This window comes from Engystomops pustulosus, chromosome 7, assembly GCF_040894005.1.
Source record: "Engystomops pustulosus chromosome 7, aEngPut4.maternal, whole genome shotgun sequence".
Classification (NCBI taxonomy): Eukaryota; Metazoa; Chordata; class Amphibia; order Anura; family Leptodactylidae; genus Engystomops; species Engystomops pustulosus.
Genome location: NC_092417.1, coordinates 12,999,380 through 13,141,764, shown reverse-complemented (window position 1 = coordinate 13,141,764; position 142,385 = coordinate 12,999,380). Strand labels below are relative to the sequence as shown.

At 49.2% G+C, this 142,385-nt stretch overlaps 6 protein-coding genes and 2 long non-coding RNA genes across 18 annotated transcripts; all 8 read left to right on the top strand.

The window, feature by feature from the left end:
• Positions 1 to 5,817: 5,817 nt before the first annotated feature.
• On the top strand, positions 5,818 to 13,593 carry LOC140069298 (uncharacterized). Its single transcript, XM_072114830.1, has 4 exons — positions 5,818 to 5,933; positions 9,221 to 9,279; positions 9,370 to 9,417; positions 10,082 to 13,593. The coding sequence occupies exon 4, from the start codon at positions 10,092 to 10,094 to the stop codon at positions 11,514 to 11,516; it is 1,425 nt and encodes a 474-aa protein (XP_071970931.1). The 5' UTR covers positions 5,818 to 5,933; positions 9,221 to 9,279; positions 9,370 to 9,417; positions 10,082 to 10,091; the 3' UTR covers positions 11,517 to 13,593.
• Positions 13,594 to 18,912: 5,319 nt separating this feature from the next.
• Positions 18,913 to 45,642, top strand: LOC140069297 (uncharacterized). Of its 3 annotated transcripts, none has more exons than XM_072114828.1 (2): positions 18,913 to 19,087; positions 42,664 to 45,642. In XM_072114828.1, exon 2 carries the CDS (start codon positions 42,674 to 42,676, stop codon positions 44,360 to 44,362), a length of 1,689 nt encoding a protein of 562 aa, XP_071970929.1. In that variant the 5' UTR covers positions 18,913 to 19,087; positions 42,664 to 42,673; the 3' UTR covers positions 44,363 to 45,642. The 3 variants fall into 3 exon arrangements, with proteins under 3 accessions (XP_071970929.1, XP_071970930.1, XP_071970928.1); XM_072114829.1 differs by lacking the exon at positions 42,664 to 45,642 and adding an exon at positions 33,854 to 36,523; XM_072114827.1 differs by lacking the exon at positions 18,913 to 19,087 and adding an exon at positions 39,989 to 40,074.
• A 5,842-nt stretch (positions 45,643 to 51,484) lies between these two features.
• LOC140069294 (uncharacterized) lies at positions 51,485 to 68,976 on the top strand. Of its 2 annotated transcripts, none has more exons than XM_072114822.1 (11): positions 51,485 to 51,586; positions 60,166 to 60,504; positions 60,696 to 60,731; positions 61,903 to 61,947; positions 63,212 to 63,574; positions 63,669 to 63,710; positions 65,146 to 65,202; positions 66,854 to 66,886; positions 67,005 to 67,383; positions 67,593 to 67,690; positions 68,896 to 68,976. In XM_072114822.1, exons 1-9 carry the CDS (start codon positions 51,522 to 51,524, stop codon positions 67,051 to 67,053), a joined length of 1,029 nt encoding a protein of 342 aa, XP_071970923.1. In that variant the 5' UTR covers positions 51,485 to 51,521; the 3' UTR covers positions 67,054 to 67,383; positions 67,593 to 67,690; positions 68,896 to 68,976. The 2 variants fall into 2 exon arrangements, with proteins under 2 accessions (XP_071970923.1, XP_071970922.1); XM_072114821.1 differs by having other exon boundaries at positions 66,851 to 66,886.
• A 4,588-nt stretch (positions 68,977 to 73,564) lies between these two features.
• Positions 73,565 to 78,047, top strand: LOC140068655 (uncharacterized). The gene is made up of 2 exons (XM_072114039.1): positions 73,565 to 73,739; positions 75,672 to 78,047. Exon 2 carries the CDS (start codon positions 75,682 to 75,684, stop codon positions 77,188 to 77,190), a length of 1,509 nt encoding a protein of 502 aa, XP_071970140.1. The 5' UTR covers positions 73,565 to 73,739; positions 75,672 to 75,681; the 3' UTR covers positions 77,191 to 78,047.
• Positions 78,048 to 84,176: 6,129 nt separating this feature from the next.
• On the top strand, positions 84,177 to 103,187 carry LOC140069295 (uncharacterized). Of its 3 annotated transcripts, none has more exons than XM_072114826.1 (11): positions 84,177 to 84,330; positions 84,424 to 84,456; positions 95,445 to 95,732; positions 95,924 to 95,959; positions 97,065 to 97,109; positions 98,348 to 98,722; positions 98,817 to 98,858; positions 100,294 to 100,350; positions 102,005 to 102,040; positions 102,159 to 102,537; positions 102,747 to 103,186. In XM_072114826.1, exons 3-10 carry the CDS (start codon positions 95,446 to 95,448, stop codon positions 102,205 to 102,207), a joined length of 927 nt encoding a protein of 308 aa, XP_071970927.1. In that variant the 5' UTR covers positions 84,177 to 84,330; positions 84,424 to 84,456; position 95,445; the 3' UTR covers positions 102,208 to 102,537; positions 102,747 to 103,186. The 3 variants fall into 3 exon arrangements, with proteins under 3 accessions (XP_071970927.1, XP_071970925.1, XP_071970924.1); XM_072114824.1 differs by lacking the exon at positions 84,177 to 84,330 and having other exon boundaries at positions 84,353 to 84,456; positions 98,348 to 98,492; positions 98,526 to 98,722; positions 102,747 to 103,187; XM_072114823.1 differs by lacking the exon at positions 84,177 to 84,330 and having other exon boundaries at positions 84,353 to 84,456; positions 102,747 to 103,187.
• An 18-nt stretch (positions 103,188 to 103,205) lies between these two features.
• LOC140069296 (uncharacterized) lies at positions 103,206 to 104,627 on the top strand. The gene is made up of 2 exons (XR_011848771.1): positions 103,206 to 104,270; positions 104,505 to 104,627. It is a non-coding gene; the product is annotated as an uncharacterized lncRNA (long non-coding RNA).
• Positions 104,628 to 122,134: 17,507 nt separating this feature from the next.
• On the top strand, positions 122,135 to 136,546 carry LOC140069293 (uncharacterized). 6 transcript variants are annotated; one of them, XM_072114818.1, is made up of 12 exons: positions 122,135 to 122,410; positions 122,504 to 122,536; positions 131,170 to 131,457; positions 131,649 to 131,684; positions 132,673 to 132,717; positions 133,954 to 134,098; positions 134,132 to 134,328; positions 134,423 to 134,464; positions 135,507 to 135,563; positions 135,739 to 135,774; positions 135,893 to 136,271; positions 136,481 to 136,546. In XM_072114818.1, the coding sequence occupies exons 3-11, from the start codon at positions 131,171 to 131,173 to the stop codon at positions 135,939 to 135,941; spliced, it is 894 nt and encodes a 297-aa protein (XP_071970919.1). In that variant the 5' UTR covers positions 122,135 to 122,410; positions 122,504 to 122,536; position 131,170; the 3' UTR covers positions 135,942 to 136,271; positions 136,481 to 136,546. The 6 variants fall into 6 exon arrangements, with proteins under 6 accessions (XP_071970919.1, XP_071970917.1, XP_071970918.1 ...); XM_072114816.1 differs by lacking the exon at positions 122,135 to 122,410 and having other exon boundaries at positions 122,433 to 122,536; positions 135,742 to 135,774; XM_072114817.1 differs by lacking the exon at positions 122,135 to 122,410 and having other exon boundaries at positions 122,434 to 122,536; positions 134,162 to 134,328.
• Positions 136,547 to 137,285: 739 nt separating this feature from the next.
• LOC140068654 (uncharacterized) lies at positions 137,286 to 138,236 on the top strand. The gene is made up of 2 exons (XR_011848512.1): positions 137,286 to 137,879; positions 138,114 to 138,236. It is a non-coding gene; the product is annotated as an uncharacterized lncRNA (long non-coding RNA).
• The last annotated feature ends 4,149 nt before the right edge of the window (positions 138,237 to 142,385 follow it).

The window sequence follows — 142,385 nt, the reverse complement described above, 5'->3', positions numbered from 1 at the left end:
AGTGGATCAGGTCTGGCTAATAAATGGTTAATCTACCAGTAAGTCTGACGGGCACCGGGGGGGCGAGAGCCCATCCGCCGGAAGGCTGCAAGATTTCAGTAAGAAACGGTCCAATCCTGCGAGTACAACTCAACCTATTTATAAAGAGGTCTTCAGGCTTCTAGGCCCCTGGTGGTATCCAAACCTGCTGTGTTCTTGTTCATGTGATGGATAATGGTGGAGAAAAGAAGCGGAATAGCGCCGCTGTATACTGTCTGGGACATCAGCCATTTAAATTGATCAATCAAACTGAGAATGTTTATTGAATAATAGCTGAGCACAGCGCTCATGTATCTCCGGCACCCATGTGATCCTCTAAAATGCTGGAGATAACAGGGCAATGGAAATATCTGGCGACCCATAGTGAGTAAAGCAGCAGGATGTTCGCTTGACACCGGTCCCTACTATTAGTGGGTTCCCAGCATTCGTTCCCTACTGATTAGATTGCCTCCTCCATCCTGTGGATAGGGTGTAACACAGCCTGGCATAACCCATGTACCCCCAGGCCGGGCAGCTATGATCTTCTCTGTAGACTCTGCTGTCACATGCTGCATCCTGGCTGCCATACACACATCATGTACCAGACGCAGCCAAAGAGGTAGATTATAGGATGGGACAGAGGAGGCAACAAGCCCAGACCACAGGAGGAGGAGAAGGAGAGGGGCCACAATGCGGAGAGGAGGAGGAGAGGGGCCACAATGCGGAGAGGAGGAGGAGAGGGGCCACAATGCGGAGAGGAGGAGGAGAGGGGCCACAATGCGAAGAGGAGGAGGAGAGGGGCCACAATGCAAAGAGGAGGAGGAGAGGGGCCACAATGCAAAGAGGAGGAGGAGGAGGAGGAGAGGGGCTACAATGCGGAGAGGAGGAGGAGAGGGGCCACAATGCGGAGAGGAGGAGGAGAGGGGCCACAATGCGGAGAGGAGGAGGAGAGGGGCCACAATGCGGAGAGGAGGAGGAGAGGGGCCACAATGCGAAGAGGAGGAGGAGAGGGGCCACAATGCGAAGAGGAGGAGGAGAGGGGCCACAATGCAAAGAGGAGGAGGAGGAGGAGGAGAGGGGCCACAATGCGGAGAGGAGGAGGAGAGGGGCCACAATGCGGAGAGGAGGAGGAGAGGGGCCACAATGCGGAGAGGAGGAGGAGAGGGGCCACAATGCGGAGAGGAGGAGGAGAGGGGCCACAATGCGGAGAGGAGGAAGAGGAGAGGGGCCACAATGCAAAGAGGAGGAGGAGGAGAGGGGCCACAATGCAAAGAGGAGGAGGAGGAGAGGGGCCACAATGTGAAGAGGAGGAGGAGAGGGGCCACAATGCGAAGAGGAGGAGGAGAGGGGCCACAATGCGAGGGGGAAGAGGAGAGGGGCCACAATGCGAAGAGGAGAGGGGCCACAATGTGAAGAGGAGGAGGAGCTGAGGGGCCACAATGCGAAGAGGAGGAGGAGAGGGGCCACAATGCAAAGAGGAGGAGGAGGAGAGGGGCCACAATGCAAAGAGGAGGAGGAGGAGAGGGGCCACAATGCAAAGAGGAGGAGGAGGAGAGGGGCCACAATGCGAAGAGGAGGAGGAGAGGGGCCACAATGCGAGGGGGAAGAGGAGAGGGGCCACAATGCGAAGAGGAGAGGGGCCACAATGCGAAGAGGAGGAGGAGAGGGGCCACAATGTGAAGAGGAGGAGGAGCTGAGGGGCCACAATGCGAAGAGGAGGAGGAGAGGGGCCACAATGCAAAGAGGAGGAGGAGGAGAGGGGCCACAATGCAAAGAGGAGGAGGAGGAGAGGGGCCACAATGCAAAGAGGAGGAGGAGGAGAGGGGCCACAATGTGAAAAGGAGGAGGAGAGGGGCCACAATGCGAAGAGGAGGAGGAGAGGGGCCACAATGCGAGGGGGAAGAGGAGAGGGGCCACAATGCGAAGAGGAGAGGGGCCACAATGCGAAGAGAAGGAGGAGAGGGGCCACAATGTGAAGAGGAGGAGGAGCTGAGGGGCCACAATGCGAAGAGGAGGAGGAGAGGGGCCACAATGTGAAGAGGAGGAGGAGGTGAGGGGCCACAATGCGAAGAGGAGGAGGAGAGGGGCCACAATGCGAAGAGGAGGAGGAGAGGGGCCACAATGTGAAGAGGAGGAGGAGGTGAGGGGCCACAATGCAAAGAGGAGGAGGAGGAGAGGGGCCACAATGCGGAGAGGAGGAGGAGAGGGGCCACAATGCAAAGAGGAGGAGGAGGAGAGGGGCCACAATGCAAAGAGGAGGAGGAGGAGAGGGGCCACAATGCGGAGAGGAGGAGGAGGAGAGGGGCCACAATGCAAAGAGGAGAAGGAGAGGGGCCACAATGTGAAGAGGAGGAGGAGGAGAGGGCCACAATGCAAAGAGGAGGAGGAGAGGGGCCACAATGTGAAGAGGAAGAGGAGGAGAGGGGCCACAATGCAAAGAGGAGAAGGACAGGGGCCACAATGTGAAGAGGAGGAGGAGGAGAGGGGCCACAATGCAAAGAGGAGGAGGAGAGGGGCCACAATGCAAAGAGGAGGAGGAGGAGAGGGGCCACAATGCAAAGAGGAGGACGAGGAGAGGGGCCACAATGCAAAGAGGAGGACGAGGAGAGGGGCCACAATGCGAAGAGGAGGAGAGGGGCCACAATGCGAAGAGGAGGAGAGGGGCCACAATGCGAAGAGGAGGAGAGGGGCCACAATGCGAAGAGGAGGAGAGGGGCCACAATGCGAAGAGGAGGAGAGGGGCCACAATGCGAAGAGGAGGAGAGGGGCCACAATGCGAAGAGGAGGAGAGGGGCCACAATGCGAAGAGGAGGAGAGGGGCCACAATGCGAAGAGGAGGAGAGGGGCCACAATGCGAAGAGGAGGAGAGGGGCCACAATGCGAAGAGGAGGAGAGGGGCCACAATGCGAAGAGGAGGAGAGGGGCCACAATGCGAAGAGGAGGAGAGGGGCCACAATGCGAAGAGGAGGAGAGGGGCCACAATGCGAAGAGGAGGAGAGGGGCCACAATGCGAAGAGGAGGAGAGGGGCCACAATGCGAAGAGGAGGAGAGGGGCCACAATGTGAAGAGGAGGAAAGGGGTCACAATGCGGAGAGGAGGAGGAGAGGGGTCACAATGCGGAGAGGAGAGGGGTCACAATGCGGAGAGGAGGAGGAGAGGGGCCACAATGCAAAGAGGAGGAGGAGAGGGGCCACAATGCGGAGAGGAGGAGGAGGAGAGGGGCCACAATGCAAAGAGGAGGAGGAGGAGGAGAGGGGCCACAATGCAAAGAGGAGGAGGAGGAGAGGGGCCACAATGCAAAGAGGAGGAGGAGGAGAGGGGCCACAATGCAAAGAGGAGGAGGAGGAGAGGGGCCACAATGCAAAGAGGAGGAGGAGGAGAGGGGCCACAATGCAAAGAGGAGGAGGAGAGGGGCCACAATGCAAAGAGGAGGAGGAGGAGAGGGGCCACAATGCAAAGAGGAGGAGGAGGAGAGGGGCCACAATGCAAAGAGGAGGAGGAGACAAGGGGCCACAATGTGAAGAGGAGGAGGAGGAGAGGGGCCACAATGTGAAGAGGAGGAGAGGGGCCACAATGCAAAGAGGAGGAGGAGGAGAGGGGCCACAATGCAAAGAGGAGGAGGAGGAGAGGGGCCACAATGCAAAGAGGAGGAGGAGGAGAGGGGCCACAATGCAAAGAGGAGGAGGAGGAGAGGGGCCACAATGCAAAGAGGAGGAGGAGGAGAGGGGCCACAATGCAAAGAGGAGGAGGAGGAGAGGGGCCACAATGCAAAGAGGAGGAGGAGGAGAGGGGCCACAATGCAAAGAGGAGGAGGAGAGGGGCCACAATGCAAAGAGGAGGAGGAGGAGAGGGGCCACAATGCAAAGAGGAGGAGGAGGAGAGGGGCCACAATGCAAAGAGGAGGAGGAGGAGAGGGGCCACAATGCAAAGAGGAGGAGGAGACAAGGGGCCACAATGTGGAGAGGAGGAGAGGGGTCACAATGCAAGGAGGTGAGGGGCCACAATGCGAAGAGGAGGAGGAGAGGGGCCACAATGCAAAGAGGAGGAGGAGGAGAGGGGCCACAATGCGAAGAGGAGAGGGGCCACAATGCGGAGAGGAGGAGGAGAGGGGCCACAATGCGGAGAGGAGGAGGAGAGGGGCCACAATGCGGAGAGGAGGAGGAGGAGAGGGGCCACAATGCAAAGAGGAGGAGGAGGAGGAGAGGGGCCACAATGTAAAGAGGAGGAGAGGGGCCACAATGCGAAGAGGAGGAGAGGGGCCACAATGCGAAGAGGAGGAGAGGGGCCACAATGTGAAGAGGAGGAGAGGGGCCACAATGCGGAGAGGAGGAGGAGAGGGGCCACAATGCGGAGAGGAGGAGGAGAGGGGCCACAATGCGGAGAGGAGGAGAGGGGCCACAATGCGAAGAGGAGGAGGAGGAGGAGAGGGGCCACAATGCGAAGAGGAGGAGAGGGGCCACAATGCGAAGAGGAGGAGAGGGGCCACAATGCGAAGAGGAGGAGAGGGGCCACAATGTGAAGAGGAGGAGAGGGGCCACAATGCGGAGAGGAGGAGGAGAGGGGCCACAATGCGGAGAGGAGGAGGAGAGGGGCCACAATGCGGAGAGGAGGAGAGGGGCCACAATGCGAAGAGGAGGAGGAGGAGGAGAGGGGCCACAATGCGGAGAGGAGGAGGAGAGGGGCCACAATGCGGAGAGAGGGGCCACAATGCAGAGAGGAGGAGAGGGGCCACAATGCGGAGAGGAGGAGGAGAGGGGCCACAATGCGGAGAGGAGGAGGAGAGGGGCCACAATGCGGAGAGGAGGAGGAGAGGGGCCACAATGCGGAGAGGAGGAGGAGAGGGGCCACAATGCGGAGAGGAGGAGGAGAGGGGCCACAATGCGGAGAGGAGGAGGAGAGGGGCCACAATGCAGAGAGGAGGAGGAGGAGAGGGGCCACAATGCAGAGAGGAGGAGGAGGAGAGGGGCCACAATGCAAAGAGGAGGAGGAGGAGAGGGGCCACAATGCAAAGAGGAGGAGAGGGGTCACAATGCAAAGAGGAGGAGGAGGAGAGGGGACACAATGCGGAGAGGAGGAGGAGGAGAGGGGCCACAATGCGGAGAGGAGGAGGAGGAGAGGGGCCACAATGCGGAGAGAGGGTCCACAATGCAGAGAGGAGGAGAGGGGCCACAATGCAGAGAGGAGGAGAGGGGCCACAATGCAGAGAGGAGGAGGAGGAGAGGGGCCACAATGCGGAGAGGAGGAGGAGAGGGGCCACAATGCGGAGAGGAGGAGGAGGAGGAGAGGGGCCACAATGCAAAGAGGAGGAGGAGAGGGGCCACAATGCAAAGAGGAGGAGGAGGAGAGGGGCCACAATGCAAAGAGGAGGAGGAGGAGAGGGGCCACAATGCAAAGAGGAGGAGGAGGAGAGGGGCCACAATGCAGAGAGGAGGAGGAGAGGGGCCACAATGCGGAGAGGAGGAGGAGAGGGGTCACAATACGAGGGGGAGGAGGAGAGGGGCCAAAATGTGAGGGGAGGAGCCACAGTGTGAGTCATATGGGAGGCAATGCTGCATCTCTGGGTACCGCCCATGTGACAGACTGCAGCCATTACACGGGGCTCCCTGTCCCTGATATGTGTACAGCCGGCTCTGGGAGCCCGCGCAGCTGTACCTGTCATCCCTCTCTCTCCACTTGCAGACAGGACCCCGCTCCCGGAGCCTTCCCCCTACTCCCCCACAGACACGGGAGCCCCGCCTCCTCTAAACACACTGAACACGCGTCAGCAAGCCCCTCCCATAAACACCGGTCACATGATGCCTACGGGTCACGTGACCCTTTTACATCACACCCACTTCCGGTATCTCCATTACTTTCCTTAGCATCCACGATCGGGAGAGATGATGTCCCGCATTGTCCAGATATCGGCCCGACAAGTGAGTGCGTTATATATACAGTGTGTGTACAGGTAGTAGCTTCATACTGTGCGCGTATTTATGACAGGAGTATGAGTGATGTGCGGTCATTTATAATATCTATAGATCATCTATATACACAGATTGTGAGTAACATGTAGATATGATACTGTGTACTGTGTGTATATATATACAGTGTATGTGTACAGTCATGACCATAAGTTTTGGGAATGACACAAATCTTCTATGGTCACATGATGTGTCCCTCTGGTTTGTCAGATGTTTGTCACATACAGAGATACAAGTGCAATCATATTATGGGGAACAGAAGCTTTTATTGTCAGGTGGGAGGAGTTACTGCAGCGAGTCAGTATCTGCAGGACCTCTCCTTCTCCTTCAGGACCTCTGCAATTCTCCCTGGCGGCTCTCACTCACCTCCTGCTCCAGATCCTGACTGATCGCCGTCCATTCCTGCACAATCACTGCTGCATTCTGTCACAATGTGTTGGTTTTGTTTGTCCCCCGTCTCCTGATGATTGACCACAAGTTCTCAATGGGATAAGATCTGCGGAGTTTCCAGGCCATGGACCCAAAATCTCTATGTTCTGTTCCCTGAGCCATTTAGTTCTCCCCTTTGCTTTATGGCAGGTGCTCCATCATGCTGGAGGAGGCATTGCTCATCACCATCTGCTCCGGGAGGGTCGGGAGAAGCAGCTCCTGGAGGACATTCTGGTCCATTCTTTATCATGGAGGTGTTTTTAGGCCGATTCCTCCCCCCCCCCCCCACACACATGAATGGCTACAGGAGGCTTTACAGGTGGCAGGAGACAGGACTGGGGGCATCGCTCTCCTTGTCTTCTCCCAACAATCGGAAAGGGGATTCATCAGAGCAAATGACTTTACCCCAGTCCTCAGCAGTCCACTCCCTGCACCTCCTGCAGAATATCAGTCTGTCCCTGATGGTTTCTGGAGAGAAGTGGCTTCTTTCTTTCCCTCCTGGACACCAGGCCTTGCCCCAGGAGTCTCCGCAGTGTCACAGTGCGTGCAGATGCCTCACACCTGCTGCTGCCATTCCTGAGCTCTGCACTGCGATGCTGGGAGCCCCATCCCCAAGCTGAGACACTTGTAAGAGACGCTCCTGGCGCCTGCTGGTCCTTCTTGGGCTCCTGGAGCCTTTTTGGTAACAATGGAACCTCTCTCCTTGAATTCCTTGATGATGCGATAGATTGGTGACTGAGGTGCAATCTTTCTAGCTGCGATACTCTTCCCTGTTAGGCCAGTTTTGTGCAGTGCAATGATGACTGTACGTGTTTCTTTAGAGATAACCATGGATAACAGAGGAGAAACAATGATGCCAAGCACCAGCCTCCTTGTAAAGTGTCCAGTGGTGGGATTCTTACTTAATCCTGACAGATTGATCTCCAGCCCTGTCCTCATCAGCCCCCGCACCTGTGTTACTGGGGACATCACTGACACCATGGCAGCTGCTCCGCCTAAGGTGCCTGCAATGAAGCTGAAATGTGTTTTGGGGGGAAAAGTTCATTTTCTAGGCAAATATTGACTTTGCAATTAATTGCTGTTAAGCTCTTTATAACATTCTGGAGTTTATGCAAATTACCATTATAAAACCTGATGCAGGAGACTTTGTAAAAATGAACATTTGTATCATTCTCAGAACTTATGGCCATGACTGTAAGAGCTGTATACTGTGTGTAAGAGCTCTATACTGTGTGTGTATATACAGTGTGTGTGTAATAGCTGTATACTGTGTGTGTATATACTGTGTGTGTGATACAGTGATGGTGCGGTGGCTGGATACTGTGTGTGTGTGTGTGTGTATATACAGTGTGTGTGTAATAGCTGTATACTGTGTGTGTTTATATACAGTGTGTGTGATACAGTGATGGTGTGGTGGCTGTATACTGTGTATGTGTGTGTGTGTGTGTATATACTGTGTGTGTGATACAGTGATGGTGCGGTGGCTGTATACTGTGTGTGTGTGTGTGTGTGTGTGTGTGTGTGTAATAGCTGTATACTGTGTGTGTGTATATACAGTGATGGTGCGGTGGCTGTATACTGTGTGTGTATATACTGTGTGTGTGATACAGTGATGGTGCGGTGGCTGTATACTGTGTATGTGTGTGTGTATATACAGTGTGTTTGATACAGTGATTGTGCGGTGGCTGTATACTGTGTGTGTGTGTGTGTATATACTGTGTGTGTGATACAGTGATGGTGCGGTGGCTGTATACTGTGTATGTGTGTGTGTGATACAGTGATGGTGCGGTGGCTGTATACTGTGTGTGTGTGTGTGTATATACAGCGTGTGTGTAATAGCTGTATACTGTGTGTGTGTATATACAGTGTGTGTGATACAGTGATGGTGCGGTGGCTGTATACTGTGTGTGTGTGTATATACAGTGTGTGTGATACAGTGATGGTGCGGTGGCTGTATACTGTGTGTGTGTGTATATACAGTGTGTGTGATACAGTGATGGTGCGGTGGCTGTATACTGTGTGTGTGTGTATATACAGTGTGTGTGATACAGTGATGGTGCGGTGGCTGTATACTGTGTGTGTGTGTATATACAGTGTGTGTGATACAGTGATGGTGCGGTGGCTGTATACTGTGTGTGTGTGTGTGTATATACAGTGTGTGTGATACAGTGATGGTGCGGTGTCTGTATACTGTGTGTGTGTGTGTGTATATACAGTGTGTGTGATACAGTGATGGTGCGGTGTCTGTATACTGTGTGTGTGTGTGTGTGTGTATATACAGTGTGTGTGATACAGTGATGGTGCGGTGGCTGTATACTGTGTGTGTGTGTATATACAGTGTGTGTGATACAGTGATGGTGCGGTGGCTGTATACTGTGTGTGTATATACAGTGTGTGTGATACAGTGATGGTGCGGTGGCTGTATACTGTGTGTGTGTATATACAGTGTGTGTGATACAGTGATGGTGCGGTGTCTGTATACTGTGTGTGTGTGTGTGTGTATATACAGTGTGTGTGATACAGTGATGGTGCGGTGGCTGTATACTGTGTGTGTATATACAGTGTGTGTGATACAGTGATGGTGCGGTGGCTGTATACTGTGTGTGTATATACAGTGTGTGTGATACAGTGATGGTGCGGTGGCTGTATACTGTGTGTGTGTGTGTGTGTATATACAGTGTGTGTGATACAGTGATGGTGCGGTTGCTGTACGGGAAAAGATGGAATTAAAAAGAAATCTACTGACTGAACAATGACAATATTTTGTTATGTGGTTTGAATGAAGTTTTATAAATCTTCTCTTTTTCCAGGTTGTGGTCTCCAGTTGGACGTCTCCGCTTCCAGTCATTTCTCGGTTATAGACGGATTGGTGAGTGTTGTATAATCTACGAGCCCACGACTGCACGTTCCACGACTCCGACACAATATCATTCATTCTTCTATTCCTCCGTCCTTCTAGGTTGTTGTATCCAGTCGGCAGCTCCAGTTTTATTCCATTTCCTTTATTGTGAGTATTTTATTATCTATTATCACAATTTTTTTTACTTGAGCAAATCCTTCTCCTGTAGAAAGTAGCAGTTTCCTGCATAATTGTATGTTAGATTTTTTTTATTGAGGCGCCTGTGCAAGTGTCTGTGCTGCTTGTACTGGCGTCAATGCGACCTCTTGATGAGAGGGTCTCGCGTAAGGATAGTGTCTTTTCTAGACAAGTTCATGGCACCATGTGTCAGCGTATGATAAATTTACCCCAATATGTCTGAGGCAGCAGGCAACATGCCAGGCCATCTCCATGGGCTGCACACGGCCTGGGGACACACGAGAGAAACATGTCTTAAAGCAAACCTGTCATCTAGAATGTAATTTTTAGCTGGTGACAGGTTCCCATGTCCTATGCTATGCTGATTTTTATAAATGCCTGAATTCTGAATCATTTCAGTACTTTATAAAAGTTTATTTCGCGTTACACAGCATTAGGCGAGTCCCCAGGGGAGCAGCTGCATCCTGTGTGTGCCTGAGTCTCCTCATGCCACGGTAGTTCCTTCACGAATTTCTTCTTTATCCATCCCTGATGTAATGCCTATGATTTTTTTGCAGTAGTTCATAGTCCCAGCCTCTCGAGGTTCTGAATAAATTCCTTATTATCTCTAACTATAATTTCTGTTGTTTTTCAGGCTACACGCCATGCCTACTTGCCTTATCAACCAATGCTGCAGTAAAACTGGGAAAAAGGGTCAGTCATCGGATATAATTCTGCATCCTTTCCCCACTGACCTCACCAGAATATATCGATGGCTCTTCCATACAGGCCAACAATTCACAAATGTAGACGAACTGGCCAATAGGATAAAAACTGAAAATAAAAACAAAAAGTACAGATTGTGCTCAAAACATTTCGCAAGAGACTCCTACATTAGGAACGCCACTTCCAGAGTCCTACGACGGGAGGCGGTGCCAACGATTTTTCCTCGAGTGAAAGAAGGGGAGGTTCTAATCGAGGAATCGCTGAAAAAATCCTACAAGAGGAAGAGGATCGTTGAGGAAGTTGAGTTCGTTGAGGTTCCACGTCCGTTGAATATGCCAGAATTTGAGGACGAGTCACATATTAGCTACTCTGAAATGTCAACGCAAACCGACTTTACTTTATTAAATTCTTTTGTGTTGTTCCTTAACTCGACATCACAAGTTGTGGACAATCCTGCTCTAGGTGTCCAGTATTCTCATACCGGGCCTTCAGCTCCACCTCCGCTCTTATCTTCTCCAAATCCCAAAGAAATGGACTTGCTGCAGGGTAAAAGACCAAATCTAAGTAATATAAAAATTGAAGAAACAACATCTGACCCAAGAGATTTTTTAACCGGCATTGAACCTCGCCCTTCGAAAGCGGAATCGGCACCAGATATTGTCTACCGAAATATTCCAACCCATCAATTGTCTAAAGGGATTGAAGGAACGAGATCTCACCCTAGAGATTTTTTAATGGGCATTGAACCTCACTCTTTGAGAGCAGAACCACCACCAGATATTTCTCGCTCTCTCAAAGTAGAGCCGGCACCAGATATTGGTTATGGACATTTTACAACCCATCGAGTTCCGAAAGAGATAGAAGAAACAATTGTTAAAATTGAAGAAACAACGTCTTACCCGAGAGATTTTTTAATGGACATTGAACCTCGCTCTACCAGCGCAGAGCCACCACCAGATAGCGACTATGGAACTATCACGACCCATCAACTGCCCAAAGATATTGAAAACAAATTATCAATTTTAGACAAAAGGGAGATAAAAGAAGAAATTGGCGGCACTGGTGAGAAGACGTTTGGGAAGTCGGAAGTTTTAGCTTCATTTCTCGAAGAAACTAAGCAGCAACCATCTCAGTTAGACCTTAGGCCGACGGAAGAACAACGCGAACAAAATAGAAAGTTGATAATTTTTGAATCGTCTTTAGATCAACTGCTTCGAAAAGTGAAATGTTCGGACTCCACGGGATGTTCAAGTCTCGTGGAAAGTTTTGAAAAAAATTTTGAAGGCGGTTACTGCAAAATTAGGGGAAAGTGCTCTGCAGGACATAGCTTCACCATGGATCTGCTTCTGGAAACCTTCCACTAGCTTCTGCCGTACTGGTCAGTGGTCGGAATGTTCCAAAAAGGAAAGAGTTCTTGGACATCGTTGGTTTATTACCATCACCAAACACTCTATGACTCTTTGCAGCAATTGATGTTCCATGGAAGAAACAGTAAAGTTTCTCAATTTCTGGAGAATGTGATGGCCCAGGTCATAGGCTAAGGTCATAGGTTAAGGTTCTCATGCAATGGTTAGAGATATTGGGAAAGGGCTTAACATTCAAGTGTTTACTTCAGAGCGGCGTGTAATAAAATAATGTACCAGGCTTACCCTTAAGAGTAAGACACCAGTTTGATGTCTGGCATTACTTCAAGTCCATTTGCAACAAAATAACTTCGGTGGGGCCTCAGAATTTGGATAACGTGGATCTTTTCGAAGGGAAATCGCTGTCTACTAATAAACCATATTAATAATAACTTCTACACCGAATCCTCTCTTGGACCTTTGGAAAATGAGGATGACGAAAAAGTAAAAATCCGATTGTTGAATTGAGGAACTGCGCAATACAAAAATAATAATAAATTTTAAAAAATGTTTAAAAAGTTGAACTACTTTCCAAATTTAGTGCATAAGTCCTGCATAGGTGACCTTGAAAATGTTGACCATATGGCTCTGAAGTATAGGACTGAAAGAATCATTAATGGAGTAGAAGTCATGGAAGCGCGACCCGAGCTCTCGGTACTGATTTTAGTAATGGATGATCGGAAGCAACGGTCAAAGTCTAGTGCAAAAAATACAAAAGTTATTGGCACCAAAAAGGACAAGGTTGGTAATTAGAGATGAGCAAACCTGACGTTGGTGTTGGGTGACCAAGTTTGGCTGGGCATATATTTCCAGATTGGCTCTTCAGCAACCAATCGTGCAATATGTTCGGGTTGTGCAGCCAATCCTGAACCCAATGAGGGTCATTTACTAAGGGCCCGAATCGCGTTTCTCGCATATATTACCGATTTGCGCCGGTTTTTACTGAATTGCCCCGGGGTTTTGGCGCACGCGATCGGATTGTCGCACATCCGGAGCCTGCATGCACTTGATGGAAATCGGGGGGGGGGGTGGCCATAAGAAAACCTGACTGATTCGGAAAAACCGCCGTATTTTTTTTTTTTTTAAGTGTCGCTTGACACACACTTACCTGCACCCACAATAGCTTGGTGAACTCCAGTGAAGTCCGACGGAATTCAGCGCAGCAGCGACACCTAGTGGACATCGGGCGCACTACCTTAATGAGTTGCCGGAAGACCTGAATCCTCCACAGAGAACGCACCGCTGGATCGCGAATGGACCGGGTAAGTAAATCTGCCCCAATGTGTCAACCTCAGGACGCTCATCTCTACTAGTAATCAATGGCTGATGGATTGTGTGTGGTGAGTATGACAGTGGAGGACACATTGATCAATGGCGTACGATTGTATGAGGGTGAACTGTCGCACACCGCGAAATCCCGAGCTCCCCCATTGCTACCCTATTTGGCAAAGTTTGAAATTCCCAGCAAGGAACTTATCCAATGGCCCAGGATGGCCCGTTTCTGCAAGAGCAAACTCGAAAATAGATTGCATTTCGACGTTGGTCTGTCCAAGACCAACCTATCGGATGACCTCTCTTACAACACAATAGAATTTTACCCCTATGTATAGTACTAGGTCTGAGCATGGATCATATGAACTAGACCTAAAGAGACACAAGATCGGTCATATTCCCTTTTTACTTATTGTAATATACATCAATGGGGGTTATTTTTTGGGGGGTGATCGCTACCGGTTTTGTTGCGATTACGAGTGGCTGATTGGGTAGTCGAGTCATTTACGGGATGAATGTGTTAGAAAACCTCTCGGCACAACTGGCGATCATGGAATCAGTGGCAATCGCAGATGTGAGGACTCCCAATGACTGAAAAGCTGTTGTTAATTTTTTTTTTTTTTTAAAGGTAGACACAAACTATTTATTTCTGAAAAAGGAGATTTTAAAGGTTTCATTTGGTTTTTGTTTTTTCTCAGTTCTCATGGAAGGTTCACCTGAAATACTTTATAGTAAACCAATAAAATTGGATTTATTTTATAAGATACGTTGACTCTGTATTTAGTGTGATTACAAATGGCTATACATTACAGGGGGCTGTCAGGCTATATATTATAGGGGGCTGGCTATACACTACAGGGGGCTGGCAGGCTATATATTATAGGGGGCTGGCCATTTACAGGGGCTGGCTGGCTATATACTACTGGGGAGGCTGTGACCAATGCATTTCCCACCCTCGGCTTACACCCGAGTCAATGTTTTCCCAGTTTTTGGTGGTAAAATTAGCGGTTTCGGCTTATACTCAGGTCAGCTTATACTCGAGTATATACGGTAGTGATTATTACCTCCATACCGTGATTACTCCTATAGAGTGATGTAGTCCTGAGCAGCGGGATTGTGGGGGAGAGGTTACTATGATGCTATTAGCTTCTCCTAGACCAAATATTGCCAGTATCAGGGGCAATGTGAAGGATTGAAGAATGCAATTTGGGGTTTTTTTTAAGGAAAAGTGTGGGGTGGAGGGTTTGGGCATTAATTAGCAAAGTTAAGAGGAATCAGGCAGGTTAATTTGGGATCAATTCAACACAAATGACAGCCGTCTGTGGCCACATATATACTTCCCGTGGCCCGGAGCCGTGCTATCAGTGAGGGCAACGTTGTGCACCCGGTAGCAGCGCGAAGCAACACCAGATCCAGACCAAAGGAAGTGTATATATGTGGCCATGAATAGCTGTCTTAGGGGGCGATTTAGGACACAAAACAATAGCTGTTGAGTGTCCCAAAGCCACCTGACAGGTCCTCTGCCCTAGAGCGCCTCAAGAAAAATGTGCCTGGAAGTTTAAATCCGCACCTTTCTCTTGAAATTATACCGTCATGGTCAAAAGTTTTGAGAATGACACAAATCTTCTCTTGTCACATGATGTGTTGCCCTTCGGTTTGTCAGATGTTCATCACATACAGAGATACAAGTGCAATCACATTATGGGGAACAGAAGCTTTTATTGTCAGGTAGGAGGAGTTACTGCAGCGAGTCAGTATCTGCAGGACCTCTCCTTCTTCTTCAGGACCTCTGCAATTCTCCCCGGCAGCTCTCACTCACCTCCTGCACCAGATCCTGACTGATCGCCGTCCATTCCTGCACAATCACTGCTGCATTCTGTCACAATGTGTTGGGTTTTGTTTGTCCCCCGTCTCTTGATGATTGGCCACAAGTTCTCAATGGGATAAGATCTGGGGAGTTTCCAGGCCATGGACCCAAAATCTCTATGTGTTGTTCCCTGAGCCATTTAGTTCTCCCCTTTATGGCAGGTGCTCCATAATACTGGAGGAGGCATTGCTCATCACCATCTGCTCCTGGAGGGTTGGGAGAAGTTAATAATAAGTCAATAATGAATTAGAATGCTATGCATAACATTTAATACATAGACATTTTCAATAGAAAATATAATTAGTAACGCAAAATGTCAAGTAGTAGCCATACAAGATGGGGCACCTGGATTGGACAATACCCATACTAACAGATACTAGAAATAAAGTGCTAGAAAATTCATGTATACCAACCGGGCTGCATAGTACTCGGGAGTATAAGCGATGAACCACTGAACCCCGACGTGCTTTTTGCCGTTGCTGCCTCAGGGGGTAATGAAAGTGGTATGGCATGGAGCAGAATATAACAAAGGCTAGTATGGACTGATCAATGAAGTTCAATAAATATAAAAAGTCATCCAATGCTTGCCTGGTACCCTGCCAAATGAACAGAATGTCATCAATGAAACGCATCCATGACAACACAGAACCATCTGATATGTCCATGGCACATTGGACCTCTTCATGTTCCCACAATCCTAGGAACAGGTTTGTGTACGAGGAGGACACAAGTGGCCCCCATCGCCGTACCCCTGACCTGCGAGTAGTGTTTATCCTTGAAGAGGAAATAGTTGTGCTCCAAAACAAACCTTAATAGTTCGAGAAGTAGATCGACAAGTTCGACCTCAAGACGGCGCTGTCTAAGAAAAAAAGCCAACAGCTCCGAGTCCAAGATCCTGGTTGATACACATGTAAAGGGACTCGACATCACAAGACACCATATACATATCGGACTCCAGAGATACTCGATACATCTACACGTCTCAGGACATCAGTTGAGTCCTGTACATATGAGAGTAGACGGTTGGGAGAAGTGGCTCTTGGAGGACATTCTCGTCCAATTCTTTATTCATGGATGTGTTTTTAGGCCGATTCCCTTGGCTGAGAGGCCGCCCCACACATGAATGGCTGCAGGAGGCTTTACAGGTGCAGGAGACAAGACTGGTGGCATCGCTCACCTTGTCTTCTCCCAACAAGTTGTTTCCCAGATGTTCCAAAAAATCGGAAAGGGGATTCATCAGTGAAAGTGACTTTACCCCAGTCCTCAGCAGTCCACTCCCTGCACCTCCTGCAGAATATCAGTCTGTCCCCCAGTCCTCAGCAGTCCACTCCCTGCACCTGCTGCAGAATATCAGTCTGTCCCTGATGGTTTTTCTGGAGAGAAGTGGCTTTTTTGCTGCCCTCCTGGACACCAGGCCTTGCTCCAAGAGTCTCCGCAGTCTCGCAGTGCGTGCAGATGCCTCACACCTGCTGCTGCCATTCCTGAGCTCTGCACTGCTGGTAGCACCATCCCCAAGCTGAGACACTTGTAAGAGACGCTCCTGGCGCTTGCTGCTCCTTCTTAGGCTCCTGGAGCCTTTTTGGTAACAATGGAACGTCTCTCCTTGAATTCCTTGATGATGCGATAGATTGGTGACTGAGGTGCAATCTTTCTCGCTGCAATACTCTTCCCTGTTAGGCCAGTTTTGTGCAGTGCAATGATGACTGCACGTGTTTCTTTAGAGATAACCATGGTGAACAGAAGAGAAACAATGATGCCAAGCACCAGCCTCCTTGTAAAGTGTCCAGGGGTGTGATTGTTACTTAATCCTGACAGATTGTTCTCCAGCCCTGTCCTCATCATCACCCGCACCTGTGTTACTGGAGACATCACTGACACCATGGCAGCTGCTCCGCCTAAGGCGCCTGCAATGAAGCTGATATTTGTTTTGGGGGAAAAAGTTCATTCTTTATAACATTCTGGAGTATATGCAAATTGCCATTGTAAAACCTGATGCAGGAGACTTTGTAAAAAATTAACATTTTTATCATTCTCAAAACTTTTGGCAAAACTTTTGGCCTTTTTGTCAAAATTTTAAAACAATTATTCCTGGCAGTGAACCCTTTCACGGTAAAATAGCTCCCAAATGTCTGAAATGCATCTATTTTTTTTTTTATTTACAATACATAAAAATTTGCATAAAAATTGACGTAAATGTTGTACAGTCCTCAAAATAACCAATGAAATCATCATCACATGTAACGAAGTAGGAAAAAGTTATTGGCATCAGAGGTGGGCGAAACTGAGAATTATTTTTCCTTACGAGACGTATTCATTTTTTAAAGCCTTTATAAATTTGGTATCGCTGTGCTCATACCAAGTAAGGCTACATTCACACGATGTATGCCTGCCGAAGCGTAGTACGGCGGGCATACATCGGCGCTGCGGAGAAGCAGGGGATGAGCGCAGCTCACCCTCGCCCCTCTCCATAGGAAAATACAGCACATAGAAATATAGGACATGTCCTATCTTTCTACGGGCTACGGAGCGGTACGGGGCCCCACATGTGCTGTACCACTCCCGTACGGCGTGGTGAGGCCATAGAAGTGTATGTGGGACGTATATACGCTGCATATACGTCAGCCGTATATACGTCCCCCATACGTTCGTGTGAATGCAGCCTAATAAAGGGTAGTTTACACTTGGAGCGCACAATGCAAGCTGTAAGGACAAAGCCTACAAGAAAGGGCCGACAAGTGCAATGGATTCTGGGGGCTCATCTACTGCTACATGGAAACATGACTTGTACATTCTTAGGCCATGTTTACACAATGCATTTTAATTGCGTTTTGAAAGGCACAGAAAATACATCCGGAAAAACGGCTTCACGAATCCCGTCAGTCTTATTGACGTTCTTTTTAGTGCACACGTATTCAACCCCTTAACGCTCTGCGCCGTAGCTCTACGGCGCAGAGGTGCAGGGAGTGTATGAAGAGGGCTCACGGGCTGAGTCCTCTTCATACAAGGGTGGGGGTTGTTGCATATTGTAACAAACCCCCACCACTAATAACTGGGGTCGGTGCTTGCACCGATCGCGGCTATTAACCCTTCGGTTGCCGGTGGCAATTAAAAGACGGCGGCGCGTGGGCGCCGCCATCTTTGTTCCAATCGTTGGTCCCCCGAACGTCATTGATCGGTTTTGACCCGAGGCTACATGGCTTCTGCAGATTCGTTACAATGAGCCAGTGGCCAATACAGAAGTATTGCAGTATATGGTAGGAACAATCTGACCATCTAGGGTTAATGTACCCTAGAGGGTCTAAACAAATAGTGAAAAAAAAAAAGTTTAAAAAATTAAAAAAATTAATAAAATATTAAAAATTCAAATCACCCCCCTTTCCCTTGAACTGATATAAAACACAATAAACAGTAAAAATCACAGACACATTAGGTATCGCCGCGTCCCAAAATGCCCGATCTATCAAAATATAAAAACGGTTACGGCCGGCGGTGACCTCTGAGACGGGAAATGGCGCCCAAATTTCCGAAATGCGACTTTTACACCTTTTTACATGACATAAAAAAATGGAATAAAAAGTGATCAAAATGTTACACAGACCTCAAAATCGTACCAATAAAAACATTGGCTCATTTCGCAAAAAATGACACCTCACACAGCTCCGTGCGCCAAAGTATGAAAAAGTTATTAGCGTCAGAAGGTGGCAAAATTATTTTTTTTTGTACACATTCGTTTAATTTTTGAAAATGTATTAAAACGCAATAAAACCTTTATAAATTTGGTATCACCGCGATCGCAGCGAAACAAAGAATAGAGTAGACGTGTTATTTGGAGCGCAAAGTGAAAGTCGTAAAAACTGCCTACAAGAATGTGACGCACTGTTTTTCTTCAATTTTTCCACATTTGGATTTTTTTTTCAGCTTCACAGTACACGGCATGTTAAAATAAATAACCTTACGGGAAATATAAATTTGTTACGCACAAAATAAGCCCTCACACAGGTCTGTACACGGAAAAATGAAAAAGTTATGGATTTTTGAAGGTAGAGAGCGAGAAATGAGCGAAGAAACCCTGCGTCCTTAAGGGGTTAAGAAATGTCAGCGCCACATGTGTGACAGCTGCCCAAAATTCTCCACTGAAAGGGTCGGACCGGACCGTGCCCCCGCAGCCCCCAATGCTCTCTCCCCGCAGCCCCTCTCTCTCTCTTTCGTCGCCTCCTGGTGTGGGCAGAGAACAGGCAGCAGCTGCTCTTCCTGTGTCCGGAGCTCCTCCTCTGGCCCCGCCTCTGCTTCCTGTCACATGATCTGAAGTTCCTTATGGAGTGTAGTGTGTAGCCATCACTCTGCAGACACTAGGGAGATGATGTCCTGTATTCTCCAGGTACCAGCACCAGAGGTGAGTGCATTACACTGTGTATATACTATAGCTGTGTATGTATACTGTATACTGTGTGTACATCATATAGCTGTATACTGTGTATGTGTAATGTGTGTACATCATTTAGCTGTATACTGTGTATGTGTAATGTGTGTATATACTATAGCTGTGTATGTATACTGTATATAGTGTGTACATCATATAGCTGTATACTGTGTATGTGTAATGTGTGTATATACTATAGCTGTGTATATATATCCTGTATATAGTGTGTACATCATATAGCTGTATACTGTGTATGTGTGATGTGTGGACATCATATAGCTGTATACTGTGTATGTGTGATGTGTGGACATCATATAGCTGTATACTGTGTATGTGTGGACATCATATAGCTGTATACTGTGTATGTGTGGACATCATATAGCTGTATACTGTGTATGTGTGATGTGTGGACATCATATAGCTGTATACTGTGTATGTGTGATGTGTGGACATCATATAGCTGTATACTGTGTATGTGTGATGTGTGGACATCATATAGCTGTATACTGTGTATGTGTGATGTGTGGACATCATATAGCTGTATACTGTGTATGTGTGATGTGTGGACATCATATAGCTGTATACTGTGTATGTGTGATGTGTGGACATCATATAGCTGTATACTGTGTATGTGTGATGTGTGGACATCATATAGCTGTATACTGTGTATGTGTGATGTGTGGACATCATATAGCTGTATACTGTGTATGTGTGATGTGTGGACATCATATAGCTGTATACTGTGTATGTGTGATGTGTGGACATCATATAGCTGTATACTGTGTATGTGTGATGTGTGGACATCATATAGCTGTATACTGTGTATGTGTGATGTGTGGACATCATATAGCTGTATACTGTGTATGTGTGATGTGTGGACATCATATAGCTGTATACTGTGTATGTGTGATGTGTGGACATCATATAGCTGTATACTGTGTATGTGTGATGTGTGGACATCATATAGCTGTATACTGTGTATGTGTGATGTGTGGACATCATATAGCTGTATACTGTGTATGTGTGATGTGTGGACATCATATAGCTGTATACTGTGTATGTGTGATGTGTGGACATCATATAGCTGTATACTGTGTATGTGTGATGTGTGGACATCATATAGCTGTATACTGTGTATGTGTGATGTGTGGACATCATATAGCTGTATACTGTGTATGTGTGATGTGTGGACATCATATAGCTGTATACTGTGTATGTGTGATGTGTGGACATCATATAGCTGTATACTGTGTATGTGTGATGTGTGGACATCATATGGCTGTATACTGTGTATGTGTGGACATCATATGGCTGTATACTGTGTATGTGTGGACATCATATGGCTGTATACTGTGTATGTGTGATGTGTGGACATCATATGGCTGTATACTGTGTATGTGTGATGTGTGGACATCATATGGCTGTATACTGTGTATGTGTGATGTGTGGACATCATATGGCTGTATACTGTGTATGTGTGATGTGTGGACATCATATGGCTGTATACTGTGTATGTGTGATGTGTGGACATCATATGGCTGTATACTGTGTATGTGTGATGTGTGGACATCATATGGCTGTATACTGTGTATGTGTGATGTGTGGACATCATATGGCTGTATACTGTGTATGTGTGATGTGTGGACATCATATGGCTGTATACTGTGTATGTGTGATGTGTGGACATCATATGGCTGTATACTGTGTATGTGTGATGTGTGGACATCATATGGCTGTATACTGTGTATGTGTGATGTGTGGACATCATATGGCTGTATACTGTGTATGTGTGATGTGTGGACATCATATGGCTGTATACTGTGTATGTGTGATGTGTGGACATCATATGGCTGTATACTGTGTATGTGTGATGTGTGGACATCATATGGCTGTATACTGTGTATGTGTGATGTGTGGACATCATATGGCTGTATACTGTGTATGTGTGATGTGTGGACATCATATGGCTGTATACTGTGTATGTGTGATGTGTGGACATCATATGGCTGTATACTGTGTATGTGTGATGTGTGGACATCATATGGCTGTATACTGTGTATGTGTGATGTGTGGACATCATATGGCTGTATACTGTGTATGTGTGATGTGTGGACATCATATGGCTGTATACTGTGTATGTGTGATGTGTGGACATCATATGGCTGTATACTGTGTATGTGTGATGTGTGGACATCATATGGCTGTATACTGTGTATGTGTGATGTGTGGACATCATATGGCTGTATACTGTGTATGTGTGATGTGTGGACATCATATGGCTGTATACTGTGTATGTGTGATGTGTGGACATCATATGGCTGTATACTGTGTATGTGTGATGTGTGGACATCATATGGCTGTATACTGTGTATGTGTGATGTGTGGACATCATATGGCTGTATACTGTGTATGTGTGATGTGTGGACATCATATGGCTGTATACTGTGTATGTGTGATGTGTGGACATCATATGGCTGTATACTGTGTATGTGTGATGTGTGGACATCATATGGCTGTATACTGTGTATGTGTGATGTGTGGACATCATATGGCTGTATACTGTGTATGTGTGATGTGTGGACATCATATGGCTGTATACTGTGTATGTGTGATGTGTGGACATCATATGGCTGTATACTGTGTATGTGTGATGTGTGGACATCATATGGCTGTATACTGTGTATGTGTGATGTGTGGACATCATATGGCTGTATACTGTGTATGTGTGATGTGTGGACATCATATGGCTGTATACTGTGTATGTGTGATGTGTGGACATCATATGGCTGTATACTGTGTATGTGTGATGTGTGGACATCATATAGCTGTATACTGTGTATGTGTGATGTGTGGACATCATATAGCTTGTGAGAAAGTAAGAGGTATTGTGTGGGAAAACCGCTATCTGTCCTACAGGCAGATGAAATACATGTGGTAAAAGCCCTGGGTTTGTCTGCAGTAACCCAAGGGTTAATGCAGACATGATAAGCAGGAATAGTCTGTTTTGTCTGTGTTGGCCTAGCTAACACAGACACATTGGTAATGTCCGTACTGGGCCTGCTTATTATGGAGTAGGGGTAGGCTGGTAGTGGGACTCCTACTCCACCCGGGCTTCGGTCCTGGGCTTTTGTATAGCCCACAGGTGCGGGTCACAGGCTTCGTTAGGGCTTGATTTAGTCTGCAGGCCAGAAGCAGTAGGAGAGGCCCTACCTGGAGAGCTGAAAGCGAGATTGCATTCTCACAGCAAAGGTAACTGAGGGTCTCCTGTCTTGCTGCTGGCCAAGAGCGTGTGCCAGGCAGCCTGGTACCCGGATAGCTAGGGTCCTCAAAATGTATTAGACAGCGCCTAGCCGGGCAGGAATTACTTTTATAATGTTTTTGCATGTGCCTAAGCCAAGGCTGAATTTGTGTTCTGTTTTGCAAGTGTGAATAAACACTTAAGTTGGACTTTTAAACCTGCGTGTGTCACTGCTTCTTGCACTGCTACCTGTCAACTACCAGAGCAATTCCCCACATATGGTGGATTGGAGCGGGCAAAGTGCAGTGAAGTATACACTAGTGCATGTCCTGGAAGTTGACAGCACTGAAGCTGCAAGCCACAGCCATGGAGGAGTTAATCAAGCAGCTTGTCCAGTCCAACGTGCAGCAGCAAGAGACAAACAGATTGCTGCTCCAGCAGATAACAGCCCTGACCGCTGCTCAGCAAAGGACTGTCCCAGCAATGACGGTGAAGGACGCCAGGAAAGAGGTCCGCAAAGCTATGACCAAGATGACCGCCGAGGATGATGTGGAGGCCTATCTGACAGGCTTTGAGAGGGTGGCCACCCGAGAGAGGTTGCCACAGCAACACTGGGCAGAGGTGTTGGCCCCCTTCCTCGTCGCTGATCCCCAGCAGGCATACTACGACCTGAGCGAGGAGTATGCCCGGGACTACTCCAAGGTAAAGGCAGAGATCTTGGCCCGACTAGGAGTGGATCAGCATCTACGCGCTCAAAGAGTGAATAGCTGGAGATACCAGGAGGCGCTATCACCGAGGGGGCAGATGCACCAACTTGTTCACTTGGTCCGCAAGTGGCTTCAGCCGGAGACATCAACCCCAGCCCAGATGGTCGAGAAGGTTGTTTTGGACCGTTTCCTGAGGGCCTTGCCGGGTGAGATCCAACAATGGGTGGGACACGGGGACCCGTCTGATGCCGATGCGCTGGTGGGGTTGGTGGAGAGGTTTTGTGCCACTCAGGCCCTAACAAAGAAAGCCCCTTATACCAAGACAGGCCTTAAGGCACGGAAGGTCTTGTCACCCACAAATTCCCGGGGCAGGACAACGCCCAATGTCCGGGAAGTACCCCAGGGGAGGAGGAGGGGGGAGGCTCCCACCTGTTGGACCTGCCATGAGCCAGGTCATATTGCAGCCCATTGCCCCAATTCCTCAGAGCCCATGGACTGCAGTTCCGCCAGAAGGGTTTCTCTCTATGCTGCCCCTGTCTACACAGCTACTAGCCCCGACTCTGCTGATGAGCGCCACCTGTGCCGGGTGACTGTGGCAGGGCATCCAGCGTTGGCCCTGCTGGACTCAGGCAGTCGGGTGACCTTGATTAATGGGTCCCTCACAGACCCCAAGGCGGTCACAGGGCGCACAATTGGAGTCCTGTGCATCCACGGGGACGTAAAGGACTACCCCACCACAGTTATTAACTTCCAGACCTCTTGTGGAGAGACGCTACATGAGGCAGCGGTTGTCATGAACTTGCCCCATGATCTTATTTTGGGACGGGACTTCCCCATGTTCTGGACTCTATGGCGGGGAAACCAAGAGTTGGGGGGTTGTTCTCCTGTGTTGTCTGGTCAGATCTCTGAACCCGAGCCTGATGACCCAGATTCTGGAGTTCCTGCCGTAGGGGTGACCGCCACAGAAGATGGAAGTGTAATGTTTCCCCTAGATGTTATGGCAGGCGAAACTGAGGAGGTAGTGACAGGACCGCAGTTGTCTGATTTGGAGGTATCCCGTGACAACTTTGGTACTGCACAACTCCAGGACCCCACTCTGGTCCGCGCCAGAGAAAATGTGGTAGAGATTAATGGTGTACCTCAGCACCCAGGTGCGGATAAGTTGTTCCCTCGAGTGGTGGTAAATCAGGAGTTATTGTACCGCATTGATAAGGTCCACGGTGAAACCCGGGAGCAGTTAATGGTGCCTCAGCCATATCGTCAGATGGTGTTAGACCTTGCACATAAGCATGTGATGGGAGGGCACTTAGGTACCACAAAAACTCTGGAACGCATCTTGCAGCGTTTTTATTGGCCCGGAGTGTACGATAGGGTAAAAAGGTATTGTGAAACTTGCCCTGATTGTCAATTGCATGCTCCCATGGTACACTTTCGAAGTCCGTTGGTACCTCTGCCCATTATTGAGGTACCCTTTGAAAGGGTCGCCATGGATTTGGTCGGTCCTTTGGTTAAATCTGCTCGGGGGCATCAGCATATCCTGGTAGTCATGGACTATGCTACCCGATATCCTGAGGCCATCCCACTACGGCACACCTCTGCGAAACTAATTGCTAAAGAGTTGTTTGCCATGTTCTGCCGGGTGGGACTTCCCAAGGAGATCCTCACAGATCAGGGGACTCCTTTTATGTCAAAAGTCACCAAGGAGCTATGTCGGCTCTTTAATATTAAACAGTTACGCACCTCTGTGTACCATCCTCAGACGGATGGATTGGTAGAACGGTTTAACAAAACTTTAAAGAGTATGCTAAAAAAGGTGGTAAACAAGGATGGGAAGGACTGGGATGTACTGTTGCCATATTTAATGTTCGCCATCCGAGAGGTTCCACAAGCCTCTACTGGGTTCTCGCCGTTTGAGTTAGTATATGGCAGACATCCCAGGGGTCTCCTGGACATAGCCAAAGAGACATGGGAACAAGAGCCCACCCCCCACAAAAGTGTAATAGACCATATCGCAGATATGCAGGACAGGGTGGCGGCCGTCATGCCCATTGTCAAGGAGCATATGGAGGAGGCACAAAGAACTCAAAGCCGGGTTTATAACAGGTCAGCAAAAGTAAGGACCTTTAATCCCGGTGATCGTGTGTTGGTGCTAGTCCCCACTGTAGAAAGTAAGTTTCTTGCTAAATGGCAAGGACCGTATGAGGTTATAGAGAAAATAGGAGAGGTGAACTACAGGATACGTCAGCCCGGACGGAGAAAACCCGAGCAGACTTATCATGTAAATCTGTTGAAGGCCTGGAAAGACAGAGAGAGTCTGCATACAGAGATGGTTCTGGCTAGTCCACCTCCTGCGATACCCTCACAGGCTGCAGGTAAGCCTGTGCCGGAGGCAGAAGTGCGAATAGCCGATACCCTAACCAAAGAGCAACAGCGAGAGGCTCGAGAGTTTGTAGCAAGAAATACAGATGTGTTCTCAGAGTTGCCAGGCTACACATCTGTAATTAAACATGATATTGTCACTGAGCCAGGGGTAAGGGTAAGATTAAGGCCGTACAGAGTCCCTGAAGCTCGTAGACAAGCCATATCAGAGGAGGTTCAGAAGATGCTGAAGCTAGGGGTAATTGAGGAGTCCAAAAGTGAGTGGGCCAGTCCAATTGTTCTAATTCCCAAACCGGATGGGACGTTGCGATTTTGCAACGATTTTAGAAAATTGAATGAGGTGTCTAAGTTTGATGCCTATCCCATGCCCCGGGTGGACGAGCTTATTGAGAGACTAGGGAGTGCTCGGTACTTCACCACCCTGGATCTAACTAAAGGATATTGGCAGGTACCCCTGACAGATAGGGCTAAAGAAAAGACAGCCTTTGTTACCCCTGAGGGCCTTTTTCACTATGTTGTGTTACCATTTGGGCTTCATGGGGCCCCCGCTACCTTTCAACGGTTAATGGACATAGTGTTAAAGCCACATAGGAGATACGCCTCAGCCTATCTAGATGACATTATCATCTACAGCCAAGACTGGGCGAGTCACTTGGCCAAGGTACAGGCCGTAGTGAACTCTCTAAGGGCAGCGGGCCTGACTGCAAACCCCAAGAAGTGTGCGCTGGGAATGGAGGAGACACACTATTTGGGGTATGTGATTGGTCGAGGTATAATTAAACCTCAGGTCAACAAGATTGACGCTATACAGGGTTGGCCTCAACCAGTGAGCACGAAACAAGTCAGGGCATTCCTGGGCATTGTCGGGTACTACAGACGGTTTATACCAAACTTTGCCACCGTGTCCGCTCCCTTGACAGACCTGCTGAAGGGTAAAAGGCCTGTCATGGTGCGGTGGAATGAACAAGCAGAAGGTGCTTTTCAGGCCTTGAAGTCTGCATTGTGTGGATCTCCCGTCCTCATTGCGCCAAACTTCAAGAGAGAGTTTATTGTGCAGACGGATGCGTCAGATGTAGGACTGGGAGCTGTCCTGTCTCAGGAGGTGAATGGCGAGGAACACCCCATTACTTACCTGAGCAGGAAGCTCACGCCAGCAGAGAAAAATTACAGTATCGTAGAGTAGGAATGTCTGGCGATAAAGTGGGCATTGGAGTCCCTACGGTACTACTTGCTGGGACGACGGTTCCGTCTAATAACTGACCACTCTCCTCTCACGTGGATGAGTAGAACTAAGGAGAAGAATGCCAGGGTCACTAGGTGGTTCTTGTCCCTCCAAAATTTCAGCTTTACGGTGGAGCACAGAGCCGGGAAGCTACAGGGCAATGCAGATGCCTTGTCCCGAACGCATTGCTTAATGTCAGGAGTTCGCCCCGGTGGGTCTGAACTGAGGGGGAGGGTATGTGAGAAAGTAAGAGGTATTGTGTGGGAAAACCGCTATCTGTCCTACAGGCAGATGAAATACATGTGGTAAAAGCCCTGGGTTTGTCTGCAGTAACCCAAGGGTTAATGCAGACATGATAAGCAGGAATAGTCTGTTTTGTCTGTGTTGGCCTAGCTAACACAGACACATTGGTAATGTCCGTACTGGGCCTGCTTATTATGGAGTAGGGGTAGGCTGGTAGTGGGACTCCTACTCCACCCGGGCTTCGGTCCTGGGCTTTTGTATAGCCCACAGGTGCGGGTCACAGGCTTCGTTAGGGCTTGATTTAGTCTGCAGGCCAGAAGCAGTAGGAGAGGCCCTACCTGGAGAGCTGAAAGCGAGATTGCATTCTCACAGCAAAGGTAACTGAGGGTCTCCTGTCTTGCTGCTGGCCAAGAGCGTGTGCCAGGCAGCCTGGTACCCGGATAGCTAGGGTCCTCAAAATGTATTAGACAGCGCCTAGCCGGGCAGGAATTACTTTTATAATGTTTTTGCATGTGCCTAAGCCAAGGCTGAATTTGTGTTCTGTTTTGCAAGTGTGAATAAACACTTAAGTTGGACTTTTAAACCTGCGTGTGTCACTGCTTCTTGCACTGCTACCTGTCAACTACCAGAGCAATTCCCCACAAGCTGTATACTGTGTATGTGTGATGTGTGGACATCATATAGCTGTATACTGTGTATGTGTGATGTGTGGACATCATATAGCTGTATACTGTGTATGTGTGATGTGTGGACATCATATAGCTGTATACTGTGTATGTGTGATGTGTGGACATCATATAGCTGTATACTGTGTATGTGTGATGTGTGGACATCATATAGCTGTATACTGTGTATGTGTGATGTGTGGACATCATATAGCTGTATACTGTGTATGTGTGATGTGTGGACATCATATAGCTGTATACTGTGTATGTGTGATGTGTGGACATCATATAGCTGTATACTGTGTATGTGTGATGTGTGGACATCATATAGCTGTATACTGTGTATGTGTGATGTGTGGACATCATATAGCTGTATACTGTGTATGTGTGATGTGTGGACATCATATAGCTGTATACTGTGTATGTGTGATGTGTGGACATCATATAGCTGTATACCGTGTATGTGTGATGTGTGGACATCATATAGCTGTATACCGTGTATGTGTGATGTGTGGACATCATATAGCTGTATACCGTGTATGTGTGATGTGTGGACATCATATAGCTGTATACCGTGTATGTGTGATGTGTGGACATCATATAGCTGTATACCGTGTATGTGTGATGTGTGGACATCATATAGCTGTATACCGTGTATGTGTGATGTGTGGACATCATATAGCTGTATACCGTGTATGTGTGATGTGTGGACATCATATAGCTGTATACCGTGTATGTGTGATGTGTGGACATCATATAGCTGTATACCGTGTATGTGTGATGTGTGGACATCATATAGCTGTATACCGTGTATGTGTGATGTGTGGACATCATATAGCTGTATACCGTGTATGTGTGATGTGTGGACATCATATAGCTGTATACCGTGTATGTGTAATGTGTGGACATCATATAGCTGTATACCGTGTATGTGTGATGTGTGGACATCATATAGCTGTATACCGTGTATGTGTAATGTGTGTATATACTATAGCTGTGTATATATATCCTGTATATAGTGTGTACATCATATAGCTGTATACTGTGTATGTGTAATGTGTGGACATCATATAGCTGTACACTGTGTGATGTGTGGACATCATATAGCTGTATGTATATACTGTATTGGGTGTATTACAGCCACAATTAGTGATTTGTCTGTTTTGTATCCAGTATCAGTGGAGCCATAGGGCATAGTTGGTGCGGTTTCTCCTTGTGCCCATGAGGGTTAGGGGGGTGATTGAGGCAGGAATTATTTTTTTAAGGTCTTTACATGCAGATTATCATAAAAATGATCTAATCTCATCATTCAATATTTATCTTTAAGGTGATTCTGGTCTCAGTTTAATCTATAGTTAGTTATTGTTGTTTAAAGTGAAAACAAAAGTTAACTAATAATAATTAGTTCGGCATCCGGGTTGTGATATTCGGTTGGAGTATTTTTGATTATATCGTCACATGATTTTACGCTTGAGCAAATCCTTATCCTCCCAACACAGTAATCACTACATCTTTCTGCTGCCACCTACACAGAGCTCCACTTCTAAGGTGACCGTCAGGGAGTGCAGCCTTTATATACAGTCTCGGTCCCCAGTAACATGACACGGGTGCCCCTGTACCTCCGCGCGGGCCACTGCGCTCGCTGCACTGGGATCCAGTGGCATCTTCCATGCCCGCATACCCACTGCAAAGGGTGCGTACATGGCGGCTCTGTCAGATTTAAAGGGCCAGCGCGCCGATAATTGGGGCTGGCCAGATGCTATTCTTTATAAATTCCCAGCGCCTTCCTGTCTTCCCTGCCAGATCTATGGACCTCATTGCCTTTGCCTATGAAAAAGCTCCCTAGCGATTCTTCTGCTCTCCAGCGCTCCTGTGTCTCCAGCGCTCCTGTGTCTCCAGCGCTCCTGCTCCTCAGTTCCCGTGTGCCTGTGTTCCCATTCCCATCTGCCTGGACCTTCCGTTGTTGACTTGGACTTGACGTTGCATCTCTGCTGCCTGCCTTGACCCTGTTCCTGGACCTGACCACGAGACTGTCTTCCACTATGGTACCTCGACCTCGGCTACCACTGCGGGCTAGTCGCACCTCTGGATGGGCTTGGTGGTACCCTGCCGCAGCAAGTCCGACCCCCTTTGCGGTTGGCTCTGGTGAAGACCAGGTGCCACTCAGACTCCGGTCCCAGGTGTCGGCTTGTACCACCTCCCGCGATGGTCCAGTGGATCCACGCATCCCGAATCCTGACAGTAGATCCGCCCATGGATCCCGCCGAGGTTCCGCTTCCAACTGGCTGATCTTACCACCTTCGTGGTCCAGCAGTCTCAACAGATTGCCACCCAAGGACAGCTACTTGGACAAGTCACCGCCGCCCTGCAGCAACTATTGGCTACTCAGCAACAGTGTCCAGTAACTGCGGTACCTCCTGTTACTATGGCTGTATTGTCTCCTGCTGAACCCAGGCTGCATCTATCCATGCCCTCCAAATATGACGGTGAGGCCAAGTTATGCAGGGGCTTCATTATTCAGTGCTCTCTACATATCGAACTCCTGCCTACGCAGTTCAACACAGAGTGGGCTACTATGCGGTTCGGTTCCGTATTCTGGCCTCTGAGTTTGCTTGGAATGAAGCAGCCCTGATTGCAACCTTGCCGTCTACTGTGTCATCTCTCTGGCCACTCGGATTGATATCCGCTTTGCTGAGTGTTCTGAGGAACAACGTCTGGAACAGCTGCAGACCAGGACCCGACGTTTTTCCCACTTGGCTTCTGTCTTTCAAAGTCCAAGGCTGTCACCTGCATTGTCTGCTACAGAGGAGCCAATGCAGGAGCTTGTCTGCCCCCCCCCCCCCTTCCAGAGCGTTCCAGGCGAAGACAGGAGAATCTCTGCCTTTATTGTGCAAGTCTGGAGCACTTTCTTGAGGCTTGTTCAGTTCTTGGGAGAAGCGTTCATAGGTGAGAGCAAGGTTTCCCCTCATCAGAATGTCCCGGTCCTTATCAGTTTTGGAAGAAGCAACCCAGTTCAAGTCTCAGCCTTCCTGGACTCTGGCTCCGCAGGGAATTTCGTGGATGCTGCCTTGGTCTCCCTGCATCACTTTCCTGTGGTACGCTTAGAGAAGCCGTTGGTTATTTCTTCCTTCAGTGGACAGATTCTCGATGACCCGGTCCACTACCGTACGGAGCCTCTGTCTCTGCAAATTGGGACATTGCACAAGGAGAGACTGTCATTTAATGTGATCCCCCGATCTACGTCTCCAGTGCTTTTGGGTCTTCCGTGGTTGCAGCAACACGCTCCAGTGCTCGACTGGCAGACTGGGGAAATCCTTCGTTGGGGAGCAGAATGCCACTCTCTCTGTCTCATGGCTCTCCATCCGGTTCCCTCCATGTCGTCTCCGGACTCCTCCAAGCAGTTGACAGGTCTTCCCGCTTCTTATAAGGACTTTGTGGATGTTTTCTCTGAGAAGGAAGCAGAGGTTCTGCCGCTGCACCATCCCTATGACTGCCCCATTTGCCTTCTGCCGGGTGCATCTCCTCCACGAGGTCAGGTATACCCGTTATCTGTGCCTGAAACTGCGGCTATGTCGGGCTACATCAAGGAGAATTTTCAGAAGGGATTCATCCGCAAGTCTTCTTCCCCTGCCGGTGCTGGATTCTTCTTTGTGGCCAAGAAGGATGGTTCCCTCCGCCCATGCAATGACTACCACGGCCTCAATAAAGTCACGGGGAAAAACAGTTACCCGTTGCCTTTCGTCACTGAACTTTTTGATCGAATTCGGGGTGCCAAGGTTTTCACCAAACTGGATCTGCGGGGGGCATTTAACCTCATCCGCCTCCGTGAATTCTATGAGTGGAAGACTGCCTTCAATACTTGTGACCGACATTTTGAGTATCTTGTAATGCCCTTTGGACTCTGAAATGCACCAGCAGTGTATCTTCCGGGAGTTGACTTACATTTGTGTCGTTGTCTACTTGGACGATATTCTGGTGTTTTCTCCTGACCTGCAGTCTCATCAGGTCCACGTCCGGCAAGTTCTGAGGCACCTAAGGGCCAAGCGCTTGTATGCTAAGCTCGAGAAATGCTGTTTCATCAAGGTAGCCTTACGTTTTTGGGATGCATCATTTCTGACAAAGGGCTACAGATGGATCCTGCCAAGCTGTCTGCCGTGCTTCAGTGGCCTCGCCCATTGGGCCTATGTGCTATACAGAGATTTCTGGGTTGCGCCAATTTATTCCACATTTTTCCTCTCTTTTATCTCTTATTGATTTAGTTCCGTGCAGCTGAGAAAAACGTCAAAGCTGATGCCCTCTCTCATGCCTCTGATGTTGTTGGGGAAGAACCAACTCCTCGTCATATCATTCCTCCGGAACTTCTGGTTGTTGCTGCTCCTGTGGACCTACGGAAGCTTCCTCCTGGCAAGATCTATGTCCGACCAGAAGAGGATACTAACTTTGTAATCTTCCTCCGGTAATATAGTCATCTGTCACGGGTGCCCCTGCGACCCTTGGACCTCCATGTGGGCCACTGTGCGACTCACCTTGCCGGGATCCACCGGTGGCTCCCTGCGCATGTCCCTGCCGCATAGGGCGCTTGTGTGTGTGTCAGCGTGCTGATAATTGGCGCTGGCCAGATGCCATTCTTTATAAATTCCCAGCACCTTACTGTCTTCCCTGCTGGATCTTTGTGCCTCACAGTCTTTGAAAAAGCTCCTTAGCAATTCTCCTGCGTTCCTGTGTATTCTGCATTCCTGCTCCCGTGTGTTCCTGCTCCTGAGATCCTGTGTCCTGTGTTCCCATTACCCTCTGCCTGGACCTCCCGTTGCTGACCCCGGATTGGACTTGACGTTGCTTCTCTGCCGCCTGCCCTGACCTTGTGCCCGGACCTGACCACAAGACTGTGTTCCACTGAGGTACCTTTTCCTCGGCTGCCACCGCGGGCTAGTCGCACCTGTGAAACGACCTGGTGGTACCCTGCTGTAGCAAGTCCAACCCGCTTTGCGGCTGGCTCTGGTGAAGACCAGGTGCCACGTAGACTCCGGTCCCAGGTGACGGCTAGTACCACCTCCCACGGTGGTCCAGTGGATCCACGCATCCCGAATCCTGACATATGTCGCACATGTATAAACGGTCCCCACCCCTAGTAACACCCACATATATAAACGGTCCCTACCCCTAGTAACGAACACATGTACTCGGTCCCTACCCCTAGTAACGAACACATGTACTCGGTCCCCAACCCTAGTAACGAACAAATGTACTAGGTCCCCACCTCTAGTAACGAACACATGTACTCAGTCCCCACCCCCAGCAATGAACACATGTACTCGGTCCCCACCCTTAGTAACGCACACATGTACTCAGGGGGCCCCCCTGAGTACATATTACTTATTTTTCCCTTGCTCTGCCATAGACTAAAGTCTTTTGGATACCTCCCGGTTCAAGCAGCTTCCGGTTCAGAGAAAAGCCGGGAAGCCGGGCCCATAAAGTAATCCATCCCTCTATCAGACGAATGGAGAGACCCAGAGAGAAAGTTTATTCCAAAAAAATGGAAAGGAAACTTTTGATGCTCAAGAGCCTAAACTATGGGACTCGTGTCAGAAAATCGATGTTCATGTCACAACGGTGGTAACGAAAACAGACCTTCCTTTTTGAGGACACGGCTCAGCTTTGTGATGCCATGGACAGGAAATACGATTGTTTGCTTGGGAGACTTCAATGTCGAACCCGAAATCCTAGAATGAAATCCACATCCATAGTTAGAACTCTGCTGCTCCGGTCAAAGGGAATTAGAATCTCACATCTTAGAACATACGACTAGAGAAGCTAACGCTGGAGAATATGCCGCTACTCTGTTCCACCACCCACTTCCCTGCCTTTCATGGAATGTATTCGTATTTAGTAACTGGATGCTCTATTGGACGAAGCAGCCGATTTAAGGAAGGGAAAATGTGGTGAACATTTTTCTAATGTACTTCATTAAATTCTGCTCCTCCCTCCCATGTACAGAGTATGTCTATGGAGGCTGCAGGTGCTCACATCTAATCTTTCTGTGTTTGGTTACACAGCTCTGAGAAGGGAGGATTAAGCCCTTCACTTTAAGCTCATAGTATCATAGCATACTACAGCCAGGGAGAGAGCAGGAAGGGTTAACACTCACTCACAGTTGTCTAAACAACAGGAGAATAGAGAGACCCTTCATAGTGCAACTAAGGGGCACATTTCAGTCTGTTTCTTTAGAAACTATGGACCTCCAATCGTGGTCTTTGTTAATATATTCCCATTTTTGTTGTTTTGCAGACTGCTCACCATGCCTAAATGCATTATCAACCAATGCTGCAGCGAAACTGGGAAAAAGGGGCAGTCACCGCATATAATTATGCATCCTTTCCCCCCTGACCTTACCAGAATATATCAATGGCTCTTCCATACAGGCCAACAATTCTCCGACATAGACCAACTGGCCAATAGGATAAAAGCTGAAAATAAAAACAAAAAATACAGATTGTGCTCAGAACATTTCTCAAGAGACTCCTATATTATGAACGTCACATCCAGAACCCTACGACGGGAAGCGGTGCCAACAATTTTCCCTCGAGTGAAAGAAGGGGAGGTTCTAATAGATGAATCGCTAAAAAAAAGAGTCTACAAGAGGAAGAGAATCATTGAGGAAGTTCAGGTTCCATGTCCAGAACCCGGACCTGAGGATGATCCATCTGTGAGATTATGTGAAATGTCGACAAAAAATAGGTACAATTCCTTTGTATCATTTCCTAAGTCAACATCACAAGTTGTGGACAATCCTGCTCTAGGTATCCAGTATTCTCATACCGGGCCTTCAGCTCCACCTCAGCTCTTATCTTCTCCAAATCCCACCGAGATGGAATTACAACAGAATAAAAGACCAAATCTTAGTAATATAAGAATTGATGAAAGAAAAACTAACCAGAGAGACTTTTTAACGTGCATTGAACCTCGCTCTATGAGAGCGGAACCGCTACCGGATATCTCTCGCTCTCTGAAAGCAGAACCACCACCAGATATTGACTATGGAACTATTACAACCCATCAATTACCTCAAGAGTTTGAAGAAACAGTTGTCAAAATTGAAGAAACAACATCTGACCCAACAGACTTTTTAATGGGCATTCAACCTCACAGTCTGAAAGCAGAACCGGCACCAGATATCGTCTACAGAAATATTACAACCCATCAATTAACTGAAGCCTTCGAAGATACAATTGTTAAAATTGAAGAAACAACATCTGACCCAAGAGATTTTTTAATGTGCATTGAACCTCGCTCTACGGAAGCAGAACCGGCACCAGATATCTCTCGCTCTCTGAAATCAGAACCAGCACCAGATACTGACTATGGAAATATTACGACCCATCAATTGCCTAAAGAGATTGAGAACAGATTATCAATTTTAGACAAAAGTGTTATAAAAGAGGAAATTAGGGACACAGATTATGCACCCGGTGAGAAGACGTTTGGTGAGTTTCTCGAAGAAACGAAGCGGCGACCATCTCTATTAGACATTCGGCCGAATTTAGAACAACTCAAACCACATCGAAACTTGATCATTTCTGAATCGTCTTTAGATCAGCTGTTACTAAAAGTGAGATGTTTAGACTCCACGGGATGTTCAAGTCTTGTAGAAACTTTTGAAAAAACTTTTGATGGCAGTTACTGCAGAATTAGGGGAAAGTGCTCTGCAGGACATAGCTTCACCATGGATCTGCTTCTGGAAACCTCCCGATAGCTTCTGCCATACTGGTCAGTGGTCGGAATTATTGAGTTCTTGAATATCGTTGGTTTATTACCATTACCAAACACTCTCTTCCTCGTTTCAGTAATTGATGTTGCATGGAAGAAACAACAAAGTAATATCGTTCTCCGTAAAAAGAAAATAAAAAAAAACATTTCTAAAGATGGACACTACGATGGCCCAGGTCATACCACCAAGTGATGCATTGATGGGATTGACAAGTGAAGTTGTACAATGCAGTCGGTGGCCTCATCTGTAGAGATGGGACGTTTGGATTGTATGTACGAATGGTCAAAAATATTTGGGAAAGGGCTTAACATTCAAGTGTGAACTGCAGATCGGCGGGTAAGAAGAATAATGCGCCAAGAGTAAGACGCCAGTATGACGTCTGTCATTACGACAAGTCTATCCACAACAAAATAACTTGGGGAAGCAAAAGAGAAGATAGAATAGACAGGACACATTTCCACTTCGGGTGGTGCCTCCAAACTTGTGAGGATAATGTGAAACGTCTGTGCTTTCCAAACCACATTACTAATGACCTCTACACCGAATCGGCTCATGGACCTTGGGGAAATGAGTATAATGGAAAAAATGACCAATTGTTTTACAAATTGTACAAAAAAAACCAACAAGTTCTCAACGACTCGCCAAGTTAATTGGGAATTCCCGCAGTAGTTCCCTTAAAAGCTTCAGTACCTGAAGTACAGGGCTGAAATAATCTCTAATTTTAATAATGGCAGCAAGTATAACAAAAGAGAACAATACAAAAGTATTTGGCGCATAAACAACAACGTTAGTAATTAAAAAATGAGTGAACCTGACGTTGGCCTTTGGGGGTACAGGCCCACTCATATCTATTAGTTATCTCCCAAAGGAAGTAAGTGATGGATTGTGCGCGATGTGTACAAAAAAATTGACAGTGTAGGAAATAAATTTACCACCAGGATAACGGATTGTAAACTAAGCACACAGACATACTGGTTTGAGCCCCCTCTAGCAGGATCTGCTCTTCTTTTAGCTTCTATCTCTTGTTTTTAAGAATAAAAAGGTTTTAAAAATTATGCAAATGAACCTACGGGCTCCAGCCTCCATTAACACTTATGGAGCTCAGAGCTCCTCAGGCTCATTTGCATAATTTAACCCATAAAAAAAACCCATAATTTGGTTAGTGGTTATTGTTTAACTAAAGTTTGTTGCAGATAGTGGCCTAACTTCTCTCGAAAATACTTTATAGAAAACCAATAAAATTGGATTTATTTTGTAAGAGATGTTGACTCTACAATTTTGTGTGATTTAAATAAAAACCAACGCGTCTAACGTATAGAGGGATATTTACACCAAAGGGCGCAATGTACAAGTATCTGAGATGATGATATCGTTATCATAATTAACAGAGTCTTTTCCCCACAATTGAAATAAAAAAAGGGAAAATTTTACTCTGACCGGAACTCCAAAGATTCTTTACACCTTTTTTTTTTACAATCCAGTGTCCAGCAAGTCCGTTGTTTGGTGGTTGATTTCTCTCCCAAAGATTAGCACAACTCCACAGAACCTCCGATAAAAATGGGCCACCGTTCAGACCAACACCATCACGTTTTAATCCTCATTTGTTGCCATTGTTCCTTGGGAATAAGTAGTCTTTCCATCAGGCCTTTTACACCTTTCACGCAGTTACACGACCATATGAAAATGGCCGTAAGCTAACAGTACCGTACCGTTTTTTACGGGTTACATACGTCCTCATTCATTTTAATGGACAATACGTCCATCCATTTATATATTGCCATTGTTAACACTGTACCGTATACCGGCCGCACAAAAATAAAGAACATGTCCTATTTTCTCCCGTATTTCAGTTCTGTATGCCCTTAGAAGTCTATGGAGACTTATAAATATGGGCTAAATAAGGCCCATGCGAGTGTCATGCGATGAACTCAGCATGTCAGTTCAGTTCCGGTTTGCAGCTTTCGGGCCATGCGACCCGAGCAGCACGCGTTGTGAGTTCAAGTGCTGCATACGGATGAAAAACACCACATATATTTAAGGTCTCCTAAGATACGGAAATACAGGCTATGCTCACCCGGCCTAACGTTGGCGCACGGGAGAAGGGGGTGAGTGCTGTATCCTATGCAGTATCGCCAGCTACTATCTTTTTATGGCTCGGAACAGTGAGCACGTGTTGTGCTCGCCGTAGCCGTCCATGGGGGACATATGTACAGCCGCAAGCCTGCAGCTGTACATATGACCCCCAGCCATAAGTAGAACCGTGCGGCTCTATTCTCTATGGAGGGACGAGCAGCGCTCACCTTTCCTCCTCTCCAGCACGCCCAATGTATGCCTGCCTGACCATAGCCAGGTGGGCACATGTTCATGTGAATGCAGCCTTACACTGACCCGTAGGGGGTGATTTATCAGAATTGTCTGGAGGAAAAATTACCTTTCATTTTATAAACGGGTGTGGGAAAATGAAAGCTATGCTCTAAATCGGGACCACGGTGGGAAGGTCGTAAGTGGAAATACAATCCGGTCCGATCCAACAGGAGACATAGAGGCACAAATTACATCATAACTACTGCTGCTGCTGATTGGAATGTCTTGACACACACAAACTGGAAGGTAGTAAACTTGAACACACAATTTCCCAATAAGGCACTTTAAAAAAGACCCGTAATATTAAACAGAGTTATTAACTCTACCAAAACATCCCCACAAGAACAAAAGGCAATGAGGCTTCCTGTTGGGTGTAAAAAGGTCACAGCTATTTATTTTAACATTTTAACAAAACTCCAAAAATTAAACTGCAATGTTATGATGTTCATTCCTGGTGCCAAACTGCAGCTGCCGAAGCCGTTTGCTCGGCCGGACTCCCGGCCAACACTGCGTCTTCCGGGCAAATCTCGTTCAAATCTCCACATCTCCACCAGTCTCTTCCTTTTTACCGCCAGCTGTGACGTCGCAGTATGTAATACAAAAAGAGTTATCAAAAACACAAAACAAGTAACCGTAGGGAGGGAGGGACAGCTTCACCGGTGGCGCGGGCAAGAGGAAGCAGCACGCCCAGGCGCCCAGCTTATAAACCCAAGGGGAGGGGAAACCACAGGGAGGGGTAGGAGAACCCAACAACAGAGCACTACACCCCTTAAAGTGCAAACGCCACAATAACACTTAAGTGCAACTCCTGGACACCCCCAGTCAGAGGGCACCCTCCATAGTCAGTCGGGGGTACCCTGCAGGAGCGCCAATGTTTACCACTGCTGGCTATGATAGAAAGGTGTCAGGACACACAGGACATGGCAGCTCGCTGTGTATGGGAGGGTGTAGTCACAGAGGGGTCAGAGCGCCCATGCTGACCCCTGACCACTGCTGGTTATGATAGAAAGGTGTCAGGACACACAGAACATGGCAGCTCGCTGTGTATGGGGGGGTGTAGTCATAGAGGGGTCAGAGCGCCCATGCTGACCCCTGACCACTGCTGGCTATGATAGAAAGGTGTCAGGACACACAGAACATGGCAGCTCCCTGTGTATGGGGGGGTGTAGTCATAGAGGGGTCAGAGCGCCCATGCTGACCCCTGACCACTGCTGGCTATGATAGAAAGGTGTCAGGACACACAGGACATGGCAGCTCGCTGTGTATGGGGGGTGTAGTCACAGAGGGGTCAGAGCGCCCATGCTGACCCCTGACCACTGCTGGCTATGATAGAAAGGTGTCAGGACACACAGGACATGGCAGCTCGCTGTGTATGGGGGGTGTAGTCACAGAGGGGTCAGAGTGCCCATGCTGACCCCTGACCACTGCTGGCTATGATAGAAAGGTGTCAGGACACACAGGACATGGCAGCTCGCTGTGTATGGGGGTGTAGTCACAGAGGGGTCAGAGCACCCATGCTGACCCCTGACCACTGCTGGCTATGATAGAAAGGTGTCAGGACACACAGGACATGGCAGCTCGCTGTGTATGGGGGGTGTAGTCACAGAGGGGTCAGAGCACCCATGCTGACCCCTGACCACTGCTGGCTATGATAGAAAGGTGTCAGGACACACAGGACATGGCAGCTCGCTGTGTACGGGGGGTGTAGTCACAGAGAGGTCAGAGCACCCATGCTGACCCCTGACCACTGCTGGCTATGATAGAAAGGTGTCAGGACACAGGACATGGCAGCTCGCTGTGTATGGGGGTGTAGTCACAGAGGGGTCAGAGCACCCATGCTGACCCCTGACCACTGCTGGCTATGATAGAAAGGTGTCAGGACACACAGGACATGGCAGCTCACTGTGTATGGGGGGTGTAGTCACAGAGGGGTCAGAGTGCCCATGCTGACCCCTGACCACTGCTGGCTATGATAGAAAGGTGTCAGGACACACAGGACATGGCAGCTCGCTGTGTATGGGGGGTGTAGTCACAGAGGGGTCAGAGCCCCCATGATGACCCCTGACCACTGCTGGCTATGATAGAAAGGTGTCAGGACACACAGGACATGGCAGCTCACTGTGTATGTAGGGTGTAGTCACAGAGGGGTCAGAGCACCCATCCAGACCACTGCCCCCGCAGCCTCTCTCTCGCCCCCTCCTGGTGTGGGCAGAGAACAGGCAGCAGCTGCACTTCCTGTGTCCGGAGCTCCTCCTCTGGCCCCGCCTCTGCTTCCTGTCACATGATCACAAGTTCCTTATGGAGTGTAGCATGTAGCCATCACTCTACAGACACTGGGGAGATGATGTCCTGTATTCTCCAGGTACCAGCACCAGAGGTGAGTGCATTACACTGTGTATATACTGTATATAGTGTGTACATTATATAGCTGTATACTGTGTATGTGTAATGTGTGGACATCGTATAGCTGTATACTGTGTATGTGTAATGTGTGGACATCGTATAGCTGTATACTGTGTATGTGGAATGTGTGGACATCGTATAGCTGTATACTGTGTATGTGGAATGTGTGGACATCGTATAGCTGTATACTGTGTATGTGGAATGTGTGGACATCGTATAGCTGTATACTGTGTATGTGGAATGTGTGGACATCGTATAGCTGTATACTGTGTATGTGGAATGTGTGGACATCGTATAGCTGTATACTGTGTATGTGGAATGTGTGGACATCGTATAGCTGTATACTGTGTATGTGGAATGTGTGGACATCGTATAGCTGTATACTGTGTATGTGGAATGTGTGGACATCGTATAGCTGTATACTGTGTATGTGGAATGTGTGGACATCGTATAGCTGTATACTGTGTATGTGGAATGTGTGGACATCGTATAGCTGTATACTGTGTATGTGGAATGTGTGGACATCGTATAGCTGTATACTGTGTATGTGGAATGTGTGGACATCGTATAGCTGTATACTGTGTATGTGGAATGTGTGGACATCGTATAGCTGTATACTGTGTATGTGGAATGTGTGGACATCGTATAGCTGTATACTGTGTATGTGGAATGTGTGGACATCGTATAGCTGTATACTGTGTATGTGGAATGTGTGGACATCGTATAGCTGTATACTGTGTATGTGGAATGTGTGGACATCGTATAGCTGTATACTGTGTATGTGGAATGTGTGGACATCGTATAGCTGTATACTGTGTATGTGGAATGTGTGGACATCGTATAGCTGTATACTGTGTATGTGGAATGTGTGGACATCGTATAGCTGTATACTGTGTATGTGGAATGTGTGGACATCGTATAGCTGTATACTGTGTATGTGGAATGTGTGGACATCGTATAGCTGTATACTGTGTATGTGGAATGTGTGGACATCGTATAGCTGTATACTGTGTATGTGGAATGTGTGTATATACTATAGCTGTATACTGTGTATGTGGAATGTGTGGACATCATATAGCTGTATACTGTGTATGTGGAATGTGTGGACATCATATAGCTGTATACTGTGTATGTGGAATGTGTGGACATCTTATAGTATGTATAGTAGCTATAAACTGAGGCTGCATTGGAATATAAGAGATAGTATATAATCGGCCTAATATTTGTGCTACTAAAGAGGACCTGTCGCCAGGGTTACAAGTCCTCCCCATATCACCTAAAATTAGCTGCCAGTGGGGCCCTGTACCTCAATTACAGACATCTTTGATATGCAAATTAGCTTTTCTGACTCACCTCTGGCATCTGTGACTCTTCTCTGTCTCAGGCTGGCAGTCAGCCACGCCCCATTATTGTGACTGACAGCTCTGTGTCTCTTTTTATCTCTGCTCTGTATCTTTGTACTTGGGGACTGTCTGCTAATATTCAACTACAGACATATACAGATGGAAAATATTGTATCAATCTTTTTACATGGTGCCTTGTGTCTCATTCATGACATGTGACCAGTGACATCATCCAGGTCCTTTAGTCTTTTAATAAAAGCAAACTGTACATTATGTTTGTGATTACATGAGAACACAGCAGCCTCCATGGAGGATGAGGAGGAGTAGAAGTCCATGGAGGCTGCTGTGACTTCATGTGGTCAGATACATGCATGGGGTACAGTTTGCTAAACTACCTGAGATGATGTCACTGTGTTCACATGACATAAACCGTGACCAGTAAGGAGGCATAAAGCATGGGGAGGAGTAGATAGGAGGGACCAGTTGAGCAGAAAAGGTGATTTATGTGGATGTATGCAAAAAAAATTTTAACTAAAAGAAGCATTTGAAAATCACACACCACAAGGGGAAAGGTGAATGGGATAAATGGGAATGGGATTGGAGGAAAAGGGGGGGGGGCACACACGATGAGGCCAAGGGAACACTAACTATAATTTTTACTAAAATGGTTATTACAGTGCTGGTACTTCAGCTCAGCCTGCAGACAGGAATAAATATGTGACAGCACAGGTCTCTTCCATGATTAAAGAGAAGGGAGGGGGAACCTGTCTCGTCAGCCCAGCACCAAACCCTGTACAGGAAGCTGCTGTGTGGGCGGGGCTGTCACTGTGCAGCAAAGCCTGAACCTTGGTACTCGAGACAAAGCAGCTTTCCTGAAGGGACCGTTCAGCAGGTAATGCAGGTGAATAACTGGCTGGCTGCTGGCAGGGACCCTGCTTGACCTCACTTCGGGGCACTGGACATAGTCAGCTGGTTATTCACAATTTTATCTTCTCTTCTGTCAGTTCTCTCTGCGTCTGTTCAATGTAGAAAGAGCTGGCAGCTGACCACCCTGCCCGGGCCCCTCTCTATGCGGGCCCCATAGCAGATGCTACAGAGTAGATCCGCCACTGTTTCACATTTGAGCATCTCTGACCAGACACCTATGAATTTTTTGTATTCATACATAGTCCACCAATCGTGGTCTTTGTTAATATATTCCTGTTTTTGTTGTTTTTCAGACTGCACGCCATGCCTAATTGCATCATCAACCAATGCAGCAGTAAAACTGGGAAAAAGGGGCAGTCACCGCATATAATTCTGCATCCTTTTCCCAAAGACCTTATCAGAATATATCGATGGCTCTTCCATACAGGCCAACAATTCTCCGACATAGACCAACTGGCCAATAGGATAAAAGCTGAAAATAAAACCCAAAAATTCCGATTGTGCTCAGAACATTTCTCAGGAGACTCCTACCTTTGGAACGCCACTACCAGAAACCTACGACGGGAAGCGGTGCCAACAATTTTTCCTCCGGTGGAAGAAGGGGAGGTTCTAATAGAAGAATCGCTAAAGAAAAAAGTCTACAAGAGGAAGAGGATCGTTGAGGAAGTTCAGGTTCCATGTCCAGAACCCGGACCTGAGGATGATCCATCTGTGAGATTATGTAAAATGTCAACAAAAACAGGGAACGATTCCTTCATAACGTTCTCTAAGTCAACATCACAAGTTGTGGACAATCCTGCTCTAGGTGTCCAGTATTCTCATACCGGGCCTTCAGCTCCACCTCCGCTCTTATCTTCTCCAAATCCCAAGGAGATGGAATTACAACAGAATAAAAGACCAAATCTAAGTAATGTTACAACATCTGACCCAAGAGATTTTTTAACGTGCATTGAACCTCGTTCTACGAAAGCAGAACCACCACCGGATATCTCTCGCTCTCTGAAAGTGGAACCACCACCAGATATTGACTATGGAAATATTACAACCCATCAATTACCTCGAGAGTTTGAAGAAACAGTTGTTAAAATTGAAGAAACAACATCTGACCCAAGAGATTTTCTAATGTGCATTGAACCTCGCTCTACGAAAACAGAGCCACCACCAGATATCTCTCACCCTACGGAAGCAGAACCACCACCAGATATCTCTCACTCTACGGAAGCAGAACCACCTCCAGATATCTCTCACTCTATGAAATCAGAACCACCACCAGATATCTCTCACTCTACGGAAGCAGAGCCACCACCAGATATCTCTCACTCTCTGAAATCAGAACCACCACCAGATATCTCTCACTCTACGGAAGCAGAACCACCTCCAGATATCTCTCACTCTATGAAATCAGAACCACCACCAGATATCTCTCACTCTACGGAAGCAGAGCCACCACCAGATATCTCTCACTCTCTGAAATCAGAACCACCACCAGATATCTCTCACTCTACGGAAGCAGAACCACCACTGGATATCTCTTGCTCTCTGAAAGCAGAACCGGCACCAGATATCTCTCGCTCTCTGAGAGCAGAACCAGCACCAGACACTGACTATGGAAATATTACAACCCATCAATTACCTAAAGAGATTGAGAACAGATTATCAATTTTAGACAAAAGTGTTATAAAAGAGGAAATTAGTGACACGGATTATGCACCCGGTGAGAAGACGTTTGGAGAGTTTCTCGAAGAAACGAAGCGGCAACCAACTCTATTAGACATCCGGCCGAATGAAGAACAACACAAACCACATGGAACGTTGCTTATTTTTGAATCGTCTTTGGATCAGCTGTTACTAAAAGTGAAATGTTTGGACTCCACGGGATGTTCAAGTCTCGTAGAAACTTTTGAAAAAGCTTTTGAAGGCGGTTACTGTAGAATTCGGGGAAAGTGCTCTGCAGGACATCGCTTCACCATGGATCTGCTTCTCCCGTACTGATCAGTGGTCGGAATGTTCCGAGATGGAAAGAATTCTTGGATATTGTTGGTTTATTACCGAACGGCAATTGATGTTGGATGGAAGAAATAACATTGTAACTTCGCAATGGATGGACGATATGATAGTCCCAAGTCATAGCGCCAGGTCCTGTATACATACAGTGGTGGGAGGAGTCAGTGGGGAAATAATCGACAATAAAGTGAGGCACCCGGCTACGGTTCCCCATCTGTGGCCATCAATCAGCAGAGGATAGAGCCGTTTCCTTAAGAATTTATGAAAAAAATATGTTGCATTTTGTAGTTGATTTGTCTGAGACTCTTACAATACAGACAGGCCCCGGGTTACATACAAGATAGGTTCCATAAGTTGAATTTGTATGTAAGTCGAAACTATATTTTTTATCATTGTAGATCTAGATGAGAAAAATGCTTTTGCCCCCCGTTACAATCAGAATTTCAACATTTTTTGCTGTAATTGGACCAAGGATTATCCAAAAAAACTTAATAACTGACACATTACAGCTGATTATTGCAGTCTGGGACTATAGTAAAGCACCAGAGACTTCACCAGAGGTCAGAGGGGGCAGGGGGGTCCGTCTGTAACTAGGGGTCGTCTGTAAGTTGGGTGTCCATAAGTAAGGGACCGCCTGTACAATAGAAGTTCATTATTCCTGAGGAAATTGCTTTGAGCATAGATCACATAAATGTAGAGACAAATAACTAATATCGATAATATTCACATTCTGCACTCAGACATTGATGGGGATTGTATTTCCCTTGGGGGAGTTTGCTGTTGGTTTTGCTATTATAGGTGGTCCCCGTACTTAAAAACATCCAACTTACAGACGACCCCTAGTTACAAAAGAAAGTCTGGAAATTAGTAATTTCCTGTACTTTAGCCTTAGGCTACAATAATCAGCTATAACAGTTATCAGAGGCGTCTGTAATGAAGATTTATTGTTACTCCTGGTTCTTATGACGACCCAACAATTTTTAAATCCAATTGTCACAAAGACCAAAAAAAATTTTGTCTGGAGCTACAATGATAAAATATACAGTTCCGACTTACATACAAATTCAACTAGAGAACAAACCTAGAGAACCTGTCCTGTACATAACCTGGGGGCCGCCTGTATTACTTTTTGGTAATGTTGCTGATTGTTTAGTACAATCGTTTTCGGGATAAACGAGTCCTGAGAGAAGCGATCACGTAATCGGTAGTAATTATATGTGATGACTCCCAAAGACTGAAATGCGGTTGTTGAAATTTATGTATTTAAAGTGAGATACAAACTATTCATTTCTGAAAAAGACATTTGAGTGTCAAAGGTTTTATTTAGCTTTTTGTTATTAAAAAAATCTATATTTATACATAATTTTTTTTTAGTTGTGTTAAATAAAAAGTTAGTGGCCTAAATTCTCGTGGAAGGGTCACCTTATATACTTTATAGTAAACCAAATGAAATTGGATTTATTTTATAAGATTTGTTCATTTTCTTGTGATTTAAAATAAAAAAAAGGAGACTTACAGGGACAGATCAGTCTATCTGTTTAACCCCTTAAAGGGAACCTGTCATCACAGAGGGAGTTTTTTGGTGACGACAGGTTCCAAAAAGGCATTTAATGATCAAGAAAAATCTTTGTTTTGGTCAGTCCGGAAATCCTTTAAAGGACATCTGCCACCAGGATGAAAGAGTGTATGCAAATGAGCCTGAGGGTCCTCCAGTAAGGCCTATGGAGCCCCTCAGGCTCATTTGCATTGAGTCCTTCCTCTAGATGCCCTTTAATTTCTTCCCAATCCTTCATATTATCTTACCTGGCTCCCTACCAGAATCTTGTCTTCTCAATCACATCCTTCCTTCAGAATCTCTTCTCTATAAATCAGCCGCCTCCCACATCCTGTCTCTTCCTCCCTCCCCTGCTTACATCGGCTCAGCACAGCAAGCAATTCTGGTGCTTTCGGGGTGAGCTCCCTCCCTATGCACATCACATACAACCATTATAATGACTGTCAGCTTCATAAAACATCAACCATTCGAGAACCCACTATTTGTCCTGAAAAGACCCAGAGGGAGGGGTTCAGAGGGAGCAGTGAGCTGGAGAAGGGAGGGGTTCGGAGGGAGCAGTTAGCTGGAGAAGGGAGGGGTTCGGAGGGAGCAGTGAGCTGGAGAAGGGAGGGGTTCGGAGGGAGCAGTGAGCTGGAGAAGGGATGAGGGAGCAGTGAGCTGGAGAAGGGAGGGGTTCGGAGGGAGCAGTGAGCTGGAGAAGGGAGGGGTTCGGAGGGAGCAGTGAGCTGGAGAAGGGAGGGGGGATGAGGGAGCAGTGAGCTGGAGAAGGGAGGGGGGATGAGGGAGCAGTGAGCTGGAGAAGGGAGGGGGGATGAGGGAGCAGTGAGCTGGAGAATGAAGGGGGGATGAGGGAGCAGTGAGCTGGAGAATGAAGGGGGGATGAGGGAGGAAATGAAGGAATGACTCAAAGACACAAGGACTTGATGCATTGAAGCTGATGTCCATGATACCAGCTGGAGTTTTCTGGCAGGGAGACAATTTTACTTCTATAATTTACTGGAACCTGGAAAGTCAATTATAAAAGCAGAATTGGAATCGGTAATATAAAGGTTATTGGAACCGGTCATCAGATGGAAATAACAACTTATAGTTATACTCAACATGCTTGAAATCTGTTTTGTCTGAGCCTTCCTGTATAGTCCATAGTAAGGAGGGAGCAACCAGGAAGACAAAGACCGGAGATCAAAATGAGAGAACAACACAACACACATTGCGTGTCCTATTCTAATATATACAACATGAGTAATATAGCCGTATCTTAAAGGGGGACCCCCACAGATCACGAAAACGAGGGGTCGGATGGGGTTCCAGTTACTTCAGTCGGACCCTTCGTTGCTCCAGGAGAGTAATTGAGCAGACGTCCCCACAGTCAGGGGGGAGGGGTCCGGGGTACAGCAGTCAGGGGGGGGGGGTCCGGGGTACAGCAGTCAAGCGTTCACCAACCCTCCAGGCAGCTTTGTCATGAAAACTCCTCCTACAGCTTTGCGATGAACCGATTCCTGCCCTGCCTCCCGCGCCTCCCTGTCCTCTGTGCTCTTGTGAAATAGTTTATTCTCTCCTCTCTGGCCCTGTGCGTATCTGTAGGTAGAAACGCGTGGTGCGCATGTGCAGCTGACTGTGCAGTTCCCTCTGGATAGGGAGGCATATTGCAGATGTGTGTGTCATGGCTGAGACAGCAGAGGTGAGAATGTCATTTGTAATATGCATCTCATGGATCTCATCATCTCTCATCTCTCTTTCTATGTGTCAGATACTAGTGAATGTTCAGAAGGTAAATGAAAGTGTAGAAAACCCTGTACCCTAATAATCTAAACACATTGTCAGCACACAGCATCTCACAGCACTGGAGGGATCATGAAGTGTCTGCTCAGAGAGTCCCCGCTCATACTCTGGAATCTTACACTGACCATCACTGAGTGATATGAGCTAAAACAGCCATAACACTGAGTAACATTGTAAAGTAAGGGGTTATACATGATCTTTATTGTGTAAACATCACTAGAGGATCAAAATCTGAGAATTCTCTTTTTTATGGGCAAATCCCTGTAATAAAATATCTTTCTTCCTTACGTCTGATGTTTTGCGCTTTTCTTGGAGAAAGTGAGTCCTTGTACATGATATAGAGATGAAGCGGATGAGCGCCACCACCAGGACAATCAGGAGCGGTTTCTGGTCTGTGTCACATTGATCGACTAAAAAAGACTTTAAAGGTAGAATTATTTGTGCCATCTTCAATTTCTGTGGGATATTACACAGAAGAATAACTGGATATTGATAAGGTCCTGACACCATTATTTGACCAATGTCCTTATGGGGGGGTGTCCTTCTCCGCTGCACATTGTTAGGACCTCTCATCATGCGGACGTGTAGAGGTTATGTGCAGCACTTTTCCTTCTCCCCTGAACTCTTATGTAGATGTCCTTTGTTAATCTCCATTGTTTATCCAAAAAGTGGAAATTATTCCTATTAGTTATAGGAAGTCCCACCAACAAATACATCTGTAGATACGGCTTTGCTTATTTTCTTGTCTCTATTGGAAGGAGATTCCCTCCCATGGGTATAATTCCCAGAATCCACCAGCAGGACAGATGAAAGGTTTTATCTATTGGATATACAAAAATCTTCCACAATATTTTTTTTATAAAAGGTAAATGCCAGGATGGAGGAGTATCCGAGAGGACTCCAGAGAGTGTGACAAGTCGGCTTCATGTCAGCTCCTTCCACCACTGGATGTACAATTAGTCTGATTTTTGAGGAGGTGAAAAGCTCTTTATTTTATAACCAGAGATAATTCTACTACCTACCTCCATGACTATAGATGTATCTCCAGCCATGAGCACTAGGAGAACTAAGTACATTCTCTGAGTATAATGAAGAAGTGAATTATATAATGATACAAGAGATTTACCTAAAACATGATCCTCACCAATATAATGTAAGATCCTGATCCCGTGCTCATAAACCTTGTACATTTATATTTTTCTGTCATATTTTAGGAAATGTTTCAAGATCCAGGTCAGAGCACAAAAACTTTATTATATGTAAAAGGTCATATTTATACCTGAGCCGCTGCTCCACATATTACACCTAGTGTCACCCTGTCCAGGGGTGGATAAGACTGCCCTGGGCTGTAGGAATATTATTATTGCCCCTAAAAGTCTGGAATCACTTCCTACATCTGGTACTAGAATCAGCTTCTTGGGGAATGGAGGATGTGTCCCTTCTGCTGCTTTCAGTATGCAGTTTCAGGACCTTTGTAGAACCTTCAAAGGTCCTAAATGGCTCTTGTCTACATGTGTATTGAGAGCAGGAACATATGGGCAAAAATTTCAATGAGAAGGTCCTTCTCAGTATAAAATTTGGTGAGTGGTTTAAGTGCCCATGTGCCCCCTAGAAGGCTTGGGCCCCGGGCTACTGCCCAAACCGCCTGTATTGTAATCCACTAATGACCCTGCCCCCTTTATGAATGTTAAGGGACACCTCCGGGACGATCCTCTCTCGTTTAAATATATGAAACAGTAGAGAGAAACTCGGTGAAGATCAGATATGAATAAAGGATTACGGCAGCACAGACAGGAATTACATGGACATAATGGGGCTTATTTACTAAGGGTCGCGCTGACCCTCCGGCGGGTTTCGGGTTTTAACAGGGATATAACAGGTGTCTGTGCTGGGATTGTGGCGCACACATCGGGTTGTGGCAGCTGCACTGCTTTCATGCAACAGAAATCGGGGGGGGGGGGCGTGGAGAGTCAGCGCATGCGTTTTCAAACACATCACAACAGCTGAGAAGAGGAGATTTGCCTGATTCCATTGCTGTCAACATTGCGTCTACAAAACGTGTGCGTTAAGGCAATCTTAGCACCCATATTAACATTTTGTTAACATATACATCTGTTAGCGCTTTGTTAACAGCTGCATTAACATCGCATTCACGCTTGGTTTTGTAAACACAATGTTATAAGTAATTCTCCTCTTCTCAGCTGTTGTGAGGCGTTTGAAAATTCATGCGTTATCTAGTAATGTGTCGTTCATGAACGGGCCGGCTCTGAGAGTTTGCTCTTGTTCGTGAACAACGTGATCCGGCTCACCTCAGTGAGGCAATGGCTCACTTGACCCCGCCCCCTACTGGCTCACCACGCCCCCTTTTAACCCAATACAATTGGGTTAAAAGTGGAGTGGTGTGGGGTGACTGACTGGCATGCGGCTCCCTATTATATATTTAGTAGGGAGCCGTTCAGGAGGCAGTAGAGCCGGCTCTTCTTAGTGAGCGCAGCCTAATGAGCCAGATCACTAAGTAGAGACGTAATTCCCATCACTAGTGTTAACGCAAACAAAACGAAACGTGTGAACGCAACCTAAGCTGTATTACACTCATTGCCTATAGTAGCCAATCGCAGCTCAGATCTCATATTAATGACATGTGACGGAACAGCAACCAATCACAGCTCAGCTTCCAACAGCCCCAGCAGCAGCAGCAGACAATGGCTCCTGTATATGGTGGTTAATAAGTGGATAATGGAAAGCGCAGAGTGAAAATTTCGGCTCAAAACCGAGTCCATGACGTTCCCTAAGGGTGATGGCAGACGTGCTATTTAATGCAAAACACCGGCGGCTCGTTCCCGATCGCAGGTGTTTCCATAGAAATGGCGATGCGATGGGGCCACGGCCCGCCCCGGTGGGTGAGGCTTGGTCTGCGTTTACAAACATCACCCATCACCCTAAGTCACAGAGAGCGGCTGTGCAAAATTTGGTGATTGTAAACACGACGGTGCAAATTCCTTTAGCGGACACATACACACATATACATACACATACATACATATACATACATACACATACACACATATACATACACATACATACATATACATACATACACATACACACATATACATACATACACATACATACACAAATATATATACACATACAAATACACACATATACATACACATAAATACATATACATACATACACACATATATATATATATACACATACATACACATACACACATATACATACACATACATAAATACACACATATATATATATATACACATACAAATACACACATATACATACATACACATACATACATATACATACACATACACACATATACATATACACACACATACACACATATCCAGCTTTATATATTAGATGGAAAAATGTAAAAAATAATAAAAGGAAGGATATAATCCATATGACAATCCTCTTCCTTCTCCCGTCTATATAAAGTTCCCAGAATCCTCCCTTCTGTTATTATTCCCAATATTGCAGCAGTCGGGATTATTATGTCCATAACAAATACAAAATAAATAAAGTTTATTGAAAATAGGTTGTGCTGCTGGCTCCTCCCCCCACATCGCAACATCCTGCTGTTTGATTGGCTGCCTTGCCTTTCTCCTTGCGATGTCATGGAATGTTGTGCTGCTGGCTCCTCCCCCATATTATGACATCACTTGGGTATATAAGGAGCTGTAGAACTGATACACCTCTGAGGGTTTCTGTAGGCGTTTGAGGTAAGTCCGCTGTGTCCTCAGCTCCTTCATTCTCTTCTATAATCTCTCCTGCTCTTCAGTAATGGCCACTTCTTTACTTCTCCTCTGTTACAGAGTTGGTGATTGGAGATTTTGTGTGATTTTGCGGTAAGTCCATCCTTCCTGTATATGTACAATGTCTTCCTGCAGCCACCACTAGGGGGAGCTCGCTGTATACAGCAGCTATTGTGTATTAGAGTAGTTGTATACATCCATATATAGTGAGTGCCCCCTAGTGGTGGCTGCAAGCAGTATATATCTGGTAAATCCCTTCTGATCTACTCCAAGGCCCCCGTATATTTCTAATATCTATAGAGAGGGATGATGGAACCGGAATAGTAAAGACCCATCTTCACTATTGGAAATTCAGGTCCCCACATCCCTCTCATTGTCCAAAGTTATTAGAAATATATGGGGCCCATGAGTGTATAGTGTATATGGGGACATCATTATATGGTGTCCAGGAAGGGTTGTCATAGTGTATATGGGGACATCATTATATGGTGTCCAGGCAGGGTTGTCATAGTGTATATGGGGACATCATTATATGGTGTCCAGGAAGAGTTGTCATAGTGTATATGGGGACATCATTATATGGTGTCCAGGCAGGGTTGTCATAGTGTATATGGGGACATCATTATATGGTGTCCAGGCAGGGTTGTCATAGTGTATATGGGGACATCATTATATGGTGTCCAGGCAGGGTTGTCATAGTGTATATGGGGACATCATTATATGGTGTCCAGGAAGAGTTGTCATAGTGTATATGGGGACATCATTATATGGTGTCCAGGCAGAGTTGTCATAGTGTAGATGGGGGACATCATTATATGGTGTCCAGGCAGAGTTGTCATAGTGTAGATGGGGACATCATTATATGGTGTCCAGGAAGAGTTGTCATAGTGTATATGGGGACATCATTATATGGTGTCCAGGCAGAGTTGTCATAGTGTAGATGGGGGACATCATTATATGGTGTCCAGGCAGAGTTGTCATAGTGTAGATGGGGACATCATTATACGGAGTCCAGGCAGAGTTGTCATAGTGTAGATGGGGGACATCATTATATGGTGTACAGGCCGAGTTGTCATAGTGTATATGGGGACATCATTATATGGTGTCCAGGCAGGGTTGTCATAGTGTAGATGGGACATCATTATATGATGTCCAGGCAGAGTTGTCATAGTGTAGATGGGGACATCATTATATGGTGTCCAGGCAGAGTTGTCATAGTGTAGCTGGGACATCATTATATGATGTCCAGGCAGAGTTGTCATAGTGTAGATGGGGACATCATTATATGGAGTCCAGGCAGAGTTGTCATAGTGTAGATGGGACATCATTATATGGAGTCCAGGCAGAGTTATCATAGTGTAGATGGGACATCATTATATGGAGTCCAGGCAGAGTTGTCATAGTGTAGATGGGACATCATTATATGGAGTCCAGGCAGAGTTGTCATAGTGTAGATGGGGACATCATTATATGGTGTCCAGGCAGAGTTGTCATAGTGTAAATGGGGACATCATTATATGGTGTCCAGGCAGAGTTGTCATAGTGTAGATGGGTACATCATTATATAGTGTCCAGGCAGAGTTGTCATAGTGTAGATGGGACATCATTATATGGTGTCCAGGCAGAGTTGTCATAGTGTAAATGGGGACATCATTATATGGTGTCCAGGCAGAGTTGTCATAGTGTAGATGGGGACATCATTATACGGAGTCCAGGCAGAGTTGTCATAGTGTAGATGGGGGACATCATTATATGGTGTCCAGGCCGAGTTGTCATAGTGTATATGGGGACATCATTATATGGTGTCCAGGCAGGGTTGTCATAGTGTAGATGGGGACATCATTATATGGTGTCCAGGCAGAGTTGTCATAGTGTAAATGGGGACATCATTATATGGTGTCCAGGCAGAGTTGTCATAGTGTAGATGGGGACATCATTATATGGTGTCCAGGAAGAGTTGTCATAGTGTAGATGGGGACATCATTATATGGTGTCCAGGCAGAGTTGTCATAGTGTAAATGGGGACATCATTATATGGTGTCCAGGCAGAGTTGTCATAGTGTAGATGGGGACATCATTATATGGAGTCTAGGCAGAGTTGTCATAGTGTAGATGGGGACATCATTATATGGTGTCCAGGCAGAGTTGTCATAGTGTAGATGGGGACATCATTATATGGTGTCCAGGCAGAGTTGTCATAGTGTAGATGGGATATCATTATATGGTGTCCAGGCAGAGTTGTCATAGTGTAAATGGGGATATCATTATATAGTGTCCAGGCAGAGTTGTCATAGTGTAGATGGGGGACATCATTATATGGTGTCCAGGCAGAGTTGTCATAGTGTAGATGGGGACATCATTATATGGAGTCCAGGCAGAGTTGTCATAGTGTAGATGGGGACATCATTATATGGTGTCCAGGCAGAGTTGTCATAGTGTAGATGAGGGACATCATTATATGGTGTCCAGGCAGAGTTGTCATAGTGTAGATGGGGGACATCATTATATGGTGTCCAGGCCGAGTTGTCATAGTGTAGATGGGGACATCATTATATGGAGTCCAGGCAGAGTTGTCATAGTGTAGATGGGGACATCATTATATGGTGTCCAGGCAGAGTTGTCATAGTGTAGATGAGGGACATCATTATATGGAGTCTAGGCAGAGTTGTCATAGTGTAGATGGGGACATCATTATATGGTGTCCAGGCAGAGTTGTCATAGTGTAGATGAGGGACATCATTATATGGTGTCCAGGCCGAGTTGTCATAGTGTAGATGGGGACATCATTATATGGAGTCCAGGCAGAGTTGTCATAGTGTAGATGGGGACATCATTATATGGTGTCCAGGCAGAGTTGTCATAGTGTAGATGAGGGACATCATTATATGGTGTCCAGGCAGAGTTGTCATAGTGTAGATGGGGGACATCATTATATGGTGTCCAGGCAGAGCTGTCATAGTGTAGATGGGACATCATTATATGGTGTCCAGGCCGAGTTGTCATAGTGTAGATGGGGACATCATTATATGATGTCCAGGCAGAGTTGTCATAGTGTAGATGGGGACATCATTATATGATGTCCAGGCAGAGTTGTCATAGTGTAGATGGGGACATCATTATATGGTGTCCAGGCAGAGTTGTCATAGTGTAGATGGGGACATCATTATATGGAGTCCAGGCAGAGTTGTCATAGTGTAGATGGGGACATCATTATATGGTGTCCAGGCAGAGTTGTCATAGTGTAGATGGGGACATCATTATATGGAGTCCAGGCAGAGTTGTCATAGTGTAGATGGGGACATCATTATATGGAGTTCATAGATCTGGGGGCCATTTACCTGGGGGAATTGATACCATGGAGTACATACTGAGGGTCTTGGGTGCTCTAGAGGTCCTCCACGGGGGCTGTAGATTGGCGTAGTACAGGGGCTGGGGGCAGTAGATTGGGGGTAGTACAGGTGTAGTACAGGGGCTGGGGGCAGTAGATTGGGGGTAGTACAGGTGTAGTACAGGGGCTGGGGGCTGTAGTTTGGGGGTAGTACCAGGGCTGGGGGCTGTGGATTGGGGGTTAGTAGAGGTGTAGTACAGGGGCTGGGGGCTGTAGATTGGGGGTAGTACAGGGGCTGTAGATTGGGGGTAGTACAGGGGCTAGGGGCTGTAGATTGGGGGTAGTACAGGGGCTAGGGGCTGTAGATTGGGGGTAGTACAGGGGCTAGGGGCTGTAGATTGGGGGTAGTACAGGGGTAGTACAGGGGCTGGGGGCTGTAGATTGGGGGTAGTACAGGGGCTGGGGGCTGTAGATGCGGGGTAGTACAGGGGCTGGGGGCTGTAGATTGGGGATAGTACAGGGGCTAGGGGCTGTAGATTGGGGGTAGTACAGGGGTAGTACAGGGGCTGGGGGCTGTAGATTGGGGGTAGTACAGGGGCTGGGGGCTGTAGATGCGGGGTAGTACAGGGGCTGGGGGCTGTAGATTGGGGGTAGTACAGGTGTAGTACAGGGGCTGGGGGCTGAAGATTGGGGGTAGAACTGGTGTAGTACAGGGGCTAGGGGCTGTAGATTGGGGGTAGTACAAGGGCTGAGGGCTGTAGATTGGGGGTAGTACAGGGGCTGAGGGCTGTATATTGGGAGTAGTACAGGTGTAGTACAGGGGCTGGGGGCTGTATATTGGGGGTAGCACAGGTGTAGTACAGGGGCTGGGGGCTGTAGATTGGGGGTAGTACAGGGGCTGAAGGCTGTAGATTGGGTGTAGTGCAGCGGCTGGGGGCTGTAGATTGGGGTAGTACAGGGGCTGGGGGCTGTAGATTGGGGGTAGTACTGGGGCTGGGGGCTGTAGATTGGCATAGTACAGGGGCTGGGGCCTGTAGGTTGGCATAGTACAGGGGCTGGGGGCTGTACATTGGGTGTAGTACAGGGGCTGGGGGCTGTAGATTGGGGGTAGTACAGGTGTAGTACAGGGGCTGGGGGCTGTAGATTGGGGGTAGTACAGGGGCGGGGCGCTGTAGATTGGTTGTAGTGCCTGGGCTGGGGGCTGTAGCTGGGGGGTAGTACAGGGGCTGGGGGCTGTAGATTGGGGGTAGTACAGGGGCTGGGGGCTGTAGATTGGGGGTAGTAGAGGTGTAGTACAGGGGCTGGGGGCTGTTCATTGGGTGTAGTACAGGGGCTGGGGGCTGTAGATTGGGGGTAGTACAGGTGTAGTACAGCGGCTGGGGGCTGTAGATTGGGGGTAGTACAGGGGCGGGGCGCTGTAGATTGGTTGTAGTACCTGGGCTGGGGGCTGTAGCTGGGGGGTAGTACAGGGGCTGGGGGCTGTAGATTGGGGGTAGTACAGGGGCTGGGGGCTGTAGATTGGGGGTAGTAGAGGTGTAGTACAGGGGCTGGGGGCAGTAGCTGGGGGGTAGTACAGGGGCTGGGGGCTGTAGATTGGGGGTAGTACAGGGGCTGGGGGCTGTAGATTGGGGGTAGTAGAGGTGTAGTACAGGGGCTGGGGGCAGTAGATTGGTTGTAGTACAGGGGCTGGGGTCTGTAGACTGGGGGTAGTACAGGTGTAGTAAAGGGGCTGGGGTCTGTAGAAGGGTGGTAGTACAGGAGCTGGGGTCTGTAGATGGGGGGTAGTACAGGGGCTGTGGGCTGTAGATTGGGGGTAGTACAGGGGCTGGGGGCTGTAGATTGGGGATAGTACAGGGGCTGGGGGCTGTATATTGGGGGTAGTACAGGTGTAGTACAGGGGCTGGGGGCTGTAGATTGGGTGTAGTACAGGGGCTGGGGGCTGTAGATTGGGGGTAGTACAGGGGCTGGGGGCTGTAGATTGGGGGTAGCAGAGGTGTAGTACATGGGCTGGGGGCTGTAGATTGGGGGTAGTAGAGGGGCTGGGGGCTGTAGATTGGGGGTAGTACAGGGGCTGGGGGCTGTAGATTGGGAGTAGTACAGGGGCTGGGGGCTGTAGATTGGCGGTAGTACAGGTGTAGTTCAGGGGCTGGGGGCTGTAGAGTGGGGTAGTACAGGGCCTGGGAGCTGTAGATTGGGGGTAGCACAGGGGCTGGGAGCTATAGATTGGGGGGTAGTACAGGTGTATTACAGGGGCTGGGGGCTGCAGATTGGGGGTAGCACAGGGGCTGGGAGCTGTAGATTGGGGAGTAGTACAGGGGCTGGGGGCTGTAGACTGGGGTGGTACAGGGGCTGGGGGCTGTAGATTGGGGGTAGTAGAGGTGTAGTACAGGGGCTGGGGGCTGTAGATTGGCAGTAGTACAGGTGTACTACAGGGGCTGGGGGCTGTAGATTGGGGGTAGTAGAGGGGCTGGGGGCTGTAGACTGGGGGTAGTACAGGGGCTGGGGGCTGTAGATTGGGGGTAGTACAGGGGTTGGGAGCTGTAGATTGGGGGGTAGTACAGGTGTAGTACAGGGGCTGGGAGCTGTAGATTGGGGGTAGCACAGGGGCTGGGAGCTGTAGATTGGGGGGTAGTACAGGTGTAGTACAGGGGCTGGGAGCTGTAGATTGGGGGTAGTACAGGTGTATTACAGGGGCTGGGAGCTGTAGATTGGGGGTAGTACAGGTGTATTACAGGGGCTGGGGGCTGTAGATTGGGGGTAGCACAGGGGCTAGGGGCTGTAGACTGGGGATAGTACAGGGGCTGGGGGCTGTAGATTGGGGGTAGTACAGGTGTAGTACAGGGGCTGGGGGCTGTAGATTGGGGGTAGCACAGGGGCTGGGAGCTGTAGATTGGGGGGTAGTACAGCGATAGTACAGGGGCTGGGGGCTGTATATTGGGTGTAGTACCAGGGCTGGGGGCTGTAGATTGGGGGGTAGTACAGGTGTAGTACAGGGGCTGGGGGCTGTAGACTAGGGGTGGTACAGGGGCTGGAGGCTGTAGATTGGGGGTAGTAGAGGGGCTGGGGCTGTAGATTGGGTGTAGTACAGGGGCTGGGGGCTGTAGATTGGGGGTAGTACAGGTGTAGTAGAGGGGTTGGGGGCTGTAGATTGGGTGTAGTACAGGTGTAGTACAGGGGCTGGGGGCTGTAGACTGGGGTTGGTACAGGGGCTGGGGCTGTAGACTGGGGGTGGTAAAGGGGCTGAGGGCTGTAGATTGGGTGTAGTACAGGGGCTGGGGGCTGTAGACTGGGGGTGGTACAGGGGCTGTAGATTGGGTGTAGTAGGGTCTGGTTATAGGTGGGACATGTATCATGGAGAAGAAATTGAGGGTCTTGGGTGCTCTAGAGGTCCTCCTCGGGGGCTGTAGATTGGGTGTAGTACAGGGGCTGGGGCTGTAGATTGGCGGTAGTACAGGTGTAGTACAGGGGCTGGGGGCTGTAGATTGGGGGTAGTACAGGTGTAGTACAGGGGCTGGGGGCTGTAGATTGGGGGTGGTACAGGTGTAGTACAGCGGCTGGGGATGTATATTGGGGGTAGTACAGGGGCTGGGGGCTGTATATTGGGGGTGGTACAGGTGTAGTACAGGGGCTGGGGGCTGTAGATTGGGGGTAGTACAGGGGCTGGGGGCTGTAGTTTGGGGGTAGTACAGGTGTAGTACAGGGGCTGGGGGCTGTAGATTGGAGGTAGCACAGGTGTAGTACAGGGGCTGGGGGCTGTAGATTGGGGGTAGTACAGGGGCTGGGGCTGTATATTGGGGGTAGTACAGGTGTAGTACAGGGGCTGGGGGCTGTAGATTGGGTGTAGTACAGGGCCTGGGGCTGTATATTGGGGGTAGTACAGGTGTAATACAGGGACTGGGGCTGTAGACTGGGGGTAGTAGAGGGGCTGGGGGCTGTAGATTGGGGGTAGTAGAGGGGCTGGGGCTGTAGATTGGGGTAGTACAGGGGCTGGGGGCTGTAGATTGGGTGTAGTACAGGGGCTGAGGTTGTAGATTGGGGGTAGTGCAGGGGCTGGGGGCTGTAGATTGGGGGTAGTACAGGGGCTGGGGCTGTAGATTGGGGTAGTACAGGGGCTGGCGGCTGTAGATTGGGTGTAGTACAGGGGCTGGGGGCTGTAGATTGGGGGTGGTACAGGGGCTGGGGGCTGTAGATTGGGGGGTAGTACAGGGGCTGGAGGCTGTAGATTGGGTGTAGTACAGGGGCTGGGGGCTGTAGATTGGGTGTAGTACAGGGGCTGGGGGCTGTAGATTGGGGTTGGTACAGGGGCTGGGGGCTGTAGATTGGGGGGTAGTACAGGGGCTGGAGGCTGTAGATTGGGTGTAGTACAGGGGCTGGGGGCTGTAGATTGGGGGTGGTACAGGGGCTGGGGGCTGTAGATTGGGGGGTAGTACAGGGGCTGGAGGCTGTAGATTGGGTGTAGTACAGGGGCTGGGGGCTGTAGATTGGGTGTAGTACAGGGGCTGGGGGCTGTAGATTGGGGTTGGTACAGGGGCTGGGGGCTGTAGATTGGGGGGTAGTACAGGGGCTGGAGGCTGTAGATTGGGTGTAGTACAGGGGCTGGGGGCTGTAGATTGGGTGTAGTACAGGGGCTGGGGGCTGTAGATTGGGTGTAGTAGGGGCCGGTTATAGGGGGGACATGTATCATGGAGAAGATATTGAGGGTCTTGGGTGCTCTAGAGGTCCTCCTCGGGAGCTGTAGATTGAGTGTAGTACAGGGGCTGGGGGCTGTGTATTGGGGGTAGTACAGGTGTAGTACAGGGGCTGGGGGCTGTGTATTGGGGGTAGTACAGGTGTAGTACAGGGGCTGGGGGCTGTGTATTGGGGGTAGTACAGGTGTAGTACAGGGGCTGGGGGCTGTGTATTGGGCGTAGTACAGGTGTAGTACAGGGGCTGGGGGCTGTAGATTGGGGGGTAGTACAGGGGCTGGAGGCTGTAGATTGGGTGTAGTACAGGGGCTGGGGGCTGTAGATTGGGTGTAGTACAGGGGCTGGGGGCTGTAGATTGGGTGTAGTAGGGGCCGGTTATAGGGGGGACATGTATCATGGAGAAGATATTGAGGGTCTTGGGTGCTCTAGAGGTCCTCCTCGGGAGCTGTAGATTGGGTGTAGTAGGGGTCCGGTTATAGGTGGGACATGTATCATGGAGAAGACGTTGTATGAAGATGCAGCTTCAGGTCTTGGGTTCTTGGTGCCGGTTGATGTTGGTTCTGGTCTATGAGACGTTACTAATGTCTGATGTCCATCATGTCTCCATCTGTAGAGACCATAGAACATGTCCTGGACACTCACCGTCTTATTACTTCTAGGATGGACGACTTTGAGGTGATGGAGGAGGAGCTGGAGGTGATAGATATCTGTGAGGAGGAGATGGTGAGGAACATCAAGAAGCTGGAGGTGATAGATATCTGTGAGGAGGAGATAGTGAGGAACATCAAGAAGCTGGAGGTGAGAGATATCTGTGAGGAGGAGATAGTGAGGAACATCAAGAAGCTGGAGGTGAAGAGGGCATGGGAGGAGGAGAAGACCAAGGAGGTGAAGATGGAGGAGAAGACCAAGCAGAGGAAGATGGAGGTGAAGAGGAGATGGTGGGAGGAGGTGACAATCCAAGAACAGATGACAGAGAAGGAGCAGGGCCGGAGGATGATGTAAGTAGAGTCACTGCACTGGTGACTTCAGGAGACAAATAAACTGACCCCAAACCTTTGTGATCCAAATCTTCCCAATCCTACGAGACACGATCCATAGTGTATATCAGTGATGTGATTGGTCGTCTGGGAATGTGTAGTGATGTCTCCTGACCGGTATATGTCATGTATCTCCTCATATTCCCCAACAGGTGGTGGAAAGTCTATGGCTCCGACCCCAATAAAAGGTAATTATACCAAATAAATATTCTGTACATGAGGGCTATACGGGGGGCATGGGGGGTAGACGGGGGACACGAGGGGTATACGGGAGACACGAGGGGTATACGGGGGACACGAGGGGTATACGGGAGACACGAGGGGTAGATGAAGACATGAGGGATATATGGGAGACATGAGGGGTAGATGAAGACATGAGGGGTATATGGGAGACATGAGGGGTAGATGGAGACATGAAGGGTAGATGGGAGACACGAGGGGTAGATGGGAGACATGAGGGGTAGATGAAGGACACGAGGGGTAGATGGAGGACACGAGGGGTAGATGGGGGACACGAGGGGTAGATGGGAACATGAGGGGTAGATGGGGACATGAGGGGTAGATGGGGGGACACGAGGGGTATACTGGCGACATGAGGGGTATATGGAGACATGAGGGGTATATTAGGACATGAGGGGTATACTGGAGACATGAGGGGTAGATGGGAGACACGAGGGGTAGATGGGGACATGAGGGGTATACTGGAGACATGAGGGGTACACGGGGGACATGAGGGGTATACGGGAGACACGAGGGGTAGATGGGGGACATGAGGGGTAGATGGAGACATGAGGGGTATACTGGAGACATAAGGGGTAGATGGGAGATATGAGGGGTAGATGGGAGACATGAGGGGTAGATGGGAGACATGAGGGGTAGATGGGAGACATGAGGGGTATATGGAGACATGAGGGGTATGTGGAGACATGAGGGGTATGTGGAGACATGAGGGCTACACAGGGGACATGAGGGGTATATGGGGACATGAGGGGTATATGGGGACATGAGGGGTAGATGGAGACATGAGGGGTATATGGAGACATGAGGGGTATATGGGGACATGAGGGGTAGATGGGGGACATGAGGGGTACACAGGGGACATGAGGGGTATATGGGGACATGAGGGGTATATGGAGACATGAGGGGTATATGGGGACATGAGGGGTAGATGGAGACATGAGGGGTATATGGAGACATGAGGGGTATACTGGAGACATGAGGGGTAGATGGGAGACATGAGGGGTACACAGGGGACATGAGGGGTAGATGGGGACATGAGGGGTAGATGGGGGACATGAGGGGTATATGGGGACATGTGTCGGGCAGTTGCAGTAACCAGCGATGTCTTTTCTATTTTAGGAAGAGAATTGCAAAAGAAACAGCGATTTGTTTGCCTGGTTACATGTAAGTACATACAGGGTGACTCCAGGTTTCAGTAGGCCCCTGGGTGACAGAGCCTCAGTAGGCCCCTGGGTGACTCCAGGTTTCAGTAGGCCCCTGGGTGACAGAGCCTCAGTAGGCCCCTGGGTGACACCAGGTTTCAGTGGGCCCCTGGGTGACAGAGCCTCAGTAGGCCCCTGGGTGACTCCAGGTTTCAGTGGGCCCCTGGGTGACAGAGCCTCAGTAGGTCCCTGGGTGACAGAGCCTCAGTAGGTCCCTGGGTGACAGAGCCTCAGTAGGTCCCTGGGTGACAGAGCCTCAGTAGGTCCCTGGGTGACAGAGCCTCAGTAGGCCCCTGGGTGACAGAGCCTCAGTAGGCCCCCGGGTGACAGAGCCTCAGTAGGCACCTGGGTGACAGAGCCTCAGTAGGCCCCTGGGTGACAGAGCCTCAGTAGGCCCCTGGGTGGCAGAGCCTCAGTAGGCCCCTGGGTGACAGAGCCTCAGTAGGCCCCTGGGTAACAGAGCCTCAGTAGGTCCCTGGATGACAGAGCCTCAGTGGTCCCCTGGGTGACAGAGCCTCAGTGGGCCCCTGGGTGACAGAGCCTCAGTGGGCCCCTGGGTGACAGAGCCTCAGTAGGCCCCTGGGTGACAGAGCCTCAGTAGGCCCCTGGGTGACAAAGCCTCAGTAGGCCCCTGGGTGACAAAGCCTCAGTAGGCCCCTGGGTGACAGAGCCTCAGTAGGCCCCTGGGTGACTGAGCCTCATTAGGCCCCTGGGTGACAGAGCCTCAGTAGGCCCCTAGGTGACAGAGCCTCAGTAGGCCCCTGGGTGACAGAGCCTCAGTAGGCCCCTGGGTGACAGAGCCTCAGTAGGCCCCTGGGTGACAGAGCCTCAGTAGGCCCCTGGGTGACAGAGCCTCAGTAGGCCCCTGGGTGACAGAGCCTCAGTAGGCCCCTGGGTGACAGAGCCTCAGTAGGCCCCTGGGTGACAAAGCCTCAGTAGGCCCCTGGGTGACAAAGCCTCAGTAGGCCCCTGGGTGACAGAGCCTCAGTAGGCCCCTGGGTGACAGAGCCTCATTAGGCCCCTGGGTGACAGAGCCTCAGTAGGCCCCTGGGTGACAGAGCCTCAGTAGGCCCCTGGGTGACAGAGCTCAGTAGGCCCCTGGGTGACAGAGCCTCAGTGGATTATTAAGGTCCATCTGCTTCTCCCGGAGAGAATATAACTCATGATTCCCCAGTCTCCATATTATCCGACTTATTCATAAATCATTGATGTCCCATGTCATACAGTGAGGAAGATGAGATGGAACATCAGGAGACAGAGGAGGACGATCTGCTAGTGGTGAAGGTGGAGGAGATACATCGGGAGCAGGAGAAGGTGGAGGAGGAGGTAGAGGAGATACATCTGGAGCAGGAGGAGGAGGTAGAGGAGATACATCTGGAGCAGGAGGAGGAGGTAGAGGAGATACATCTGGAAGAGGAGGAGGTAGAGGAGATACATCTGGAAGAGGAGGAGGTAGAGGAGATACATCTGGAAGAGGAGAAGGTGGTGGATGTAGAGGAGATACATCTGAAGCTGGAGAAGGTGGAGGAGGAAGAGGAGGAATTGTTGATAGAGGAACATCTGGAGGAGGACAGAGAGGGTCTCGGAAGGTGAGTGCAGGGTCCAGATATAATGTCCAGGTAGTAGGAGACGTTACATAGTTATCTATAGCTCATACATTGATCTCTGTGTTTTCTATCACAGACGAGAGGTGAAGGTGGCCTGGGCCAGTGAGGAGTCTCTCCAGTAAGTATATAGGACTGTTATGACATTACTGGACTCCACAAGGGGGTCACATACTTTTCTGTGTTGAGCTCTTCCACTCTGTGTCCACGGAACATGACCCAGAACTTTAATGTATAGAATATTCTGGACCAGTGGTGGCAAAACTATGGGAGTCCTCTCTGCGGGCACCCAGTCCCTTACCCAGAGTTCACCAGACGGTACACAAGGGCTCCTCCTGCAGTCCTGGGGAGCACCAGAGGTGTTCAGCGCTAGGACTGCAGGAGGAGTAAGGAGGTGCGGACAGGACTTCAGGATTATCATTGAGGATCATGTTCCGAGATTCTTCCTGTTAAAGGGAAGCTACAATGATAATCAGAACCTCCCCTCATTCTTCAATGTTCTTGGTTCTCATGGGTATATAAGGGGTATATGGAGGACTTGAGGGGTATATGGAGGACAAGAGGGGTATATAAGGGGTATATTGAGGACATGAGGGGGTATATGAGGGACATGAGGGGTATATAAGGGGTATATGGGGGACATGAGGGGCATATAAGGGGTATATGGAGGACATGAGGGGTATATAAGGGGTATATGAGGGACATGAGGGGTATATAAGGGGTATATGGAGGACATGAGGGGTATATAAGGGGTATATGGAGGACATGAGGGTTATATAAGGGGTATATGGGGGACATGAGGGGTATATAAGGGGTATATGGGGGACATGAGGGGTATATAACGGGTATATGGAGGACATGAGGGGTATATAAGGGGTATACGGAGGACATGAGGGGTATATAAGGGGTATACGGGGGACATGAGGGGTATATAAGGGGTATATTGGGGACATGAGGGGTATAAGGGGTATATGGAGGACATGAGGGGTATATGGAGGACATGAAGGGTATATAAGGGGTATATTGGGGACATGAGGGGTATATAAGGGGTATATGGAGGACATGAGGGGTATATAAGGGGTATATTGGGGACATGAGGGGTATATAAGGGGTATATGGGGGACATGAGGGGTATATAAGGGGTATATGGGGGACATGAGGGGTATATAACGGGTATATGGAGGACATGAGGGGTATATAAGGGGTATACGGAGGACATGAGGGGTATATAAGGGGTATACGGGGGACATGAGGGGTATATAAGGGGTATATTGGGGACATGAGGGGTATAAGGGGTATATGGAGGACATGAGGGGTATATAAGGGGTATATGGAGTACATGAGGGGTATATAAGGGGTATATTGGGGACATGAGGGGTATATAAGGGGTATATGGAGGACATGAGGGGTATATAAGGGGTATATTGGGGACATGAGGGGTATATAAGGGGTATATTGGGGACATGAGGGGTATATAAGGTTCACCCTCCCTCTTCTGGACTGATCCTGGGTGACTCCACCACTCATGGAGATTTATCTATTATTTTATCCTTTAGGCCAAGACGCAAGTGGTGGAGGCCCAAGTGCCTGAGCCCCGGCAGCGGCAGGAAGAGGTGATTGACACTTTACCTTCTTCCTCTAGGGGGCGCTTTCTGTATATATATATACACTCACCGGCCACTTTATTAGGTACACCATGCTAGTAACGGGTTGGACCCCCTTTTGCCTTCAGAACTGCCTCAATTCTTCGTGGCATAGATACAACAAGGTGCTGGAAGCTCCTCAGAGATTTTGGTCCATATTGACATGATGGCATCACACAGTTGCCGCAGATTTGTCGGCTGCACATCCATGATGCGAATCTCCCGTTCCACCACATCCCAAAGATGCTCTATTGGATTGAGATCTGGTGACTGTGGAGGCCATTTGAGTACAGTGAACTCCAGGGCTGGATTAAGGGTGGTGGGGGCCCCTGGGCGCAATCTGGTGGGGGCCCTTCCAACAATGCTTTTGGAAGTATATAGCCTGCCAGCCCCCTGTAGTATGTAGACTGCCAGCCCTGTATAGTCTGTAGCCTGCCAGCCCCCTGTAGTATGTAGCCTGCCAACTGGTGGGGGCCCCTTTAAAAAGTGAAAGTGGTGGGGGCCCCGGGGCTCGAGCCCCATGAGCCCCTCCTTTAATCCGGCCCTGGTGAACTCATTGTCTTGTTCAAGAAACCAGTCTGAGATGATTCCAGCTTTATGACATGGCGCATTATCCTGCTGAAAGTAGTCATAAGATGTTGGGTACATTGTGGTCATAAAGGGATGGACATGGTCAGCAACAATACTCTGTGGCGTTGCAACGATGCTCAATTGGTACCAAGGGGCCCAAAGAGTGCCAAGAAAATATTCCCCACACCATGACACCACCACCACCAGCCTGAGCCGCTGATACAAGGCAGGATGGATCCATGCTTTCATGTTGTTGACGCCAAATTCTGACCCTACCATCCGAATGTTGCAGCAGAAATCGAGACTCATCAGACCAGGCAACGTTTTTCCAATCTTCTACTGTCCAATTTCGATGAGCTTGTGCAAATTGTAACCTCAGTTTCCTGTTCTTAGCTGAAAGGAGTGGCACCCGGTGTGGTCTTCTGCTGCTGTAGCGCATCTGCCTCAAAGTTTGACGTACTGTGCGTTCAGAGATGCTCTTCTGCCTACCTTGGTTGTAACGGGTGGCGATTTGAGTCACTGTTGCCTTTCTATCAGCTCGAACCAGTCTGCCCATTCTCCTCTGACCTCTGGCATCAGCAAGGCATTTCCGCCCACAGAACTGCCGCTCACTGGATGTCTTTTCTTTTTCGGACCATTCTCTGTAAACCCTAGAGATGGTTGTGTGTGAAAATCCCAGTAGATCAGCAGTTTCTGAAATACTCAGACCAGCCCTTCTGGCACCAACAACCATGCCATGTTCAAAGGCCTCAAATCACCTTTCTTCCCCATACTGATGCTCGGTTTGAACTGCAGGAGATTGTCTTGACCATGTCTACATGCCTAAATGCCATGTTGCCGCCATGTGATTGGCTGATTAGAAATTAAGTGTTAACAAGCAGTTGGACAGGTGTACCTAATAAAGTGGCCGGTGAGTGTATATATATATATCAGCTCCCTATTGTGTTTCAATGCTCTTTCTGAGCGGGAGGGGGGGGGGGTAGATTTCCTGGGTCCGGGGATCCCCATAATATTTGTCACATGACTAATAAATATCTTCATCTTTCAGCAGCAGAAGCAGCAAAGGGGAGAAGAAACCCTCAAGGTAAATACACAACTTTGTAAAGTGCTTGACTCCTCCCCCATGACACCGAGTAGAGATGATGGTGGAGGGTCTTCACATCAGGACTGAACACGATCTCCGCTGGTCTTGTCTCCTGCAGGTTCATGAGGTTCCTCCTGTGTTGCTGCAGAGCTGACACTTCAGAATAGAAGGACTGCGGAAAGCTCCATCTTCCTGTTCATTTCTTGATGGCGGACGTATCAGAAAATTAAACTGAACAGACTGGATCCATTTTGAGCCCAGAACCGTCTTGTCCCTGGGCAGGGGCATCAGGAAGCCCCACATCTCTGCGGGGTTGGCGCCTTTCCACTGATCGATGACCTACCTCATCCACGTCCACCAAAGAGGAGAGAAGAGAAGCTGCGATCCAAGCCTCTCCATCCGCTGTGCTCCATTAGGAAGGTCCATGAAGGAGAACATATTCCATGTAACGGCTCTCCAGGTGCTGCTCCTCCGCCCAGACAGCGCTAAGGTCCAGGGTAAGGCTGTGTGATGTCATCCTGCTCCTTCCTGGAGCCTCTCTAGGAACATGAAACACCACAGATCTATGGGGGAGTCCCGATTATTTATTCCATGTTGTGTCTTGTCCCTGGAGAGGCGCCACCTACCCTATGCCCACGACTAGAGATGATGGTAGAGGGTCCCCACATCAGGACTCACAATCTCCCCCTGTCCTCGTCTCCTGCAGGTTCCTCCCATGTCTCCTGCGTTGCTGTAGACCGGACTCCTCAGAGTAGAAGAACTTTGAGATGTCTCACGATTTCCTCAGACCTGCATCTACAAATGGTAAAGAAGCCTCCATAGATATTCCTGGTGGCCTCTGCCCTGGATATCTTGTTCCACAAACCTGATTCTTCTTCACAAAGCTGATATTTTCTTTTATAGGATTCTGTCTCTTCTCCGGATCCTTTGTTCCCTCAAACACTAGGCCCACTAATCTCATTAATCAAGAGAACTCCGGTCTTCTTTCCTCCGAACCCCTGGAACCTCTATGTCCCTTTACCAAAGCCCAAACTATATGGACCCCAGAGAGCGGACATATTAGATACTAAACTGATCAGAACAGACCCTGGATCCAGTGAGCCCAGCGCCTCCTTATACAATGATTCTCCCATCTCCCTTTTCCAAAAGCCCAAACTATATGATCCCCAGATAGTGGACATATTAGATATTAAACTGATCAGATAGACCCACTAAGTTCTCATTAATCAAGAAAACTCCGGTCTTCTTTCCTCCGACCCCTGGAACCTCTATGTCCATGTCTCTTCTCCAAAAGTCCATTTTCTATATGGACCCCAGAGAGCGGACACATTAGATATTAAACTGATCAGAACAGACCCACTAAGTTCTCATTCACCTAGAAAACTTTGGTCTTCTTTTGTTTGACCCCTGGAACCTCTATTTCCCTGTCCCTTTAACAAAGTCCATACCATATGGACCCCAGAGAGCGGACATATTAGATACTAAACTGATCAGAACAGACTCTGGATCCATTTTGAGCCCAATGCCTTCTTATACAAAGATTCTCCCATCTCCCTTTTCCAAAAGTCCATTCACTCTATAAACCCCAGAAAGCAGCCCTACAACTCCGAGGAGACCCCAAAGAGGAGAGAAGAGAAGCTCCAATCCAAGCCTCTCCATGCGGTGTCCTCCCCTGGCCATGCATGTCCTATATGGAGGGAGTAACAGCTCAGGACATAGAAGGAGAACATCTCCCCTGTACCCGCCCTCCAGATGCTGAGACCCTGGGATCTGGGGTAAGACTACACAATAACCTCCTTCTCCTTCCTCGGGGACTGTGGGTGCAGCGATCGATGTCTCTCTAGGAACAGGAAACACCTCGGATTTGCAGGGAGATCCTGTCCCTGGAGAGTCGGGACCCCCCACTCACTGCAGATGTGGAGGTGTTAGGGAAATCCCCGTTACTCCTCACCCTGATGATGGTAGAGGGTCTCCCCAGTCACAGTGTCCCCTGGTCTTGTCTCCTGCAGGTTCCTCTGATTCCTCCTGCGCTGTGGTAAACCAGACAACCTGGAGGAAGACATGACTGGCGCCATGTGTACAGGACAAAGGTCTACACCATATATACTAAATAAATGATAAACCACATGAAGGAGTCTACCAGTCCTTTACACCACATTAGGAGATCTCCCCGAGGCTCAGGTCTGCTCCACTGTCATGGTGCCCCCACAAGTTACAGCTGCATCACATCCAGTGTCTCCCCCTGCAGGTCCATATTGGAGGGTCGCCCCTTTACCAGACCACTACGTACCCTCTTATAGCTCCGGGGGTCTGGGGAGGTGTTTGGGTACATTTCTGTCTGTAGGGGGTCTGCACTACACTAAATCCTGGTGCACTTTCTGTCTGGTACACGGCCCTATAGAGATTGTGATCTCATGGGAATTAGATCTGTATAAGGGGGTGCACTACCTGTACCCCAACAGTAAGGAATAAAGACAAACATGTAGTACGGCCAAAGATAGCAAAACATATTACCCCAAAAAAAGAAAAAATTGAGTAAATGTGTACAAGGCTCCTGGGCCAAACGGGTTACACCCCACAGTTCTTAAAGAACCCAGTCCTGTTATTGTTGTGCCGCTGTCAGGGATCCCCTAATGTCTGGTGCGGTGCCAAGTGACTGGCACAAGGCGAATGTGGTGCCAATATATAAAAAGGCTCTAGGTCTACGCCAGGCAATTACAGGCCTGTAAACTTACCTTCCAATGTGGGGAAAATATTGGAAGAGTTACTAAAACTAGACTATATACAGTAGTATGTGACATCACATGGTATAATACGTGACAGTGGCTGCTGTGTATATAGTATCTCCAGGCCTGGTGTATCCTCCATGTAACTACAGAGGAGCCGCTGTGTATATAGTATCTCCAGGCCTGGTGTATCCTCCATGTAACTACAGAGGAGCCGCTGTGTATATAGTATCTCCAGGCCTGGTGTATCCTCCGTGTAACTACAGAGGAGCCGCTGTGTATATAGTATCTCCAGGCCCGGTGTATCCTCCATGTAACTACAGAGGAGCCGCTGTGTATATAGTATCTCCAGGCCTGGTGTATCCTCCATGTAACTACAGAGGAGCTGCTGTGTATATAGTATCTCCAGGCCCGGTGTATCCTCCATGTAACTACAGAGGAGATGCTGTGTATATAGTATCTCCAGGCCTGGTGTATCCTCCATGTAACTACAGAGGAGCCGCTGTGTATATAATATCTCCAGGCCTGGTGTATCCTCCATGTAACTACAGAGAAGCCGCTGTGTATATAGTATCTCCAGGCCTGGTGTATCCTCCATGTAACTACAGAGGAGCCGCTGTGTATATAGTATCTCCAGGCCCGGTGTATCCTCCATGTAACTACAGAGGAGCCGCTGTGTATATAGTATCTCCAGGCCCGGTGTATCCTCCATGTAACTACAGAGGAGCCGCTGTGTATATAGTATCTCCAGGCCTGGTGTATCCTCCATGTAACTACAGAGGAGCCGCTGTGTATATAGTATCTCCAGGCCTGGTGTATCCTCCATGTAACTACAGAGGAGCCGCTGTGTATATAGTATCTCCAGGCCTGGTGTATCCTCCATGTAACTACAGAGGAGCCGCTGTGTATATAGTATCTCCAGGCCTGGTGTATCCTCCATGTAACTACAGAGGAGCCACTGTGTATATAGTATCTCCAGGCCCGGTGTATCCTCCATGTAACTACAGAGGAGCCGCTGTGTATATAGTATCTCCAGGCCCGGTGTATCCTCCATGTAACTACAGAGGAGCCGCTGTGTATATAGTATCTCCAGGCCCGGTGTATCCTCCATGTAACTACAGAGGAGCCGCTGTGTATATAGTATCTCCAGGCCCGGTGTATCCTCCATGTAACTACAGAGGAGATGCTGTGTATATAGTATCTCCAGGCCCGGTGTATCCTCCATGTAACTACAGAGGAGCCGCTGTGTATATAGTATCTCCAGGCCCGGTGTATCCTCCATGTAACTACAGAGGAGATGCTGTGTATATAGTATCTCCAGGCCCGGTGTATCCTCCATGTAACTACAGAGGAGCCGCTGTGTATATAGTATCTCCAGGCCTGGTGTATCCTCCGTGTAACTACAGAGGAGCCGCTGTGTATATAGTATCTCCAGGCCTGGTGTATCCTCCATGTAATTACAGAGGAGATACTGTAGATATTGGGTCACATACAAGCCGTGATTTAGCTTCTCCACATAAGAGGCCTCATCAGGTAGTAGGAAGGATAGGGGGCGCCACACCTGAGAGGAGGGAGAGGACTGCAGTGTAAAGCAGGGGGGAGAAGCAGAGGCAGGAGATAAAGTCCTTCTAGATGGTTGTGACCTCTGTGTCATGAGGAGCCATCAGACTTGTATGTAGAAAGCAGATACAAAGTTGCTATATTCCTATTGGTAATTTAATAAATCAATAAAATGTTTTAAAAACACATTTGTTTTTAGTTTCACAAGTTCCCAACATATAAACATATTACAAAAAAAATTGGAGATTTTTACACTTTTAGTAATAAATACAAATTTACACTTTTGCCAGTTCTGAGAATAGGGCGCCCTCCATGAGGCCAAAGTAGGTACTGCAGGGTATATTACAGTCATGTCCAGTGATGTGTAGGGAGCAGGGGTGTGATAGGTGACGGCATCTCTGACCTTGAACTATTCATCATGGTGGCGGCGGCAGTGCGGGAGGTTCTTCCTCATCAGAGTCAAATTCCACATTTTCATCTTTTATCCACTTTTCTGTCCCATCCGGAATCCACCCGGAGCTGTGGAAAGAGACCAGCACATAATATCCACCACGTGGGGGCGCTATAGTCACCAGCAATAGTCTATACCAGCAGGAAGGCCTCACCTCCGCAGAGACAGGTAGTGCTCCATCACTCGCCGTGGACTTCAGGGCGGCTGACATCTTTGCCTTGATCCATCCCTATGGTACATCTGAGTTTGATATCAGCTTTGTTCGGCCGGAGGGGCTTGAGCTCTTCGGGTCCAACTATGAGCTGAGATACAACGAGCCCGAGTGGCGGGACTTTGCTGTGCAAGCAGTGTCCCGCCAGAGCGAGGTCAAGAAAGTGACCGTTCTTACCCGTAACGAATCACTATCTTGCTTTGACATCATGACCTGGATGAATCGTTATGGAGAGGTAATGGGATTACCCGAGAAAAATCGAGACAAGTATGGTATCTGGTCAGGGGCCTGGACCTTCATGGTGAAGTTGAGGCGTTCAGGTAACTCAGTCACCCACATCCCTTCATCAGCCTTCCTGGGGAGGGATCGGATCCTGATCTTCTACCGGGGGCAGCCTAAGCTGTGTCACAGGTGCGGTGACCCCACACATTTCAGCGCAAACTGCACCGTGCAGAAGTGTGCGTTGTGTGGGGGTGTCGGCCATCTCGCTGCATCCTGTGCAGGGCAGATTAGGTGTAACCTGTGTGGTGATCTCGGTCACCCGTACAGTCGTTGTCCTCTTTCCTTCGCTAATGCGGGCTCAGCCTCAGCGGATGAAAGCCATGAGGCTGAATCTGCTGGGGAGGGGACTAGCAGAGGCGGAGGAATGGAGGGGCCATGGAAGAAAGACAGGAAAAAGACGCCTGCCCAGCTAAGGCGTCTAGAGAAGCGTCAACAGGAGAGAGAGCGGGGGGAGTCCCGGGCTGCTGGGACAACCTCTGGCGCTCTCCTGGAGACCACACCTGTCGCTGAGGCCCCAGGGGATGATGTACTGGATGAGGAGGTCAGGAGGATCGAGAGAGAGGAAGGTGCCACGTCCTCAGACTCCTCCCATTATGAGAGTATGGACGAGGATAATAGGGCGTGGCTAGAGGAAAAGCGTAAGCGTGGCGCCAAAAAGAAGAAAAAGGGTAAAAAGACGGGAGGTGTAAGATCTTCTCCCTCACTGACTAAGGTACCCAAGGAAGGTGCAACCAACCCCCCGCTGGTTGAACTTTCAAATCGATTCCTGGCCCTGGATGGAGCCTCTCCTGCCGATGGAGGGGCTGAGGGTGAAGGGCCAGAGGTGGCGGAGCCTGCAGGGGGTGCCGAGTCTCCCCCTGGGGAGTCAGGGTCTTCAGGAGGGGAGACTGGCCCAGAGTCTGGAGACGAGGATGAGGGGGCAGGTCCTGGATCTGCCCCTGAAGCATCAGAGGTGCGGGAGATGGACACCACAATATGTCTAAAAAGGGGGTGTTCATTTCCCGAGGGTGGTGGTAAGATGGGTAAAAAGAAAGCCGTCTAACTCAATCACTCATGATGGCAGCACCCACTCCGTTGACGCTGGCGTCTATTAATGTCGCCAGCATTAAGTCTGATGCGGCTAGATTTGCGGCCTTTGATTTGTATTGGGGCCTGCTCTCACCTTTCCCAGGGAGGGGGTGGGTTTCCTCGCACACTCCCCGCAGCCCCTTGCATGCTCCCCGCAGCCCCTCGTGCGTTCCCCCTGTCTCCCCGCAGCCCCTTGTGCATTCCCCCTGTCTCCCCGCAGCCCCTCGTGCGTTCCCCCTGTCTCCCCGCAGCCCCTTGTGCGTTCCCCCTGTCTCCCCGCAGCCCCTCGTGCGTTCCCCCTGTCTCCCCGCAGCCCCCCGTGTCCGCTCAGCCCCTCGCACTTCCCGCGTCCCCCGCAGCCTCTCTCTCGCCGCCTCCTGGTGTGGGCAGAGAACAGGCAGCAGCTGCTCTTCCTGTGTCCGGAGCTCCTCCTCTGGCCCCGCCTCTGCTTCCTGTCACATGATCTGAAGTTCCTTATGGAGTGTAGTGTGTAGCCATCACTCTGCAGACACTGGGGAGATGATGTCCTGTATTCTCCAGGTACCAGCACCAGAGGTGTGTGCATTACACTGTGTATATACTATAGCTGTGTATATATACTGTATATAGTGTGTACATCATATACCTGTATACTGTGTATGTGTAATGTGTGTGTATACTATAGCTGTGTATATATATCCTGTATATAGTGTGTACATCATATAGCTGTATACTGTGCGTGTGTAATGTGTGTATATACTATAGCTGTATACTGTGTATGTGTAATGTGTGTATATACTATAGCTGTGTATATATACTGTATATAGTGTGTACATCATATATCTGTGTACTGTGTATGAGAAGTATATACTGGTGGAGTCATTATTGTGTTGTGGCAGACTTACCTCTGTGATAATGAATCTGTAGCAGTGTATGACTGTCCAGTTGTCCTTTGGGATCTGCCTTTACCGGGTCTAAACTGTGCACCATTTGTTTTCTGCGCACACGTTAATATGACCCTGCGCCTTTCTCCAAACCAGGCTCCTGTTAGTGAGGTCACTCCCTCTCTGCTAATAAATAATATATCTGGGATTATAACGAGCTGCGCACCTGTGTGACATCACATGACCAGGGATATATAATGAGCCGTGCACCTGTGTGACATCACATGACCAGGGATATATAATGAGCCGTGCACCTGTGTGACATCACATGACCAGGGATATATAATGAGCTGTGCACCTGTGTGACATCACATGACCAGGGATATATAATGAACCGTGCACCTGTGTGACATCACATGACCAGGGATATATAATGAACCATGCACCTGTGTGACATCACATAACCAGGGATATAACGAGCCGTGCACCTGTGTGACATCACATGACCAGGGATATATAATGACCCGTGCACCTGTGTGACATCACATGACCAGGGATATATAATGAGCCGTGCACCTGTGTGACATCACATGACCAGGGATATATAATGAGCCGTGCACCTGTGTGACATCACATGACCAGGGATATATAATGAGCCGTGCACCTGTGTGACATCACATGACCAGAGATATATAATGAGCCGTGCACCTGTGTGACATCACATGACCAGGGATATATAATGAACCGTGCACCTGTGTGACATCACATGACCAGGGATATATAATGAACCGTGCACCTGTGTGACATCACATAACCAGGGATATAACGAGCCGTGCACCTGTGTGACATCACATGACCAGGGATATATAATGACCCGTGCACCTGTGTGACATCACATGACCAGGGATATATAATGAACCGTGCACCTGTGTGACATCACATGACCAGGGATATATAATGAACCGTGCACCTGTGTGACATCACATGACCAGGGTGCACCCGTTCATGTGCACCCTGCCTCAAACAGCTGGGCACACATGAGAGGGACATACCTCTCATGTCCATACAGGACGGATTTTCTCCCTGTATGCTTCATACACCTTCCTCTTCTTCTCTCTCCCTCCTCCAACAGCGCAGGTCTCTTCCATGATTAAACAGAAGGGAGGGAGAAACTGTCGCGTCAGCCCAGCATCGGACCCTGTACAGGAAGCTGCTGTGTGGGCGGGGCTGTCAGTGTGCAGTGAAGCCTGAACCTTGGTACTCTGGAGAAAGCAGCTTTCCTGAAGGGGCCGTTCAGCAGGTAATACAGGTGAATAACTGGCTGGCTGCTGGCAGGGACCCTGCTTGACCTCACTTCGGGGCACTGGACATAGCTGGTTATTCACAATTTTATCTTCTCTTCTGTCAGTTCTCTCTGCGTCTGTTCGATGTAGAAAGAGCTGGCAGCTGAGCGCCCTGCCCGGGCCCTTCTCTATGCGGGCCCCATAGCAGATGCTACAGAGTAGATCCGCCACTGTTTCACATTTAATCATCTCTGACCAGACACCTATGAATTTTTTGTATTCATACATAGTCCACCAATCGTGGTCTTTGTTAATATATTCCTGTTTTTGTTGTTTTTCAGGCTACACGCCATGCCTACTTGTATTATCAACCAATGCAGCAGTAAAACTGGGAAAAAGGGGCAGTCACCGCATATAATTCTGCATCCTTTTCCCAAAGACCTTATCAGAATATATCGATGGCTCTTCCATACAGGCCAACAATTCTCCGACATAGACCAACTGGCCAATAGGATAAAAGCTGAAAATAAAACCCAAAAATTCCGATTGTGCTCAGAACATTTCTCAAGAGACTCCTACCTTTGGAACGCCACTACCAGAAACCTACGACGGGAAGCGGTGCCAACAATTTTTCCTCCGGTGGAAGAAGGGGAGGTTCTAATAGAAGAATCGCTAAAGAAAAAAGTCTACAAGAGGAAGAGGATCGTTGAGGAAGTTCAGGTTCCATGTCCAGAACCCGGACCTGAGGATGATCCATCTGTGAGATTATGTAAAATGTCAACAAAAACAGGGAACGATTCCTTCATAACGTTCTCTAAGTCAACATCACAAGTTGTGGACAATCCTGCTCTAGGTGTCCAGTATTCTCATACCGGGCCTTCAGCTCCACCTCCGCTCTTATCTTCTCCAAATCCCAAGGAGATGGAATTACAACAGAATAAAAGACCAAATCTAAGTAATGTTACAACATCTGACCCAAGAGATTTTTTAACGTGCATTGAACCTCGTTCTACGAAAGCAGAACCACCACCGGATATCTCTCGCTCTACGGAAGCAGAACCGCCACCAGATATCTCTCGCTCTCTGAAAGTGGAACCACCACCAGATATTGACTATGGAAATATTACAACCCATCAATTACCTCGAGAGTTTGAAGGAACAATTGTTAAAATTGAAGAAACAACATCTGACCCAAGAGATTTTCTAATGTGCATTGAACCTCGCTCCACGAAAACAGAGCCACCACCAGATATCTCTCACTGTACGGAAGCAGAACCACCACCAGATATCTCTCACTCTACGGAAGCAGAACCACCACCGGATATCTCTCACTCTATGGAAGCAGAACCACCACCAGATATCTCTCACTCTACGGAAGCAGAACCACCACCGGATATCTCTCGCTCTCTGAAATCAGAACCGGCACCAGATATCTCTCGCTCTCTGAAATCAGAACCGGCACCAGACACTGACTATGGAAATATTACGTCCCATCAATTACCTGAAGAGATTGAGAACAGATTATCAATTTTAGACAAAAGTGTTATAAAAGAGGAAATTAGGGACACGGATTATGCACCCGGTGAGAAGACGTTTGGAGAGTTTCTCGAGGAAACCGAGCGGCGACCAACTCTATTAGACATTAGGCCGAATGAAGAACAACACAAACCACATGGAACGTTGCTTATTTTTGAATCGTCTTTGGATCAGCTGTTACTAAAAGTGAAATGTTTGGACTCCACGGGATGTTCAAGTCTCGTAGAAACTTTTGAAAAAGCTTTTGAAGGCGGTTACTGCAGAATTAGGGGAAAGTGCTCTGCAGGACATCGCTTCACCATGGATCTGCTTCTCCCGTACTGATCAGTGGTCGCAATGTTCCAAGATGGAAAGAATTCTTGGATATTGTTGGTTTATTACCGGCAATTAATGTTGGATGGAAGAAGTAACAAAGTTATCAGTTCTCCGCAAGAAACCGATGATGGACAATATGATAGTCCCAAGTCATAGCGCCAGGTCCTGTATACATACAGTGGTGGGAGGAGTCAGTGGGGAAATAATCGACAATAAAGTGAGGTACCCGGCTATGGTTCCCCATCTGTGGCCATCAATCAGCAGAGGATAGAGCCGTTTCCTCAAGAATTTATGAAAAAAATATGTTGCATTTTCTAGTTGATTTGTCTGAGACTCTTACAATACAGGCAGTCCCCGGGTTACATACAAGATAGGTTCCATAAGTTGAATTTGTATGTAAGTCGAAACTATATATTTTATCATTGTAGATCCAGACGAAAAAATGCTTTTGCCCCCCGTTACAATCAGAATTTCAACATTTTTTGCTGTAATTAGTCCAAGGATTATCCAAAAAAACGTAATAACTGACACATTACAGCTGATTATTGCAGTCTGGGACTATAGTAGATCACCAGAGACTTCACCAGAGGTCACAGGGGGCAGAGGGGTCCGTCTGTAACTAGGGGTCGTCTGTAAGTTGGGTGTCCATAAGTAAGGGACCGCCTGTACAATAGAAGTTCATTATTCCTCCGGAAATTGCTTTGAGCATAGATCACATAAATGTAGAGATGTAGACAAATAACTAATATCAATCATATTCACATTCTGCACACAGACATTGGTGGGGATTGCATTTCCCTTGGGGGAGTTTGCTGTTGGTTTTGCTATTATAGGTGGTCCCCGTACTTAAAAACATCCAACTTACAGACGACCCCTAGTTACAAAAGAAAGTCTGGAAATTAGTAATTTACTGTACTTTATCCTGAGACTACAATAATCAGCTGTAACAGATATCACAGGCGTCTGTAATGAAGATTTATTGTTATTCCTGGTTCTTATGACGACCCAACATTTTTAAAATCCAATTGTCACAGAGACCAAAACAGTTTTGTCTGGAGCTACAATGATAAAATATACAGTTCCGACTTACATACAAATTCAACTAGAGAACAAACCTAGAGAACCTGTCCTGTACATAACCTGGGGGCCGCCTGTATTACTTTTTGGTAATGTTGCTGATTGTTTAGTACAATCGTTTTCGGGATAAACGAGTCCTGAGAGAAGCGATCACGTAATCGGTAGTAATTATATGTGATGACTCCCAAAGACTGAAATGCGGTCGTTGAAATTTATGTATTTAAAGTTAAGATACAAACTATTCATTTCTGAAAAAGACATTTGAGTGTCAAAGGTTTTATTTAGCTTTTTGTTATTAAAAAAATCTATATTTATACATAATTTTTTTTTAGTTGTGTTAAATAAAAAGTTAGTGGCCTAAATTCTCGTGGAAGGGTCACCTTATATACTTCATAGTAAACCAAATGAAATTGGATTTATTTTATAAGATTTGTTCATTTTCTTGTGATTTAAAATAAAAAAAAGGAGACTTACAGGGACAGATCAGTCTATCTGTTTAACCCCTTAAAGGGAACCTGTCATCACAGAGGGAGTTTTTTGGTGACGACAGGTTCCAAAAAGGCATTTAATGATCAAGAGAAATCTTTGTTTTGGTCAGTCCGGAAATCCTTTAAAGGACATCTGCCACCAGGATGAAAGAGTGTATGCAAATGAGCCTGAGGGTCCTCCAGTAAGGCCTATGGAGCCCCTCAGGCTCATTTGCATTGAGTCCTTCCTCTAGATGCCCTTTAACTTCTTTCCAATCCTTCATATTATCTTACCTGGCTCCCTACCAGAATCTTGTCTTCTCAATCACATCCTTCCTTCAGAATCTCTTCGCTATAAACCAGCCGCCTCCCACATCCTGTCTCTTCCTCCCTCCCCTGCTTACATCGGCTCAGCACAGCAAGCAATTCTGGTGCTTTCGGGGTGAGCTCCCTCCCTATGCACATCACATACAACCATTATAATGACTGTCAGCTTCATAAAACATCAACCATTCGAGAACCCACTATTTGTCCTGAAAAGACCCAGAGGGAGGGGTTCAGAGGGAGCAGTGAGCTGGAGAAGGTAGGGGTTCGGAGGGAGCAGTTAGCTGGAGAAGGGAGGGGTTCGGAGGGAGCAGTGAGCTGGAGAAGGGAGGGGTTCGGAGGGAGCAGTGAGCTGGAGAAGGGATGAGGGAGCAGTGAGCTGGAGAAGGGAGGGGTTCGGAGGGAGCAGTGAGCTGGAGAAGGGAGGGGTTCGGAGGGAGCAGTGAGCTGGAGAAGGGAGGGGGGATGAGGGAGCAGTGAGCTGGAGAAGGGAGGGGGGATGAGGGAGCAGTGAGCTGGAGAATGAAGGGGGGATGAGGGAGCAGTGAGCTGGAGAATGAAGGGGGGATGAGGGAGGAAATGAAGGAATGACTCAAAGACACAAGGACTTGATGCATTGAAGCTGATGTCCATGATACCAGCTGGAGTTTTCTGGCAGGGAGACAATTTTACTTCTATAATTTACTGGAACCTGGAAAGTCAATTATAAAAGCAGAATTGGAATCGGTAATATAAAGGTTATTGGAACCGGTCATCAGATGGAAATAACAACTCCTGCTGACAGGTTTCCTCTAAGTCTATTGATTCCGTTTTTTGGATGTTGGCAGTGTGAGTTATACTCAACATGCTTGAAATCTGTTTTGTCTGAGCCTTCCTGTATAGTCCATAGTAAGGAGGGAGCAACCAGGAAGACAAAGACCGGAGATCAAAATGAGAGAACAACACAACACACACTGCGTGTCCTATTCTAATATATACAACATGAGTAATATAGCCGTATCTTAAAGGGGGACCCCCACAGATCACGAAAACGAGGGGTCGGATGGGGTTCCAGTTACTTCAGTCGGACCCTTCGTTGCTCCAGGAGAGTAATTGAGCAGACGTCCCCACAGTCAGGGGGGAGGGGTCCGGGGTACAGCAGTCAGGGGGGAGGGGTCCGGGGTACAGCAGTCAAGCGTTCACCAACCCTCCAGGCAGCTTTGTCATGAAAACTCCTCCTACAGCTTTGCGATGAACCGATTCCTGCCCTGCCTCCCGCGCCTCCCTGTCCTCTGTGCTCTTGTGAAATAGTTTATTCTCTCCTCTCTGGCCCTGTGCGTATCTGTAGGTAGAAACGCGTGGTGCGCATGTGCAGCTGACTGTGCAGTTCCCTCTGGATAGGGAGGCATATTGCAGATGTGTGTGTCATGGCTGAGACAGCAGAGGTGAGAATGTCATTTGTAATATGCATCTCATGGATCTCATCATCTCTCATCTCTCTTTCTATGTGTCAGATACTAGTGAATGTTCAGAAGGTAAATGAAAGTGTAGAAAACCCTGTACCCTAATAATCTAAACACATTGTCAGCACACAGCATCTCACAGCACTAGAGGGATCATGAAGTGTCTGCTCAGAGAGTCCCCGCTCATACTCTGGAATCTTACACTGACCATCACTGAGTGATATGAGCTAAAACAGCCATAACACTGAGTAACATTGTAAAGTAAGGGGTTATACATGATCTTTATTGTGTAAACATCACTAGAGGATCAAAATCTGAGAATTCTCTTTTTTATGGGCAAATCCCTGTAATAAAATATCTTTCTTCCTTACGTCTGATGTTTTGCGCTTTTCTTGGAGAAAGTGAGTCCTTGTACATGATATAGAGATGAAGCGGATGAGCGCCACCACCAGGACAATCAGGAGCGGTTTCTGGTCTGTGTCACATTGATCGACTAAAAAAGACTTTAAAGGTAGAATTATTTGTGCCATCTTCAATCTCTGTGGGATATTACACAGAAGAATAACTGGATATTGATAAGGTCCTGACACCATTATTTGACCAATGTCCTTATGGGGGGATGTCCTTCTCCGCTGCACATTGTTAGGACCTCTCATCATGCGGACGTGTAGAGGTTATGTGCAGCACTTTTCCTTCTCCCCTGAACTCGTATGTAGATGTCCTTTGTTAATCTCCATTGTTTATCCAAAAAGTGGAAATTATTCCTATTAGTTATAGGAAGTCCCACCAACAAATACATCTGTAGATACGGCTTTGCTTATTTTCTTGTCTCTATTGGAAGGAGATTCCCTCCCATGGGTATAATTCCCAGAATCCACCAGCAGGACAGATGAAAGGTTTTATCTATTGGATATACAAAAATCTTCCACAATATTTTTTTTATAAAAGGTAAATGCCAGGATGGAGGAGTATCCGAGAGGACTCCAGAGAGTGTGACAAGTCGGCTTCATGTCAGCTCCTTCCACCACTGGATGTACAATTAGTCTGATTTTTGAGGAGGTGAAAAGCTCTTTATTTTATAACCAGAGATAATTCTACTACCTACCTCCATGACTATAGATGTATCTCCAGCCATGAGCACTAGGAGAACTAAGTACATTCTCTGAGTATAATGAAGAAGTGAATTATATAATGATACAAGAGATTTACCTAAAACATGATCCTCACCAATATAATGTAAGATCCTGATCCCGTGCTCATAAACCTTGTACATTTATATTTTTCTGTCATATTTTAGGAAATGTTTCAAGATCCAGGTCAGAGCACAAAAACTTTATTATATGTAAAAGGTCATATTCATACCTGAGCCGCTGCTCCACATATTACACCTAGTGTCACCCTGTCCAGGGGTGGATAAGACTGCCCTGGGCTGTAGGAATATTATTATTGCCCCTAAAAGTCTGGAATCACTTCCTACATCTGGTACTAGAATCAGCTTCTTGGGGAATGGAGGATGTGTCCCTTCTGCTGCTTTCAGTATGCAGTTTCAGGACCTTTGTAGAACCTTCAAAGGTCCTAAATGGCTCTTGTCTACATGTGTATTGAGAGCAGGAACATATGGGCAAAAATTTCAATGAGAAGGTCCTTCTCAGTATAAAATTTGGTGAGTGGTTTAAGTGCCCATCTGCCCCCTAGAAGGCTTGGGCCCCGGGCTACTGCCCAAACCGCCTGTATTGCAATCCACTAATGACCCTGCCCCCTTTATGAATGTTAAGGGACACCTCCGGGACGATCCTCTCTCGTTTAAATATATGAAACAGTAGAGAGAAACTCGGTGAAGATCAGATATGAATAAAGGATTACGGCAGCACAGACAGGAATTACATGGACATAATGGGGCTTATTTACTAAGGGTCGCGCTGACCCTCCGGCGGGTTTCGGGTTTTAACAGGGATATAACAGGTGTCTGTGCTGGGATTGTGGCGCACACATCGGGTTGTGGCAGCTGCACTGCTTTCATGCAACAGAAATCTTGGGGGGGGGGTGGGGCGTGGAGAGTCAGCGCATGCGTTTTCAAACACATCACAACAGCTGAGAAGAGGAGATTTGCCTGATTCCATTGCTGTCAACATTGCGTCTACAAAACGTGTGCGTTAAGGCAATCTTAGCACCCATATTAACATTTTGTTAACATATACATCTGTTAGCGCTTTGTTAACAGCTGCATTAACATCGCATTCACGCTTGGTTTTGTAAACACAATGTTATAAGTAATTCTCTTCTTCTCGGCTGTTGTGAGGCGTTTGAAAATTCATGTGTTATCTAGTAATGTGTCGTTCATGAACGGGCCGGCTCTGAGAGTTTGCTCTTGTTCGTGAACAACGTGATCCGGCTCACCTCAGTGAGGCAATGGCTCACTTGACCCCGCCCCCTACTGGCTCACCACGCCCCCTTTTAACCCAATACAATTGGGTTAAAAGTGGAGTGGTGTGGGGTGACTGACTGGCATGCGGCTCCCTATTATATATTTAGTAGGGAGCCGTTCAGGAGGCAGTAGAGCCGGCTCTTCTTAGTGAGCGCAGCCTAATGAGCCAGATCACTAAGTAGAGACGTAATTCCCATCACTAGTGTTAACGCAAACAAAACGAAATGTGTGAACGCAACCTAAGCTGTATTACACTCATTGCCTATACACAGCCAATCGCAGCTCAGATCTCATATTAATGACATGTGACGGAACAGCAACCAATCACAGCTCAGCTTCCAACAGCCCCAGCAGCAGCAGCAGACAATGGCTCCTGTATATGGTGGTCGATAAGTGGATAGCGCAGAGTGAAAATTTCGGCTCAAAACCGAGTCCATGACGTTCCCTAAGGGTGATGGCAGACGTGCTATTTAATGCAAAACACCGGCGGCTCGTTCCCGATCGCAGGTGTTTCCATAGAAATGGCGATGCGATGGGGCCACGGCCCGCCCCGGTGGGTGAGGCTTGGTCTGCGTTTACAAACATCACCCATCACCCTAAGTCACAGAGAGAGCGGATGTGCAAAATTTGGTGATTGTAAACACGACGGTGCAAATTCCTTTAGCGGACACATACACACATATACATACACATACATACATATACATACATACACATACACACATATACATACACATACATACATATACATACATATACATACACATACATACATATACATACATACACATACACACATATACATACATACACATACATACACAAATATATATACACATAAATACATATACATACATACACACATATATATATATATATACACATACATACACATACACACATATACATACACATACATAAATACACACATATATATATATATACACATACAAATACACACATATACATACATACACATACATACATATACATACACATACACACATATACATATACACACACATACACACATATCCAGCTTTATATATTAGATGGAAAAATGTAAAAAATAATAAAAGGAAGGATATAATCCATATGACAATCCTCTTCCTTCTCCCGTCTATATAAAGTTCCCAGAATCCTCCCTTCTGTTATTATTCCCAATATTGCAGCAGTCGGGATTATTATGTCCATAACAAATACAAAATAAATAAAGTTTATTGAAAATAGGTTGTGCTGCTGGCTCCTCCCCCCACATCGCAACATCCTGCTGTTTGATTGGCTGCCTTGCCTTTCTCCTTGTGATGTCATGGAATGTTGTGCTGCTGGCTCCTCCCCCATATTATGACATCACTTGGGTATATAAGGAGCTGTAGAACTGATACACCTCTGAGGGTTTCTGTAGGCGTTTGAGGTAAGTCCGCTGTGTCCTCAGCTCCTTCATTCTCTTCTATAATCTCTCCTGCTCTTCAGTAATGGCCACTTCTTTACTTCTCCTCTGTTACAGAGTTGGTGATTGGAGATTTTGTGTGATTTTGCGGTAAGTCCATCCTTCCTGTATATGTACAATGTCTTCCTGCAGCCACCACTAGGGGGAGCTCAGTGTATACAGCAGCTATTGTGTATTAGAGTAGTTGTATTTATCCATATATAGTGAGTGCCCCCTAGTGGTGGCTGCCAGCAGTGTATATCTGGTAAATCCCTTCTGATCTACTCCAGGCCCCCGTATATTTCTAATATCTATAGAGAGGGATGATGGAACCGGAATAGTAAAGACCCCATCTTCACTATTGGAAATTCAGGTCCCCACATCCCTCTCATTGTCCAAAGTTATTAGAAATATATGGGGCCCATGAGTGTATAGTGTATATGGGGACATCATTATATGGTGTCCAGGCAGGGTTGTCATAGTGTATATGGGGACATCATTATATGGTGTCCAGGCAGGGTTGTCATAGTGTATATGGGGACATCATTATATGGTGTCCAGGCAGGGTTGTCATAGTGTATATGGGGACATCATTATATGGTGTCCAGGAAGAGTTGTCATAGTGTATATGGGGACATCATTATATGGTGTCCAGGCAGGGTTGTCATAGTGTATATGGGGACATCATTATATGGTGTCCAGGCAGGGTTGTCATAGTGTATATGGGGACATCATTATATGGTGTCCAGGCAGGGTTGTCATAGTGTATATGGGGACATCATTATATGGTGTCCAGGAAGAGTTGTCATAGTGTATATGGGGACATCATTATATGGTGTCCAGGCAGAGTTGTCATAGTGTAGATGGGGGACATCATTATATGGTGTCCAGGCAGAGTTGTCATAGTGTAGATGGGGACATCATTATATGGTGTCCAGGAAGAGTTGTCATAGTGTATATGGGGACATCATTATATGGTGTCCAGGCAGAGTTGTCATAGTGTAGATGGGGACATCATTATACGGAGTCCAGGCAGAGTTGTCATAGTGTAGATGGGGGACATCATTATATGGTGTCCAGGCCGAGTTGTCATAGTGTAGATGGGGGACATCATTATATGGTGTCCAGGCAGAGTTGTCATAGTGTAGATGGGACATCATTATATGGTGTCCAGGCAGAGTTGTCATAGTGTAGATGGGGACATCATTATATGGTGTCCAGGCAGAGTTGTCATAGTGTAGATGGGGACATCATTATATGGAGTCCAGGCAGAGTTGTCATAGTGTAGATGGGACATCATTATATGGAGTCCAGGCAGAGTTGTCATAGTGTAGATGGGACATCATTATATGGAGTCCAGGCAGAGTTGTCATAGTGTAGATGGGACATCATTATATGGAGTCCAGGCAGAGTTGTCATAGTGTAGATGGGGACATCATTATATGGTGTCCAGGCAGAGTTGTCATAGTGTAAATGGGGACATCATTATATGGTGTCCAGGCAGAGTTGTCATAGTGTAGATGGGTACATCATTATATAGTGTCCAGGCAGAGTTGTCATAGTGTAGATGGGACATCATTATATGGTGTCCAGGCAGAGTTGTCATAGTGTAGATGGGGACATCATTATATGGTGTCCAGGCAGAGTTGTCATAGTGTAAATGGGGACATCATTATATGGTGTCCAGGCAGAGTTGTCATAGTGTAGATGGGGACATCATTATATGGTGTCCAGGAAGAGTTGTCATAGTGTAGATGGGTACATCATTATATGGTGTCCAGGCAGAGTTGTCATAGTGTAAATGGGGACATCATTATATGGTGTCCAGGCAGAGTTGTCATAGTGTGGATGGGGACATCATTATATGGAGTATAGGCAGAGTTGTCATAGTGTAGATGGGGACATCATTATATGGTGTCCAGGCAGAGTTGTCATAGTGTAGATGGGGACATCATTATATGGTGTCCAGGCAGAGTTGTCATAGTGTAGATGGGATATCATTATATGGTGTCCAGGCAGAGTTGTCATAGTGTAAATGGGGATATCATTATATAGTGTCCAGGCAGAGTTGTCATAGTGTAGATGGGGGACATCATTATATGGTGTCCAGGCAGAGTTGTCATAGTGTAGATGGGGACATCATTATATGGAGTCCAGGCAGAGTTGTCATAGTGTAGATGGGGACATCATTATATGGTGTCCAGGCAGAGTTGTTATAGTGTAGATGAGGGACATCATTATATGGTGTCCAGGCAGAGTTGTCATAGTGTAGATGGGGGACATCATTATATAGTGTCCAGGCCGAGTTGTCATAGTGTAGATGGGGACATCATTATATGGAGTCCAGGCAGAGTTGTCATAGTGTAGATGGGGACATCATTATATGGTGTCCAGGCAGAGTTGTCATAGTGTAGATGAGGGACATCATTATATGGAGTCTAGGCAGAGTTGTCATAGTGTAGATGGGGACATCATTATATGGTGTCCAGGCAGAGTTGTCATAGTGTAGATGAGGGACATCATTATATGGTGTCCAGGCCGAGTTGTCATAGTGTAGATGGGGACATCATTATATGGAGTCCAGGCAGAGTTGTCATAGTGTAGATGGGGACATCATTATATGGTGTCCAGGCAGAGTTGTCATAGTGTAGATGAGGGACATCATTATATGGTGTCCAGGCAGAGTTGTCATAGTGTAGATGGGGGACATCATTATATGGTGTCCAGGCAGAGCTGTCATAGTGTAGATGGGACATCATTATATGGTGTCCAGGCCGAGTTGTCATAGTGTAGATGGGGACATCATTATATGATGTCCAGGCAGAGTTGTCATAGTGTAGATGGGGACATCATTATATGATGTCCAGGCAGAGTTGTCATAGTGTAGATGGGGACATCATTATATGGTGTCCAGGCAGAGTTGTCATAGTGTAGATGGGGACATCATTATATGGAGTCCAGGCAGAGTTGTCATAGTGTAGATGGGGACATCATTATATGGTGTCCAGGCAGAGTTGTCATAGTGTAGATGGGGACATCATTATATGGAGTCCAGGCAGAGTTGTCATAGTGTAGATGGGGACATCATTATATGGAGTCCATAGATCTGGGGGCCATTTACCTGGGGGAATTGATACCATGGAGTACATACTGAGGGTCTTGGGTGCTCTAGAGGTCCTCCACGGGGGCTGTAGATTGGCGTAGTACAGGGGCTGGGGGCAGTAGATTGGGGGTAGTACAGGTGTAGTACAGGGGCTGGGGGCAGTAGATTGGGGGTAGTACAGGTGTAGTACAGGGGCTGGGGGCTGTAGTTTGGGGGTAGTACCAGGGCTGGGGGCTGTAGATTGGGGGTTAGTAGAGGTGTAGTACAGGGGCTGGGGGCTGTAGATTGGGGGTAGTACAGGGGCTGGGGTCTGTAGATTGGGGGTCGTAGAGGTGTAGTACAGGGGCTGGGGTCTGTAGATGGGGGGTAGTACAGGGGCTGTAGATTGGGGGTAGTACAGGGGCTAGGGGCTGTAGATTGGGGGTAGTACAGGGGCTAGGGGCTGTAGATTGGGGGTAGTACAGGGGCTAGGGGCTGTAGATTGGGGGTAGTACAGGGGTAGTACAGGGGCTGGGGGCTGTAGATTGGGGGTAGTACAGGGGCTGGGGGCTGTAGATGCGGGGTAGTACAGGGGCTGGGGGCTGTAGATTGGGGATAGTACAGGGGCTAGGGGCTGTAGATTGGGGGTAGTACAGGGGTAGTACAGGGGCTGGGGGCTGTAGATTGGGGGTAGTACAGGGGCTGGGGGCTGTAGATGCGGAGTAGTACAGGGGCTGGGGGCTGTAGATTGGGGGTAGTACAGGTGTAGTACAGGGGCTGGGGGCTGAAGATTGGGGGTAGAACTGGTGTAGTACAGGGGCTAGGGGCTGTAGATTGGGGGTAGTACAAGGGCTGAGGGCTGTAGATTGGGGGTAGTACAGGGGCTGAGGGCTGTATATTGGGAGTAGTACAGGTGTAGTACAGGGGCTGGGGGCTGTATATTGGGGGTAGCACAGGTGTAGTACAGGGGCTGGGGGCTGTAGATTGGGGGTAGTACAGGGGCTGAAGGCTGTAGATTGGGTGTAGTGCAGCGGCTGGGGGCTGTAGATTGGGGTAGTACAGGGGCTGGGGACTGTAGATTGGGGGTAGTACTGGGGCTGGGGGCTGTAGATTGGCATAGTACAGGGGCTGGGGCCTGTAGGTTGGCATAGTACAGGGGCTGGGGGCTGTACAGTGGGTGTAGTACAGGGGCTGGGGGCTGTAGATTGGGGGTAGTACAGGTGTAGTACAGGGGCTGGGGGCTGTAGATTGGGGGTAGTACAGGGGCGGGGCGCTGTAGATTGGTTGTAGTACCTGGGCTGGGGGCTGTAGCTGGGGGGTAGTACAGGGGCTGGGGGCTGTAGATTGGGGGTAGTACAGGGGCTGGGGGCTGTAGAATGGGGGTAGTAGAGGTGTAGTACAGGGGCTTGGGGCTGTTCATTGGGTGTAGTACAGGGGCTGGGGGCTGTAGATTGGGGGTAGTACAGGTGTAGTACAGGGGCTGGGGGCTGTAGATTGGGGGTAGTACAGGGGCGGGGCGCTGTAGATTGGTTGTAGTACCTGGGCTGGGGGCTGTAGCTGGGGGGTAGTACAGGGGCTGGGGGCTGTAGATTGGGGGTAGTACAGGGGCTGGGGGCTGTAGATTGGGGGTAGTAGAGGTGTAGTACAGGGGCTGGGGGCAGTAGATTGGGTGTAGTACAGGGGCTGGGGTCTGTAGACTGGGGGTAGTACAGGTGTAGTAAAGGGGCTGGGGTCTGTAGAAGGGTGGTAGTACAGGAGCTGGGGTCTGTAGATGGGGGGTAGTACAGGGGCTGTGGGCTGTAGATTGGGGGTAGTACAGGGGCTGGGGGCTGTAGATTGGGGATAGTACAGGGGCTGGGGGCTGTATATTGGGGGTAGTACAGGTGTAGTACAGGGGCTGGGGGCTATAGATTGGGTGTAGTACAGGGGCTGGGGGCTGTAGATTGGGGGTAGTACAGGGGCTGGGGGCTGTAGATTGGGGGTAGCAGAGGTGTAGTACATGGGCTGGGGGCTGTAGATTGGGGGTAGTAGAGGGGCTGGGGGCTGTAGATTGGGGGTAGTACAGGGGCTGGGGGCTGTAGATTGGGAGTAGTACAGGGGCTGGGGGCTGTAGATTGGCGGTAGTACAGGTGTAGTTCAGGGGCTGGGGGCTGTAGAGTGGGGTAGTACAGGGCCTGGGAGCTGTAGATTGGGGGTAGCACAGGGGCTGGGAGCTATAGATTGGGGGGTAGTACATGTGTATTACAGGGGCTGGGGGCTGCAGATTGGGGGTAGCACAGGGGCTGGGAGCTGTAGATTGGGGAGTAGTACAGGGGCTGGGGGCTGTAGACTGGGGGTGGTACAGGGGCTGGGGGCTGTAGATTGGGGGTAGTAGAGGTGTAGTACAGGGGCTGGGGGCTGTAGATTGGGGATAGTACAGGGGCTAGGGGCTGTAGATTGGGGGTAGTACAGGGGTAGTACAGGGGCTGGGGGCTGTAGATTGGGGGTAGTACAGGGGCTGGGGGCTGTAGATGCGGGGTAGTACAGGGGCTGGGGGCTGTAGATTGGGGGTAGTACAGGTGTAGTACAGGGGCTGGGGGCTGAAGATTGGGGGTAGAACTGGTGTAGTACAGGGGCTAGGGGCTGTAGATTGGGGGTAGTACAAGGGCTGAGGGCTGTAGATTGGGGGTAGTACAGGGGCTGAGGGCTGTATATTGGGAGTAGTACAGGTGTAGTACAGGGGCTGGGGGCTGTATATTGGGGGTAGCACAGGTGTAGTACAGGGGCTGGGGGCTGTAGATTGGGGGTAGTACAGGGGCTGAAGGCTGTAGATTGGGTGTAGTGCAGCGGCTGGGGGCTGTAGATTGGGGTAGTACAGGGGCTGGGGGCTGTAGATTGGGGGTAGAACTGGGGCTGGGGGCTGTAGATTGGCATAGTACAGGGGCTGGGGCCTGTAGGTTGGCATAGTACAGGGGCTGGGGGCTGTACATTGGGTGTAGTACAGGGGCTGGGGGCTGTAGATTGGGGGTAGTACAGGTGTAGTACAGGGGCTGGGGGCTGTAGATTGGGGGTAGTACAGGGGCGGGGCGCTGTAGATTGGTTGTAGTACCTGGGCTGGGGGCTGTAGCTGGGGGGTAGTACAGGGGCTGGGGGCTGTAGATTGGGGGTAGTACAGGGGCTGGGGGCTGTAGATTGGGGGTAGTAGAGGTGTAGTACAGGGGCTGGGGGCTGTTCATTGGGTGTAGTACAGGGGCTGGGGGCTGTAGATTGGGGGTAGTACAGGTGTAGTACAGGGGCTGGGGGCTGTAGATTGGGGGTAGTACAGGGGCGGGGCGCTGTAGATTGGTTGTAGTACCTGGGCTGGGGGCTGTAGCTGGGGGGTAGTACAGGGGCTGGGGGCTGTAGATTGGGGGTAGTACAGGGGCTGGGGGCTGTAGATTGGGGGTAGTAGAGGTGTAGTACAGGGGCTGGGGGCAGTAGCTGGGGGGTAGTACAGGGGCTGGGGGCTGTAGATTGGGGGTAGTACAGGGGCTGGGGGCTGTAGATTGGGGGTAGTAGAGGTGTAGTACAGGGGCTGGGGGCAGTAGATTGGGTGTAGTACAGGGGCTGGGGTCTGTAGACTGGGGGTAGTACAGGTGTAGTAAAGGGGCTGGGGTCTGTAGAAGGGTGGTAGTACAGGAGCTGGGGTCTGTAGATGTGGGGTAGTACAGGGGCTGTGGGCTGTAGATTGGGGGTAGTACAGGGGCTGGGGGCTGTAGATTGGGGATAGTACAGGGGCTGGGGGCTGTATATTGGGGGTAGTACAGGTGTAGTACAGGGGCTGGGGGCTGTAGATTGGGTGTAGTACAGGGGCTGGGGGCTGTAGATTGGGGGTAGTACAGGGGCTGGGGGCTGTAGATTGGGGGTAGCAGAGGTGTAGTACATGGGCTGGGGGCTGTAGATTGGGGGTAGTAGAGGGGCTGGGGGCTGTAGATTGGGGGTAGTACAGGGGCTGGGGGCTGTAGATTGGGAGTAGTACAGGGGCTGGGGGCTGTAGATTGGCGGTAGTACAGGTGTAGTTCAGGGGCTGGGGGCTGTAGAGTGGGGTAGTACAGGGCCTGGGAGCTGTAGATTGGGGGTAGCACAGGAGCTGGGAGCTATAGATTGGGGGGTAGTACAGGTGTATTACAGGGGCTGGGGGCTGCAGATTGGGGGTAGCACAGGGGCTGGGAGCTGTAGATTGGGGAGTAGTACAGGGGCTGGGGGCTGTAGACTGGGGGTGGTACAGGGGCTGGGGGCTGTAGATTGGGGGTAGTAGAGGTGTAGTACAGGGGCTGGGGGCTGTAGATTGGCAGTAGTACAGGTGTACTACAGGGGCTGGGGGCTGTAGATTGGGGGTAGTAGAGGGGCTGGGGGCTGTAGACTGGGGGTAGTACAGGGGCTGGGGGCTGTAGATTGGGGGTAGTACAGGGGCTGGGAGCTGTAGATTGGGGGGTAGTACAGGTGTAGTACAGGGGCTTGGAGCTGTAGATTGGGGGTAGCACAGGGGCTGGGAGCTGTAGATTGGGGGGTAGTACAGGTGTAGTACAGGGGCTGGGAGCTGTAGATTGGGGGTAGTACAGGTGTATTACAGGGGCTGGGAGCTGTAGATTGGGGGTAGTACAGGTGTATTACAGGGGCTGGGGGCTGTAGATTGGGGGTAGCACAGGGGCTAGGGGCTGTAGACTGGGGATAGTACAGGGGCTGGGGGCTGTAGATTGGGGGTAGTACAGGTGTAGTACAGGGGCTGGGGGCTGTAGATTGGGGGTAGCACAGGGGCTGGGAGCTGTAGATTGGGGGGTAGTACAGCGATAGTACAGGGGCTGGGGGCTGTATATTGGGTGTAGTACCAGGGCTGGGGGCTGTAGATTGGGGGGTAGTACAGGTGTAGTACAGGGGCTGGGGGCTGTAGACTAGGGGTGGTACAGGGGCTGGAGGCTGTAGATTGGGGGTAGTAGAGGGGCTGGGGCTGTAGATTGGGTGTAGTACAGGGGCTGGGGGCTGTAGATTGGGGGTAGTACAGGTGTAGTAGAGGGGCTGGGGGCTGTAGATTGGGTGTAGTACAGGTGTAGTACAGGGGCTGGGGGCTGTAGACTGGGGTTGGTACAGGGGCTGGGGCTGTAGACTGGGGGTGGTAAAGGGGCTGGGGGCTGTAGATTGGGTGTAGTACAGGGGCTGGGGGCTGTAGACTGGGGGTGGTACAGGGGCTGTAGATTGGGTGTAGTAGGGTCTGGTTATAGGTGGGACATGTATCATGGAGAAGAAATTGAGGGTCTTGGGTGCTCTAGAGGTCCTCCTCGGGGGCTGTAGATTGGGTGTAGTACAGGGGCTGGGGCTGTAGATTGGCGGTAGTACAGGTGTAGTACAGGGGCTGGGGGCTGTAGATTGGGGGTAGTACAGGTGTAGTACAGGAGCTGGGGGCTGTAGATTGGGGGTGGTACAGGTGTAGTACAGCGGCTGGGGATGTATATTGGGGGTAGTACAGGGGCTGGGGGCTGTATATTGGGGGTGGTACAGGTGTAGTACAGGGGCTGGGGGCTGTAGATTGGGGGTAGTACAGGGGCTGGGGGCTGTAGATTGGGGGTAGTACAGGGGCTGGGGGCTGTAGATTGGGGGTAGTAGAGGTGTAGTACAGGGGCTGGGGGCAGTAGATTGGGTGTAGTACAGGGGCTGGGGTCTGTAGACTGGGGGTAGTACAGGTGTAGTAAAGGGGCTGGGGTCTGTAGAAGGGTGGTAGTACAGGAGCTGGGGTCTGTAGATGGGGGGTAGTACAGGGGCTGTGGGCTGTAGATTGGGGGTAGTACAGGGGCTGGGGGCTGTAGATTAGGGGTAGTACAGGGGCTGGGGGCTGTATATTGGGGGTAGTACAGGTGTAGTACAGGGGCTGGGGGCTGTAGATTGGGGGTAGTACAGGGGCTGGGAGCTGTAGATTGGGGGGTAGTACAGGTGTAGTACAGGGGCTGGGAGCTGTAGATTGGGGGTAGCACAGGGGCTGGGAGCTGTAGATTGGGGGGTAGTACAGGTGTAGTACAGGGGCTGGGAGCTGTAGATTGGGGGTAGTACAGGTGTATTACAGGGGCTGGGAGCTCTAGATTGGGGGTAGTACAGGTGTATTACAGGGGCTGGGGGCTGTAGATTGGGGGTAGCACAGGGGCTAGGGGCTGTAGACTGGGGATAGTACAGGGGCTGGGGGCTGTAGATTGGGGGTAGTACAGGTGTAGTACAGGGGCTGGGGGCTGTAGATTGGGGGTAGCACAGGGGCTGGGAGCTGTAGATTGGGGGGTAGTACAGCGATAGTACAGGGGCTGGGGGCTGTATATTGGGTGTAGTACCAGGGCTGGGGGCTGTAGATTGGGGGGTAGTACAGGTGTAGTACAGGGGCTGGGGGCTGTAGACTAGGGGTGGTACAGGGGCTGGAGGCTGTAGATTGGGGGTAGTAGAAGGGCTGGGGCTGTAGATTGGGTGTAGTACAGGGGCTGGGGGCTGTAGATTGGGGGTAGTACAGGTGTAGTAGAGGGGCTGGGGGCTGTAGATTGGGTGTCGTACAGGGGCTGGGGGCTGTAGACTGGGGTTGGTACAGGGGCTGGGGCTGTAGACTGGGGGTGGTAAAGGGGCTGGGGGCTGTAGATTGGGTGTAGTACAGGGGCTGGGGGCTGTAGACTGGGGGTGGTACAGGGGCTGTATATTGGGTGTAGTAGGGGTCTGGTTATAGGTGGGACATGTATCATGGAGAAGAAATTGAGGGTCTTGGGTGCTCTAGAGGTCCTCCTCGGGGGCTGTAGATTGGGTGTAGTACAGGGGCTGGGGCTGTAGATTGGCGGTAGTACAGGTGTAGTACAGGGGCTGGGGGCTGTAGATTGGGGGTAGTACATGTGTAGTACAGGGGCTGGGGGCTGTAGATTGGGGGTGGTACAGGTGTAGTACAGCGGCTGGGGATGTATATTGGGGGTAGTACAGGGGCTGGGGGCTGTATATTGGGGGTGGTACAGGTGTAGTACAGGGGCTGGGGGCTGTAGATTGGGGGTAGTACAGGGGCTGGGGGCTGTAGATTGGGGGTAGTACAGGTGTAGTACAGGGGCTGGGGGCTGTAGATTGGAGGTAGCACAGGTGTAGTACAGGGGCTGGGGGCTGTAGATTGGGGGTAGTACAGGGGCTGGGGCTGTATATTGGGTGTAGTACAGGGCCTGGGGCTGTATATTGGGGGTAGTACAGGTGTAATACAGGGACTGGGGCTGTAGACTGGGGGTAGTAGAGGGGCTGGGGGCTGTAGATTGGGGGTAGTACAGGGGCTGGGGCTGTAGATTGGGGTAGTACAGGGGCTGGGGGCTGTAGATTGGGTGTAGTACAGGGGCTGAGGTTGTAGATTGGGGGTAGTGCAGGGGCTGGGGGCTGTAGATTGGGGGTAGTACAGGGGCTGGGGCTGTAGATTGGGGTAGTACAGGGGCTGGCGGCTGTAGATTGGGTGTAGTACAGGGGCTGGGGGCTGTAGATTGGGGGTGGTACAGGGGCTGGGGGCTGTAGATTGGGGGGTAGTACAGGGGCTGGAGGCTGTAGATTGGGTGTAGTACAGGGGCTGGGGGCTGTAGATTGGGGTTGGTACAGGGGCTGGGGGCTGTAGATTGGGGGGTAGTACAGGGGCTGGAGGCTGTAGATTGGGTGTAGTACAGGGGCTGGGGGCTGTAGATTGGGTGTAGTACAGGGGCTGGGGGCTGTAGATTGGGTGTAGTAGGGGCCGGTTATAGGGGGGACATGTATCATGGAGAAGATATTGAGGGTCTTGGGTGCTCTAGAGGTCCTCCTCGGGAGCTGTAGATTGGGTGTAGTAGGGGTCCGGTTATAGGTGGGACATGTATCATGGAGAAGACGTTGTATGAAGATGCAGCTTCAGGTCTTGGGTTCTTGGTGCCGGTTGATGTTGGTTCTGGTCTATGAGACGTTACTAATGTCTGATGTCCATCATGTCTCCATCTGTAGAGACCATAGAACATGTCCTGGACACTCACCGTCTTATTACTTCTAGGATGGACGACTTTGAGGTGATGGAGGAGGAGCTGGAGGTGATAGATATCTGTGAGGAGGAGATAGTGAGGAACATCAAGAAGCTGGAGGTGATAGATATCTGTGAGGAGGAGATAGTGAGGAACATCAAGAAGCTGGAGGTGAAGAGGGCATGGGAGGAGGAGAAGACCAAGGAGGTGAAGATGGAGGAGAAGACCAAGCAGAGGAAGATGGAGGTGAAGAGGAGATGGTGGGAGGAGGTGACAATCCAAGAACAGATGACAGAGAAGGAGCAGGGCCGGAGGATGATGTAAGTAGAGTCACTGCACTGGTGACTTCAGGAGACAAATAAACTGACCCCAAACCTTTGTGATCCAAATCTTCCCAATCCTACGAGACACGATCCATAGTGTATATCAGTGATGTGATTGGTCGTCTGGGAATGTGTAGTGATGTCTCCTGACCGGTATATGTCATGTATCTCCTCATATTCCCCAACAGGTGGTGGAAAGTCTATGGCTCCGACCCCAATAAAAGGTAATTATACCATATTCTGTACACGAGGGGTATACGGGGGACACGAGGGGTATACGGGAGACACGAGGGGTAGATGAAGACATGAGGGATATATGGGAGACATGAGGGGTAGATGAAGACATGAGGGGTATATGGGAGACATGAGGGGTAGATGGAGACATGAAGGGTAGATGGGAGACACGAGGGGTAGATGGGAGACATGAGGGGTAGATGGAGGACACGAGGGGTAGATGGAGGACACGAGGGGTAGATGGGGGACACGAGGGGTAGATGGGGACATGAGGGGTAGATGGGGACATGAGGGGTAGATGGGGGGACACGAGGGGTATACTGGCGACATGAGGGGTATATGGAGACATGAGGGGTATATTAGGACATGAGGGGTATACTGGAGACATGAGGGGTAGATGGGAGACACGAGGGGTAGATGGGGACATGAGGGGTATACTGGAGACATGAGGGGTACACGGGGGACATGAGGGGTATACGGGAGACACGAGGGGTAGATGGGGGACATGAGGGGTAGATGGAGACATGAGGGGTATACTGGAGACATAAGGGGTAGATGGGAGATATGAGGGGTAGATGGGAGACATGAGGGGTAGATGGGAGACATGAGGGGTAGATGGGAGACATGAGGGGTATATGGAGACATGAGGGGTATGTGGAGACATGAGGGGTATGTGGAGACATGAGGGCTACACAGGGGACATGAGGGGTATATGGGGACATGAGGGGTATATGGGGACATGAGGGGTAGATGGAGACATGAGGGGTATATGGAGACATGAGGGGTATATGGGGACATGAGGGGTAGATGGGGGACATGAGGGGTACACAGGGGACATGAGGGGTATATGGGGACATGAGGGGTATATGGAGACATGAGGGGTATATGGGGACATGAGGGGTAGATGGAGACATGAGGGGTATATGGAGACATGAGGGGTATACTGGAGACATGAGGGGTAGATGGGAGACATGAGGGGTACACAGGGGACATGAGGGGTAGATGGGGACATGAGGGGTATATGGGGGACATGAGGGGTATATGGGGACATGTGTCGGGCAGTTGCAGTAACCAGCGATGTCTTTTCTATTTTAGGAAGAGAATTGCAAAAGAAACAGCGATTTGTTTGCCTGGTTACATGTAAGTACATACAGGGTGACTCCAGGTTTCAGTAGGCCCCTGGGTGACAGAGCCTCAGTAGGCCCCTGGGTGACTCCAGGTTTCAGTAGGCCCCTGGGTGACAGAGCCTCAGTAGGCCCCTGGGTGACACCAGGTTTCAGTGGGCCCCTGGGTGACAGAGCCTCAGTAGGCCCCTGGGTGACTCCAGGTTTCAGTGGGCCCCTGGGTGACAGAGCCTCAGTAGGTCCCTGGGTGACAGAGCCTCAGTAGGTCCCTGGGTGACAGAGCCTCAGTAGGTCCCTGGGTGACAGAGCCTCAGTAGGCCCCTGGGTGACAGAGCCTCAGTAGGCCCCCGGGTGACAGAGCCTCAGTAGGCACCTGGGTGACAGAGCCTCAGTAGGCCCCTGGGTGACAGAGCCTCAGTAGGCCCCTGGGTGGCAGAGCCTCAGTAGGCCCCTGGGTGACAGAGCCTCAGTAGGCCCCTGGGTAACAGAGCCTCAGTAGGTCCCTGGATGACAGAGCCTCAGTGGTCCCCTGGGTGACAGAGCCTCAGTGGGCCCCTGGGTGACAGAGCCTCAGTGGGCCCCTGGGTGACAGAGCCTCAGTAGGCCCCTGGGTGACAGAGCCTCAGTAGGCCCCTGGGTGACAAAGCCTCAGTAGGCCCCTGGGTGACAAAGCCTCAGTAGGCCCCTGGGTGACAGAGCCTCAGTAGGCCCCTGGGTGACTGAGCCTCATTAGGCCCCTGGGTGACAGAGCCTCAGTAGGCCCCTGGGTGACAGAGCCTCAGTAGGCCCCTGGGTGACAGAGCCTCAGTAGGCCCCTGGGTGACAGAGCCTCAGTAGGCCCCTGGGTGACAGAGCCTCAGTAGGCCCCTGGGTGACAGAGCCTCAGTAGGCCCCTGGGTGACAGAGCCTCAGTAGGCCCCTGGGTGACAAAGCCTCAGTAGGCCCCTGGGTGACAAAGCCTCAGTAGGCCCCTGGGTGACAAAGCCTCAGTAGGCCCCTGGGTGACAGAGCCTCAGTAGGCCCCTGGGTGACAGAGCCTCATTAGGCCCCTGGGTGACAGAGCCTCAGTAGGCCCCTGGGTGACAGAGCCTCAGTAGGCCCCTGGGTGACAGAGCTCAGTAGGCCCCTGGGTGACAGAGCCTCAGTGGATTATTAAGGTCCATCTGCTTCTCCCGGAGAGAATATAACTCATGATTCCCCAGTCTCCATATTATCCGACTTATTCATAAATCATTGATGTCCCATGTCATACAGTGAGGAAGATGAGATGGAACATCATGAATCAGAGGAGGAGACAGAGGAGGACGATCTGCTAGTGGTGAAGGTGGAGGAGATACATCGGGAGCAGGAGAAGGTGGAGGAGGAGGTAGAGGAGATACATCTGGAGCAGGAGGAGGAGGTAGAGGAGATACATCTGGAGCAGGAGGAGGAGGTAGAGGAGATACATCTGGAAGAGGAGGAGGTAGAGGAGATACATCTGGAAGAGGAGGAGGTAGAGGAGATACATCTGGAAGAGGAGAAGGTGGTGGATGTAGAGGAGATACATCTGAAGCTGGAGAAGGTGGAGGAGGAAGAGGAGGAATTGTTGATAGAGGAACATCTGGAGGAGGACAGAGAGGGTCTGGGAAGGTGAGTGCAGGGTCCAGATATAATGTCCAGGTAATAGGAGACGTTACATAGTTATCTATAGCTCATACATTGATCTCTGTGTTTTCTATCACAGACGAGAGGTGAAGGTGGCCTGGGCCAGTGAGGAGTCTCTCCAGTAAGTATATAGGACTGTTATGACATTACTGGACTCCACAAGGGGGTCACATACTTTTCTGTGTTGAGCTCTTCCACTCTGTGTCCACGGAACATGACCCAGAACTTTAATGTATAGAATATTCTGGACCAGTGGTGGCAAAACTATGGGAGTCCTCTCTGCGGGCACCCAGTCCCTTACCCAGAGTTCACCAGACGGTACACAAGGGCTCCTCCTGCAGTCCTGGGGAGCACCAGAGGTGTTCAGCGCTAGGACTGCAGGAGGAGTAAGGAGGTGCGGACAGGACTTCAGGATTATCATTGGGGATCATGTTCCGAGATTCTTCCTGTTAAAGGGAAGCTACAATGATAATCAGAACCTCCCCTCATTCTTCAATGTTCTTGGTTCTCATGGGTATATAAGGGGTATATGGAGGACTTGAGGGGTATATGGAGGACAAGAGGGGTATATAAGGGGTATATTGAGGACATGAGGGGGTATATGAGGGACATGAGGGGTATATAAGGGGTATATGGGGGACATGAGGGGCATATAAGGGGTATATGGAGGACATGAGGGGTATATAAGGGGTATATGAGGGACATGAGGGGTATATAAGGGGTATATGGAGGACATGAGGGGTATATAAGGGGTATATGGAGGACATGAGGGGTATATAAGGGGTATATGGGGGACATGAGGGGTATATAAGGGGTATATGGGGGACATGAGGGGTATATAACGGGTATATGGAGGACATGAGGGGTATATAAGGGGTATACGGAGGACATGAGGGGTATATAAGGGGTATACGGGGGACATGAGGGGTATATAAGGGGTATATTGGGGACATGAGGGGTATAAGGGGTATATGGAGGACATGAGGGGTATATGGAGGACATGAGGGGTATATAAGGGGTATATTGGGGACATAAGGGGTATATAAGGGGTATATGGAGGACATGAGGGGTATATAAGGGGTATATTGGGGACATGAGGGGTATATAAGGGGTATATGGGGGACATGAGGGGTATATAAGGGGTATATGGGGGACATGAGGGGTATATAACGGGTATATGGAGGACATGAGGGGTATATAAGGGGTATACGGAGGACATGAGGGGTATATAAGGGGTATACGGGGGACATGAGGGGTATATAAGGGGTATATTGGGGACATGAGGGGTATAAGGGGTATATGGAGGACATGAGGGGTATATAAGGGGTATATGGAGGACATGAGGGGTATATAAGGGGTATATTGGGGACATGAGGGGTATATAAGGGGTATATGGAGGACATGAGGGGTATATAAGGGGTATATTGGGGACATGAGGGGTATATAAGGGGTATATTGGGGACATGAGGGGTATATAAGGTTCACCCTCCCTCTTCTGGACTGATCCTGGGTGACTCCACCACTCATGGAGATTTATCTATTATTTTATCCTTTAGGCCAAGACGCAAGTGGTGGAGGCCCAAGTGCCTGAGCCCCGGCAGCGGCAGGAAGAGGTGATTGACACTTTACCTTCTTCCTCTAGGGGGCGCTTTCTGTATATATATATATATACACTCACCGGCCACTTTATTAGGTACACCATGCTAGTAACGGGTTGGACCCCCTTTTGCCTTCAGAACTGCCTCAATTCTTCGTGGCATAGATACAACAAGGTGCTGGAAGCTCCTCAGAGATTTTGGTCCATATTGACATGATGGCATCACACAGTTGCCGCAGATTTGTCGGCTGCACATCCATGATGCGAATCTCCCGTTCCACCACATCCCAAAGATGCTCTATTGGATTGAGATCTGGTGACTGTGGAGGCCATTTGAGTACAGTGAACTCCAGGGCTGGATTAAGGGTGGTGGGGGCCCCTGGGCGCAATCTGGTGGGGGCCCTTCCAACAATGCTTTTGGAAGTATATAGCCTGCCAGCCCCCTGTAGTATGTAGACTGCCAGCCCTGTATAGTCTGTAGCCTGCCAGCCCCCTGTAGTATGTAGCCTGCCAACTGGTGGGGGCCCCTTTAAAAAGTGAAAGTGGTGGGGGCCCCGGGGCTCGAGCCCCATGAGCCCCTCCTTTAATCCGGCCCTGGTGAACTCATTGTCTTGTTCAAGAAACCAGTCTGAGATGATTCCAGCTTTATGACATGGCGCATTATCCTGCTGAAAGTAGTCATAAGATGTTGGGTACATTGTGGTCATAAAGGGATGGACATGGTCAGCAACAATATTCTGTGGCGTTGCAACGATGCTCAATTGGTACCAAGGGGCCCAAAGAGTGCCAAGAAAATATTCCCCACACCATGACACCACCACCACCAGCCTGAACCGTTGATACAAGGCAGGATGGATCCATGCTTTCATGTTGTTGACGCCAAATTCTGACCCTACCATCCAAATGTTGCAGCAGAAATCGAGACTCATCAGACCAGGCAACGTTTTTCCAATCTTCTACTGTCCAATTTCGATGAGCTTGTGCAAATTGTAGCCTCAGTTTCCTGTTCTTAGCTGAAAGGAGTGGCACCCGGTGTGGTCTTCTGCTGCTGTAGCGCATCTGCCTCAAAGTTTGACGTACTGTGCGTTCAGAGATGCTCTTCTGCCTACCTTGGTTGTAACGGGTGGCGATTTGAGTCACTGTTGCCTTTCTATCAGCTCGAACCAGTCTGCCCATTCTCCTCTGACCTCTGGCATCAACAAGGCATTTCCGCCCACAGAACTGCCGCTCACTGGATGTTTTTTCTTTTTCGGACCATTCTCTGTAAACCCTAGAGATGGTTGTGCGTGAAAATCCCAGTAGATCAGCAGTTTCTGAAATACTCAGACCAGCCCTTCTGGCACCAACAACCATGCCACGTTCAAAGGCACTCAAATCACCTTTCTTCCCCATACTGATGCTCGGTTTGAACTGCAGGAGATTGTCTTGACCATGTCTACATGCCTAAATGCCATGTTGCCGCCATGTGATTGGCTGATTAGAAATTAAGTGTTAACAAGCAGTTGGACAGGTGTACCTAATAAAGTGGCCGGTGAGTGTATATATATATATCAGCTCCCTATTGTGTTTCAATGCTCTTTCTGAGCGGGAGGGGGGGGGGGGTAGATTTCCTGGGTCCCGGGATCCCCATAATATTTGTCACATGACTAATAAATATCTTCATCTTTCAGCAGCAGAAGCAGCAAAGGGGAGAAGAAACCCTCAAGGTAAATACACAACTTTGTAAAGTGCTTGACTCCTCCCCCATGACACCGAGTAGAGATGATGGTGGAGGGTCTTCACATCAGGACTGAACACGATCTCCGCTGGTCTTGTCTCCTGCAGGTTCATGAGGTTCCTCCTGTGTTGCTGCAGAGCTGACACTTCAGAATAGAAGGACTGCGGAAAGCTCCATCTTCCTGTTCATTTCTTGATGGCGGACGTATCAGAAAATTAAACTGAACAGACTGGATCCATTTTGAGCCCAGAACCGTCTTGTCCCTGGGCAGGGGCATCAGGAAGCCCCACATCTCTGCGGGGTTGGCGCCTTTCCACTGATCGATGACCTACCTCATCCACGTCCACCAAAGAGGAGAGAAGAGAAGCTGCGATCCAAGCCTCTCCATCCGCTGTGCTCCATTAGGAAGGTCCATGAAGGAGAACATATTCCATGTAACGGCTCTCCAGGTGCTGCTCCTCCGCCCAGACAGCGCTAAGGTCCAGGGTAAGGCTGTGTGATGTCATCCTGCTCCTTCCTGGAGCCTCTCTAGGAACATGAAACACCACAGATCTATAGGGGAGTCCCGATTATTCATTCCATGTTGTGTCTTGTCCCTGGAGAGGCGCCACCTACCCTATGCCCACGACTAGAGATGATGGTAGAGGGTCCCCACATCAGGACTCACAATCTCCCCCTGTCCTTGTCTCCTGCAGGTTCCTCCCATGTCTCCTGCGTTGCTGTAGACCGGACTCCTCAGAGTAGAAGAACTTTGAGATGTCTCACGATTTCCTCAGACCTGCATCTACAAATGGTAAAGAAGCCTCCATAGATATTCCTGGTGGCCTCTGCCCCGGATATCTTGTTCCACAAACCTGATTCTTCTTCACAAAGCTGATATTTTCTTTTATAGGATTCTGTCTCTTCTCTGGATCCTTCCTTCCCTCAAACACTAGGCCCACTAATCTCATTAATCAAGAGAACTCCGCTCTTCTTTCCTCCGAACCCCTGGAACCTCTATGTCCATGTCCCTTTACCAAAGCCCAAACTATATGGACCCCAGAGAGCGGACATATTAGATATTAAACTGATCAGAACAGACCCGGGATCCAGTGAGCCCAGCGCCTCCTTATACAATGATTCTCCCATCTCCCTTTACCAAAGCCCAAACTATATGGACCCCAGATAGTGGACCTATTAGATATTAAACTGATCAGAACAGACTCTGGATCCATTTTGGGCCCAGCGCCTCCTTATACAATGATTCTCCCATCTCCCTTTTCCAAAAGCCCAAACTATATGGTCCCCAGAGAGCGGACATATTAGATATTAAACTGATCAGATAGACCCACTAAGTTCTCATTAATCAAGAAAACTTTGGTCTTCTTTCCTCCGACCCCTAGAACCTCTATGTCCATGTCTCTTCTCCAAAAGTCCATTTACTATATGGACCCCGGATAGTGGACACATTAGATATTAAACTGATCAGAACAGACCCTTGATCCATTTTGAGCCCAATGCCTTCTTATAGAAAGACGACAGAGACTCCTTGTATATTACACATTTCCTGTGAGGAGGCTTCACCTCTATGTCCATGTCTCTTCTCCAAAAGTCCATTTAATCGATGTTCCCCAGATAGTGGACATATTAGATATTAAACTGATCAGAACAGACCCTGGATCCATTTTGAGCCCAAAGTGTCTACTACACATTTCCTGGAAGAAGGCTTCACCTCTTTTTCCATGTCCTTTTTCCAAAAGTCCATTTACTATATGGACCCCAGAGAGCGGACATATTAGATATTAAACTGATAAGATAGACCCACTAAGTTCTCATTCATCTAGAAAACTTTGGTCTTCTTTCCTCCGACCCCTGGAACCTCTATTTCCATGTCCCTTTAACAAAGTCCATACCATATGGACCCCAGATAGTGGACCTATTAGATACTAAACTGATCAGAACAGACTCTGGATCCATTTTGAGCCCAGCGCCTTCTTATACAAAGATTCTCCCATCTCCCTTTTCCAAAAGTCCATTCACTCTATAAACCCCAGAAAGCAGCCCTACAACTCCGAGGAGACCCCAAAGAGGAGAGAAGAGACGCTCCAATCCAAGCCTCTCCATCCGGTGTCCTCCCCTGGCCATGCATGTCCTATATGGAGGGAGTAACAGCTCAGGACATAGAAGGAGAACATCTCCCCTGTACCCGCCCTCCAGATGCTGAGACCCTGGGATCTGGGGTAAGACTACACAATAACCTCCTTCTCCTTCCTCGGGGACTGTGGGTGCAGCGATCGATGTCTCTCTAGGAACAGGAAACACCTCGGATTTGCAGGGAGATCCTGTCCCTGGAGAGTCGGGACCCCCCACTCACTGCCGATGTGGAGGTGTTAGGGAAATCCTCGTTACTCCTAACCCTGATGATGGTAGAGGGTCTCTCCAGTCACAGTGTCCCCTGGTCTTGTCTCCTGCAGGTTCCTCGGATTCCTCCTGCGCTGTGGTAAACCAGACACTATGGAGGAAGACATGACTGGCGCCATGTGTACAGGACAAAGACAAGGTCTACACCATATATACTAAATAAATGATAAACCACATGAAGGAGTCTACCAGTCCTTTACACCACATTAGGAGATCTCCCCGAGGCTCAGGTTTGCTCCACTGTCATGGCGTCCATAAGTTACAGCTGCATCACATCCAGTGTCTCCCCCTGAAGGTCCATATTGGAGGGTCGCCCCTTTACCAGACCACCACATACCATCTTATAGCTCCGGGGGTCTGGGGAGGTGTTTGGGTACATTTCTGTCTGTAGGGGGTCTGCACTACACTAAATCCTGGTGCACCTTCTGTCAGGTACACAGCCCTATAGAGATTGTGATCTTATGGGAATCAGATCTGTATAAGGGGGTGCACTACCTGTACCCCAACAGTAACAGGCAAGTGTGGCCAAAGATAACAAAACATATCACCCCCCAAAAAAGGACATAATTGAGTAAATGTGCACAAGGCTCCTGGGCCAAACGGGTTACACCCCACAGTTCTTAAAGAACCCAGTCCTGTTATTGTTGTGCCGCTGTCAGGGATCCCCTAATGTCTGGTGCGGTGCCAAGTGGCTGGCACAAGGCGAATGTGGTGCCAATATACAAAAAGGCTCCAGGTCTATGCAAGGCAATTACAGTCCTGTAAGCCTAACTTCTAATGCGGGGTAAATATACTATAATATATATAAATATATACTGGAGTATGTGACATCACATGGTATAATACGTGACAGGGGCTGCTGTGTATATAGTATCTCCAGGCCCGGTGTATCCTCCATGTAACTACAGAGGAGCCGCTGTGTATATAGTATCTCCAGGCCCGGTGTATCCTCCATGTAACTACAGAGGAGCCGCTGTGTATATAGTATCTCCAGGCCCGGTGTATCCTCCATGTAACTACAGAGGAGCCGCTGTGTATATAGTATCTCCAGGCCCGGTGTATCCTCCATGTAACTACAGAGGAGCCGCTGTGTATATAATATCTCCAGGCCCGGTGTATCCTCCATGTAACTACAGAGGAGCCGCTGTGTATATAGTATCTCCAGGCCCGGTGTATCCTCCATGTAACTACAGAGGAGCCGCTGTGTATATAGTATCTCCAGGCCCGGTGTATCCTCCATGTAACTACAGAGGAGCTGCTGTGTATATAGTATCTCCAGGCCTGGTGTATCCTCCATGTAACTACAGAGGAGCCGCTGTGTATATAGTATCTCCAGGCCCGGTGTATCCTCCATGTAACTACAGAGGAGCTGCTGTGTATATAGTATCTCCAGGCCTGGTGTATCCCCCATGTAACTACAGAGGAGCCGCTGTGTATATAGTATCTCCAGGCCCGGTGTATCCCCCATGTAACTACAGAGGAGCTGCTGTGTATATAGTATCTCCAGGCCTGGTGTATCCCACATGTAACTACAGAGGAGCCGCTGTGTATATAGTATCTCCAGGCCTGGTGTATCCTCCATGTAACTACAGAGGAGCCGCTGTGTATATAGTATCTCCAGGCCTGGTGTATCCTCCATGTAACTACAGAGGAGCCGCTGTGTATATAGTATCTCCAGGCCCGGTGTATCCCCCATGTAACTACAGAGGAGCCGCTGTGTATATAGTATCTCCAGGCCTGGTGTATCCTCCATGTAACTACAGAGGAGCCGCTGTGTATATAGTATCTCCAGGCCCGGTGTATCCTCCATGTAACTACAGAGGAGCCGCTGTGTATATAGTATCTCCAGGCCCGGTGTATCCTCCATGTAACTACAGAGGAGCCGCTGTGTATATAGTATCTCCAGGCCTGGTGTATCCTCCATGTAACTACAGAGGAGCCGCTGTGTATATAGTATCTCCAGGCCTGGTGTATCCTCCATGTAACTACAGAGGAGCCGCTGTGTATATAGTATCTCCAGGCCTGGTGTATCCTCCATGTAACTACAGAGGAGCCGCTGTGTATATAGTATCTCCAGGCCCGGTGTATCCTCCATGTAACTACAGAGGAGCCGCTGTGTATATAGTATCTCCAGGCCTGGTGTATCCTCCATGTAACTACAGAGGAGCCGCTGTGTATATAGTATCTCCAGGCCTGGTGTATCCTCCATGTAACTACAGAGGAGCCGCTGTGTATATAGTATCTCCAGGCCTGGTGTATCCTCCATGTAACTACAGAGGAGCCGCTGTGTATATAGTATCTCCAGGCCTGGTGTATCCTCCATGTAACTACAGAGGAGCCGCTGTGTATATAGTATCTCCAGGCCTGGTGTATCCTCCATGTAACTACAGAGGAGCCGCTGTGTATATAGTATCTCCAGGCCCGGCGTATCCTCCATGTAACTACAGAGGAGCCGCTGTGTATATAGTATCTCCAGGCCCGGTGTATCCTCCATGTAACTACAGAGGAGCCGCTGTGTATATAGTATCTCCAGGCCTGGTGTATCCTCCATGTAACTACAGAGGAGCCGCTGTGTATATAGTATCTCCAGGCCTGGTGTATCCTCCATGTAACTACAGAGGAGCCGCTGTGTATATAGTATCTCCAGGCCCGGTGTATCCTCCATGTAACTACAGAGGAGCCGCTGTGTATATAGTATCTCCAGGCCCGGTGTATCCTCCATGTAACTACAGAGGAGCCGCTGTGTATATAGTATCTCCAGGCCTGGTGTATCCTCCATGTAACTACAGAGGAGCCGCTGTGTATATAGTATCTCCAGGCCCGGTGTATCCTCCATGTAACTACAGAGGAGCCGCTGTGTATATAGTATCTCCAGGCCTGGTGTATCCTCCATGTAACTACAGAGGAGCCGCTGTGTATATAGTATCTCCAGGCCTGGTGTATCCTCCATGTAACTACAGAGGAGCCGCTGTGTATATAGTATCTCCAGGCCTGGTGTATCCTCCATGTAACTACAGAGGAGCCGCTGTGTATATAGTATCTCCAGGCCTGGTGTATCCTCCATGTAACTACAGACAGGCTCCGGGTTACATACAAGATAGGTTCAATAAGTTTATTCTTAAGTTGAATTTGTCTGTAAGTCGGAACTGTATATTCTATAATTGTAGATCCAGACAAAAAATTTTTTTTCCCAGTGACAATTGGTGTTTTAAAATATTTTGCTGTAATGGGACCAAGGATTATCAATAAAGCTTCATTACAGACACCTTACAGCTGATCATTGCAGTCTGGGACTATAGTAACATCCAGAGACCTTCACCAGAGGTCACAGGGGGCAGAGGGGTCCGTCTGTAACTAGGGGTTGTCTGTAAGTTGGGTGTCCATAAGTAGGGGACCGCCTGTACAATAGAAGTTCATTATTCCTGAGGAAATTGCTCTGAGCATGGACCACATAAAGAGATGTAGACAATGATCTAATATTGATCATATTCATATCCTGCAACCAGACATAGATGGGGATTGTGTTTCCTTTGGGGGAGTTTTCTGCCGGTTTTGCAGACGGTCCCCTACTTAAGAACACCCGACTTACAGACGACTCCTAGTTGCAAACGGATGTCGATAACTCACCGTACTTTAACCTTAGGCTAATAATCAGCTGTAACAGTTATCACAGGCGTCTGTAATGAAGATTTATTGTTACTCCTGGTTCTTATGACAATCCAACATTTTGTAAAATCCAATTATCACTTGGAGTTACAAGACATTTGAGTTTCGAAGGTTTCATTTAGCTTTTTGTTATTAAAAAATATATATTTATACATTATTATTTTTTCAGTTGTGTTAAATAAAAAGTTTGTTGCTGTCAGTGGCCTAAATTCTGATGGAAGGGTCACCTTACATACTTATAGTAATCCAATAAATTTGGATTTATTTTGTAAGATACGTTCATTTTCTTGTGATTTAAAATAAAAAAAGATGTGTCTCACTTATAGGGACAGATCAGTCTGTTTAACCCCTTAATGAGGAGAGCTGAAAAGGATTTAATTGGACACTGGACACTGTGATGTTGTGGATTAAAGGGAACCTGTCATCACAGAGGGCATTTTTCAATGGTGACAGGTTGAACAAAGACATTTAATTATCAAAAGAAATCTGGTTTGGGTCAGTTCTTAAATCCTTTAAAGGACATCTACCACCTGGATGAAAGATTGTATGCAGATGAGCCTGAGGGGCTCAGTAACGCTTATGGAGCCCCTCAGGCTCAGTCCTTCCTCTAGGTCAGTGATGACGAACCTTTTGGAGACAGAGTGCCCAAACTACAACCAAAATGCACTTATTTTCCCGTGAAGTGCCAACATGGCATTTTTAGCAGTAACTTATTGCTGTCTGTTCTTCCACATCTTTCAATTGTATCGGCCCCCTGAGGCCACCAATACAGTTGAAAGAAGGAGGGCAAATTCAGACTCTCTCTCCAGCTTCTCTCCAGGGTCTCTCTCTGTAGAGGAAAAATGGTTGGACCAGCAGGATGAACTACAAAGATATTGCAGTTCTGTCAACACCTTCTCACTTTTCCCGCAGTTCCTAACAGCCAATGAAGTATTGCTTTAAAATAGCGCTGAGAGCAGCATCTCTTAAGTTGCCTGGGGCTTGGTGGATTTGGTCCTATTTGGTGAACTCTGTCCTGAGTGGTCTGAGTGCCCACAGAAATGGCTCCGAGTGCCACCTCTGGCACCCGTGCCATAGGTTCGCCACCACTGCTCTAGGTGGTAGAAGTCCTTTAACTTCTTTATAATCCTTCAGATTATCTTAACGTCTTAACTAGCAGGGAGACAGTTTTACTTTTAGAATTTACTGGGGCCTGAAAAACAAAATTGGAATCGGTAATATAAAGGTTATTGGAACCTGTCATCAGATGGAAATAACAACTCCTGCTTACAGGTTTCCTCTAAGTCTATTGATTCAGTTTGTTCTTTTTGGATGTTGCGGGTGAGGGTTATACACAACATGCTTGAATTCTCCTCATGATGTGTGATCCCTTGTGTTAGGGTTGAGGAGATCTGTCTGTGAGAGCGGAGCCTGATGCAAGTGGGCGGAGAGCGGGCATGACTGGCTGGACTTGGAAGGGTCTATAAACTTGGGTTTGAGTTTATTGGGGGGAGGAAAATGCAGTGTGAGGTGATAGGGGGTTTAAAATGGGGGGAGGAGTTAGTAGAGCTTATAAGGGCTGGCAGGTACGGTAAGCCTCATTCTGGCCAGAAAAAATTTTGTCGGCGGTGGGTGTGGAAGCGAGGCGGGTGTTTTTTCTTTTGTCAGGTTTTGCTAGGAGCGTTGGAGCGTTGGAGGTGGGAATGGCGGCGTTAGAGGCCTTTCTTGCGAGGATGCGGGAGGAAGCAGAGGCGCGGGGCCCTGAATGGATCGAAGACCAGATGGCGGCCTGGGGAGCAGGCGATGGTGAGCAGAGCCCGGGGGAAAGGCCGGTGCGGGCTAGGAGGCCGCCGGTGCGGTTGAGCCCGGTTTTGCCGAGGAGGAGCCTTACCGGAGTTCCTGGAGGTCGTCACAGCGGGGTCTCAGCGCAGAAGAAGAGAGCCAGGTCGGCGTCAGCGGTGTCCAGGGACAGCAGGCGAGCTGGGATGGCAGTCCGGAGCGGCGTGTCCAAGATGGCGGCGGCTCGTGGGGCCGCGAAGATGGCGCTGGGAGGTCCGGAGAAGAGGCGCGAAGGGAACCGGAAGAGGAGGTGTGGCCTCGGCGCGGCGACCGGAAGTGACGAGGAAGAGGGGAGTCCGGACCGGAGGAGCCCGGGCAGCGCTACCACCAGGCCGGCGGTGAGTAGTGACAGGCAGCAGGCGGCAGCCAGGCGGCAGGGGGAGGCTGCGGGTGCTTCAGCGGGGAGGCAAGCGATCGAGGCCGGCCTTCCCAGGGGAGAGCTGGGTGATTGCCGGTCAGATGCCGGGCAGCCAGGTTGGGCGGCTGCTCAGGATTTTGACGGGCAGGCGGCAAGGCAGCGGGCTCCCTCAGGGGAGGCGGGGGCACCTCGGGCGCAATCCACGGAGCAGCGTGAGGTCAGGCCAGCGGCCTCACTGGGGGCTGGGTCAGCAGGGGGGACACTAGGATCAGCGGTCACCCCTGGGAGTGTAAATGTGGTGGTGCAGCCACAGGGGTTTAGTGAGGGCGGGCTTAGGGCCGCTGGGGGGCTCCATCAGTATTCTGGAATGCCCAGCAGCGACAGGGGTTTACAGGTGGCATCTGCTGCGCCCCCTGGGGGGAATGTTGATATGTATCTGGGTGTTTCGTCTGTGTTTTTTCCTTTGCAGGAGAGAGGTGGCTCGGATGGAGCAGTGATGGGCGTTCTGCGGCGGGCCGTGGGAGTGGCTACGCCAGGAGATGGAGCTGGAAGAGATGCTGCGGCTGGAGCTGCAGCGGCGGCAGGGTCTGGACAGACTGCGTGGGAGGCTGGATCTGCGCTGGCGCCGCGTAGCGGCAGCTTGCTACAACCAGGTGGGGGTTCTACAGCACAAACGACACATATAACACACGCAGAACAAGGAGGTAGTTGGGACAGGGCATTGGTTCCTACGGGGCAGGTCAACACTAGCAATATATATTTGGATGCAGTGGGGGACTTGTTTCAAGGTTTTAGAAGGTTGTTGACATCGGTGGAGTCGTCACTGGGGTCACAGTTGGGTAGCCCGGTGGGGGCGTAGAGGGAGTGTCCTGGCGGAGGTTTGTTAGCGTGCAGACTGAGAAAGAGGGGGCGTCAAAGTCCCTACCTGTATCGGATGGGGCAAAGGGTCGTTTATATATTTGTTTTAATGGACCGCTGGGGGGTCATCTAAAGCAGGAGGTAAAGGAAAAAATATGGAAGCGTGAGAACTTAGATATTTTCACGTTGTTGCCACTGAACCGGTTTAGCATTGAAAAGTGGGAAAAAGGGAAGGAGCATAGAAAAGAGGAGGATGAGGAACGCAGAAGGTATCGGTTAATTCCACGCAATTTTGGGAATTGGCTGCATGCTTTCGCGATTATGGGGAGCGTGATTGGGGAAAAGAATCCGGAGTGCTGCTCGGGGCTATTTGGGTATTTGGACACAATTTGGGATGCCTACAAGACGTATGGGGGCACGGCCTGGATGCAATATGATGAGCAATTTAGGCAAAGGATGGCTGTACAGCCATCGCTTGAGTGGGATCAAAGGGATATAGCTCTGTGGATGAGTATCATGAACGCCCCGAGGACACCAGTCAGAAACCCGTTCGGGGATAGTGTTGGGTACAGTGGGTCGTCCTTTCAGGCCGGACCCGACGGGGCAAAAGGGGGAGGCTCGTCGGGTAACTTTAAAAAAGGGGTGTGCTGGAAATTTAATGAGGGAGCATGCTAATGGGGCTCCTCTTGCTCGTTTCGGCATGAATGCTCGGGGTGTGGGGGAACAAACCACCCCTTGGCTAAGTGTTTCAAGCGGGGAAAAGGAGGACAGCAGCGTTCAGGTAACACATTTCAGAAAGGGGGCGACTCCGGTGCGGGTCAGCGAAATGATTCCGTGGCTAAGGATATACCCAAATAAGGAAAAAGCGGGGCTGCTGGAAGAGGGTTTTAAAGAAGGCTTTAGGATACCTATTAAAGAAGGGGGCACGTTGGGTTTGTTAAGAATTTGAAGTCCGTGGCCCAATATCCTGAGGTCGTGCGGGAAAAAATTACTAAGGAAGTTAACTTGGGGAGAATGTTGGGCCCGTTTACGGAGGCGCCAGTCGAAGGGTTGTGGGTGTCCCCGCTGGGGGTGGTGCCGAAGAAAGAGGCGGGAAAATTTCGCCTCATTCATCATCTATCATACCCGGTGGGGTTGTCGGTAAATGATGACATTGACCCGGCGCTGACAGCGGTGTCATACACCTCCTTTGATGCGGCGGTGGCATTGGTTCGGGAAGCAGGAAAAGGGGCATTGATGGCGAAGGCGGACATTGAAGCCGCTTTTCGTCTTCTACCAGTGCACCCTGAGTCAATGCACCTGCTAGGATGTTTCTTTGATAACCAATTTTATGTAGACGGGTGCCTTCCAATGGGCTGCTCCATTTCGTGCGCCTACTTTGAGGCTTTTAGTACGTTTTTGGAGTGGGTCATTCGAAGGGAGTCGGGTCTTAATGGTGTGATCCACTATTTGGATGACTTTTTGTGTGTTGGGCCACGGGACAATTGGGGCTGCAGGATTCTGTGGCAGACATTGACGGACGTTTTTTCACAATTTGGGGTGCCATTAGCGAGGGACAAGACGGAGGGTCCGACCACGGTATTATGCTTTCTGGGGATTGAGATTGACTCTGTGGCAATGGAATGCAGGCTGCCTGAGGACAAGTTGAATAGCCTGAGGCTGGCAGTTCAGGAGGCACTGGTGAAAACTAAAATTTCGTTAAGACAGTTGCAGTCGTTGTTGGGAAAACTCAATTTTGCCTGTAGAATTATGCCTATGGGGCGTGTTTTTTGTAGGAGGATGGCGCAAGCAACGGCTGGGGTGTGGCGCCCTGAATTTCTGATCCGCTTGAAGAAAGAGCTTAGGGATGATTTGCGAGTGTGGGACAGTTTTTTGATAAACTATAATGGGAGAACTTTGTGGATGAGTGAGCCAGTGTCCAACGAAGCCTTGCATTTGTTTACAGATGCAGCTGGGGCCATTGGTTATGGGGCTTACTGTCAGGGGGAGTGGAGCGTGGGCTCATGGCCAGCTAGGTGGGTGGAGAAGGGGCTCACGGCCAACTTGTGTCTGCTGGAATTGTTCCCTATTGTAGTGGCAGTGGAGCTTTGGGGTCAGCGGCTCTACAGCAAAAGCGTTGTTTTTCATTGCGATAATATGGCGGTGGTTGAGGTCATAAATAGGCAGACAGCGTCCTCACCGCCGGTGGTGGTATTGCTTCAGCGGCTGGTGCTGCAGTGTTTGGAATGGAACGTGATGTTTAGGGCAGTGCATATTCCAGGGGTGGAAAACAACATTGCTGATGCGCTATCTCGTTTACAGTTGGACAGGTTTCGGGAGTTGTATCCGGGGGCATCGAAGGACCCTTTACCATGTCCAGGGCATTTGTGGGACCTAGTGTGGTGAGATTCTTGCAGTGGGTAAGGAGGTCTTTGGCTCCGTCAACGTGGACGGCTTATCAAAAGGTATGGAGGGCTTGGTTCGAGTTCACGGATGTTTGTGAGTTGGAGGGCATGGGGGGCAGCAGGTCAGAGGTGCTGTTTTGTTTTATGTTAAACCTGTTCGATAGTGGTGTGTCTGGGGCGACAGTTAAAAAACATCTATCTGCATTGTCATTTCTCTTCAGGCTGGCTGGGGGGAGGATGTTACTCAATCATTTATGTTACGCCGAGCTGTAAAGGGCTTTGTTGCAAAGGGAGTGAGGGCAGACGGAAGAAGACCTGTTTTGTTGCAGATTTTGGGAGAGGTGCTGGGGCAGTTGCAGGAGGTTTGTCATTCGACATATGAGGTTCGTTTGTTTCATCTGGCTTATGCTTGGGCATTTTTTTGGGCATTCCGGATTGGGGAATTGGTGAGTAATAGCCGGAGGTCGGCTGGCGGCATTCAATTGAGGCATGTGTCTTGGGGTGCTCAGGAGGTTCGTATTTGGTTGTTTGGGTCAAAAACTGATAAAGGGGGTAAGGGTTTTTTTGGTTAAGCTGGGCCGTATGTCGGGTTGTGTTGCATGTCCGGTCGGAGGTTTGGAGTCATTCATGGAAGTGAGACGGCAGGGTAGTGATTCATTGTTAGTGCATGAGGATGGGTCGTCATTGTCGCGATATCCGTTTGTATCAATTTTTAAAAGATGCATTTCAAGGATTGGTTTATGCCCAAGTGAGTATAATTCACACTCCTTCAGGATTGGCGCAGCTACAGAGGCAGCGCGGTGGGGGCTCCGGGAGGAGGAAATAAAGAGGATTGGTAGATGGGAGTCGCAGCGCTTTAAGTCTTTTGTGAGGATGGGACTGTTGGAGCGATAGCTTGGGTCATTGTTGTTGGCACTTGTTTGTTGGGGGGGGGGGGGCGGCAGGTTGCGGCCCACCCCTTTATTACATATATTGTTTATTTACCAGGTGGGAAGAAATGTGTCATTTGGGTGTTTGGCCATTCTTTCGTCTATTGGGCCGAAAGGAGGGCGAGGTTGCGGTTGTGTGGTAGGTCCTTAGGGCTTAACCCCGACCAGGTAAGTGTGCATTGGCTAGGATACAGAGGCCTCACGTGGGGGAGGGTAAGGCAAAAATTGCAAGAGAACTTCCGGAGATGGGGTCCGCCTGATGTGTTACTGTTGCATGCAGGTGGGAATGATATAGGCAGTTTCCCTATGCGCCCTATGATAAAATCCATAAAAAGGGACTTGTTATGCATATGGGACAGTCATCCCAACATGCTGATAGTGTGGTCAGCCATCATCAGGCGGGAAAGGTGGCGCAATGCGAATTCGGTGGCAGCTGTGAATCGCTGTAGAGTGAAAATCAACAAGTGTGTTGCTAAGTTTGTCCGTTTGAATGGAGGTTTGGTGGTACGACATTCTTTGTTGGATGAGGACGTCAGTTACACAGGCCCAGACGGGGTGCACCTCACGGATGTGGGTCTGGACATTTTTAATTTTGGTTTGTCTGAAGTGGCTGAGTTTTGCGTGAGGTTGTGGGGTAGCATGGCCACCTAAGGGGTCAGGCGGCCATGCGTGGCGGGTTCTTGGCAATACCCAGTTAGTGCATTTAAATTTCGGTGGTTATGCAATTTAACCACTATAGTAAGGTTGGTGGTTTGAGAACAATAAATGTTTTCCCCCGGGGGGCTTTACCGGGAGGAAGGTGGTGTTTTAGTCTCCAATGGTTGGTCTAGGGCCACACCTTCGTTCGCCACTGAGCTAGGAGGTTGGCGGCAAGTGGAGCTGGGGGTGTGGTTCTCGTGCGCTGAGCGTGCAATTTTGGTTTCTGGAGACTATAACTTATACTGAAAGTTTTTGCGTTTAGCCTGGAAGGCATGCGAATTTTAGTGGTGTTGCCAAGAACTCAGCCATCATTATTTGATTGTTATTTATATTATGACATTTGTGTAACTGTATTTTTTCTATTTCAGATTGTATTCAACAATTGTTAATAAAGCTGTGACCATTCATCTTTCCAACAGAAAATTGTCTCTGTGTTTTTATTAGGTAGATGGGTGGTTAGGCTAGAAGTGTATGGTTTTTTCCCAGCCCTGGACCTCAGTCATCGCCGGGTCATGTCTTCCTGGTTGCTCCCTCCTTTCTATGGACTATACAGGAAGGTTCAGAGTGGAGATCATAATGAGAGAACAGCACAACACACATTGCGTGTCCTATTTTAATATATACTAACATGAGTGATATTGCAGTATTTTAAAGGGGTTCTCCCACAAATCAAATTTGGGCCCTATCCACAGGATAGACCCTAACTTGCTGATCGGTAGGGTGATGAGACCCCCCACAGATCACAAAAACAAGGGAATCCTAGTTACCTCAGTCGGACCCCACGTCGCTCCCGGAGAGTAATGGAGCAGGTGACCGTTCTTCTCCATTCATCTCGATGTAGCTGACGGATATTGCCGAGCGCCGCGTCTTCTCCATTACTCTCCCGGAGCGACAAGGGGTCCGACTGAGGTAACTGGGACCCCATCGGACCCCTCGTTTTTGTGATCTGTGGGGGGTCTCATCACTGAGACCTCCACCAATCAGCAAGTTAGGCCCTACCCTGTGAACTTATTTCATAAATTGCTTCTATTCTAAAGCACAGAATAAAAATGTAAATGAGGTGATTGTAAGACACTGATCAAAATTACAGAAGACTTTCAGGTCCCTGCAAGTAACTGGTGATAATCTGCACCTGGTGGTAATTTGCTGTTAAACCCCCAAACATACCTTATAGGGTGTAGTAATTGTTCCCCAGACATGTCCTTATAATGATTGTGCGCCGGGCTCATGCTGAAATATCAAGTTATATTCACAAGCAGCTAGCAGTCAGGGGGGTGGAGTCCAGGGTCCAGCAGTCAGGGGGGTGGGGTCTGAGGTCCAGCAGTCAGGGGGGTGGGGTCCGAAGTCCAGCAGTCAGGGGGGTGGGGTCTGAGGTCCAGCAGTCAGGGGGGTGGGGTCCAGGGTCCAGCAGTCAGGGGGGGAGGGGTCCGAGATCCAGCAGTGAAGCGTTCACCAACAATCCAGGCAGCTTTGTCATGAAGCAGACCGATGTGTCAGAAGAATATTAGTTTTTAGATGTTTTTTTCTTTCTGCTTATTTCTCTCCTGCCAGGTGTGCACCACCAAAGTTACATGTATTTTAATTTTTAAGGGAAGGGGAAAGTGTAGGGGAAAAGTGGCAGTAAAATATAGCTTTTATTAATTGTATTTAAAATAAATAATAATTTTTTTAACCAAATAGGAAAAGTTCAAGGGATGTTCTCCCCTTCCATCTGGGGTCAATGAAGCCACAATATGGCGGCGAAACGGCCATAGGGTATTATTAGGGAAAGTTCTATATATGCAAAGAGGGAAATGTAGTGATAGGTTCTAGTGTTAGAGAGCGACATACGAGCAGCATAGAAGAAGCAGGGAAGCCGCGATCATGCACGGCAGACCGGCACTCATATAAAAAAGTGAGACAGCGTTGCTGTTTAAGTGCAGTCTTGACGCGGCAATCCCTTGCCACACGGACTGCCTCTGGGTGCGCAGCAGTAGCGGAGCAGCAATACAAGCCATGTGAACATCGTTCCTAGAAACCTGGGATCGATGCCACATTAATACAATATCGGACGCTGCACGCGGCATATACAGAGTGCGCAGGACAATACTCTGTGCAACAAACAGTGTTGCAAAAGCTTCTTAGCCCTAACAGATAAATTATCCAAAATAAGGGGCTGGGAGATCAGAAGGACGCAACATTGTTTTATTGTTAATGAGAAACAAAGTATCAATAAAGTCAACACAGGACATTACACTACAAATAATATCTACTAAGCTTAACAAGCATACCCTCTAATAAATCCCTCAATCTAAGGGAATCCATGCAAGTCAAATTATAGGGGTCAGTCTCTGCATGGAAGGGGAGAACATCCCTTGAATTTTGTTCATAATTATTATTTATTTTAAATACAATTAATAAAAGCTATATTTTACTGCCACTTTTGCCCTACACTTTCCCCTTCCCTTAAAATTAAAATATAAGCTTTGTCATGAAAACTCCTACTACAGCTTTTTGTTAAGCCCATTCCTGCCCTGCCTCCCACGCCCCGCTGTCCTCTGCGCTCTCGTTTGATATCTGGGACATGCCTGTCAGGATCTGTGGATCCTCTGGACCACCGTGGGAGTTGGTACTAGCCGACACCTGGGACTGGAATCCAAGTGGCACCTGGTTTTCACCAGAGCCCGCCGCAAAGCGGGTTGGACTTGCTGCGGCAGGGTGCCACCAGGTCGTTCCCAGGCGCGACCAGCCCGTGGTGGCAGCCAAGGTCGAGGTACCTTAGAAGAAGTCTCGTAGTCAGGTCCGGGCTCGGGGTAAGGGCAGGCGGCAGAGATGCAAGGTCAAGTCCAAATCCGGGGTCAGCAACAGGAGGTCCAGGCAGGTGGGAACGGGAACACAGGCACACGGAACACAGCAACACGGAGGAACTCGGGTAACACAGCTACACAGAACGCAGGAATACACAGGAACGCAGGAATAATCACCAGGAAGCTTTCTCTTAGGCTGTGAGGCACAAAGATCCGGCAGGGGACACAGGAAGAGGCAGGATTCTTAAAGGTGAGGTGTTCAGCCAGTTCACCAAATAGCGGTGAGCTGGCCCTTTAAAATTTCAGCAGGAGCCGCGCGCCCGCCCTAGGAGGTAGGGAAGCGCGTGCACAGCAGTCCGGGGAAGAGCAGGAGCTGGGAGAGGTGAGTGAGGAGAACGGGCTGCAGCGGGGGCACACAGAGGAGCACGGAAGCACCCGTGACAATGCCCAGTGCATTTATTATCTCCTCTGGCCCTGCACATATCTATAGGAAGAAACGCATGCCACGCATGCACAGCACACATTTCTCCCTCCGCATATAGCAGAGATATGTCATGGCTGAGATAGCAGAGGTGAGGATGTAATTTGTAATATGCATCTCATGGGTCTCATCATCTCTGATCTATCTCATCTATCTTTTTCTATGTGTCAGATACTTGTATAATCTACACAAGCTAAATAAAGTGTATATAACCCTGTACCCTGATAATCTAAGCACATTGTCAGCACACAGCATCTCACAGCGCTAGAGGGATCATGAAGTGTCTGCTCAGAGAGTCCCCACTCACACTCTGGATTACTATACTGACCATCACTGAGTGATAAGAACTAAAATAGCAATAACACTGAGTATCATTGTAAAGTAAGGGGTTAAAAATGATCTTTATTGTGTAAACATCACTAGGGGATTGAAATTTGAGAATTTTCTTTCATGGGCAAATCCCTGTAATAAAATATCTTTCTTCCTTACGTCTGATGTTTTGCAGTTTTCCTTGGAGTAAGTGAGTCCTTGTACATGATAATAGAGATGAAGAGGAAGAGCGCCACCACCAGGACAATCAGGAGCGGTTTCTGGTCTGTGTCACATTGATCGACTAAAAAAGACTTAGAAGGTAGAATTATTTGTGCCATCTTCAATATATGGGATGTTATACAGAAGAATAACTGGATATTGATAAGGTCCTGACACCACTATTTGACCAATGTCCTTTCTGGGGGATGTCCTTCTCCGCTGCACATTGCTAGGACCTCTCATCATGCGGAGGTGTAGAGGTTATGTGCAGCACTTTTCCTTCTCCCCTGAACTTGTATATAGATGTCCTTTGTTAATCTCCTTTGTTAATCTCCAAAAAGTGGAAATTATTCCTATTGGTTATAGGAAGTTCCACCAACAAATACATCTGTAGATACGGCTTTGCTTATTTTCTTGTCTCTACTGGAAGGAGATCCCCCCCCATGGGTATAATTCCCAGAATCCACCAGCAGGACAGATGAAAGGTTTTATCTATTGGATATACAAAAATCTTTCACAATATTTTTTTATAAAAGGTAAATGCCAGGATGGAGGAGTATCCGAGAGGACTCCAGAGAGTGTGACAAGTCGGCGTCATGTCAGCTCCTTCCACCACTGGATGTAGAATTAGTCTGATTTTTGGGGAGGTGAAAAGCTCTATATTTTATAACCAGAGATAATTCTACTACCTACCTCCATGACTATAGATGTATCTCCAGCCATGAGCACTAGGAGAACTAAGTGCATTCTCTGAGTATTATGAAGAAGTGAATTATATAATGATACAAGAGATTTACCTAAAACATGATCCTCACCAATATAATGTAAGATTCTGATCCCGTGCTCATAAACCTTGTACATTTATATTTTTCTGTCATATTTTAGGAAACGATTCAAGATCCAGGTCAGAGTACAAAAACTTTATTATATGTAAAAGGTCATATTTATACCTGAGCCGCTGCTCCACATATTACACCTAGTGTCATCCTGTCCAGGGGCGGATAAGACTGCCCTGGGCTGTAGGAATATTATTGCCCCTAAAAGTCTGTAATCACTCCCTATGTCTGGTACTAGAATCAGCTTCTTGGGGAATGGAGGATGTGTCCCTTCTGCTGCTGTCAGTTTGCAGTTTCAGGACCTTTGTAGGACCTTCAAAGGTCCTAAATGGCTCTTGTCTACATGTGTATTGAGAGCAGGAACATATGGGCAAAAATTTCAATGAGAAGGTCCTTCTCAGTATAAAATTTGGTGAGTGGTTTAAGTGCCCATCTGCCCCCTAGAAGGCTTGGGCCCCGGGCTACTGCCCAAACCGCCTGTATTGTAATCCACTAATGACCCTGCCCCCTTTAGGAATGTTAAGGGACACCTCCGGGATGATCCTCTCTCGTTTAAATATATGAAACAGTAGAGAGAAACTCGGTGAAGATCAGATATGAATAAAGGATTACGGCAGCACAGACAGGAATTACATGGACATAATGGGGCTTATTTACTAAGGGTCGCGCTGCTCACTTTCGCCTGACTCTCTGACGGTTTTGGGTTTTAACAGGGATATAACAGGTGTCTGTGCTGGGATTGTGGCGCACACATCGGGTTGTGGCGCAGCTGCGCTGCTTTCATGCAACAGAAATCGGGGGGGGGGGGCGTGGAGAGTCAGCGCATGCGTTTTCAAACACATCACAACAGCTGAGAAGAGGAGATTTGCCTGATTCCATTGCTGTCAACATTGCGTCTACAAGACGTGTGCGTTAAGGCAAGCTTAACACCCATATTAACATTTTGTTAACATATACATCTGTTAGCGCTTTGTTAACAGCTGAATAAACATCGCATTTACGCTCGGTTTTGTAAACACAATGTTGACAACAATGTTATAAGTAATTCTCTTCTTCTCGGCTGATGTGAGGCTTTTGAATATCCATGTGTTATCTAGTGATGTGTCGTTCATGAACGGGCCGGCACTGAGAGTCTGCTCTTGTTCGTGAACAACGTGAGCCGGCTCACCTTAGTGAGGCAATGACGCACCTTAGTGAGGAACCCCGCCCCCTACCAGCTGACCACGCCCCCTTTTAACCCAATACAATCGGGTTAAAAGTGGAGTGGTGTGGGGTGACTGACTGGCCTGCGGCTCCCTATTATATATTTAGTAGGGAGCCGTTCAGGAGGCAGTAGAGCCGGCTCTTCTTAGTGAGCGCAGCCTAATGAGCCAGATCACTAAGAAGAGACGTAATTCCCATCACTAGTGTTAACGCAAACAAAACGAAATGTGTGAACGCAACCTAAGCTGTATTACACTCATTGCCTATAGCAGCCAATCACAGCTCAGAGCTCATATTAACGACATGTGACAGAACCGCAACCAATCACAGCTCAGCTTCCAACTGCCCCAGCAGCAGCAGCAGACAATGGCTCCTGTATATGGTGGTTGATAAGTGGATAATGGAAAGCGCAGGGTGAAAATTTCGGCTCAAAACCGAGTCCATGACGTTCCCTAAGGGTGATGGCAGACGTGCTATTTAATGCAAAACACCGGCGGCTCGTTCCCGATCGCAGGTGTTTCCATAGAAATGGCGATGCGATGGGGCCGCGGCCCGCCCCGGTGGGTGAGGCTTGGTCTGCGTTTACAAACATCACCCATCACCCTAAGTCACAGAGAGAGCGGATGTGCAAAATTTGGTGATTGTAAACACGACGGTGCAAATTCCTTTAGCGCACATATACACACATATACATACATATACATACACACATATACATACATACACATACACACATATACATACATACATACACAAATATATATACACATATACATACACACATATACATACATATACATATACATACACACATATACATACACACTTATACATTTACATACATACATATACATACACAAATATATATACACATACAAATACACACATATACATACACATAAATACATACACATACATATATACACCTACATATACACACATATACATACACATACACACATATACACACATATACATATACACACATATACATACACATACACACACACACACACATCCAGCTTTATATATTAGATGGAAAAATGTAAAAAATAATAAAAGGAAGGATAAAATCCATATGACAATCCTCTTCCTCCTCCCGTTTATATAAAGTTCCCAGAATCCTCCCTTCTGTTATTATTCCCAATATTGCAGCAGTCGGGATTATTATGTCCATAACAAATACAAAATAAATAAAGTTTATTCAAAATAGATTGTGGCAGAATGTTGTGCTGCTGGCTCCTCCCCCCACATCGCAACATCCTGCTGTTTGATTGGCTGCCTTGCCTTTCTCCTTGTGATGTCATGGAATGTTGTGCTGCTGGCTCCTCCCCCATATTATGACATCACTTGGGTATATAAGGAGCTGTAGAACTAATACACCTCTGAGGGTTTCTGTAGGCGTTTGAGGTAAGTCCGCTGTGTCCTCAGCTCCTTCATTCTCTTCTATAATCTCTCCTGCTCTTCAGTAATGGCCACTTCTTTACTTCTCCTCTGTTACAGAGTTGGTGATTGGAGATTTTGTGTGATTTTGCGGTAAGTCCATCCTTCCTGTATATGTACAATGTCTTCCTGCAGCCACCACTAGGGGGAGCTCACTGTATACAGCAGCTATTGTGTATTAGAGTAGTTGTATTCATCCATATATAGTGAGTGCCCCCTAGTGGTGGCTGCCAGCTGCATATATCTGGTAAATCCCTTCTGATCTACTCCAAGGCCCCGTATATTTCTAATATCTATGGAGAGGGATGAGGGAACCTGAATAGTAAAGACCCATCTTCACTATTGGAAATTCAGGTTCCCACATCCCTCTCATTGAACAAAGTTATTAGAAATATATGGGGCCCATGAGTGTATAGTGTAGATGGGGACATCATTATATGGTGTCCAGGCAGAGTTGTCATAGTGTAGCTGGGACATCATTATATGGTGTCCAGGCAGAGTTGTCATAGTGTAGATGGGGACATCATTATATGGTGTCCAGGCAGAGTTGTCATAGTGTAGATGGGGACATCATTATATGGTGTCCAGGCAGAGTTGTCATAGTGTAGATGGGGACATCATTATATGGTGTCCAGGAAGAGTTGTCATAGTGTAGATGGGGACATCATTATATGATGTCCAGGCAGAGTTGTCATAGTGTAGATGGGGACATCATTATATGGTGTCCAGGCAGAGTTGTCATAGTGTAGATGGGGACATCATTATATGGTGTCCAGGCAGAGTTGTCATAGTGTAGATGGGGACATCATTATATGGTGTCCAGGTAGAGTTGTCATAGTGTAAATGGGGACATCATTATATGGTGTCCAGGCAGAGTTGTCATAGTGTAGATGGGGACATCATTATATGGTGTCCAGGAAGAGTTGTCATAGTGTAGATGGGTACATCATTATATGGTGTCTAGGCAGAGTTGTCATAGTGTAAATGGGGACATCATTATATGGTGTCCAGGCAGAGTTGTCATAGTGTAGATGGGGACATCATTATATGGAGTCCAGGCAGAGTTGTCATAGTGTAGATGGGGACATCATTATATGGTGTCCAGGCAGAGTTGTCATAGTGTAGATGGGGACATCATTATATGGTGTCCAGGCAGAGTTGTCATAGTGTAGATGGGATATCATTATATGGTGTCCAGGCAGAGTTGTCATAGTGTAAATGGGGATATCATTATATGGTGTCCAGGCAGAGTTGTCATAGTGTATATGGGGACATCATTATATGGTGTCCAGGCAGAGTTGTCATAGTGTAGATGGGGACATCATTATATGGTGTCCAGGCAGAGTTGTCATAGTGTAGATGGGGACATCATTATATGGAGTCCAGGCAGAGTTGTCATAGTGTAGATGGGGACATCATTATATGGTGTCCAGGCAGAGTTGTCATAGTGTAGATGGGGGACATCATTATATGGTGTCCAGGCAGAGTTGTCATAGTGTAGATGGGGACATCATTATATGGAGTCCAGGCAGAGTTGTCATAGTGTAGATGGGGACATCATTATATGGTGTCCAGGCAGAGTTGTCATAGTGTAGATGGGGACATCATTATATGGAGTCCAGGCAGAGTTGTCATAGTGTAGATGGGGACAGCATTATATGGTGTCCAGGCAGAGTTGTCATAGTGTAGATGGGGACATCATTATATGGTGTCCAGGCAGAGTTGTCATAGTGTAGATGGGGGGACATCATTATATGGAGTCCAGGCAGAGTTGTCATAGTGTAGATGGGGGACATCATTATATGGTGTCCAGGCAGAGTTGTCATAGTGTAGATGGGACATCATTATATAGAGTCCAGGCAGAGTTGTCATAGTGTCGATGGGGGACATCATTATATGGTGTCCAGGCAGAGTTGTCATAGTGTAGATGGGGACATCATTATATGGTGTCCAGGCAGAGTTGTCATAGTGTAGATGGGGACATCATTATATGGTGTCCAGGCAGAGTTGTCATAGTGTAGATGGGGACATCATTATATGGTGTCCAGGTAGAGTTGTCATAGTGTAAATGGGGACATCATTATATGGTGTCCAGGCAGAGTTGTCATAGTGTAGATGGGGACATCATTATATGGTGTCCAGGAAGAGTTGTCATAGTGTAGATGGGTACATCATTATATGGTGTCTAGGCAGAGTTGTCATAGTGTAAATGGGGACATCATTATATGGTGTCCAGGCAGAGTTGTCATAGTGTAGATGGGGACATCATTATATGGAGTCCAGGCAGAGTTGTCATAGTGTAGATGGGGACATCATTATATGGTGTCCAGGCAGAGTTGTCATAGTGTAGATGGGGACATCATTATATGGTGTCCAGGCAGAGTTGTCATAGTGTAGATGGGATATCATTATATGGTGTCCAGGCAGAGTTGTCATAGTGTAAATGGGGATATCATTATATGGTGTCCAGGCAGAGTTGTCATAGTGTATATGGGGACATCATTATATGGTGTCCAGGCAGAGTTGTCATAGTGTAGATGGGGACATCATTATATGGTGTCCAGGCAGAGTTGTCATAGTGTAGATGGGGACATCATTATATGGAGTCCAGGCAGAGTTGTCATAGTGTAGATGGGGACATCATTATATGGTGTCCAGGCAGAGTTGTCATAGTGTAGATGGGGGACATCATTATATGGTGTCCAGGCAGAGTTGTCATAGTGTAGATGGGGACATCATTATATGGAGTCCAGGCAGAGTTGTCATAGTGTAGATGGGGACATCATTATATGGTGTCCAGGCAGAGTTGTCATAGTGTAGATGGGGACATCATTATATGGAGTCCAGGCAGAGTTGTCATAGTGTAGATGGGGACAGCATTATATGGTGTCCAGGCAGAGTTGTCATAGTGTAGATGGGGACATCATTATATGGTGTCCAGGCAGAGTTGTCATAGTGTAGATGGGGGGACATCATTATATGGAGTCCAGGCAGAGTTGTCATAGTGTAGATGGGGGACATCATTATATGGTGTCCAGGCAGAGTTGTCATAGTGTAGATGGGACATCATTATATAGAGTCCAGGCAGAGTTGTCATAGTGTCGATGGGGGACATCATTATATGGTGTCCAGGCAGAGTTGTCATAGTGTAGATGGGGGACATCATTATATGGTGTCCAGGCAGAGTTGTCATAGTGTAGATGGGGACATCATTATATGGAGTCCATAGATCTGGGGGCCATTTACCTGGGGGAATTGATACCATGGAGTACATACTGAGGGTCTTGGGTGCTCTAGAGGTCCTCCACGGGGGCTGTAGATTGGCGTAGTACAGGGGCTGGGGGCAGTAGATTGGGGGTAGTACAGGTGTAGTACAGGGGCTGGGGGCTGTAGTTTGGGGGTAGTACCAGGGCTGGGGGCTGTAGATTGGGGGTTAGTAGAGGTGTAGTACAGGGGCTGGGGGCTGTAGATTGGGGGTAGTACAGGGGCTGGGGTCTGTAGATTGGGGGTAGTAGAGGTGTAGTACAGGGGCTGGGGTCTGTAGATGGGGGGTAGTACAGGGGCTGTAGATTGGGGGTAGTACAGGGGTAGTACAGGGGCTAGGGGCTGTAGAATGGGGGTAGTACAGGGGTAGTACAGGGGCTAGGGGCTGTAGAATGGGGGTAGTACAGGGGTAGTACAGGGGCTGGGGGCTGTAGATTGGGGGTAGTACAGGGGCTGGGGGCTGTAGATGGGGGGTAGTACAGGGGCTGGGGGCTGTAGATTGGGGGTAGTACAGGTGTAGTACAGGGGCTGGGGGCTGTAGATTGGGGGTAGAACTGGTGTAGTACAGGGGCTGGGGGCTGTAAATTGGGGGTAGTACAGGGGCTTGGGGCTGTAGATTGGGGGTAGTACAAGGGCTGAGGGCTGTAGATTGGGGGTAGTACAGGGGCTGAGGGCTGTATATTGGGAGTAGTACAGGTGTAGTACAGAGGCTGGGGGCTGTATATTGGGGGTAGCACAGGTGTAGTACAGGGGCTGGGGGCTGTAGATTGGGGGGAAGTACAGGGGCTGAAGGCTGTAGATTGGGTGTAGTGCAGCGGCTGGGGGCTGTAGATTGGGGGTAGTACAGGGGCTGGGGGCTGTAGATTGGGGGTAGTACTGGGGCTGGGGGCTGTAGATTGGCATAGTACAGTGGCTGGGGCCTGTAGGTTGGCATAGTACAGGGGCTGGGGGCTGTACATTGGGTGTAGTACAGGGGCTGGGGGCTGTAGATTGGGGGTAGTACAGGGGCTGGGGGCTGTAGATTGGGGGTAGTACAGGGGCTGAGGGCTGTATATTGGGAGTAGTACAGGTGTAGTACAGGGGCTGGGGGCTGTATATTAGGGTTAGTACAGGTGTAGTACAGGGGCTGGGGGCTGTAGATTGGGGGTAGTACAGGGGCTGGGGCTGTAGATTGGGGTAGTACAGGGGCTGGGGGCTGTAGATTGGGTGTAGTACAGGGGCTGAGGTTGTAGATTGGGTGTAGTACAGGGGCTGGGGGCTGTAGCTGGGGGGTAGTACAGGGGCTGGGGGCTGTAGATTGGGGGTAGTACAGGGGCTGGGGCTGTAGATTGGGGGTAGTAGAGGTGTAGTACAGGGGCTGGGGGCTGTTCATTGGGTGTAGTACAGGGGCTGGGGGCTGTAGATTGGGGGTAGTACAGGTGTAGTACAGGGGCTGGGGGCTGTAGATTGGGGGTAGTACAGGGGCGGGGCGCTGTAGATTGGTTGTAGTACCTGGGCTGGGGGCTGTAGCTGGGGGGTAGTACAGGGGCTGGGGGCTGTAGATTGGGTGTAGTACAGGGGCTAGGGGCTGTAGATTGGGGGCAGTACAGGTGTAGTACAGGGGCTGGGGGCTGTAGATTGGGGGTAGTAGAGGTGTAGTACAGGGGCTGGGGGCAGTAGATTGGGTGTAGTACAGGGGCTGGGGTCTGTAGACTGGGGGTAGTACAGGTGTAGTAAAGGGGCTGGGGTCTGTAGAAGGGTGGTAGTACAGGAGCTGGGGTCTGTAGATGGGGGGTAGTACAGGGGCTGTGGGCTGTAGATTGGGGGTAGTACAGGGGCTGGGGGCTGTAGATTGGGGGTAGTACAGGGGCTGGGGGCTGTATATTGGGGGTAGTACAGGTGTAGTACAGGGGCTGGGGGCTGTAGATTGGGGGTAGTACAGGGGCTGGGGGCTGTAGATTGGGGGTAGCAGAGGTGTAGTACATGGGCTGGGGGCTGTAGATTGGGAGTAGTACAGGGGCTGGGGGCTGTAGATTGGGAGTAGTACAGGGGCTGGGGGCTGTAGATTGGCAGTAGTACAGGTGTAGTACAGGGGCTGGGGGCTGTAGATTGGGGGTAGTACAGGGCCTGGGAGCTGTAGATTGGGGGTAGCACAGGGGCTGGGAGCTGTAGATTGGGGGGTAGTACAGGTGTATTACAGGGGCTGGGGGCTGCAGATTGGGGGTAGCACAGGGGCTGGGAGCTGTAGATTGGGGAGTAGTACAGGTGTAGTACAGGGGCTGGGGGCTGTAGACTGGGGGTGGTACAGGGGCTGGGGGCTGTAGATTGGGGGTAGTAGAGGTGTAGTACAGGGGCTGGGGGCTGTAGATTGGCAGTAGTACAGGTGTACTACAGGGGCTGGGGGCTGTAGATTGGGGGTAGTAGAGGGGCTGGGGGCTGTAGACTGGGGGTAGTACAGGGGCTGGGGGCTGTAGATTGGGGGTAGTACAGGGGCTGGGAGCTGTAGATTGGGGGGTAGTACAGGTGTAGTACAGGGGCTGGGAGCTGTAGATTGGGGGTAGCACAGGGGCTGGGAGCTGTAGATTGGGGGGTAGTACAGGTGTAGTACAGGGGCTGGGAGCTGTAGATTGGGGGTAGTACAGGTGTATTACAGGGGCTGGGGGCTGTAGATTGGGGGTAGCACAGGGGCTAGGGGCTGTAGACTGGGGATAGTACAGGGGCTGGGGGCTGTAGATTGGGGGTAGTACAGGTGTAGTACATGGGCTGGGGGCTGTAGATTGGGGGTAGCACAGGGGCTGGGAGCTGTAGATTGGGGGGTAATACAGCGATAGTACAGGGGCTGGGGGCTGTATATTGGGTGTAGTACCAGGGCTGGGGGCTGTAGATTGGGGGGTAGTACAGGTGTAGTACAGGGGCTGGGGGCTGTAGACTAGGGGTGGTACAGGGGCTGGAGGCTGTAGATTGGGGGTAGTAGAGGGGCTGGGGCTGTAGATTGGGTGTAGTACAGGGGCTGGGGGCTGTAGATTGGGGGTAGTACAGATGTAGTACAGGGGCTGGGGGCTGTAGATTGGGTGTAGTACAGGTGTAGTACAGGGGCTGGGGGCTGTAGACTGGGGTTGGTACAGGGGCTGGGGCTGTAGACTGGGGGTGGTAAAGGGGCTGGGGGCTGTTGATTGGGTGTAGTACAGGGGCTGGGGGCTGTAGACTGGGGGTGGTACAGGGGCTGTAGATTGGGTGTAGTAGGGGTCTGGTTATAGGTGGGACATGTATCATGGAGAAGAAATTAAGGGTCTTGGGTGCTCTAGAGGTCCTCCTCGGGGGCTGTAGATTTGGTGTAGTACAGGGGCTGGGGCTGTAGATTGGCGGTAGTACAGGTGTAGTACAGGGGCTGGGGGCTGTAGATTGGGGGTAGCACAGGTGTAGTACAGGGGCTGGGGGCTGTAGATTGGGGGTAGTACAGGGGCTGGGGCTGTATATTGGGGGTAGTACAGGTGTAGTACAGGGGCTGGGGGCTGTAGATTGGGGGTGGTACAGGTGTAGTACAGGGGCTGGGGATGTATATTGGGGGTAGTACAGGGGCTGGGGGCTGTATATTGGGGGTGGTACAGGTGTAGTACAGGGGCTGGGGGCTGTAGATTGGGGGTAGTACAGGGGCTGGGGGCTGTAGATTGGGGGTAGTACAGGTGTAGTACAGGGGCTGGGGGCTGTAGATTGGGGGTAGCACAGGTGTAGTACAGGGGCTGGGGGCTGTAGATTGGGGGTAGTACAGGGGCTGGGGCTGTATATTGGGGGTAGTACAGGTGTAGTACAGGGGCTGGGGGCTGTAGATTGGGTGTAGTAGGGGTCTGGTTATAGGTGGGACATGTATCATGGAGAAGAAATTGAGGGTCTTGGGTGCTCTAGAGGTCCTCCTCGGGGGCTGTAGATTGGGTGTAGTACAGGGGCTGGGGCTGTAGATTGGCGGTAGTACAGGTGTAGTACAGGGGCTGGGGGCTGTAGATTGGGGGTAGTACAGGTGTAGTACAGGGGCTGGGGGCTGTAGATTGGGGGTGGTACAGGTGTAGTACAGGGGCTGGGGGCTGTAGATTGGGGGTAGTACAGGGGCTGGGGGCTGTAGATTGGGGGTAGTACAGGTGTAGTACAGGGGCTGGGGGCTGTAGATTGGAAGTAGCACAGGTGTAGTACAGGGGCTGGGGGCTGTAGATTGGGGGTAGTACAGGGGCTGGGGCTGTATATTGGGGGTAGTACAGGTGTAGTACAGGGGCTGGGGGCTGTAGATTGGGTGTAGTACAGGGGCTGGGGGCTGTAGATTGGGGGTAGTACAGGTGTAGTACAGGGACTGGGGCTGTAGACTGGGGGTAGTAGAGGGGCTGGGGGCTGTAGATTGGGGGTAGTACAGGGGCTGGGGCTGTAGATTGGGGTAGTACAGGGGCTGGGGGCTGTAGATTGGGTGTAGTACAGGGGCTGAGGTTGTAGATTGGGGGTAGTGCAGGGGCTGGGGGCTGTAGATTGGGGGTAGTACAGGGGCTGGGGCTGTAGATTGGGGTAGTACAGGGGCTGGGGGCTGTAGATTGGGGGTGGTACAGGGGCTGGGGGCTGTAGATTGGGGGGGTAGTACAGGGGCTGGAGGCTGTAGATTGGGTGTAGTACAGGGCCTGGGGCTGTATATTGGGGGTAGTACAGGTGTAGTACAGGGACTGGGGCTGTAGACTGGGGGTAGTAGAGGGGCTGGGGGCTGTAGATTGGGGGTAGTACAGGGGCTGGGGGCTGTAGATTGGGTGTAGTACAGGGGCTGAGGTTGTAGATTGGGGGTAGTGCAGGGGCTGGGGGCTGTAGATTGGGGGTAGTACAGGGGCTGGGGCTGTAGATTGGGGTAGTACAGGGGCTGGCGGCTGTAAATTGGGTGTAGTACAGGGGCTGGGGGCTGTAGATTGGGGGTAGTACAGGGGCTGGGGCTGTAGATTGGGGTAGTACAGGGGCTGGGGGCTGTAGATTGGGGTTGGTACAGGGGCTGGGGGCTGTAGATTGGGGGTGGTACAGGGGCTGGGGGCTGTAGATTAGGGGGTAGTACAGGGGCTGGAGGCTGTAGATTGGGTGTAGTACAGGGGCTGGGGGCTGTAGATTGGGTGTAGTAGGGGCCGGTTATAGGGGGGACATGTATCATGGAGAAGATATTGAGGGTCTTGGGTGCTCTAGAGGTCCTCCTCGGAGGCTGTAGATTGGGTGTAGTACAGGGGCTGGGGGCTGTAGACTGGGGGTGGTACAGGGGCTGTAGATTGGGTGTAGTAGGGGTCCGGTTATAGGTGGGACATGTATCATGGAGAAGACGTTGTATGAAGATGCAGCTTCAGGTCTTGGGTTCTTGGTGCCGGTTGATGTTGGTTCTGGTCTATGAGACGTTACTAATGTCTGATGTCCATCATGTCTCCATCTGTAGAGACCATAGAACATGTCTTGGACACTCACCGTCTTATTACTTCTAGGATGGACGACTTTGAGGTGATGGAGGAGGAGCTGGAGGTGATAGATATCTGTGAGGAGGAGATAGTGAGGAACATCAAGAAGCTGGAGGTGAGAGATATCTGTGAGGAGGAGATAGTGAGGAACATCAAGAAGCTGGAGGTGAAGAGGGCATGGGAGGAGGAGAAGACCAAGGAGGTGAAGATGGAGGAGAAGACCAAGCAGAGGAAGATGGAGGTGAAGAGGAGATGGTGGGAGGAGGTGACAATCCAAGAACAGATGACAGAGAAGGAGCAGGGCCGGAGGATGATGTAAGTAGAGTCACTGCACTGGTGACTTCAGGAGACAAATAAACTGACCCCAAACCTTTGTGATCCAAATCTTCCCAATCCTACGAGACACGATCCATAGTGTATATCAGTGATGTGATTGGTCGTCTGGGAATGTGTAGTGATGTCTCCTGACCGGTATATGTCATGTATCTCCTCATATTCCCCAACAGGTGGTGGAAAGTCTATGGCTCCGACCCCAATAAAAGGTAATTATACCATATTCTGTACATGAGGGGCATACGGGGGGCATGGGGGGTAGACGGGGGACACGAGGGGTATACGGGAGACACGAGGGGTATACGGGGGACACGAAGGGTATACGGGAGACACGAGGGGTAGATGAAGACATGAGGGATATATGGGAGACATGAGGGGTAGATGAAGACATGAGGGGTATATGGGAGACATGAGGGGTAGATGGAGACACGAGGGGTAGATGGGAGACACGAGGGGTAGATGGGAGACATGAGGGGTAGATGGAGGACACGAGGGGTAGATGGAGGACACGAGGGGTAGATGGAGGACACGAGGGGTAGATGGGGGACACGAGGGGTAGATGGGGGACATGAGGGGTAGATGGGGACATGAGGGGTAGATGGGGGGACACGAGGGGTATATGGCGACATGAGGGGTATATGGAGACATGAGGGGTATATTAGGACATGAGGGGTATGCTGGAGACATGAGGGGTAGATGGGAGACACGAGGGGTAGATGGGGACATGAGGGGTATACTGGAGACATGAGGGGTATGTGGAGACATGAGGGGTACACGGGGGACATGAGGGGTATACGGGAGACACGAGGGGTAGATGGGGGACATGAGGGGTAGATGGAGACATGAGGGGTATACTGGAGACATGAGGGGTATATGGAGACATGAGGGGTAGATGGGAGACATGAGGGGTATATGGAGACATGAGGGGTATGTGGAGACATGAGGGCTACACAGGGGACATGAGGGGTATATGGGGACATGAGGGGTATATGGGGACATGAGGGGTATATGGAGACATGAGGGGTATATGGGGACATGAGGGGTAGATGGAGACATGAGGGGTATATGGAGACATGAGGGGTATATGGGGACATGAGGGGTAGATGGGGGACATGAGGGGTACACAGGGGACATGAGGGGTAGATGGGGACATGTGTTGGGCAGTTCCAGTAACCAGCGATGTCTTTTCTATTTTAGGAAGAGAATTGCAAAAGAAACAGCGATTTGTTTGCCTGGTTACATGTAAGTACATACAGGGTGGCTCCAGGTTTCAGTAGGTCCCTGGGTGACAGAGCCTCAGTAGGCCCCTGGGTGGCAGAGCCTCAGTAGGCCCCTGGGTGACTCCAGGTTTCAGTGGGCCCCTGGGTGACAGAGCCTCAGTAGGCCCCTGGGTGACTCCAGGTTTCAGTGGGCCCCTGGGTGACAGAGCCTCAGTAGGTCCCTGGGTGACAGAGCCTCAGTAGGTCCCTGGGTGACAGAGCCTCAGTAGGTCCCTGGGTGACAGAGCCTCAGTAGGTCCCTGGGTGACAGAGCCTCTGTAGGCCCCCGGGTGACAGAGCCTCAGTAGGCCCCTGGGTGACAGAGCCTCAGTAGGCCCCTGGGTGACAGAGCCTTAGTAGGCCCCTGGGTGACAAAGCCTCAGTAGGCCCCTGGGTGGCAGAGCCTCATTAGGCCCCTGGGTGACAGAGCCTCAGTAGGCCCCTGGGTGACAGAGCCTCAGTAGGCCCCTGGGTGACAGAGCCTCAGTAGGCCCCTGGGTGACAGAGCCTCAGTAGGCCCCTGGGTGACAGAGCCTCAGTAGTCCCCTGGGTGACAGAGCCTCAGTAGGCCCCTGGGTGACAGAGCCTCAGTAGGCCCCTGGGTGACAGAGCCTCAGTAGGCCCCTGGGTGACAGAGCCTTAGTAGGCCCCTGGGTGACAAAGCCTCAGTAGGCCCCTGGGTGACAGAGCCTCAGTAGGCCCCTGGGTGACAGAGCCTCAGTAGGCCCCTGGGTGACAGAGCCTCAGTAGGCCCCTGGGTGACAGAGCCTCAGTAGGCCCCTGGGTGACAGAGCCTCAGTAGGCCCCTGGGTGACAGAGCCTCAGTAGGCCCCTGGGTGACAAAGCCTCAGTAGGCCCCTGGGTGACAGAGCCTCAGTAGGCCCCTGGGTGACAGAGCCTCAGTAGGCCCCTGGGTGACAGAGCCTCATTAGGCCCCTGGGTGACAGAGCCTCATTAGGCCCCTGGGTGACAGAGCCTCAGTAGGCCCCTGGGTGACAGAGCCTCAGTAGGCCCCTGGGTGACAGAGCCTCAGTAGGCCCCTGGGTGACAGAGCCTCAGTAGGCCCCTGGGTGACAGAGCTCAGTAGGCCCCTGGGTGGCAGAGCCTCAGTGGATTATTAAGGGCCATCTGCTTCTCCCGGAGAGAATATAACTCATGATTCCCCAGTCTCCATATTATCCGACTTATTCATAAATCATTGATGTCCCATGTCATACAGTGAGGAAGATGAGATGGAACATCACGAATCAGAGGAGGAGACAGAGGAGGACGATCTGCTAGTGGTGAAGGTGGAGGAGATACATCGGGAGCAGGAGAAGGTGGAGGAGGAGGTAGAGGAGATACATCTGGAGCAGGAGGAGGAGGTAGAGGAGATACATTTGGAGCAGGAGGAGGAGGTAGAGGAGATACATCTGGAAGAGGAGGAGGTAGAGGAGATACATCTGGAAGAGGAGGAGGTAGAGGAGATACATCTGGAAGAGGAGAAGGTGGTGGATGTAGAGGAGATACATCTGAAGCTGGAGAAGGTGGAGGAGGAAGAGGAGGAATTGTTGATAGAGGAACATCTGGAGGAGGACATAGAGGGTCTGGGAAGGTGAGTGCAGGGTCCAGATATAATGTCCAGGTAATAGGAGACGTTACATAGTTATCTATAGCTCATACATTGATCTCTGTGTTTTCTATCACAGACGAGAGGTGAAGGTGGCCTGGGCCAGTGAGGAGTCTCTCCAGTAAGTATATAGGACTGTTATGACATTACTGGACTCCACAAGGGGGTCACATACTTTTCTGTGTTGAGCTCTTCCACTCTGTGTCCACGGAACATGATCCAGAACTTCAATGTATAGAATATTCTGGACCAGTGGTGGCAAAACTATGGGAGTCCTCTCTGCGGGCACCCAGTCCCTTACCCAGAGTTCACCAGACGGTACACAAGGGCTCCTCCTGCAGTCCTGGGGAGCACCAGAGGCGTACAGCGCTGGGACTGCAGGAGGAGTAAGGAGGAGCGGACAGGACTGGATTATCATTGGAGATCATGTTCCGAGATTCTTCCTGTTAAAGGGAAGCTACAATGATAATCAGAACCTCCCCTCATTCTTCAATGTTCTTGGTTCTCATGGGTATATAAGGGGTATATGGAGGACTTGAGGGGTATATGGAGGACAAGAGGGGTATATAAGGGGTATATTGAGGACATGAGGGGGTATATGAGGGACATGAGGGGCATATAAGGGGTATATGGAGGACATGAGGGGTATATAAGGGGTATATGGAGGACATGAGGGGTATATAAGGGGTATATGGGGGACATGAGGGGTATATAAGGGGTATATGGGGGACATGAGGGGTATATAACGGGTATATGGAGGACATGAGGGGTATATAAGGGGTATACGGAGGACATGAGGGGTATATAAGGGATATACGGGGGACATGAGGGGTATATAAGGGGTATATTGGGGACATGAGGGGTATAAGGGGTATATGGAGGACATGAGGGGTATATAAGGGGTATATGGAGGACATGAGGGGTATATAAGAGGTATATTGGGGACATGAGGGTTATATAAGGGGTATATGGAGGACATGAGGGGTATATAAGGGGTATATTGGGGACATGAGGGGTATATAAGGGGTATATTGGGGACATGAGGGGTATATAAGGGGTATATTGGGGACATGAGGGGTATATAAGGTTCACCCTCCCTCTTCTGGACTGATCCTGGGTGACTCCACCACTCATGGAGATTTATCTATTATTTTATCCTTTAGGCCAAGACGCAAGTGGTGGAGGCCCAAGTGCCTGAGCCCCGGCAGCGGCAGGAAGAGGTGATTGACACTTTACCTTCTTCCTCTAGGGGGCGCTTTCTGTATATATATATATATCAGCTCCCTATTGTGTTTCAATGCTCTTTCTGAGCGGGAGGGGGGGGGGGTAGATTTCCTGGGTCCCGGGATCCTAATAATATTTGTCACATGACTAATAAATATCTTCATCTTTCAGCAGCAGAAGCAGCAAAGGGGAGAAGAAACCCTCAAGGTAAATACACAACTTTGTAAAGTGCTTGACTCCTCCCCCATGACACCGAGTAGAGATGATGGTGGAGGGTCTTCACATCAGGACTGAACACGATCTCCGCTGGTCTTGTCTCCTGCAGGTTCATGAGGTTCCTCCTGTGTTGCTGCAGAGCTGACACTTCAGAATAGAAGGACTGCGGAAAGCTCCATCTTCCTGTTCATTTCTTGATGGCGGACGTATCAGAAAATTAAACTGAACAGACTGGATCCATTTTGAGCCCAGAACCGTCTTGTCCCTGGGCAGGGGCATCAGGAAGCCCCACATCTCTGCGGGGTTGGCGCCTTTCCACTGATCGATGACCTACCTCATCCACGTCCACCAAAGAGGAGAGAAGAGAAGCTGCGATCCAAGCCTCTCCATCCGCTGTGCTCCATTAGGAAGGTCCATGAAGGAGAACATATTCCATGTAACGGCTCTCCAGGTGCTGCTCCTCCGCCCAGACAGCGCTAAGGTCCAGGGTAAGGCTGTGTGATGTCATCCTGCTCCTTCCTGGAGCCTCTCTAGGAACATGAAACACCACAGATCTATAGGGGAGTCCCGATTATTTATTCCATGTTGTGTCTTGTCCCTGGAGAGGCGCCACCTACCCTATGCCCACGACTAGAGATGATGGTAGAGGGTCCCCACATCAGGACTCACAATCTCCCCCTGTCCTTGTCTCCTGCAGGTTCCTCCCATGTCTCCTGCGTTGCTGTAGACCGGACTCCTCAGAGTAGAAGAACTTTGAGATGTCCGATTTCCTCAGACCTGCATCTACAAATGGTAAAGAAGCCTCCATAGATATTCCTGGTGGCCTCTGCCCCGGATATCTTGTTCCACAAACCTGAATCTTCTTCACAAAGCTGATATTTTCTTTTATAGGATTCTGTCTCTTCTCTGGATCCTTCCTTCCCTCAAACACTAGGCCCACTAATCTCATTAATCAAGAGAACTCCGCTCTTCTTTCCTCCGAACCCCTGGAACCTCTATGTCCATGTCCCTTTACCAAAGCCCAAACTATATGGACCCCAGAGAGCGGACATATTAGATATTAAACTGATCAGAACAGACTCTGGATCCATTTTGGGCCCAGCGCCTCCTTATACAATGATTCTCCCATCTCCCTTTTCCAAAAGCCCAAACTATATGTTCCCCAGAGAGCGGACATATTAGATATTAAACTGATCAGATAGACCCACTAAGTTCTCATTAATCAAGAAAACTTTGGTCTTCTTTCCTCCGACCCCTGGAACCTCTATGTCCATGTCTCTTCTCCAAAAGTCCATTTACTATATGGACCCCGGATAGTGGACACATTAGATATTAAACTGATCAGAACAGACCCTTGATCCATTTTGAGCCCAATGCCTTCTTATAGAAAGACGACAGAGACTCCTTGTATATTACACATTTCCTGTGAGGAGGCTTCACCTCTATGTCCATGTCTCTTCTCCAAAAGTCCATTTAATCGATGTTCCCCAGAGAGCGGACATATTAGATATTAAACTGATCAGAACAGACCCTGGATCCATTTTGAGCCCAAAGTGTCTACTACACATTTCCTGGAAGAAGGCTTCACCTCTTTTTCCATGTCCTTTTTCCAAAAGTCCATTTACTATATGGACCCCAGAGAGCGGACATATTAGATATTAAACTGATAAGATAGACCCACTAAGTTCTCATTCATCTAGAAAACTTTGGTCTTCTTTCCTCCGACCCCTGGAACCTCTATTTCCATGTCCCTTTAACAAAGTCCATACCATATGGACCCCAGATAGTGGACCTATTAGATACTAAACTGATCAGAACAGACTCTGGATCCATTTTGAGCCCAGCGCCTTCTTATACAAAGATTCTCCCATCTCCCTTTTCCAAAAGTCCATTCACTCTATAAACCCCAGAAAGCAGCCCTACAACTCCGAGGAGACCCCAAAGAGGAGAGAAGAGAAGCTCCAATCCAAGCCTCTCCATCCGGTGTCCTCCCCTGGCCATGCATGTCCTATATGGAGGGAGTAACAGCTCAGGACATAGAAGGAGAACATCTCCCCTGTACCCGCCCTCCAGATGCTGAGACCCTGGGATCTGGGGTAAGACTACAAAATAACCTCCTTCTCCTTCCTCGGGGACTGTGGGTGCAGCGATCGATGTCTCTCTAGGAACAGGAAACACCTCGGATTTGCAGGGAGATCCTGTCCCTGGAGAGTCGGGACCCCCCACTCACTGCCGATGTGGAGGTGTTAGGGAAATCCTCGTTACTCCTAACCCTGATGATGGTAGAGGGTCTCCCCAGTCACAGTGTCCCCTGGTCTTGTCTCCTGCAGGTTCCTCGGATTCCTCCTGCGCTGTGGTAAACCAGACACTATGGAGGAAGACATGACTGGCGCCATGTGTACAGGACAAAGACAAGGTCTACACCATATATACTAAATAAATGATAAACCACATGAAGGAGTCTACCAGTCCTTTACACCACATTAGGAGATCTCCCCGAGGCTCAGGTCTGCTCCACTGTCATGGCGTTCATAAGTTACAGCTGCATCACATCCAGTGTCTCCCCCTGCAGGTCCATATTGGAGGGTCGCCCCTTTACCAGACCACCACATACCATCTTATAGCTCCGGGGGTCTGGGGAGGTGTTTGGGTACATTTCTGTCTGTAGGGGGTCTGCACTACACTAAATCCTGGTGCACCTTCTGTCAGGTACACGGCCCTATAGAGATTGTGATCTTATGGGAATCAGATCTGTATAAGGGGGTGCACTACCTGTACCCCAACAGTAACAGGCAAGTGTGGCCAAAGATAACAAAACATATCACCCCCCAAAAAAGGACATAATTGAGTAAATGTGCACAAGGCTCCTGGGCCAAACGGGTTACACCCCACAGTTCTTAAAGAACCCAGTCCTGTTATTGTTGTGCCGCTGTCAGGGATCCCCTAATGTCTGGTGCGGTGCCAAGTGACTGGCACAAGGCGAATGTGGTGCCAATATACAAAAAGGCTCCAGGTCTATGCAAGGCAATTACAGTCCTGTAAGCCTAACTTCTAATGCGGGGTAAATATACTATAATATATATAAATATATACTGGAGTATGTGACATCACATGGTATAATACGTGACAGGGGCTGCTGTGTATATAGTATCTCCAGGCCCGGTGTATCCTCCATGTAACTACAGAGGAGCCGCTGTGTATATAGTATCTCCAGGCCCGGTGTATCCTCCATGTAACTACAGAGGAGCCGCTGTGTATATAGTATCTCCAGGCCTGGTGTATCCTCCATGTAACTACAGAGGAGCCGCTGTGTATATAGTATCTCCAGGCCTGGTGTATCCTCCATGTAACTACAGAGGAGCCGCTGTGTATATAGTATCTCCAGGCCCGGTGTATCCTCCATGTAACTACAGAGGAGCTGCTGTGTATATAGTATCTCCAGGCCTGGTGTATCCCCCATGTAACTACAGAGGAGCCGCTGTGTATATAGTATCTCCAGGCCCGGTGTATCCCCCATGTAACTACAGAGGAGCTGCTGTGTATATAGTATCTCCAGGCCTGGTGTATCCCACATGTAACTACAGAGGAGCCGCTGTGTATATAGTATCTCCAGGCCTGGTGTATCCTCCATGTAACTACAGAGGAGCCGCTGTGTATATAGTATCTCCAGGCCTGGTGTATCCTCCATGTAACTACAGAGGAGCCGCTGTGTATATAGTATCTCCAGGCCCGGTGTATCCCCCATGTAACTACAGAGGAGCCGCTGTGTATATAGTATCTCCAGGCCTGGTGTATCCTCCATGTAACTACAGAGGAGCCGCTGTGTATATAGTATCTCCAGGCCCGGTGTATCCTCCATGTAACTACAGAGGAGCCGCTGTGTATATAGTATCTCCAGGCCCGGTGTATCCTCCATGTAACTACAGAGGAGCCGCTGTGTATATAGTATCTCCAGGCCCGGTGTATCCTCCATGTAACTACAGAGGAGCCGCTGTGTATGTAGTATCTCCAGGCCAGGTGTATCCTCCATGTAACTACAGAGGAGCCGCTGTGTATATAGTATCTCCAGGCCTGGTGTATCCTCCATGTAACTACAGAGGAGCCGCTGTGTATATAGTATCTCCAGGCCTGGTGTATCCTCCATGTAACTACAGAGGAGCCGCTGTGTATATAGTATCTCCAGGCCTGGTGTATCCTCCATGTAACTACAGAGGAGCCGCTGTGTATATAGTATCTCCAGGCCCGGTGTATCCTCCATGTAACTACAGAGGAGCCGCTGTGTATATAGTATCTCCAGGCCTGGTGTATCCTCCATGTAACTACAGAGGAGCCGCTGTGTATATAGTATCTCCAGGCCTGGTGTATCCACCATGTAACTACAGAGGAGCCGCTGTGTATATAGTATCTCCAGGCCTGGTGTATACTCCATGTAACTACAGAGGAGCCGCTGTGTATATAGTATCTCCAGGCCCGGTGTATCCCCCATGTAACTACAGAGGAGCCGCTGTGTATATAGTATCTCCAGGCCCGGTGTATCCTCCATGTAACTACAGAGGAGCCGCTGTGTATATAGTATCTCCAGGCCCGGTGTATCCTCCATGTAACTACAGAGGAGCCGCTGTGTATATAGTATCTCCAGGCCCGGTGTATCCTCCATGTAACTACAGAGGATCCGCTGTGTATATAGTATCTCCAGGCCTGGTGTATCCTCCATGTAACTACAGAGGAGCCGCTGTGTATATAGTATCTCCAGGCCTGGTGTATCCTCCATGTAACTACAGAGGAGCCGCTGTGTATATAGTATCTCCAGGCCCGGTGTATCCTCCATGTAACTACAGAGGAGCCGCTGTGTATATAGTATCTCCAGGCCCGGTGTATCCTCCATGTAACTACAGAGGAGATGCTGTGTATATAGTATCTACAGAGGAGCCGCTGTGTATATAGTATCTCCAGGCTTGGTGTATCCTCCATGTAACTACAGAGGAGCCGCTGTGTATATAGTATCTCCAGGCTTGGTGTATCCTCCATGTAACTACAGAGGAGCCGCTGTGTATATAGTATCTCCAGGCCTGGTGTATCCTCCATGTAACTTCACAGGAGCCGCTGTGTATATAGTATCTCCAGGCCCGGTGTATCCTCCATGTAACTACAGAGGAGCCGCTGTGTATATAGTATCTCCAGGCCTGGTGTATCCTCCATGTAACTACAGAGGAGCCGCTGTGTATATAGTATCTCCAGGCCCGGTGTATCCTCCATGTAACTACACAGGAGCCGCTGTGTATATAGTATCTCCAGGCCCGGTGTATCCTCCATGTAACTACAGAGGAGCCGCTGTGTATATAGTATCTCCAGGCCCGGTGTATCCTCCATGTAACTACAGAGGAGCCGCTGTGTATATAGTATCTCCAGGCCCGGTGTATCCTCCATGTAACTACAGAGGAGCCGCTGTGTATATAGTATCTCCAGGCCCGGTGTATCCTCCATGTAACTACAGAGGAGCCGCTGTGTATATAGTATCTCCAGGCCCGGTGTATCCTCCATGTAACTACAGAGGAGCTGCTGTGTATATAGTATCTCCAGGCCCGGTGTATCCTCCATGTAACTACAGAGGAGCCGCTGTGTATATAGTATGTCCAGGCCCGGTGTATCCTCCATGTAACTACAGAGGAGCCGCTGTGTATATAGTATCTCCAGGCCCGGTGTATCCTCCATGTAACTACAGAGGAGCCGCTGTGTATATAGTATCTCCAGGCCTGGTGTATCCCCCATGTAACTACAGAGGAGCCGCTGTGTATATAGTATCTCCAGGCCTGGTGTATTCCCCATGTAACTACAGAGGAGCCGCTGTGTATATAGTCATACCTCCCAACCGTCCCGTTTTGGGCGGGACAGTCCCGTTTTTTAACCCTTGTCCCGCCTGCACGGACCGTTAAGTGAAAGTCCCGGTTTTTTTGCGGTTTCACGGATTTTTCCGTTTTGTCCCGCCCCCCGAGTCCCGCCCCCCCCCGAGTCCCGCCCCCGAGTCCCGCCCCCGAGTCCCGCCCCCGTCCTGCTCAGGATACAGAGAAGCCAGGGGGCGGGGTACAGCGTCCTCCTCCTCTCCAGCTCCCGGGCTGTCTGCTGCAGAGCCGGCACCTCCCCCATCCCCTCCCCTGGGAGGCAGAGCCCTCTCTGTCCTCAGGCTGCCACTTGCAGGCACATGGATGGATGGATGGATGGAGCAGTGCAGAGTGTCATGTTCTCTGCACTGCCCCTGCACAGCAGCCCCAGGGGATCATCCTCCGTGCAGGCAGGAACTCTCCAGCACTGCTACATCAATGGCTCCCTGCCCCCACCTCCTCCTGCTCCTCACTGAAGTTCGTCTGATGAAGCAGAGCCGAGTGTGTGCAGCTGCTGCAGTGTGATAACAGGTACTCTACAGTGACTGCAGGCAGCAGCTAAAGGGTTAAACACTTTCCTCCATAGACCCCCTGCCCCCATCCCTAACCCCCCCAGTGCCCTTCTATTCTGCTTTTATTGTACCATATACTTAATCCCTTAACCCCTTAAGGACGCAGGGTTTTTCTCTCATTTCTCGCTCTCCAACTTCAAAAATCCATAAC

Excerpts from the sequence above, each read along its gene's own strand:
- LOC140069294 (XM_072114821.1), top strand. The coding sequence starts at position 51,522 with ATGGCCACTTCTTTACTTCTCCTCTGTTACAGAGTTGGTGATTGGAGA. Across the intron at positions 60,732-61,902 it reads GGCTCCGACCCCAATAAAAG|GAAGAGAATTGCAAAAGAAA; the intron begins GTAATTATACCA and ends TTTCTATTTTAG. Across the intron at positions 66,887-67,004 it reads GGGGAGAAGAAACCCTCAAG|GTTCATGAGGTTCCTCCTGT; the intron begins GTAAATACACAA and ends TGTCTCCTGCAG.
- LOC140068655 (XM_072114039.1), top strand. The coding sequence starts at position 75,682 with ATGCCTACTTGTATTATCAACCAATGCAGCAGTAAAACTGGGAAAAAG.
- LOC140069293 (XM_072114814.1), top strand. The coding sequence starts at position 122,472 with ATGGCCACTTCTTTACTTCTCCTCTGTTACAGAGTTGGTGATTGGAGA. Across the intron at positions 134,099-134,131 it reads ATCTGGAGCAGGAGGAGGAG|GTAGAGGAGATACATCTGGA; the intron begins GTAGAGGAGATA and ends CAGGAGGAGGAG. Across the intron at positions 134,465-135,506 it reads GCCAGTGAGGAGTCTCTCCA|GCCAAGACGCAAGTGGTGGA; the intron begins GTAAGTATATAG and ends TTTATCCTTTAG.
- LOC140069297 (XM_072114828.1), top strand. The coding sequence starts at position 42,674 with ATGCCTAATTGCATCATCAACCAATGCAGCAGTAAAACTGGGAAAAAG.
- LOC140069298 (XM_072114830.1), top strand. The coding sequence starts at position 10,092 with ATGCCTACTTGCCTTATCAACCAATGCTGCAGTAAAACTGGGAAAAAG.
- LOC140069295 (XM_072114823.1), top strand. The coding sequence starts at position 84,392 with ATGGCCACTTCTTTACTTCTCCTCTGTTACAGAGTTGGTGATTGGAGA. Across the intron at positions 98,723-98,816 it reads GACAGAGAGGGTCTGGGAAG|ACGAGAGGTGAAGGTGGCCT; the intron begins GTGAGTGCAGGG and ends TTTCTATCACAG. Across the intron at positions 98,859-100,293 it reads GCCAGTGAGGAGTCTCTCCA|GCCAAGACGCAAGTGGTGGA; the intron begins GTAAGTATATAG and ends TTTATCCTTTAG.